The 144,179-nt window shown below is 39.3% G+C and overlaps 2 protein-coding genes across 6 annotated transcripts in view; one reads left to right on the top strand and one right to left on the bottom strand.

Annotated features, from left to right (window-relative positions):
- Pde1a (phosphodiesterase 1A) overlaps positions 1–13,512 on the top strand; it is a 280,237-nt gene extending 266,725 nt beyond the window's left edge. For 4 of the 5 annotated variants that reach the window (XM_063284612.1, XM_039105908.2, XM_039105909.2 and 1 more), the window contains 2 exons: positions 9,169–9,276; positions 11,049–13,512. In XM_063284612.1, coding sequence (XP_063140682.1) covers positions 9,169–9,233 — 65 coding nt within the window. In that variant the 3' untranslated portion in view covers positions 9,234–9,276; positions 11,049–13,512. 5 annotated transcript variants of the gene reach the window in all.
- A 25,443-nt stretch (positions 13,513–38,955) lies between these two features.
- On the bottom strand, positions 38,956–141,944 carry Ppp1r1c (protein phosphatase 1, regulatory (inhibitor) subunit 1C). The gene is made up of 5 exons (NM_001109200.2): positions 141,466–141,944; positions 139,715–139,775; positions 95,225–95,259; positions 92,178–92,238; positions 38,956–41,340 (listed from the first exon to the last, which is right to left on the bottom strand). Exons 1-5 carry the CDS (start codon positions 141,544–141,546, stop codon positions 41,252–41,254), a joined length of 327 nt encoding a protein of 108 aa, NP_001102670.1. The 5' UTR covers positions 141,547–141,944; the 3' UTR covers positions 38,956–41,251.
- Positions 141,945–144,179: the final 2,235 nt, after the last annotated feature.

Below are 144,179 nucleotides of genomic sequence, written 5' to 3'. Positions count from 1 at the left end.
GAAGGGAAAAGCTGTAAGGCTCCAAGAATCACGGAAGAGAATACCTCAGATTCAAATAGTATGTAAAATCAGAGAGAGAGGTTTATTCTGCAGAATTACCAGCAAGCAGGGGGGAACCATTCATCAAAATGGCGATGTGGTGGTAGTTCATAGGCTCGATTGAAAGCCATTTAGGGGAATTTCAGGAATTGTATGTGACCTTTATCCTCATTGGTTGGCTCTGTCTTTAGGGATACTGTTGTCTCTGGGATTGGCTAAGGTTCTGGGGACTTTCCAGAACCATTACTGGCTAACTTTTCTTGCTTCAGGCCAGATGGCAGAGCAGCTCCTGATTGGCTGCCCAGAGACTGTGGTTTTTCCTGGAACTCTTTTGTTCAGTTCTGGGAAACAGAACTTAGGCCTAGTCCCCTGAACTGGCATCTCACGGCCTGTCAGGAAGTCAGTCTAGCTCCATCCTCTTAAGCCTGATCCTGATAAGTGGAAAAAATAGACACACATACAATTTCCAGAGTCTCATCCTCCCAAGTTGGGAACACACAATGTTGTCGCCATTCAGTTGTTGACCAATTATATACTTGTTGACCATTAACATTAAAAGATGAGCTGTTTGCAGTCTCCAGGTTAGAGACAAGGTCTTACCCTGGCCATGGCTGATTCTGCAAGGCTACCACTGTGTAAAGCTCCAGACCTCTGAAATCTGCTATAGGTGATCTGGTCTGGGAAGAGGGCTGAAGAATAGGTCAAAACAAAATACCAACACTTATATAGTTTTATTTCTTGAGTATAGAGTACTACAGATATAGGGATTTTAAATTAATTACTTCTCCCGGAGGTCCAAGTCTTGTGATTTCTCTTCCACACATTAGCAACTCTTCACTTTGAAAGTCCCAAGGGTATAGGACTGTGTGTGTCTTGGATTTTTGTCTTTTTTTTTTAAATTTTATTCTTGGCTAATCTTTTACTACAGTGTTTACAGTCACAGACATTAATGGAAAGATAATTCTATTTTTGTTTGTTTATGTTTATTGTTTTGTTTGTAACAAAACACTGCTTACATTTCTTGCTGTCAAACTGCTCTATCACCGGTAGGCAATTGAGTTCAAAATCTTTTTAGTTTTTCTTTGCCTAAAAATGAAAAAACCCACATATGTCTCATACTTCTCATGTTGAAACATTATAATTTCCAGACAACTAAAAAATTTCTTGGTTTTTGAAATTTGTATACACTTACTGTCTTGGGTCAGAGAGTACGTCTGTATGAGTAACATCTTCAGGTTTGTGAAGCAGAAGGTAGCTCTGGAGTAGAAGGCCCAGATCTGCTCCATACATAAATAAAACTTTTTGTGCAAAATGAAATTGATAATTCAATGATAAGGACTATGGCTTGCTAAGAATATTCTCTATGACTCTGTACTTGTTCTTGCTATTATTTACTAGTTCAACATGTCATTCTCAGTCTCCCCATGATTTAAATAAGTTAGAAAATATTGACACAATTGTGTTAAAGTACAAACAGATTTCATCGAGAACTTAAGATAGAAAGGCTACTATGTATTCAGTCCTTTCTAAATGTTCTGAATTTAAGATTTAAGTATATTATTATTATTATTATTATTATTATTATTATTATTATTATATTCATCTGGGAGCTGTACTTAAAATATATAAACCCAGGGCTGGTGAAGTTATTCAGTGCTCACCACCCATGTAAATAGAAGCTCTGACTCCTGTAAGTCGTCTTATGACCTCTACATGCCCCTGCTCTAACTAAATACATATAATATAAATATAACATTAATGTTTTCATTATTATTAATAATTATCATTGACAATTAAATTATATATACATATAATTTTAAATATATAAACCCAGAAATCTAGGGAAAATTGGATACCATAGGCTGTAGATAATTAATAAGGTGACAGATGTTAATTCATCATTGGATTTTGCATTCTGATGTTGTTTAAGAACAGCAGTTTGGGAAATGGTTCCTTATGATAGTAACATTGTGCTGGTTTTTTTTTTTTTTGACTAAAATCAACAGCATCATTTTTTTTTAATTTTAGAATTAACAGAAATGGCAACAAATAGGCAAGTTAAAGAAATTTTGTCTGCATGTTGGGCTATGCCACTCACATTAAAGATGTAACCCCTATGTCTTCCCATGTTTCCAACCATTCTACATGTACAGGAGAACGCAACACCATGGTTTCTATATAGAATGGGACCCACGATTTTCTTTTTCAAGACTATGTGTTACAAAACCAAGTTTACTTATATCCACCAGTCTCCTTTCAGGCAGTAGCAAAGTAGATCACTACATTAATATATTTGGGCTATAAAAGCAATTGGAGGCTTCTATTTATTTACCAAACTGAAATTTAAATAGAACTTTTAGTTCATCAACTACTTTCAGTGCAGCCGAAATATTTCACACATTTGCACTTTATTATTTTCAAGTTTCCATTCCTGAAATTGATTTTGATGAATGTGCACAAGACCAGTAATGTGAGCTACTCTTCTACCTATAAAAGATAAAAGAAAATAATTAGCATACCTTTTAGACTCAATTTTTCTCATTTTATTACTGATAACAAGTAAACACCCATTCGAATACGTGTTGCCCAAACATTGTTGGGTGTGGAGTCTTCTCTGGAGATCTCCCAGGAATCACACCCATAAAGAAAACTGGCGTTTCTTTTCCAGCTACTATCAAATGGCAGTAACATTCAGGCTTAGGGTGCGTCTTAGCATTAATTAACCTCCTTTCTCCTCATGCTAAGATATTTTTCTGGCTTGAGCTTGTACAAGTTTTTCACACGATCACAATCTCTGCGAATTCACATATGCAACTACTGTGGGGATATAGGCTTATGCAGCCATTTGGAAAATAATGTGGAGACTCCTCAAAAAGCTTGATTATAGTTATATAATCAAGTTATATAATGGTTGGGCATATCCCCAAAGGACTCTATATCCTACATCAGAGAAATTTGCTCACATATGTCCCTTGCTGCTCTGTTCAAATATCAGTTAAGGGAAACAGTGGAGATGTCCCTCCACTGAAGAATGGGTAAAAAAAGTGTGATGCATTACACAAAGAGACATTATTCCAGTGTTCAGAAAAATGAAACTCAGAGGCAAATGGATAGAACTGGAAACAATCAATGTGGGCAAAGTAAACTAAACCCAGAAAGACAGACATCACACACTTTCTCTCATATGTGGATGTTAGCACCTGAAATACCCACAGAGGTTAGGAAACTAATAAGGGGACATGGAGATGGGGAATCGTTCCAGGAAGACAGATAGAGCACAGTAATATAAAGAAAGAAAGAGATATATGGAACAGGAAGAATCAAATGCAGGGATGGATAAAAGAGGACATAGAGGACGGAGAGCTAACACTAAAGCCCTTCTGAAGAAGCCATGTAGAAACCTAGTACTGTGGAAGTTTCATATATATAAAGCATATATATATATCAGAAGCACCCTATAACACAGAGACAATGCCCCAACTGGACACAGAGACAATGCCCCAACTGGACACATATGTTAGCAAATAAAACCCCATGACCAGGAAAGGATTGCCTCTTTATGAGTAAGTGGGATCTCTTAAATATTACAAACCATTGCCAATGCTCTTGGTTATTGTCCAGAACTCAATGGTAAGACCATGTAAAAAGTTATTGATTTGAAATGTATATAACACTTTATAAAATGAAGTATTTTGTAATATTAGTCTGGTTCCTAGACTCTGTGACAAATTGTTAGAGAAAATAATTCCAGCAGAGAAGGATTTGTTTCAGATGTTCAGCCCATGGGTGGTTGGCTCCTTAAAGAGTAAGGGAAAACTTTACCATTAGTTCCTATAAAATATAAAAAGAAGCTTACCTGCTTCCAATACATATGCAATGGCATGGAGTAAATGTTGCCATTCCAAAAAGGATAAATTAGGAATGGAAAAGGAAGTCTATGACCAAAGCAAGGCCAAAACCCAACAGGAAAAAGTGCCAAATTTTACAACTCTATATCTGGTTCTGAGGCATACATTTAATTTGTGCAAATCCCTGTTCTTGAGCCCTTAGTATGGCCTCTCTTTGGAAACTACTAACTTGCCTGGCCTAAGACTTTCCTTAGCGTACAGTCCATTTTCCAGTCATCTTTAACCTTACAGAGACTTCTAAGCATTTTTGTCTTCATTTTCACAGCTTCAGACAATGTGCTTTAAAGACCAGAATATAAGGACTTCAACCATGCCCCATACTTTGTGTATTTTGCAAAACCTTCATGACCCCTCCATGGTCCCTAAACCCCTTTATTCTGCATGTCTGCAAGCATCAAATGGACAATGCACAGATTTGCTATCAGCTCAAGCAGTGCCTAGGATCCCATGGGCCATGTCTGCAGAAGTTTCTGTATACCTGGGTGAAGAGCCAGGTGAAACATTTCCCTAGGTTGTGGACCCCCTTTCTCCTAGGAGGCTGTTGGCCACCAGCCTGAGAAGACAAAGGGACAGAGGCAGAAAGCAGGCTTCAGATGGCCATGAGTATGGTGGAATGACCTCTGAAGACAACTGTAGCAAGCAAGTCTACTTCGTTGTTTCTGGGATAAGGTATACAGGGGCTTTTTTTAGGCATATGGGTGGATTTGGTCCTAGCATCAAGCAAGCAGAAAGGGCCGATTGGCTCTAATACAGCACTGAATAATCATGTGGGCAAAAAGAGTGGTGTAGTGGTGTGTGTGTGTGTATGTGTGTGTGTGTGTATGTGTGTGTGTGTGTGTGTGTGTGTGTGTGTGTGTGTGTGTGTGTGTGTGTGTGTGCGTGTGTGCTGAATTATGCAGCCTTGCAGAGAGCTCTGCAGAAGGTCACTTTACAGACAAAGCTAGCCACCTGTGTTCAGGGACACTCTCCAGACAGAGGCAAAGACAGGGATGTTCCACTGAAAAAGGGAGTCTCTGAATCCATCTACTGATGAGGGGTGCTACTGTAATAAAAGGGTTCCCCCAAACTAGGTCACCGTATGCTAGAAAACTCTATAGTGTTCAATTAATCTTTCAATTAAGTTTATACCCTTAAACCTTTTGAACTTGGTCAAGGTATCCTCAAGATATCATTCCTATTTTATTGCTTCAGTATAAAATATTTGGTGGTGGTAGATTATTGTTATATTATTATAATCATTATTCCTCCTCTTCCTGCTTCCTTTTCTTAAATTCTTTTCTCTTAGTTTTGCAGTACTGAGGATTGGACCTAGGGCCTTGGATATTAGTTGCGCACTCTACCACATGGCCACATCTCAAGCTCTTTGGCTTCCTTGTAGTTTCGGTATCTCTTTAGCAACTGCATCTTCCTTGTTCTCATTATTATTATTATTATTATTATTATTATTATTATTATTATTATCCTTTTGGTTTATAAAGACAGGGTTTCTCTGGGAAGTTCTGGCTGTCCTGGATCTCACTCTATAGACCAGACTAGCCTGGGATTCAGAGATCCACCTGCCTCTGCCTCCCTAGTGCTGGGATTGAAGGCGTGCACCACCACTGCCCAGCTAATCTCAACTTTCATTTTCTGAGAAATTTTCAAGTTCCCTAATGCTTCAGGTTTACTTTTTGTCTCCATCTTTCATTGTAATGTGACTGAAAGCAGCTAGCAATATTCAAACTATGGGCTGAATGCATTAAACTTTCCTTGTTTTAGAGTTAACTTGCTAAAAAAAAATCTGGGTATGACCAGAGTGTAGAGAAATTCTTGACAGTGTAGCACAAGGAAGGGCTCTCTAGCACAATTCACCATGGAATATTCATTCATCTGACTACTCACCACAAGTCATCTTTAAGTTCTTTATTCTAGTTGGCATTTTACCACTACATTTAGGTGCTCCGTCTACAACGCTGTGCATCTTTTCTACCTCATAGTTCTTCACTGTTCAAAACTCACCCTTACAAACCAGTGCTAAAGGCCTATAACTCACAAGGTTAGGAAGACCAGGATACACACACACACACACACACACACACACACACACACATACACACACACACACACACATACACACACCCCTTTATATCTCTATATCTCTATCATCTCTCTCTATCTATATCTATGTCTATAACCAAAAATTATTAACTTGTTATTATAGCAATTTTAGTCCAAGGACTGTTGGAACATTAATCTGGTAAGGTAATAAAAATAGATGGTAGTAAATATATGGTAATAAAAATAGATGGATCTAGCAATCTTACCACTTCATGTTTAACAGGAAGACGGAAAGCTGGGAGAATGTACGTCTTTCTGGGGGATGCCTAGTGATCTATTCTCTCCAAGTAGATACTCTCTCCCACTTTCCACTGCCTTCCAATGATGATATCACACTGTGAATATATCGAGAGGTAACTATAGTAACTTCAGGTACCCCAGAATCTGCTTATCTCACCGAATCCCACCACTACTACCAAACACGAATTCATTTCTGTATAGTGGGCCTTAACTGCAATCATAAAACATTTGGTTGCCCCGATAATAACAATCGCCTCAGTTAGGACACCTTACCTGGTCATTGGCAGTGTGGCACACTGGGTCACCAGATGAATGTGAGTATTGTTGAGTGTCTTTCGCCATCGGCCTGTGCAGAATCTTTTAGAACAATGAACCTTGTCCATTAAAGAAGGAGCTCTGATCTCAGTTATTGTTTGCCTTTCCGATCCTATAACAAAACTGTGTACCATCTTCATTAATAAGATTTTACAATCTGGTTCAGGTGGGAACCAATGGCAGTGACAATTGCCTGAATTGTTTAAGAACATCTCTGATGTCAACAATGCACTGGAATGTTCACTTAATAAGCTATAACTTCTGGAAATAGTTTTATCTACCCATATGGGGTAACTCTACAGAGAAAGTATTTTAACCTAGAACTATGTGTGTGAATCTGATGGAAGATTATTTTTCCTAGCTTTTAACTTAATTATCATGCATATCATTTGTAGGCTATATTGCAAGTAAATATTACTGGCATAAATATAAATATTTCATAATATATTTAACGGAGTATATTGAAGTTTAATTTGATGCCATTACTACTTCAAAATCATATAGAGGATAAACCTGTAGTTAGTTCTTGTCACTCACACAATTTCCAAAGAGGCACATATAGTACCACTGTGTTTCCGTAGCTTCCTTCACTATGCTGATGTCGGATTGCAGTTTAACTGGAATTCCTTCTGATAATATGTATTTTATTTATAAATTTTACTTTGAAAAGAACATACATTTGATCAGGCTGAAAGGATGAGCGGTATCATATTAGAACAGAGTAAATGCTTGGATTCCATGTGTGGCTTTTAAGATCATTTATATAAACTACGCTTCAAGTGGGAAGGTTATGTAAAGTTATCTTTGAGGGGATGAATGCTCCTAGTTGGTTCCTCTTTCCTGAAGGGATGCTGTCAAAATTATGTGCCTAAGAGGGACTTACTCATAACATACCCAAGTTAATTACAAAGGCCTCTGCAACTGAAGATGAATTTAAAATAATGTGGTGTTGATATATGAGGTCTTTAATTTTTGTGAATAACCCAGCTTCTATGAAATCACTTGACAATGTTGTGTGCATGTGTGCGTGAGTGCATGTGTGTACTTGAAAATGCCAGGACCTTGCAATTTGGAAGAAGGATTGCTCTTTTGGTACTGCAAAACTATGGACTTGGTCCTAACACTCCTTTTCTAATTGCACTTACAAAATTACTTTTAGATATCATTTGCACAGTTTTAAGATTTAATTTTCTTATTTTATTATTTAATCCATCTTCCATTTTTCCTAACTGATAAGCCTTCACTAGAAATAAAACCATTTGATTATGTAGACTTTAGTGTCCTTTACCCATTGTAAAAAGTTCTCTGCAAATGAGATAAATATTTACGTTACTTTCTTTTAAGGCAGTCCATTTTTATCCCTGCTGTTTGTTCTTTTCTAGTAAAGTGTTATTTTCTGATCTGGTCTTGAATAACAGGATATTAAGTTTGAAGTTTAAACCAAGGTTCCAAGATGATAAATGTCCGAGAACAAACCAAGCCGTGAGGAACAATGTCAAAGAAGTTTCAGAACCCTGTTATAAACTTCTTAGTATGAGTTTAAAAAACGAAATATTAAGTTGCTGAAAATAGAAAAGGGTTTATGGAGAAAATTCCAGTAAAGAGATCTCTACAGTGGAGAGGTAGATTCACTCCTTCTTCTTATCTCAAATCAATAGAAGAGAATTCCCCTGGGAAGAGGGAGCTTATAGCTCGAGGCACACTGGAAATGGAACCTAGTCATGCCTGAGAAAGTGCAGAGTTATGTGAGCAGATGGGGAGAAGACTGTATTGGCTTGGGTTTTCTTTAAGTGCATTATGGGAACAAGTGCCTTCCGAGGGCTCCATGTGAACATATTGGAGTGGAACAAGAGCTGGAAACGTAACAGCAAGTTTCTGGGAGGCTGTAGGACAGCTGGACGTTCTTGTCCTGACAACAGGCTGGCTAACCTCTCCGGCTGTGGTCCTTAATGGGGAGTATCTGGATGTGCCACCCGTTCACTCACAAGATACACAGTCAGTCTACATACCTGCCCGGTCTAGCGAGTGTGAACTGTGGCACTGGGACTGGTCCAGGGGCCACTCGGGTCTCCTTTTATGTTTATCCGAAACTTTATTCAATTTTTAATCAGTTCCCTCCAACATCTTCTGAAGCATTGGGACCATTTCCACACTACTGCTTTCCTTATCCTCAGGGCTCATATAAAGCTGGGGTTTATATAAGTCTCTAAGACTATAAATTCTATTAATTTGTTTTGGCAGATTATTTTATCCGAAACATTACTAGTCTCTCATACTTATTCTAATTTGTTTTAAATTCACAGCAGCAGCCAATCAGTACATGGTTAAAGGCATTGGTCATTAAGGTTTGTTTAAACTTGGTTTCAGTGAAAGAAACATCCAGAAAAATCACCCAGTCTTGCGTGTGACTTCATAAATGCTTCTCTCGTGTATGCGAAATCCACTATCAAATTCTGTCTTCAGCGCTTTACAAACCTCCATCTCTTGGGAATGTTATTTTCCCCCCTCCTCCCTTCCCTGCCACCAAAGGCCAAATTTGTCTTACCTGTTTGTTATTTGATGTTTCTAGGCGAACTTGATCTTCATAAGAACTCAGAAGACTTAGAAGAAAAGCATGCTGACACACATCCATAGGTGTGAACGAACTTTAAGAGTTCAGTTATTTTAAACACAAGAGGTAATTTAACCTTTGAGACAAGAAACCTAACTTTTATTATTATTTAATTCTTAATTTTATTTTCTACTTATTCACTTTACATCCTGCTCACTGCCTTCCTGGCAGTCCCCCCACCCCCGCCAATCTTTCCCCCATTTCCCCTTCTCCTCTGAGTGTGTATAGGACCCCTAGGTGTCCCTCTCCTGACACTTCTGTGAGGCTAGGCACATCCTCTCCCACTGAGGCCAGACAAGATAGCCCTGTTAGAAGAACATATCCCATGTTCAGGCAACAACTTTTGCGAAAGCCCCCAGAAGAAACTCTTACAGACGGAGAAGACTTAGAATTACGTTTTCTATGGCATATAGGAACCATTAATAACATAAATATCATGTTTGCTAGAAATCTGTGGATAATAATGCTCTGGTTTTTAAAAATGTCTTCTATGATTTGCTTTCCCCTGCCAGATTCATAACCCTAGTAGTAATGCTGTAGAAATATGAAGACTATTTCTGTACATTACAAACATAGAAACATGAAGTTTTAATGAGCTGACATATTAATATTAGGGTCTATTCAAACAGAACTACTGCCTTGGAAGGACACAGGATGGACAGACAACTAGAGAGGGTGGTGTATATAATATAAATATCTTATATTTTACAAAATGCATATCAAAAAAATCAAAAGCGCTTTAGAAACTGGGGCATGGGAAAAATGGTGAAGGGGTCATGCCAGACTTGAGATGTTGTCATTGACTCTTCAGATATTCGTTTGAAAGAGTTAAGTGTAATTTAGCATTTAAGGTAAATCTTCACTATTTGTGCAAAGACTCTCTCTTGTGACTATCTTAGATATGTTACACTAAGTATCCCATGGTGGCTATAATTCCTGTTTTATACATGAAGGCTGGAAATAAAGCAAGTCACCAAATGGCTTTTCAGCATCTCATGCCCATCTATGTATTTAATTGCTACTAACCACTCTAAGGACTGTCCACACTTTCCACACAGATTGTATATTTATTAGCTCTAGAGATCCTGGTCATTTAAGGTGAGTCTGAATCTGAATATACATAATTAAGCAATATTCCTCCCTACAGACATTTGCAGCGCAACATTTATTATGAATCACCACAAAAAGGATAGAAAATGGCTTGGGTCAGCATTTTTTAAATATTCATGGTATACATCTATAATATTTATGAATGCTTTCCCAAAATGTATGTAGGGAATGCAAGTCACCAGTGTGTTTGCTGAAATGACTGTTCAGTGTATGCAAAAGATCTACTGGAAATAAAAACTGTGCAGAACACAGGCATACAGAACAGAGCTAGAAAGCAATTATAATGTAGATAAGCCAATTGCTAGTCATTACAAACCTCTTATTTCTGGTAGAGTATATAAGTCCTATGTGAAAAGGTCATTCAGTTGATGACCCTTATATAGACTAAATAATATTCCCAATTTTTTCCTTATTTATTTTTAGTTACCCAAACTTGTAGTTTTCACGTGTGACATGTTTTGAAGCCTGTAGTCTTCATGGAACGGTTAAACTGAACTAAATACTAAATGCATGCCCACCCACACTCATCACTTTTTGGTGGCTAGGGGAAAAGCTAATCTCAGCACCTTTCAGGAACACGATACATTATTACTTACTCTATCTTAAGAATATATCTCTCAAGTTTATTCTTGTGATCTAACTGAAATCTTGTATCTTCTAATCCACATCTACCCAACCCACCTTCCCACCTCTGATCTGATCTCGTTTTCATTTGATTTTCATTTCAGGAAAATGAAAGCAGCATGAAAAACATGCAAAGACCTTGATTTTTCTGCAAAAAAATATATGTTTGGCTCAGGCCATTTTAGTCGACTCCTCCATAAGGAACAAGAGCATAAGTTTCACTCTTCTTAGCTCAGCAAAGCAGTACCTGCAAGTTATCATTAGGATTCTGGCTGCTGTTTCTGCCATCGTTCTCCCTCCATGATTTGGCCATCTTCAATGAAGCCAGAGAAATCTGGAGACTTTCAACTTTCCGTCATGTTTGACTTGGCCTGAAGACAGAATGGTTTTCAATGCACTTCTTGCACCGTGTCACTCAAGAGGACCCACAACCACACAATTGTTAACAACACAAGGACAACAACAACAACAAGAAGAAAATAAACGAAAGAGTAGAAGAAAAGCAAAACAAAATGATGAAAACCTGTTTTCTTGTGATTCCAGTCTGGTAAGCCTGTCTTGTTTTAAATGCATGGGAAGAGAATGAGAACCAAGGCCGTCTTCAGAAGTTGTTCATGAAATGCCAGTAGCAACTGACTGTAAGAACTGCCACACAGTGATTGGATGAACACCTCACTGGACCTCCAGCTGGGAACCTACCGTGCCATCTTCCCCTGATGCTATCGCCCAGCCTGCGGCCATCCATTTGGATTTAAGGCACTAGAGTATCACCCGTGTGTATGTGGTCATATCACAGGTTGTAGGTTGCTGAAGGGCCAAAGTAACAAGGAACATCAGCCATTGCAATTGCAGAAGGGCACTTGAAGGGAAAACAGAATTTTCCTTCTGGGCTATTGTTCCCACTAGAATATAAAAATATATTACAGGCTGAGGCATAAGAGGTGTGTGTGTGTGTGTGTGTGTGTGTGTGTGTGTGTTGTAGGTGTATACACTCATGCTCAGACGTATATATGGAAATGGAAATCCATAATTTTCTGTATATTATTTAGCCAATATTATTTGATGCAACTTTTTAATTTTGCTGAACAGAAAGGAACTGCAACCCTCAGAGGCTCTGCTTCTTGGCCATGTTTTGCCTGAGCATGTGTGAAGCCTTTCCTCAACCTGTCGGCCTTTTCTTTTTTTTAGATAACAGGAATGGTCAAGCCCAATTAGATGATGTAGCTTTTGCAGTGTACATACATTTCAGGGATTGTGAACTTTGTGAAAGGTGACAACTGGATGGAATGAACGGAGAGTTACTGTCAATTAAATGATGTGCACAAAGGTTCACACATCCTAATGAGTTGCTTCTCGCACCGTGTTTCCCATGGCCCCAGGTTCTACAAGGCTAAGCAATATTTCAGAGAGGGGCATGACCAGAAGCTTTTAAGCCTAAGTAGTGAGGTCTTTGTAACTCACAACTTAGATCTACTTTAATGTGTAAGCCATATTCTCTATGCATATTTAGTATGCATTATTGTAATTTAATATGTATTTGTGTGCAGACTATATAAAATGCTTCTAAATGTTCTGTGAATTAGATTCCAAGTGCTACTATCATCTAAATCTTGTTAAATAATTGAATTGTATCATAGCTATTATAATGTGATGGATATTTTAAATATCAGCAGTAAAGATTGATCTATAATAATGAGTTGAGAAGATTAATAGGAATGTGTATCTTAGTAGCCTTTGTCCTTTAAAATGGACATTTTATTTCTATTTATGGAGAAACTGTAACTACTGCTTTTGATGTCTTCTTTTTTAAAATGAGATATTTACTATCTAGAAAATAATTACTTTTAAAGTAGAATCTGAGAGTCTAAGAAGTCTAATTACTATTGTTCCTAATTGAGCCAGTTGTCTTTCAGTAAAACTAGAATCTTCGGAGGGAAGAAGAAATTGAAGTTCTGCTCCTCTCATGGCGTAGAAAACACATCTATTTTGTTTCTTTGATCTCTATGCTCGGTTAATATAAATTAAGGAATACACACATTGATTAATATATATTTGCTGGCCTAATTGTCCAGGCTACGTGACTTATAGAGCACTGTGACCAACTGGCAGGGGTAGTTGGGGAGGCACACTGCTTCATAGCTGTCACACTGCCTGGACCATGTATGCTACTCCTCACTTCCCTTCTTTTCCCTCCTATCCCCACGATGCCCAATGTGTCTCGTATTTAGCCTTTGGCCATCCATACCCCTTCCTCCCTCTTTCTCCATAGGACAGCTCCCACTGGGAGCTAATAAGTAGGAGTCACACTGGAGGCCACATATGCCTCCAAATGTACAGATATAGGTGTGAGAGGCCACACCATGAGGCGGGACTGACTCTCTCCATAGGCGGCTGCACCTGCTTTGCATTTTTACCCACCATACACTTGCAAGTTCATTTGCCTTTCGTTTAACCAGAACTTTACTTTTTAACATGACAACCTATGATTCCTGTGTTTTTACTATGCTGTAACTCTCTGTATTTCCTACTATATATGATTGCTAATTAAATCATATTTGATGAAAATTATCCTGACCCATTTAGTTTTCAGTTTTATTTCTTTTAGTGGGTTGTTGACCGCTTGGGGAAATCTGGAGAAACTAGGGATTAACCAAAAGAAAAACTGATTTGATTTGTTCAGAACATGACTTATTTCTATAAAGGAAATGACCCTTTCTCATTATATCATGAGATGCAAGTAAGTGTCTAAAAGAGTACATGGAAGGGAGAGCCTGTCCTCTAGGAAGGTAAAGCCATTCCCATCATAGTGGACATGATAATAGAAATGCCACATACAAAGGTGACTAGTTCCATTCTAGGTGATCTCAAGAAGAGAGAAACAAAACAAAACCAAAACAAACAAACAAACAAACAAAAAAACAAGACAGGACATGAGTTGACAAAAATAATACACAATGACAAAAATAAGTCGGCAAAAAAATGCATCACCTATTTTCTTTGTGTGGCTTCCACATAATTTATTAACAAACTTTATTTTTTGAAGGTGCAATTTTCTTTTTCTTTTTTATTAGATATATTTCTTTATTTACATTTCAAATGTTATTCCCTTTCCCGGTTTCCTGTCCATAAGCCCCCATCCTCTCACCCTCCCCCATACATGTGTTTCCCCATCCACCTTCCTTACCACGCCCCCCCCAAACATTCCCCTGCAGGACAAAGGACTTCCCCTTCCACTGGTGCCTCAACAAGGCTATTCTCTGCTACATATGCAGTTGGAGCCCTGGGTTAGTCCATGTATAGTCTTTCGGTAGTGGTTTAGTCCCTGGAAGCTCTGGTTGGTTGGCGTTGTTGTTCTTATGGGGTTGCAAGCTCCTTCAACTCTTTCAATCCTTCCTCTAATTCCTCCAACAGGGGACCCATTCTCACTTCAGTGGTTTGCTGCTAGCACTGACCTCTAGATTTGACATGCTCTGGATGTGTCTCTCAGAAGAGATCTATATCCTGTCCCTTTCAGCATGCACTTTTTAGCTTCATCAATCTTATTAGTTTTGGTGGCTGTATATATATGGGCCACATGTGGGGCAGGTTCTGAATGGCCATTCCTTCAGATACTGCTCTAAACTTTGCCTCCATATTCCCTCCTATGGATATTTTTTTTCCACCTTTTAAGAAAGAGTGGGAGCATCTGCATTTTGAGCATACTTCTTGAGCTCCCTGTGGTCTGTAGATTGCATTTTGGGTAATTCGAGCTTTTGGGCCAATCAATGAGTGCATACCAAGTGTGTTTTTCTGTGATTGGGTTACCTCACTCAGGATGATATTTTCTAGTTCATTCCATTTGCCTATGAATTTCATAAAGTCATTGTTTATGATAGCTGAGTAGTACTCCATTGTGTAGATGTACCACATTTTCTGTATCCATTCTTCTGTTGAAGGGCATCTGGGTTCTTTCTAGCTTCTGGATATTATAAATAAGGCTGCTATGAACATAGTGAAGAATGTGTCTTTGTTGTATGTTGGAGCATATTTTGGGAATATGCCCAGGAGAGGTATAGCTGGGTCCTCAGGAAGTGGAATGTCCAGTTTTCTTAGGAACCTCCAGACTGATTTCCAGAGTGGTTGTACCATTTTGCAACCCCACCAACACTGAAGGAGTGTTCCTCTTTCTCCATATCCTCACTAGCATCTGCTATCACCTGAGTTTTTTATCTTAGCCATTCTGACTGGTCTGAGGTAAAATCTCAGGGTTGTTTTGATTTGCATTTCCCTGATGACTAAGGATGTTGAACATTTCTTTAGGTGCTTTTCAGCCATTCAATATTCCTCAGCTGAGAATGTTTTGTTTAGCTCTGTACCCCATTTTTAATAGGGTTATTTGGCTCTGTGGAGTGTAACTTCTTGAGTTCTCATTATATTTTGAATATTAGCCTTCTATCAGGTGTACGATTGGTAAAGATCTTTTCCCAATCTATTTTGTCCTAATGATAGTGCCCTTTGCCTTACAGAAACTTTGCAGTTTTATGAGGTCCCATTTGTTGATTCTTGATCTTAGAGCATAAGTCATTGGTGTCTTGTTCAGGAAATTTTCCCCATTGCCCATGTGTTTGAGGCTCTTCCTTACTTTTTCTTCTATTAGTTTGAGTGGATCTGGTTTTCTGTGGAGACCCCTGATGCACTTGGATTTAAGGTTTGTACAGGGTGATAAGAATGGATCGATTTGCATTCTTCTACATGCTACCCTCCAGTCAAACTAGCACCATTTGTTGAAAATGCTATCTTTCTTGGATGGTTTTAGCTTCTTTGTCAATTATCAAGTGACCATAAGTATGTGGATTCATTTCTGGGTCTTCAATTCTGTTCCACTGGTCTATCTGCCTGTCTCTCTACCAATACCATACAGCTTTTATCACTATTACTCTATAATACTGCTTGAGGTCAGGGATAGTGATTCCCCCAGAAGTTCTTTTATTGTTGAGTATAGTTTCCGATATCCTGGGTTTTCCATTGTTCCAAATGAATTTGCAAATTGTTCTTTTTATCTCTATAAAGAATTGAGTGAGAATTTTGATGGGGATTGCATTGAATCTGTAGATTGCTTTTGGCAAAATGGCCAATTTTTACTATATTAATCCTGCCAATCCAAGAGTTTGGGAGGTCTTTCCATCTTCTGAGATCTTCTTCAATTTCTTTCTTCAGAGACTTAAAGTTCTTGTCATACAGATCTTTCACTTGCTTGGTTAAAGTCACACCAAGATATTTAATATTATTTGGAACTATTGTGAAGGGTGTCATTGCCCTAATTTCTTTCTCAGACTGATTGTTCTTTGAGTAGAGGAAGGCTACTGATTTGTTTGAGTTAATTTTATACCCCAACACTTTGCTGAAGAACAAACATTATTTTTAGTTTAACAATAATCCAGCAGTAGCATTGATACACTCAGGAAAGCCAAGACTCATGAATTCCTGTCCAAAGCCATGCAGTCCAGTAACAGAAGCCACCAATTTTGTTCTGTATCTCTGTGGCACCCAAAGACTTATTGTTCCTATTACAGCTATGTGGAACACGCTGGAAGGACAGAGTAATAGAAAGCCAGGTGGAAAGAGCAATGTGGAAAAAGAGACTGTCTATATGGCTGCTTCCTCACCATTTAGGACAGATCTTAGACAATATTTTAGACTTGAAAGGGAAGTAATGATACCACACAGTACAATAGTATTTCTGTGGAAGAAATATAAACACTTAACATGCAAATTATGCATACACATATTTATAGTCTATTTGAGACACTTTAATCAATTTTTGTGAAATTGGACAGCTCTCTTTATATCTCAGATGAGCATGTTTTATGTCTCAGGTAATTGAAGATCAAATGTATTTTATTTTATGCATCCCTGCATTATGTTATTTTCTCTGTCTCTCTGTCTCTCTCTCTTTCTCTCTCTAATTTAGAAGAGAGCATTTGTTTTGTTGTTGTTGTTTGGTTTTATTCCATAGAACACCTAAAGTTTAGGTGAATGAAAATAGTTTTACTCAAGGAATTGACCTTGTGACCCATTTCATTGTAAGAGAAATCAGATAAATGTTTAGAAGAAAGTAGTAAAAAGTCACTCCAACACAAAAGATAAGGTAAAATGAGCTGGGTCTAAGAAGTCTCTCCTTGATGCTTACCATGCACATGAGAAGAGCTCCCTGATGACACATCTGTAAACAACCACAGAAGAAGGAAAATAAAAAGAAGATGGGAAGGTGGCAAAGAAGGGACTGTGTGTTCACAGCACTTTGATAGCATTCTCTTCTAAATGAAATACCTTGTCTGTGCAGTAAGTTCCACATAGAGCTGAGCTCTAGGCTATGCCTTGCCCTGAAATTTAAGAGTACCCTGACAGAAGACTAAGTCTCTCACCTAAGCCAGAGATTCTCAACCTTCTGATGTTGCAACCATTTCATAGAGTTCCTCATGTTGTGGTGACCCCTAACGAAAAGATTATTTCTGTTGCTACTGTGTTACTATAGTTTTGCTATGGTTATGAATCATAATGTAAATAACTGTGTTTTCTGATAGTCTTAGTTGTTATGTGTGAAATGGTCCTCTGACCCCTATGGGGATGCCACCCACAGGTTGAGAACCATTGGTCTAAGCTCAAATTTTAAAAAAGCCCTTTTTTGGTTCTATGAACCATGATTTGGCAGAAGCCTGCTCTGGAGTCAAACCTGGCACAGCAGCACTTACACATTTTTCACAAAAGCATCAAATGCAACATGCTTAGTAGATACTAGATCAGGAGCATTGTGCCACTTACCATAGAGGTAGCCATGGGCCACAGCTGAACAATACACTTACCATAGAGGTACCAGTGGATCCCGTATTCTCTATTAGACTTTCTATGGGGTAGACAGTAACTAAGTCCCCTCTCTCTGCCTTGGGTTGAGTGATCTGTGGCTCAGTACTGAGGGTTGTTGTGGGTTTTTCTCAATAGTGGCTACTTGTACCATCCACTTTAGACTATTGAATCAATTGGTTGGGGGCACTTATGCCTTTCATTTCAGCAAGAGAATCAAAAGGAAGGAATGCTTGCGGTAAGTCCAAGTATCTAAGCAAAGCCACCAAAAATGTGTTCATTTTCTCAGGATGGGGTGAAAAGATAACTGGAAATCTTAGAGGATGTGGCCTTAGTGGGGGACCTAAGGAAGCATAAATGGAGGTAGACAAGGAGTCAAGGCTAGCGAGGTGAGTCTGGGAGTTGTCCTGGAGCTAAAAATAACAGTAAAAGCACTGAGGATCCCAATATCCCAGGTGTTCTCAGAAATGGAAGAGACACTGGAAATTCCCAATAGAAAGGCTCATAGGCCATAAATGTAGAGCAGGGACTGGTTCATGACATTGGTTCTGCTATGGGAAGCACTTTCATTGAGAAGGAGGGAGAGGATGAGGAAGCTTGCTCCTGTTAGAAGCATCAGATGAGTCAGAATTATAAGCCTCTTCATAAGCCTAAGTTTGACTGATCTGTTTCAGATTCATCCTTATCCATTGATCTATTTCTCCTCAGGCATGTTCTAGATCTATTCTAGAGCTATTGCTTTATCTATTTCTTCTCAGTCATGCTCTAACTTGTATTTTAATGGCATGACAGTTCCTTTACTTGCTTTTTCTTCCTTGATTTTTCTAGGCATCTTTGTCAACACGCTCTGAGCCCTGATGTGTCCGTCATGCTGTTCCTGTCTGGCATGCTATCACTACCATGCACAGATCCATCCCGTCACTCCGAGCATCTAGCAGCATCGCCGTTTTCAGACTGTCACCATGCTGATCTTGACCTATATCCTCAGGATGGCCAACATCATCATGAGTTCAGAAACATTATCCTGGCCACTTTGAGCTAGTTGGTCTTCATCTAGATCTAGATCTGGAAAAATTCTCACCTATGGTGATATGTCTAAAAGACTAGGGAGGAGATAGCTTATGGAAAAATCTTCAAGGGTTTCTGGCAAGAGGAAAATATCAAACAGCATGCCCAAGAAGAGAAAGAATAAAAGCAGGTCAAGTTGGAGGTTTATAGGTTTTCTCAAGAACAGAGGACTTCCAGGAAATGGAGTGTCCAAGATGTTGTAAGTGCACATATGTTACAATGGTGTATCTTGGTCTTCTTGTGAGACTCTAACAGTAGGACAAGGGCTGTCTCTGATTGTGTTGCTGGTTTTTGAGACCCTTTTCCTCTAACTGATTTCTCTTCCTACTTTCTTTTATTCTTTTTTAAAAAATGGTTATTTTATTTATTTACATTTCAAATGTTATCTACCTTTCCAGTTTCTTCTCCAAAAACCCTCTATTCTCTCCCCCCAGCCAGTACCTCTATGCGGGTGCTCTCATACCCACCTAACATTCACCTACCCTGGGTCATTGAGCCTCTGTAGACCAAAGGGCTCCCCTCCTATTGATGCCAGATAAGGACATCCTCTGCTATATATGTGGCTGGAGCCATTGTTTGCTCCAGGTGTACTCTTTGGTTGGTGGTTTAGTCCCTGGGAGCTTTGAGAGCTCTGGTTGGTTGATATTTTTGTTCTTCCTATGGGGTTGCAAACCCCTTCGGCTCCTTCAGTCCTTCCCCTAACTTCTCCATTGGGGTCCCTGTGCTCAGTCCAATGGCTGACTTTGAGCATCTGCATCTGTATTGGCCAGGTTCTGGCAGAGCCTCTTAGGATACAGCTATACCAGGCTCCTGTCAGCTGTGCTCTTGACATCAGCAATAGTGAGTGGGTTTGGTGTCTGCAGATGCCCTAGGTGGGGCAGTCTATGGATGGCCTTTCCTTCAATCTGCTCCACTCTTTGTCCCTGTATTTCCTTTGACAGGAGCAATTCTGAATTAATATTTTTGAGATGGCCCCATCCTTCAACCAGGAAGGTGCCTATCCACTGGATATGGTCTCTACAGGTTCTCTCTCCCCTTTGTTGGGTATTTCCGCTAATGTCATCCTTGTTGGGTCCTGGGAACCTCTTGGGTCCCTGGCATCTGGGGCTTTCTAGAGGCTACCCCCAGTTTCCCCTCCCCCACTGCTACAAACCTCTGTTCAAATTCTTGACCCTCTGTACTCCTGTCTCCTCCCACATCTGATCCTGCTCTCCCCTTCCCCTCCCCTCCTCTCTTTTTCCCAGATCCCTCCCTCCCTCCTTCCCTCTACCTCTGAAGATTACTTTGTTACACCTTCTGAGTAGGGCTGAAGAATCCATACTTTGGTCTTCCTTCTTGGGTTTCATATGATCTGTGAGTTGTATCCTAATAAGGGGAGGTTCTAAGTCTTACTGAAACTTGATCTGATTGCTATTCAGGGGAAGCCAGCCTTTTTCTAAAGAGAGATGGAGAAGTAGCAGATGGCGGCAGGCAGAGGAGAGGTGGGGTGCTGAGAGGAGAGGACGGAGGGGAACTGCAATCAGGATGTAAAAATAAAAATAAGTAATATTTTTAAATGTTGCAAGCATATCTGACCAAGAAATGCTCTATTTCTGTATACTGACCACTCTTACAAAAACCAAAATGTTGGCTCAGGTGATCCCTTCCCTGTTATTATTCTATTTCTGGTTTTCTTTATTCTTTGTAAACATCTGGGTTTTATTTTTTTTTATAAAGTCAGAGAATGTGTCCAAAGCTTTGCACAGCTCTTTATCCCTGCTTTTCAGTACATTCACATTTTACTGCAGCTGATTCACTGACAAACTCTATCTCTCTTTCATTTCCTGTGCCACAGACAATCTTTCAGCAACATTTCATCTTCAAATCCACAGCTTTTGGACCCAAGCTTGGATGACTCAGGGATGTAGAACACATATTGCTCATGTAGAGGACCTCAGTTCAGTACCCAGCACTCACACCAGGCAGCTCGAAATTGCCTCCAACTTGAACTCAAGTGGATAGTATACCCTCTTCTGGCTTTTGAGCTATCTCCACTCAGGCGCACACACTACACACAGGTTCACACTTATACACACAATTAAAAATCAAATATAACATTTGAAAACAACTGCAAGAACCCACTACAGTTTACATGCCAAATCTTGATTTTGTTCTTTAAGTGTCTTTCCTGGGCTTCTGTTTGGCCTTAGTTTGTAGGTTTCACAAATTTTCCATGGCTGGTGGGCGATATCTTTATTTGTCTGTTTATATGTTAAGAAAAAATATACAGTTCCTCGCCACTCAGGACTGAGAGAAACAGGAAGTGTGATTTAGACACAGTCACTTCTTAAGGTCCTTTGCTCTGGTAACCTATTTTCCTATCCTTCCTATTCCCTATAACTCCTTGAGGAGAATAGTTAGCCTCTACAATCCACAAAATGTATAAATTCGTGTAAAGTTGTATATCTAAGAAGTGGAAGAGCCAAGGTCTGATGGCTAGGGAAGTCTGACTCAAAACCAGCAGGCAGGGGTCTACTCATCATTTCTATGTTTATTCCATTTTTCAGATATTTATTCCTAAAACTAGTGCTCTAAGAGGACAGGCTTTTCAGTGCCTAATGGCAGATGCTACGCTATTAGTGATCCATGAAAACTTATCCCAATACCTGAGCTGCCTTTGTTGTTCACAGGAGAGAGGAAGGATAGGAGAGTTTGCTCAGTAGGAGGATAACACATGTGACTTTTGAAATACATAGGTAAATCTATCTAGTAAGCACTTAAATAGGAGGCTTTCATTAAACTAGAGGTAGTTAATACGTGCTGTGACTCTTGTATGTGTTCTCATTTCCATCAACACATAGCATGAAGCTAAAGCTATATTGCTTCCTCTAAAGTCGTGTATGAACAAATGTGATTCCTTATATGAGTAATCAGGGAGAACCAGTGAAGTCTTTGGAAGAAGGTTGTGTGGCCATTCTAGAAGGATGGCTCAGCCACTAAGGGTGCTTACTGCTCTTGCCAATAATTTACGGTCAGTTTCCAGCACCCACATGAGTAGCTCACAATAATGTATTATAACTCTGTCCCAGAGGATCCAGTGCTCTCTTCTGGCTTCTGCAAGCAAGCACAAAGCTTGCAAGTGGTGTGCATGTGTAAATGCAAACACATATACACATAAAATAAAAATAAGTAAAACTCTTTTAAAAATCTGGAAATAAAATTAAATTTACAAAATTTATTACAACTTACTGAGTTGCCATTGGTCTATCCCACACTATACTTGCAATAGTGAGCATACAATGACCAATATTACCCTTCATAAGTAACACTTATATTGCAAAACCACTAACCTCAAATGTGTTTCATTTTTGCCTGCTAGATTTTCTGGGGAACCTTAGAACATAGAGATGAATAGAAAAATGCATTTGAAGACTGCACAGCAGAATGAAAGTGGGTTAAACAGCAGGATGAAAAGAGAGGCAAACAATTTGAGCTAGAAAATATGAAATACAAAACAAATAAAGATAGAAAACATGGAACTTAGGTTGATTACTGGAAGAAAGGGTAGGTAGCTATTGCATTGCAAGGCAAATAGGGTTGTGGGTGACAGGCCTTAATCTGTGATATAGCTAGCAGGACTTTACGAGGATATGGAATGAGGGAAAGATTAGAATTAGGTAAATATTAAGAGAGTTCTTCAAGGGCAAGAAACACTGTTATAAACAAATAATTCTTTGGTATATCAAGGAAACCCAATTACCTCTCCATGGTTTGACATAATTGTGTTCAGTTAGGCAATGTCTTCTACATAGTGACAACCTGCCTTGTTCTTACAAGTGCAAAGTTTTCTGTCTTTTGAGTGTTGAACCTATGTCCCACTGTAATTGAGCAAGGCCGCAATTGCCTTTTGGTTGGGGTGTGCCTTTCCACTTTGAATTTCCACCTTGGAAAGTTCTGGACAACTTTTAAATTCCTCTAACTGAATACAAAATCCATAGCATTCAATTTTCCTCAAAGCAGAGCTAATCACAAAACCCCTGTAACTGGCAACGCCTCTGCTCTGGGCACTTCTGTCTGTCAGAGCTCATTGTTCAGCACATGCTGGCCCACTTGGAAATCAGATGCTCCAAAGGTTAGAAGAGCCAAGTCTGGAAGGAGGGACAAGTTGTTCAAACCTGAAGTTATTCCATGTATGGCCAATTGAAATTTCAAAATTTTGGAGAGAAACCAAAGATACATTTTTTTTTAATTCCTGAACAATAACTGTTAACAGAGTTACTAGAGTACTATTGCATCTTGAAATAAATAAAGCAAAAGTATGTGGAAATGAGACCTAGGATTGGGGGTGAGAGGCAATAGAGTCTCATGATGAATTCTGGGAAATCTGACTCCAGAGATCAGCATCAGGGTGCAGATCTGAGTTTATTGCCCAGCCCTGCCAATAAGCTTGCTTACACTGTGTGAGCCAATCCCAAGACCCTAAATCCTTGGCCAATCATATTTTGCCACACTGTCACCATGTTCCAATGAAAGCCCTGCCTAATGAGGTAACTCAGAGGAGTGGGGGAGTACCCTTACCTGTGAGGGCTTCAGTGAAGTCTGGGGAAGTGGCCACCATCCTGGCCTCAGTCCCTTTTTGCTGTCTCACTAGTGTGCTGGGAGCCATCTTAGATCAAATGCTGTGTGTAGCAGATCAGGACTCTTCGGGGAGTCACAGGAGCCTGTGGCACCTTGCTCTCCATTCTGCTTTCCCCCCCTCACAAGGTTGACTTCCACATCCCCACAGAGGTATCTATATCGCGAGGGCAATGTAATATTATAAAGGTTTATGGACAGTAGCAGTCTGTTGATGCAATGAATTAGAATCTCCTTTTCCAAAAACAGGTAGCTTACTGTGGATAGCATTTGCCACTAGAGAGTACACGAAGGATCTCCACCTGAGAGAAGGAGAAAGTTACTTCTCCCACTTCATTTTCAACATCTTTGGCTCAGGAAGATGTCAGAAGTTTTGGAAGGTTTTTTTCCCCTTAAATTTATGGAAAATTAGTCATTTCTAAAGTATTATCAGATGCAGAAATAAGCTATCTACAGTTCCTTGAGGACATTAAACCATACCAGAGCTCACGTTCTAGAAATTACTTTTACCATAAGTGTTAAAGCCTAGGTAAAATGTTAAGGCCTAGGTAAAATGTTGTTAAGGCATAGGTAACAGTTACTTGGCTAGCCTACCATTATGGGAAAACTTTCTCATACATTTCTGCTATTACTAGGAAACTTTCTAATGCCATGATTGTTATTCTGTTATGTGCCCTTGGAGACCAATCACAATAAAAGTCAATAAAACTGGTTGGTTTTTTTTTTTTTTTTTTTTTTTAGTTTCCCACAATAAGCTTGGACCCCAGTCAACCACCCAACAGCACTTCCTGAACCTGTGTATAAGCTTTTATGGTATAAACTGCCCCCGGGTTGGACCCCAACACCTGGGATGAATCCCAGCATAAGAGAGACACCTGCCCCAATATAAGAAAGAACTTGAAATAAGACTTCCATTTTGAGTGGTGGTTGAGTAAAGTTTAAGTTCCTAAGACCTCTTTTGGAACTGACCTCCTGATTGGCAAGTTAAGATATGAATGTTAAACACGGCAAGTCCCCTGCCACAGTGAATACCCCAATTAATGGGAGCAGGATCAATGTACAATGACGACATGTTCCTGAGGAAATCCCCTATCCCTAAAACCTGGTTGGTGAAATAATTTGACACAGATGTTTGTGGGGTTTGGCCTTAAAAATCTTGTAGGATCTTAACTCAGGGTCAGGGTTCAGTTCCCAAATCTGTGCCATAGCCCTGGTTGACCAGTCCTGGGGCATGTGCTCAATAAACTCTCCCTGTTTGACCAAGTTTTTATGTGGTTTGTGAGGCAATTCCTGGACCCCAACAGTAAGAACTGTACACATTTGCAAGTCAGTTAAGGTAGAGTTTATTTGGAAATTATCTGTGACCTGCATGTGAATGAATTTTACTGTAGGGTATGCATGTGGAGTGCATTTGTGGTTGTATGGCTGTATGGAGCTTAATGACATCAGATAAGATATTAGAGACTTAAAATTTCACAACTTACACTGGGGAGATGGCTCAGTTGGCAAAGTTTTGCATAGCAAACATGAGAATCTGAGTGCAATCCCGAGAACCCAAGGAAAGAAAGTGAGTTATACATGGTAGCTTGAACTTCCTGTCCCAGGTTGCTGAAGTAAGAGAGGCAGACCCCCTTGGACTCACTCACCATCCAGTGTGTTAGGCCAACAAAAAATCCTGTCTCAAGCCAGGTGACAGACAAGGCTAAACATTGGCATATATATATACATATATATATGTATATATACACACATATATATGCATGTATATGCACACAACCCCACCACACACACAAACATGCACCAACCCTACACACACACACACACACACACACACACACACACAACTTAAAAACCACGTTTTCTATCTCCTCCTCCAAATAATTGAATCACATTTTCCCTTTTGGAAGACTTAATCACATGAAAATACTTCCTATTTCAAGAAAGCTTTTTAATAAAAACCAATGTACATGTAGTCACTTGCTTTTAAACCAGTTGCATTTTTTTTTGTTATACAGAGCATTAATCAAAAAAGAACTCTTCACATTGCTTCCAAGGCAGACTAAATATTCTATAAAAAAGGAGGTTTATTTCTTGTTACTTTCTTCTCCTGTAGTCTAATAAATCTTGCAAACATTATGTCCTAACTCATTGGGGTAAAATTCAACTTTCCTGACTACCTTCAGGATTTTTCACTTAGAGTTGTGGTAAGGACTAAATACATGGATTTAGGTAATGTAGTCACTGGCAGGTTGAAGAAGGTTAATCATCTTTTTATACCTTTATGCCCAGATAGAATTGGAGTGTAGAATCTATTGATTCAGTACTGAGAGTATTAGCTATAATGTATTCATTTGTAGTAGTAATTGCACACATCCTACTTTCCAGGCACTGAGGATACACACAGATCTGTAAAGTTCTTTATTCCTTACCTTTAACAACTTGTTTAATTCAGGTTTTTTTTTTTACTTTATATTGATTCTTTGTGAATTTCACATTATGTACTCCAATCCTATTCATCTCCCTGTCCCTCCATATCTGCCCTCTGCCCTTGAAAACAACAACAAATAAATAAATAAATAAAATAAACAAAACTAAACAAAAACAACAATGCATTAAAAACATTTCATTGTGGAATCTGCTGGATCCTTCATGGCCTTGGTAGAGTCAGAATGACAAGGTTCTTGCCCCTGGGACAGGGCCTGTAGGCATGAGCCTCCACGAATGTTGATGGCTGCTGTGAATGTAAGGTTTGTTTGTATAATAATGTATATATTTTCACATTCCTCCAAGGAATGTTCTCCCTGTTAAGATTAATGATTTCTTGATAATCAGAGACAGCATGAGTCTGGGAGGTGAAGGAATGGCTAATGTCTCAGCAAAATGATACATGCTTGGACCTTAAGGATAGCCCTTAAGTCCCGACAGGGAAAAGAACTCTAAAAGCATGAGTTCAAAAATATATAATTTCTCAACTATGCAAAATATAAGGCTGCAATATCAATTTGGAGGGACTTTACAAAAGCAGCTGCACTGTGAGCCAACGTGTTAGATACTAAGGAAGGAGATTAAGGGATTTAGGGAGTGGTGATCGCAGGACATCCCAGGCAGCTAAGTTTATTGTTGTTGCTGTTTACAAAAGCAGACAGATTCCTGAGTTCAGGGTTGGCCTAGGACAGAGCAAGGTTAGGCCTAGATGTGGTAGAAATGGTAATTTCAGGACAGGATTCCACCCAGAAAACTTATTGTCTGTGTTTAACAGAGGTGGGCAGATCTCTGAATTCTTTTGCAATGTTAAAAGAAAAACTGTGCTTGCTGTCTCCTAAGAATTAAGGGGATGGGTCACAGGATGCTGATTCATAGGAGAATCAAATGGAAACCTGGAGTAAATGGTTATATTGACAAGTAAAATAAGAGTGGGCTCATGCTCTGCAAGAGATGAGTTATCCAGAGAATTTTTTTGAATAGGAAGGGAGAACTGCTTGGAGAACTGTCTTGAACAGAACAGATAGAATACATATCAGAGAAAAAGAAAGCAGAATAGAGAGAAAGCAGGCTAGAATGCTATCTTGAGCAGAGCATAGGCCCACAGCTTCCACCCATGATTTGACTTCAAGTCATTTGTTTCGCTGCTCCCAGACACCCTTTCTTCAGAACCTCTAAGCCAAGGCTGGTCCTAGTCATGAACCTGTAGGGTACCACAGTGTGTCCAACTGTGTATTCCTTTGGCCCACAAATCTTTACTTGCAAATGTTCATTGTAATGAGTGATTGGTCTGGTTCGAGGCCTCTGACTTCTGCTACACTATCAATACTGGATCCTTACCTAGACTCGTCTTGGAGATTCTGGTTTTGCCCTGTGTCATGGAGATCCTGAATCTTTGGATCCGTAGGACCATCCCTCTCATACACCACAGCAGTTGGCAGATGAGGTAAATGTTGGGACTCACTCAAATCCCTAGATCTGAGTGTAGCTAGGTTGGCTCCCCTTCCTCATCTCTTCAGCACCTGCACCACCAGGGTGAACTCTCCAGCACCGATTAGCTCACTTACCCAGTGCTGCAGCCTGCAAGATGTCCTGTCAGGTTGCCTGTTCTTATGCCCTCAAAGACAGCTCTCACACTACTAGACCCAGAGCCAGCTCTACTGTACTGGCCAGTCAAGGAGCGGGGCCCACTTTTCCACGTCCTACAGCTGCTGGTAAGGAGCTGGGCCAGTTCCCTGACTCTTACATTCTCTGACCAGCTCACCCAAGTCCCCACCAAAGGGCCAGCTCTATTGTGCTGCCCAGGAGAGGTATGTATGTGAGGGGTGTTCTCTCTAGTGCTACAGCTGGTGAGAGGCAGGTCTTGGTCTCCAACTCCCATGATCCCAGGTCCAGCTCTCCAGAGTGCCTCAGATGGTGAGAGGCAAGGAGAGTGGATAACTCTCTTAATTCTGACAGAAACTGTAAGAGATAGCTATTATTGTAATACCCATTTATAAATGGGGGGAAAAAAGAAAGCTAAAACAGTGTGTTCACGTGTCTTCCATATTGGAAGACCCAGACCTAAGATTTAGTTTTCAGAATCAAAACTTCCATGACTTTCCTAATCTCTCAAATTAAATCATGGCTGTCAGCATAGTTCATTAAGCAGCATGCATTCAACATGCTTGAGGTATGGGGTTCAACCCCCAACAGCAACTAAAAGCTACATGAAACGAAGGCCCCAAGACATGACTAAACTGATCATGCTCTCTGAATTTTTTAGTTGTTGAGAAACTTTAAAGTTAAATGCTACCATTGTGAAGATAAGTAGATCCATCTCTTTGTACCATCTGAAAAACCTTCCATTGCTCAGGTCTTTATACCTTATTTGTCATAAATATTTGACTTCTTCCCCAGTGTTAGATTTTTCCCACTCACATATTTTAAATCTCTCTACTGTTCCTCTTCCTTTTTTGTTTTTTATTTTTATGACTCGTCTCTCTATCCATCTATCTATATGGGGGAGTGTGCTCATGTGCAGGTACATACATACTTTTGTTCATGGAGGTCAGAGTCTTAGAGTTATAGGAATTCCTGAGACACAGAATTACCAGGTGGATGCTAGAATCTGTACTTTGGTCCCTGTACTGAACCCCTTGATCCTCTTCATAAACAGTTTCTTTTCTACATCAGAGGTTAGCATAATTAAAGTCAACATTTTAGGCTTTGTAGCCCTAACATCATCATACTATCTCTTCCCATGACTCTTCTCTTTTCTCTTCTTCCTGCAACTGCCCTCTCTTCTTCATCACTTCATACACTTCCTTCCTTCTTTTCAAAGCAGTTACAAAGTTAAGCCCATTCTTATCTTGAAGTAAGACTGGCCATATGACAGATTTGGCCCAGGGAGCATGTGGGGCTCCTTCAGGACAAGTACCCTGTCCCCTGAGAGCCAGGCAAACAGAGGAATAGTTTAGCCTCCACACAGCATGCATTACACAAGGACCTCTTTTCTAACAAAGCACTTAACAATTTTGTATCCCAACCTCCATCAACAAGCACACGTGCATGCCCTTTTCCAAAGTCATCCATAAAAGGTGAGGATGACATCACCTAGGCTACAGACTCATGTTGAGCACCCCTTGCCTATCCGTGTTATATGTAGTGCCCTCACTGTCTCAGTGGAGCCTGTGTTTATGGGGATAGACTCTTTGCAGGGTCTCTTGCAGGCCTTTGCATGCACTGTCTCCTTTGCCTTGTCTTGCTGTTCTCTGTGCCATTTTAACCTGCCTGCCCCACTCCTTCCTTCAAGGATCTACATAGAAGCAGCCCTCATACAAAGCTGTTCTCATTATTACATCTCACTGCTATATTCAAAGGTAAGAAAGTACTGAGCATTGTTGGTATTTGGTGAATATTACTGAATACATATATGAGCAAAATGGGGGGAGGCCTTGATTCTTATTTTTCCTGATGGATATATGGCTAACAACCAGATTACTTCCTTAGTTAATTCAGTCAAAATGAAACCTGCTTTAGAAGATCTACAGAATCCCTAAACATTCTTGTTTTTCTCAAGGCAGACAACTGGGGAGTGCATTAATTTTTAATTCTTAATAGCTTACTAAAAACAAACATGAATTATACAGGAGAATCATTATGGCTTCCCCATGCCCCTGTCTACCCTGGGGAATCTCGTCTACTGCTGCACGTGTTTAGTAATCACAGGATCCTATAACACTGCTCAGGAGCTAAGCTCACATTTCCTAGGTGGTTTCTTGTAACCTTGGTGATTAAGGATGGGAACCCAATTGGATTTTGAACCAGAATGAGTTTAATTCTCAATCATTGGTGGTTGCTAGCAATTAGCATTTACATTTCCTAACCTCTAATCATAAAGACAATGATGAAATGATAAAACAATAATGAATATTTTAAGGCTCTAAAGAGGGCTTGAAATACTGCTGGCCTAGAATGAAAGGAAATTAATATTGTTTGATATTTATCCAGATGATATTATTTTTATTGAGTTTTGTATAGAAGACCTGAGGCAGTACCTAATACTGAAATATGGCTCCAGGTCTTCTGGGTTTATCTTTTACCAGCTGTGTGGGTTTGTCTGAGCTTTTTCTTCTTACTTTTAACATCGAGGAATATTTATCACTTAGGGTCATTGGAGTGATTAAATGTACGGTGCTGAGAACATCATGGGACATTTAGAATATGATTTATAAAAGAGAGAATTTTCCAGAGGCTGTACCCGTTTCCCATAAAGTAAATTGATGTCTATAATTTCAGTAACATAGCTTGGCTTCAACTCAGTAGCAATATTCTAAAAGTCCACATGATGGGGAGGTTGTTCCATGCAAAGTGTAAGCCAGAAATTCCACACTGAAGATCAGATTATCAATAACTTGGGTTTGAGCAGAACAAAGGCAAAAGTGATGTAGATGAAAATAACATGGATGGATTGAGAGCGAGATACAGGTCGATGCAATGTACGTGTACTGGTAAATAAGTAGAGATGGAACTATTGGCTGATTACCAGTTGATATGTTATGCGAATAATCTTACTTTATAATTAAATAATTTAATACAACCATTAAAGAGACATATCAATATAAAGTTAAAATAGCAAAAGCTTTTATAGTTGCTTAATGGCTTGCTAAATAATGCACATTACTGGTGAATCAAGTACCCAGAGAAGCAACAAAAAGTTGTAATTTCCCCAACTACTCCAACAACAAAAGCAGAAAGGGGCAGCTAGACTAGACTTGTGGGTATAGTGGTACCTGCTTATAATCCCAGAATTTGGATGGAAAGGCAGAGAGAACATAAGTTAAAACTTAGCCTCATCTACACAGCCGTTTACCAGACCAGACCTTACCTCAGAAAACAATTACATCAGTGGTTCTCAGTCTTCCTAATGCAGTGACCCTTTATGGTTCCTCATGTTGTGGTAACTCCCATCATAATATTATTTCATTGCTATTTCATAACTATAATTTACTACTGTTATAAATCATAATATAAATATCTGATATTCAGGATATCTGATATGTGAGTCCCAAAGGAGTTATGACCCACAGGTTGAGAGCTAGTAAATTACAAGTGTACACAACCGTGCGCGCGCATACACGCACACACACACACACACACACACACACACACACACACACACACACACACCAGTCAAGTCCCATCTCTCAAATTTCAGGTTAGCCAAACAAGAAAGTAGATGGTCCATTAAGATGTGGCAGTTACAAAGTGAGAGGAGCAGACACATTGCCAATCATGAGTCAGTCACAGTCTTGAAGCCAAGTGAGTCAATGCTCCAACGATAATCTTCAAACACACTACAAGAACATACTGTTAAAAAGTCAGGGAGCAATAGACAGCCTCATGTGGGATAACCTGAGAAGTAGGCAGAAATCTACCAAGAGGCAGCACATGTCAAGGGATGAGCCTGGGCAGAGGGAAGAGTCTAGCTTTGCCTCTCCTCAGCTCACTCACACCATTCTTTCTAGGCTTCTACAACTCAGAAGATTGGAAATAATTGGGAGGTATGTATCAATAAAGAATGAACTATTCTTTATTTAATAGAAAGCAGCTTGTTTCTTTTCTTTCTTTAAAAAGGTTTTATTTTTACTCTACTCTTGTAAAACATTTCACATGTACTTTTGTATATTTAAATGCATGAGTCCAATACATAGACACATTCCTATTTCTCAATAGACACGTACCTAAATTTCACATTATATAAACAAAGAAAGTGACTTGGATGACTATATTTTCTTTGAAATATTATCTTAATTATTTATACAGATACAGTTTGAGATAATTTAATATCAATGTCTAATTTTTAATTTTTTCCCTGTCCATTCAACAAAAAACATTTAAAAATTAATTTAGTTATCATCTATTTCCAATGTAAACTTTAATCTGTTCAGTAGAACAGACAATTCCTATTTAATCTCATTGACCTGTCAAGTTTTTAGACAGTATATTCTCAAAATCAAATAAAGGGGCACATACGTGTTTCAGTCACTTGAAAAATGCAATAACCAAGTAACAAAGTTAAACTAAGAAATCTATGTCCCATTAGAGCAACAGAACAAAGCAGACAGCAACATATGGTAACGTAATTAGTAGGATTAGGGAATCCCATCCACACAGCCCATGCTGCAGGGCCACTGTAATGAGAAACCTGCCTTTTTGTGTGATGCCTTGGAAAATGTTCCTTGAAACAACAAAGGAAGAAAGAAAAGCCAACTCTCTGAAATGATTGAAGGACCCTTCAGCCACCTGCCAGCCACTTGTGTGATTAAAGTTCTCATTGTCTTGTTGCTTTGACTCAAGTCAAGAAAGCCATACCTTTGCTACTTTGGAGAAATGTAGTATTTTGAAAGACAGAATCTAGGAAGTGAGTGAAAATCATCACATTTCAAGTCCTTGGCAGAGTAAGGGAAAAGTAGTAATAAATGTTTAAAATGAGCTTCGTGTTTATTTTGAAATTCATAGTTTGTGGTTCTTACTGGTTGTTGGCCCAAACTTAGCAACAGTCTCCTTTCAAGATAGTCAAGTTTATTTTTAAAAATAAACTTTGAAAGATGTGTGTGTGTGTGTGTATGAGTGTGTATGAGTGTGTGTGTGTGTGTGTGTTGGGGTACATAAGTGTGTGTGTGTCTGTGTGTGTCTGTGTGTGCATGTGTATGAGTGTGTGTGTGAGTGTGTGGGGGGTGTGTATGTGTGCGTGCGTGCGTGTGTGTGTGTGTGTGTGTGTGTGTGTGTGTGTGAGTGTCACAATTTACTGGAAGGCTAACCAGCTTTGAGAATCCACCCATCTCTATTTCCCAATGCTGGGGTTATAGATACATACAACCATCCTTGACATTTACCTGCATGCTGGGATTTGAACTCAGGTCTTCATGCATGCAGAGCAAGTACTCTTAACCCACTGATCCATCTCTCCACCCCTCTGAAAACAGAAAGTATTTTTAAATGAAATATTAAGCAAGGAGTGGTGGTGTGTTCCTCTGATCTCAGCACTCCACTGGAGAGGCAGGGGGATCTCAACAATCAAGGCCAGCTTTGTCTACATAGTGAGTGCCAGGCCATCCATGGTTACATAGCGAGACCTCCTTCTTTAAAACCAAGATAAGGAGGAGAAAGACATGAGTAAGAAGAAGAAAAGGAAGAAAAGAAAGAGAAAGAGAAGGACAAAGGGGTAAAGGAAGAGGAAGATCTACTACCTTTCTATCTTGTTGTAAGAGGTTGTTTCACTTGTTGGATTTTGCACAAATCACTTTAGTTTAAGTCAAGGCCAAAGAATTAAAAAACTGAGTTTGTTCTTCCCAGCCAGCCACATGACAGAAAGAATCTTGTGTTTTCTGCCTGAAACTCCAGAGATTTGTTTGTGAGTCATTCTCTAAGCCATTGTAGGAACCATGGGAGCCCATGGTTCCAATGGAAGTGGTCTTTTCTGTGTTTACAATTCTGACAGTTTCTCTCATGGACCATAAGCAAATAGAAAGGCTTATTGAGTAGCAAGGTCATTCAGAGTCATTTCTTTTCTGTGGAGTTAAGTCTCCATATCTATAAAGTGAATCTTATCAACACATTTAACCAAGAAAAGTAAGTGAAGCCACCTTACTAATTGTAAACAATCAAACCAACATTAACCAGTGTAGTTTACTAGCTCTATTTACAAGAAGGACAATACTATCCTTTTTCACTGTTACAACCCCAAGTGCTTAATCATGCAACCTTCTAAAAGATCTGTGGAGCTCAACTGAATCAAGACCGGTGGAATTTGAAAAAGCAACAAGAACATAAATAAACACAGAGGAATTTGAAACAGAAACAAGGGAAGTGTGTTTGAAAGCCTCCCCATTATAGGAGAGAGATCTCAGGTTTCACAAGGAGAGAACTTAAAATAATTCAGTTAAAATTTATCTCAATTCAAGTTCTTCCTCCTAGTTATAGAGGGAAGTAAAACCAAGGAAAGGAGCTTGACAAATAGTTCAGCCCAAATAATAATAAACTATTTTTGAAAAGCATGTCCACGTTATGTATGAAATATGAAGAACACTTTAGAAGGCAGTCCAGTCAGCTGTCTGTGAGGAGAAGTAGAAGTGCTGGGGCCGTGTGCATTTGTGTAGTACTTTTCCAAGCTCAGGCAGGAAGGAGTACCGTACTGACAAGCCAGCTTCTGGTTGTTATCAACTTGTTTTTTGCACCTGGAGGAGAAAATGAAAATACCCTAGAACACAGCAGACACATTCCAGAGAATTTAATACCACATCACATAAATCTTTGTAAAAGAAAAAAACCTGGTATGCAATATTTTATAGCAACAGTTCACACAGTAAGTAGAGTAAATTATTCCGTTAGTGATTTGTGGCTGAAAATTTTTCCTGGAAGAAGTTTCAAATAAAATAAAACAAAAACAAGACAAAGACAAAAACGTGAACAAAAGCAAGCAAACAAACAAAAACAGATTACAATTTAGAATCATTTTCTAAGACCGAGTTTTCAAAGACAAAATACTCAGTTACAGTACTTATGTCATTACATGCTATATGTGTGTATACATCTCTGACTCATGACTTAGTTTGGTTCCGTTGACTGTCGTATAATAACACAAGGCAATCCCTCTTCTCTTCTGATCCATCTTCCCCTAATGCAGTTGCCTTTTACTATTCCCATCTCTTCTTTTCTTCTTGGTTGCTTGGTCCTGTAAGAGAATGAGATGTGAGAAACGTATAACTCAGGGTCAGAAGGACCTGTGTGTAGTCATCTGTTATCTCCCAGGCATATGGTGTTCCACAGTGGGTAAGGAGCTGGCCTAATGTGTGTATGTAGTAAAGAAGAGACACTACGTGTATTTCCTGTAATGTGTCATTGTCTGAAATAATGTTATTTGCATATTAATTGGTCTATTCATTGACTATGTCAACCACTTCAATACACAATATATTAAAAGAACTAAGCAATATTATTACCTATATCCTTACCATGTAATAAATGTGCATAATGTCAGAAACATTTGTATATATTTATTGAAAAATGAACTACAATTTTGGCCACAAAGCATATTTTTAAAACCACACCAGACAATCCTGTGCAAGCAGTATGGAGTGATTAAGACTATTTAGACTGTTATAACCAGCTATGGATCTAGATTAAACATTCCCTCACTTATACATATTTATGCAAAGATTATGCATACTATGCAAAGATCTGGTGATTATTAATATTTCCAACTCCTTAGCACTCACAAGCAGCTAATTCTTCCATGCCCCAGGGATCAGGCAAGTCCCTAAGTTCTACTTGTGGAGAACCAGATGCTCCTGGCTTTTCACCAATACCAAGGAGCACTCACACCATGAGAACCCTTATGTAGTTGGGCTGGAGCACAAAATTCAATTAAAATCATTTACTTTCTGAACCTTCTTACCAAGGCATGGCCTTTTGACACTGTGTGGCCACTGGACAGTAGTTGAGGGCCTCCGTTCTGTGGCCTCCCTCTTTCTGTTGCCCTCTACTTTAGTCACAACAAAAGAATATTAAAGGAAATGACAGCCTCTCGTTTTACTGCCACCAACCCAAACATTCCACTGCTTGGCAGAAACCAGCTTGGGCACCATCATGTGCTGATTTTTCTGTTATTTGCCCCCAAAAGCTTTTATTCCCTGACAGATTTTCAAATTTCTTGATATATATACATACATACATACATATATAGATAGATAGATAGATAGATAGATATAGATAGATATCAATATAGGCATAGATAGATATAGATATAGATATATGTTCCAGGCTTCACCTTCCCCATCTTTTATACAAAAGTTGTAAGCCAGAACTCAGTGACGTTTTCCTTATTTTTGATGATTCCTTTTATTCTCTATGTGCATTGGTGTTTTGCTTGCAATGTGTGTCAATGTGAGGGTATCAGATTGCCTGTGGCATTACAGACAGTTGTGAGCTGGATGTGGGGACTGGATATTGAACTCAGATCCTGCGGAAGAGCAACCAGTGCTTTTAACCTCTTGAGCCATCTCTCCAGTCTCTCAGTGATGTTTTCAAATTAAAGCTTCCCAGTGATGTCATCTCTGGAAAACAAGGGAAAGTTCATGTGCTGACCAAGCAAACATTCTGAGGTTTGGTTTCCTTTTTCCCTTTTCTTTTTTTTTTTTTTTTTTTAGCCTTCAGGTCCTTCTGCTTTTGTAAATTAGCACCTGTTTCCCAAAACCACATGCTGAACACCTCCTACTGTTCTGATATTCTTGAGGACTCTGATATTACAGTAGTGTCACAGGCTCTTAGAAGTCACAACATTAATCCCCTACAGATTAGTTTATCATATTAATCGTCAGAAAAAGGGAGAAAATGCACTTATTAGCAGAGTAATCCAGTGGCATTTTGATCATAATTTGTTCTTCAGGCTTCATGTATCCTCCTTTATACATTTTTTTGTCTTTATATCACTAGATCAAATCTCTATTACCCACATAAAACAAGACAGTTAAATGAAACAGGGAAATGACTAAATCAATATTTGTGTAACAAAATGAATGTCAGAAAAAGATGCACAGTTGAATGACAAACTCTTTCTAAATGTATTTATTCACTTGTGGGGATTGTTTCACTGCGTTTGCTTACTGTTGAAGAGTAGGAAGTTCTCTCCACCACTCTCCAGTTATGGGGTTATTTGCAAAATAACTCCCATTATTTTTGATATCATTTTAATCGAAACAGCAGAAGAGGACATAGAAAGATTATAATAGCCAGAGAGCTGGCAGGCAACTGCTGTAAGAGTCTCTCTTATAAAACAAAGGCAGAGAGGAAGTGGAATTAGAAGAGCTGGGGAAGGAGTGGGAGTCAGTATAATCAAGACACACAGTATGGAATTCTCTAAGAATTAATAAATTACCATAAAGGAGATGTTCCCTCAGTCTAGTCTTTTTTATTCCATACTTCCTTTTACTAAAAATAGATACTTTTCATTTAGTAATCCAATTATAGTTTCCCCTCTTTCCTTCCAGTTCCTCATCACCTCCTCCTCCCTCCCCTCCAGACCCAGTTCTTTTCTGTCTCCTATATGAAAAGAACAGGCCTCTAAGAGATAAAAACAAAAAGATGACCAAATAAAAAATAAAAGCAAGAACCATCATATTGAAGTTGGACACGGCAACCTGATAGAACAAAAACAGCCCCAAGAGCAGGCAAGAGAAGCAGAGACCCATTCATTTTCACACTCAGGAGCCCCCCACCCAAAAAAAAATACCAAGCTGAAAGCTATAATATATGAAGAGAGGACCTGGTGCAGGTCTGTGCAAGCCCCGTGCTTGCTGCTCCAGTCTCTGGGTTCTTATGAGGCTTGCTTAGATGATTCAGAAGGCCGTGTTCTCTTGTGTCCTCCATCCTGTCTGACTCTTATATTTTTCCTCATCCTCCTCTTCCTAAGGGTTCCTTGAGCTCTGAGGGGGAGGGACTAATGGAGAATTCCCATTTTCTCTTTTGCTTATATTTTCCTATTATCCATTTTGCACTTGAACCTTGCTCTTAGATACAGATGAGAAGCATATGAAGTGGTGATGTATGTGGCTTATTTATGACTTAAGTCTATAATGCAATTCAATGAACTCTGAAATACACTTAAGTGGCTTTTTACAACAATATCCAAATAAATCAATCTTAGGGTTCTCTGAATTGTCTATTTTGTCTCATATTTGTGATTTGGGGTATTACTACAGTCATTGAATATGTTTTTAAATGGACTTGGAATATACCTTCACTTTAAATTGTCCCCATTGTAAACATTAATCACCATAAAAATCATAGATGTGAACATTTATACCTATTCTTATCCTATGAATAAAATCAACATAACTTGATCATGGCTAACCTAGAAATATCTTTCGTACAATATAGGAAACATTGGAAATTCAAAGTGAAATGATGGGAAAATTGTTTAAGCACAGGGATGAGTTTAGAATTCTGTTTTGGAGAACAGCTCCTTAACTCAGACCACTATAGGATGCTACAAATTCACATCATCCAGCAGTGAATACTCTGACTTAGCTTCCTGCTCTGTGGCATTCATTTCCTCATTTGTTTTTCTGTAGGAGAGACAAAATATAATCTGTAACTTTTACTGTTTTCTCCCTCCAGCACAAACAGCCAAGGATCCCAAAGTGAGTGGCAGGGGTGACAAGGAAAATTTGGGAGGAAGTGATGATGCTTTACCTAAGCACTGAAAAGGTCTAGAAAGCGGTTTCCTGACATGTGAAGGGCTGGCATAGGAAAGGAGATAAAGTCATGCTAGAGTCTTCAATGCAGAAGAAAAGAGATCTCGTAGGGGCACAGAGGCAGCCAGTCTAGCACAGAGATGCTAATCCATTGATGAGTTGAGACATGGGCAGAATTGCTAGAGAGTGTGTGAAAGCTGATCACTAGACCCTGACTTGCTAGAGAGTGTGTGAAAGCTGATCACTAGACCCTGACGACCAAAAGACCACATTCCAGCATTCCAGGTTCTCACAGTAGGTGAGTTCACACAGTAGGTGAGTTCACACAGTAGGTGAGGTTTACACAGATGCTTTGTGGATCTTTTTTAGCTATGGTAGCAGTGTCTACTTGGCTAACCCAAGCATTTCATAGCTCTTCCATCATTCAAGTCTCAAAAACAATGTAGTTCAAAACTGAATGAACCCTTTTGCAAATGGACTAAGACTTAAACAAAGACTTGGTGGAGGTTGAATTTGAATCTATGTTGGAGTGACTCAAAGCCTGTCTATTAGCTTTTATATCGTCTTATGAATGAGGTTTGGCAAATATAAAATTTGAAGGGCTTATGGGTCAGACAGTTCCCTTGCCTGTTCACCCGAACTAAAGCCACATTGTCTCCTTATGGAAACAGACAGAGGCTTTCAGTGTAGACTGTAAGTGCATGAAAAGGAAATTGAAAGTTCACCATCTCAGCTCCAGCCTCCTTCAAACTGCAAGAACGTCCCATTTCCCAAGCAAAACGTAAGCTTTAAACTGTAATTGGTTTGTTTTGAGAGTGAACAAAGGGATGGAAGAAACAACCTTCCACAAGGAAAATGTGCACCTTATGGTTTGATACCATTAACAACAGAGAGCAAAAGAAAGAAGCTTAGAAGTCAGGCTGCTCCTGTCCTCAGAGGATCACACAATGTCAGAGAGAGCTTCAGATTCCTCCTGTTTGCCTGGGGTGTGGGAGGGGTGCACTTATAAAAGTCCGTATTCAAGAAAAGGGGGAAAGGTGGCTATTGTTTCTCTTAGTGCCCCCCAGCGAGTCTCTAACCCTCTCAGAGGATGTCAGGAATGTTCTGGAAACAAAAAACCCAAAAGCATTTACAAGAAATACAACCTTAATGATGTTTTCAGTAGAGAGGAACTTGGGAAGAAAAATACTCCATAGCAGGTGGCAATAAACTCTAAAGGTTTATTGATTTAGCAAGGACAACATGGAGAGAAGAGAGAAAGATAAGAGGAGGAAGAGGAAGAGGAAAGCAGAGGACAGGATGGACACTGGGGAATAATATGCAATAATATCTTAATCAGCACATTATAAAATTTCAAATTAAAAACAATCTTATTTAAGATTTATAGTAAATTTCACATTTTATTATTTTCTCCCGTTCTTAATGTTCTCTTAATTTTTTTATGATTATTTAGTGTGTGTGCGTGTGTGTGTGTGTGTGTGTGTGTGTGTCCCACATACCAAGGTGTGTGGTAAAAGTGAGAGGACAATGCCTCTCCGGAAGTGAGAGACAATTGGTTCTCTCCCCCTGTCATGTAGGTTTCTACTAAGCTTATCCTTGGCAACAGGTGTTCTTACCTACTGACATATATAACCAGCCTCTTGCTTTAATGGTTTTCAATGGATTTTCCCTCATATTCATGAAACATTTCAATCTCATTAAAAACCAATGTAGAAGCAAAATTACCTATCCCCACTAAATTGTGCATTCATATACCATGAATAATTAAAATTAGCTAACGGCCAGAAATCTGAGTTAAAGTCATTCTGACAAACACCCACTGTCTTATAAAACCTCACTATACCCCCAGCTCCAGAGAAGAAATAAACTATCCTTTATTTTCATGGCTCCCAAAAGAGTAACATCCTAGGAAAAACTCATTCAAAATAGTTGTTGATATATACATACCAACAATTAATGAAAAGAAAGGCAACAAACTTGAAAAGGGCTGAGGGGTGGTATGTAGAAGGATTTGCTGAGAGGAAAGGGAAAGATGAAATGATGTAACACTAATTTCAAAGTTACAGTGATTTTTTAAAACTCCACAAAAAGCAGTCGTCGAATTAATAGGTGAGTCTATGGCTGAATTAATAAGACAGTATTTATTCTCTCACAGAGAAGAATAATAAAACACTCGGAATATATTAAACTGCAGTAAGACTGAGGACAGAGTCTAGAGGAATATGTACATGTTCAAAGCCCTGGGTTCATTCTCTAGCACCAAGAAAACAAAAAGAAACAACAGAAAACAGACTAACCCAGACAAACAAAATACATTATAGATACATTATAGATGGCTTAATTTTAAAGAGTTGAAAAAAGAGAAAGCAGAAGAGATTTACCATGTTTTATTATAAATTTAGCATTTCCTTTTCAATGATTAGATGGTGCTGAGGAGCCTACATTGGACGGCTCAGAAAATAAAGAGACATTTGTTTCTTTAAGTAGCTGTTAATGCACTGTTGGAGGAAAATCATTTCATATCTGATGTGGTGTTTTGAATCAAGACAACTGACATCGTTGTCTTCTTGAAGTAAACTCTGGTTTGATCTAGACACAGAAGCATGCTAAATGCGGTTATTAAAAGCTTCCGTAAACATTCCTCTTCCATTAATCCCCACTCACACTCGTCCCAAGCACATTTGGTATTTATTTTGTACTTTTAGAGTAATGTTCTCTACATTTGACCTTAGAATGTAAATCATACCATAGGCCAGGAGGAGTTAAGCTTTTGGCAGTATCAAAGTGAGAACATTCACATAGTAGCAGATTCCTAGGTTTGAGTAGTTTAAAAGAAAAATCGCGGTAGAGTAAGTGCTATTCTTTGCTGCAAGTGGTACACAATGATGATCTGCACTCGGTTTCACAGTTCAGTCAAGGAGGCTTCCATGAGGACCGCACTGCTGAGAGGGTGGGAGCTGAGACGGAAGAGGATGCTGGAGGCAGAACTTTGGAGTACCATTGGATATTCAGAAGAGTCAACCGTCCAGTCACTTCCAAGAAGCCCTCTTGCTACAGATGGGGAATTAATGGTTCCACTTTTCTTCTCTTTCACTTGCGCTTTCTTCTTCTTCCGGGAATGCCGATCCATTCTGGCCTTTCAGGTGCTTAACTCCTGAAATTATAAAAAAAAATTGTGCAAAATTCAAATGAATTTTATTCCTGGCAGATCTACTGCTTTGCTGAAAGAGTTAATAAAAATGTGGAGTGGAAAACTTTTCTGTGTGTGTGTGTGTGTGTGTGTGTGCGTGTGTGTGTGTGCGTGTGTTTCTCCAAGAATCTCAACAATGTATCCTACATAAAACCTTTCATTCACTGAGCAGTAAAAGCACACCCAGACAAATTTCCGTTAGAGATAGGATGTCTTTTATAACTGCATCTTCTCCTTCAAGGATTGCATCATAGTCTAATAAACCCTGTTAATTAAAGATCTACTCTCTGGATCTTATTAACATTCTGATGTATCATTCAGTGAAAATATTGCTTTTGCTCTCACTGAACTCAATTACAAGGAAGGCCTTACAAAGTCATAATACCACAGGGATGTCTGCCATTTTTGTAATGTGTAAACAAAGAAAGTAACAGTCGCAATATTCTTTGCCCTTTTTTTTTCAACCATAACATACCCTCTGGATCATGGAACCCTTTTGTTCAAAATTCTTCAGTAAGTGGGCCCGCGGAGTGGAAGAGCCTATACGTAGAGCTTTGCTTATACCCTCTGCTCAGATGATCTGGGCTCTCCCTACCTGGGGGACCTCGTTTCTCACAGGATTTTCTTTCTACCTTTCCTAGTAATTTCTGCTCTAACTATCCCCTGACCACTCCTGGCTCACATAAGCTTCTAAGCGTTTCCCCTCTTGTTGTCAAAGCCAAAAACAAGTCTCCTTCTCCTCACACTCTCTCTTCCATTCACCCATCCTGATGTCAGCTCTTCTCTCCTGAAGGAGAGCACAACTCCCTGATTGGAGCCAGGAAGTTGTCTCTCAGATCCACCTGCTACACTTAACCCTTTCTGCATCAATAACCTTATAGAACTTTGTTATATCTGTCTCATTAGACAAAACTCATTGATGGCAGAGACTATGTAATTCACATTGGAATACCAGGCTGGATGCTGACCCGAGAGTATGTGTTCATTAACAATTAATCTAACCGATTGACTGAATTAATTAATTAATTAATTTAGTATATGCCCTGCCAATTTCTCAATAATTTATCTTCTGATTTCTTTTTTTAATTACAAAGCAAGATCACTACTTCATCCACATTTGATAGGCAAAATTGTCTTCAAGTTCTGCTGACTATAATCTGTTCAGACAAGCTGATATCTGCATATGTGACAGTCTTTATACATTTTTACATTTTTGACAATTGTTTTATGTAATTTTTTAAGAATCATGAAAAATATTCAAGCTAAAACTGAAAATTAAAAGCAAGATATCGCTCATGTTTTGTGTAAAACCAAGACTCAAGAGAATTCATATGCACTGCTGCCATCAGACTCAGTGCACAATTTGACAAGAAATGATATCTGGACTTGGCGTGTTATCTTGCAAAAATATATGACCAGGGGTAATGACATTTTAATATGCATATACAGAACACTCACTATTCCTATTAGCACAGGACTATAGAGAAAAATTATTATTTGGAATTGAAAATTACCTCATTACAATAAATTACATGGGAAAGAGGACTAAGTGCTGAGGAGAAAGGAAGGGAATTCATTGCATCCAACCAGACACTCACTGGAGTTTTGCATGCATAGCTTACTAAGTCTCAGAAGTCTGTGATGGAAATACCTGGTGGGGCAGTGACATTTTGAGAACACAAGTGATCCACTCTGAGCTGTAAGGGTGCGTGGTTCTCAGGGCAGTTCTAACACACCCTTCTGTGTGTGTTGGGTATATAAACCACAGATTCCATTGTCAAGGAATCTCAGCTGAATTTTAACTTTTCTAAGATTCTGAGACATGCTTTCTAGCCATTCACTTCGATGTGTCATAGGTTTACAGCACTGATAGTGAACCTGGTGCAGAGGCTCTTAAGGCCCCTTAAAATTGCTGGGTGTCCAGTGTCATGCTACTGTCACCCGGCACTCAGTTTCCTGAGCAGAGGTTGACTGTCCCTCCCCAAGTTTGGTAAAGTACCACTGACCCAAACACATGTTCTGTTCATCTACAAGGTAATGAAACTGAGCTTGAGAATTTAAATACATAGTAATGATCTAATTGACATTAATATGGGCAAGTGGGAAAACTCTAGAAAACAAGATGTCAGCATACTTAACTGTTAGCCAGTCAGGCCCACAGCTGAGTACAGGTCTGTCTGCTTATCCTGACTTGAATTGTATTTGTTTTTTATAATAATGATGAGCATAAATGTATATGAGACGTACTCTTCCTGAAATAAAACCACTTTAAAATGAAATGTTCCCCGGGGAAAAGCTTTGAGGAGGCAGAACTGGATACATGTCAGCACAGAGAGGTCCTGTAGAACACCTTCCACCTTTTGTTGTTATTGTTTTTATACAGCTTGCCATCATGCCTTTTTTCAGTTGAAATGTATAGTTTATTAGCTTCTGTCTGGAAACCTCTTTGAATCACTCTTCTCCAGTTACCCATCAGCAGGATTCATTTGGTTATAGGTCCAGTGATATTGAAACTAAAGTGTGGAGTCTGCTGGTGTATATCTTACATGCCTTTCTCCACACAGCTTTCATGCATGATTTGTGTCTCAATAACCTTTAAATACTCATTCAACATTTGTGCAACCCCATAGATAGAGCATAAACTATTCAGGAGGCATTGATGCTGAGAGGTACGTGAGAACTGCCTTTCCCTGTACACGGCCTATGATGGATCACATTTTAGTTAGAAGCCAGGACAAGTGTAGACTCAGTCGGAGTGCGCACAGGCAGGAGACAAAGGCGCCTCAGAAAGCACAATGGAGGTGCCTGTCCCACAGTAACATGATCACACAGAAAGGGGATCATACATAAGACAAGGCTCTATAGCATGCATCTGTGAACTTAAGAAGAAAGTAGAGTTGAAGGCAAGCAAGGTAGACTGAGTCAAAACAGAACCAATGCCACGGACAGTGCTTGTGCGTGATATCCCTCTTACCTCTGTGAAGCAGGTTGTTTGATAGGCAGAGACAGGAGAACCGACCCAGTTTATACTCGACTTGGTCTAAATAGTGAATTCTAGGCTAGCTAAGGACATATAGTATGACGATGTCTCAAAAAAAAAATAGTATAGGGCTCCTTTGACTGACTGTAGTTCGATGACCAGTTTTCACATGACACTGTAGGACTATAGGGATATTTGTTGCCAGGAGAAGAGAATGTGGCTTTATAGGGATGTTCCCAATGACAGAGTCAGTAGTTTAGAAAAGAGACTTGGTCTGCTGCCTGCAGACTGCATATATCAGAAGAATTCTTCTATAGGAACTATACATGAGAATGGAAAGTTCAGGATCCAGAAAAATCAAGAGAAAATAACAAAGACTCTGAATTTCTAGAATATTGGAGGAAAGTCAAAGCAAGTCTGTATAGCAGTTATTGGTAGACAGAGGGTCATGGGCTCACAAAGAGGTAAGAAGTGGGTTATGTTCAATACAGGGAAGTTGGACCCCAAATCTCTTGTTCATTTAGCAAAATCTATCAGTGATTTTTGTTTGTTTTGATTTTAATTTTTGAGCAAGGGTCTTACACTGAATACAGTCTGGTCTGGAACTTATTATGTAGCCCAAGTTACATTTGAAGTTATGGAAATATTCTTCCTTGGCTTCCTGAATAATGCTGGGATTGTGGGCTTGAACTATCATGCTCAGCTCAAATGCACATTATAAAAATAAATTCATAAGTGCATTGGGTAAATATAAAATTAGAGTTTGTTTGTTTTGAGCTGTTTGTTTGTTTGTTTGTTTGGTTGGTTGGTTATTTTTTGTTGTTTCTGTTGTGGTTATTGTTTGGTTTGGTTTCTTTCGTATGGTTTTGTTTTTGTAAAAGCACATTCTTTTAGGTCTTAGCAATCATTCTACACTCCTCTAGGGAATCTGTAAGTATATTTTGGAGCACACATTATCCATTTAAAAGTCTAACTTTTTTAATTGTATTTATACCTTTTCAAGGAAAAAGCCCCATAATTTTCAACAGATCTTGACAAGGTCTCTGATCTCCAAATAATTATAAGTAGAAGTACCAACCAATCAGATCCCTCCAGTTTAAAGAAGAAGTGACGTTTCCTAGTTAGTTTCACCAAGAAAACATTGGATGAACTAAGGCACAAACTTTAGTCCTTTGCACCTACTGGAGCGGTCACTTTGCCTGAGTTACAAGAGTGTTATTCCACTATCAGTGAATTTTTACTAAGTTAGAACCATGAGAAAAACACAGTGATTCAAGTTCAAGGGGCTATTTTCATCCTCAAAGACCTGTGTAAAGCAGATTTCAATGTAACCTTTTCCATAATCTTGGTTTTAGTGGAATCTGTTGTCAAAAAAAATGTTGAATTTAACCTAACTTGTAGACACTCTTTAAATATAACCACTTTACAAATACCGATCAAGTTATAAGAATAGAGGGATCTTTCTGTTGTATCCAAACCTCTGGACCGGACTCTAGACATAAAAAATGTGCTCATTTAGTCTTCAGAGACAGAACTAAGCAGTTTGATTTAAATATAATAAGCCCCATCTGGGAACTATACAAAAGTAGAGATCAGATAGGATGTGGGCTTAGGGGTGATGATTTAATTTAGTAGAAAAGTGTTACAGATGAGTACAGTATGTGATGCTGATGGGTAACACTGCGCTCCAGAGTGCGGGATAGCAATTTAGACAGCTGTGTATAGAGCAATCAGCTGGTTAGTGGCAAGCCTGGTGTTTGTGCAAACACTGTTTGCATAACAGGTGCCACTACAGTGCTGGATGAAGGTAATGGGATTATGTATGGTCCAAGTATAGGAAGAAAAGTTATGGGAGACTCTGTATGTTTTGCTCACTTATTTCTGCAAGCCTAAAACTACTCTAAAATTAGTTTAGTGTGCTCTCTTGCTCAATTATGTTCATAGCAGCTTTATTCATAATAGCAAGAAACTGGAAACAACCTAGATGCCCCTCAACTGAAGAATGGATAAAGAAAATGCAGTACATCCACACAATGGAATACTATTCCGATATTAAAAACAAAGACATTATGAGTTTTGCAGACAAATGGCTGGAACTTGAGAATATCATCATGAATGAGGTAACCCAGTCCTAAAAGGACATACAGGGTATGTACTCATTTATAAATGGATATTAGCCATAAAATACAGGATATCCATAGCTAAAGAAGAAAGAAGGCACAAGTGAGGATGCTTGAATCTCATGTAGAAAGGGGAATAAAATAATCATAAGAGGCAGATGGAAGGAGGGAAGTGGAAGGGAAAGGAAATGGTGAGGGGGATGGGGGTGCAGGATCAGGTGTGAGGAATGACAGGAGGGATGGTTAGATGGCCATGAAAATGAATGGAAAACTACAACTGACAGAGATGAGGCGGGAAGGGGCATCTCCAGGAGGAGACAGAGAACTGGGATAAGGGAGACACCCTAAAATCAATGGTGGTGATCTTAGCTGTGACTCACAACATTGGGGATATGGAACATGAAAAAGCCACCTCCTGTAGCCAGACAGGAAACCCAGTGGAGCAATAGAGAGACCAACCCACCCAAAAAACTTTCAACCTCAAATTTATCCTGTCTACAAGAAATGCAGGGTAGAGCAATAGAGCAGAAACTAAGGAAATGGCCAACCAATAACCTGCCCCACTTGAGACCAGTTCCATCGGCAAGCACCAACCCCTGACATTATTAATGATACTCCATGCACAGACAGGAGCATGTTGTCCTCTGTGAAGACAGCAGGGACTGGACCTAAGCCACCCACACACACATAGCAGATGTGTAGTTTGGTCTTCATGTGGGTCTCAAACAACTAGAGCGGGGGGCTATCCCAAAGGCTCTTGTCTGTCTGTGGGATATGTTCTTCTAGGTGGGCTTTCTCGCCTGGCCTCAGTGGGAGAGGAAGAACCTAGCCTAACAGAGATTTGAAGTGTCAGGGTGGGGAGTTACCCAGAGGGCCCCTCCCAATCCGAGGAGAAAGGGAGGGGGAGGGGGAAGGGAAGGATTGTGGGAGGGAGTGACCAAGAGGGAGCAGTGAATGTAAAATGAATGAGTAAAAAAGTAAATAAAGCTTAAAAAAAAAAGAATAAGGGTTGGGGATTTAGCTCAGTGGTAGAGTGCTTGCCTAGCAAGCGCAAGGCCCTGGGTTCGGTCCCCAGCTCCAAAAAAAAGAAAGAAAGAAAAAAAAAAGAATAGTGTGCTGTGAGGCAGAGCTTTGAATGTCTATTATCGGGGTAACTCGGAGTTTCCTTGTGTGCACAGGCTTCAGCTTGGGATGAAGGTTTCTCAATATGAGGCCATTCATTCCTGACTCAGTCTTTTAAATTTCACCATATCTTCCATCATTTTATAATTCAGTCTTGGCAAACAGTGTGTTTCTAGGAATGTATTCTCCTCTACTTGATCATGCAATCTATTGACATAACTCTTCTATTGTTTTATCTGGTGTATTTTGACAGTACCATTGGTAATCTCTCTCTCTCTCTGTCTTTCTGTTTATAGTTTTATCTGCATGAGTCCTATTGTTTTTAATCCGGTAATATAGAGATTTGTTGATTTATCATCTCAACACTTTATTCTGCGGATCTTGACTGCTCTGTCTTGATTGCACTTGTTTCTGCTTTGATCTTTATTATTTCCTTTGTTTTGTTTGCTTTGGATTTAGTTTGATTTTTATTTTTCTAGTTGTTTGAGGTGCGAAGTTGGGTAGATCTATTTGAACTCTCCTTTTTCTTAATGTAGGCTTTTATGCCTATAAACTTCCCTTTTATAATTATACTTCTGTATTCCAACAGTTCAGCAGCATGTATGTTTGCAGTTTTATTTTCTTCAACACACAATTAGATTGAGCTTTAATTTCCACTTGTATCTCTAGATTGTTCAAAAGTAATTTAATTTCCATGCGTTTGTTAATTTTCCAAAGTTTCTCCAATTATTATTTTTGTTTTCTATTATTGTAGTATGAAAAAGATGATTAGTGTTGATGGAAACTCTTGCTGAATTCTCACTTTGAGGATTAAAGTCATACTTACCAGAAACTTGAAGAATCTTCATAATTAGGTTCTGTCTCCTGACACATCTCCCCACCTCCATAAACTTGGTGTGACATTCTGACTTTTCACACATAGACCTTCTCCAGTCTCAGGGCCATGCTCCCCGTCCTCCCCTCTGAATTCGCTTTCCTCTTAGGGACCAATAAGGTGTGTTCCTTCACCTCACTGAAGTTTGGAGGTCATCATTTCATAGTGACCTCCCTAACATCTCACCTAAAACATGTTTTGCTCTTTGGGAGTCTTTCCAATCACCACAGCCAACAGAGGAATGGTCTGCAGGAGGCAAGAAGGTAGTTTGGTTCAACACAACTCAGTAGCCGGTGTTGGTTCAGACATTGAGAGTCAGACCCCCAGTAGTTTATTTTCAGCATATTTAAGAACAGAACAATTTAGTAAAAGAAAAAAAAGTCCTGGTTATAACTCAATCCTTCATGTACAACACAGCTTAAGGCAAGACTACATCAAAACTCTTCGTAAAGTACAAGTGACATCTACCATAAAGACAGGTTCAGTAGATTGTTGAAGACAAGCTCCAGAAGGGGAAGGATCCAGTGTGGTCTCAGCAAAGGTCACTCGGTTATTAACCACATTCGATTCCAGCTTTCTCAGCAGAAAACAGGTTATACACTTCTTTTTCTCTTTGAAGAGACAACCCTGTGTATTTAATATGACTGGTTCCCCTAGTGCTTAGCTGTGCCCACAAGGACCTGCATACCTCCTACACTGCCGGTTTCTGAATATCATATTTGCTTGGTTGTGGACCTGTGGAACACATTCCCTCCTCAGGATGCTACCATGATGGAACCAGAATCAATGCCTGCTGATTCACCAGCTCACCCATAGAGTCTAGACAGAGGACTGAAGCCCATTCATACCCTAGGTGTTTTAACTAATGACTGGCTTTAACTTTACTTTCATTGAAACTTGTACTCTAAGTATGGATAGATTTAAATGTAGTTCCCACCCTCCCCCCATGGGCAAACTTCTTTCTAATCAATTCAGTCTTACACAGCTAATTATTTTTAGCATATAGAAAATGATGGATAGTTTGGCCTGTATTTAGCTTATTCTTCTTAGGCTGCTGCATGATCTTACCCCACCAATCCAGACATTATCTGGACTTCTACTTAGTGACAGGGAACCTTTCAAAAGGAAGAGAGAGGGAGAGAGGGAGAGAGAGAGAGAGAGAGAGAGAGAGAGAGAGAGAGAGAGAGAGAGACAGAGAGACAGAGAGAGAGAGACAGAGAGAGAGACAGAGAGAGAGAGACAGAGAGAGAGACAGAGAGAGAGAGACAGAGAGAGAGAGAGACAGAGAGAGAGAGAGAATGCTTTCTCTGTGTTTATTATTGCTTTGATCACTGAACACAATTAATCTCATTGAATCTATGGCTTTTTCCAGGCAAGTGATGTAAATGTATCTAAGTGTTCTGGTCACCTCCATAATTCTTCCACTACTTAAAACTCTTTCATTGGAAAAATGAACCCTGATGCATTCGTCTCAATATCTTCCCAGTTCTCTCTGTATCCTAAGGCTATTTTCTTTCGCTCTCTGTGGCTACCTCAGCTCAATGGATCTCTCATTCCCAAGCCTGCTGACCCCCGGGGGAACTTCTGAATGAGCAGATTGTTCTGCTTTCTGTCCTCTGTTTGACCTGTGCATACACAGGTCAGGCAGCTGCTTGGCTGACCTGTCTCTCCTGCCAGATTTACAGCTGTTTCCAGGCAGGCTTGCTCTCTGGCTGTTCCTCTCAGTAACAGAACTTCACTGTTCTCACCACAGGGCTCCCTGACCTGTTCCCCTCTGCGGTTTGCTGCCCTTCATCTGTCTGTCCCATACATAAAATCACCCTCCCCTTCCTTTTAGACAGATCTTTGACTAGCCCCTATGAGCAGTACCATTGTTTTTTTTTTCTTTTGTACGATGTAACTGTACGTGATACAGAGAAGCATTTGTTGTTCAAGTTTTATAAGGAATATAAGGAATCAATTTACATTGATCATATGAAGTAAAAATTGATATAGTCTCTCCTTAAAAGATACTTTTCTGTTATTTAACGGTAGTCACTAGAAAGGGAATGTTCTCATGTCTCATTTACATGCTCTTCCAATACTAGTATCATTTATTCGGGATTGATTTATTTTATCATTCATCCATTCATTTACATTTTTGACACAGGGTCTCCTGTAGCCCAGGCTGGCCTTCAACTCACTATGTAGATAATGATGACCTGAACTCTTGATCCTTGCTCTACCTCTCAAGTGCTGGGTGAAAGGTATAAACCGACATACTCAGCAGGGGTTTTCTAAATAACAAAATTAGAACCATTCCCCAACCACACAAAAATTATACTATTAAATTTGTGATTTTAAGATATAAATTTTTGAATTGCCAAGTACTTCTGTGTTACTTTCACAATAGACATGCTGCACTGTTGATAAAAGTTTATCATTACCAAAGGAAGGTGTTTTAGAAAAATCTCAGACTGTTTCAAGAATATTGGGACTTTTTTCAAAGCCCAGGCAGAAACTCATTGAAACCCCAGTTGGAAGAAGAGTCCTCCTCAAACAAGCTTGTCAGTTATCATGCCCAGTGATCCTGGTCATTGTGAATCATCCCTCAGACTTACTGCGCATCTAATCTATGTGCCTTAATTTGGAAATTGATTCTTATTTTTCTGTGCTATGGATGATGACCTTGAACTTTGATCTTCTCCTGCTCCTACCTCCCAAGTACTGCAGTTTAAAGATGGCTACCATGCCATGGAGCTGTGAGGAATTTGGGGAGGTAATGAAGTCACTAGAATGTTTACTAAACTCGCACAAACTCAATCCCCAGTGGCTCACCAACGGGTGAATTAACATCCCCTGCCTGACTGAATGAGACGTCCACAGGGTGAGTCATTGTCTTTCCCCTTGAAGCAGTTCGCCATGACACACTATTTAAATAATAGGTCAATGCAGATGTCAATTGTTTTTGATCTAAGGAAATAACCAAGGGCTAGTAACACATGTAAAACTGACAAGCAAAGACAAGAGAGAGAGGCAGGCCTTGATGCTGTTTGCTGAGGCCCAGCTGCCTCCTTTTTCTCCAGCAATTTGATTTCCTTTAATAACATAAAAAACTAATTTCTAATTTGCAATACATTTCACTTTGGCCTAAACTAATTTTGTTAGGCGTTTGACTTGTGAAATCCAAAGCATCCAGACGGATCCTTTTTCCCTTAGTTTCTATCTTCATTGGAGTCTGTTTTTGAGGTGGAAGGGGACAAGGAAAGATAACTCGTGTGTGTGTGTGTGTGTGTGTGTGTGTGTGTGTGTGTGTGTGTGTCTATGAGGAAGGTCACAGGACAACTCCTGCTGCCATACCTGAGGAGGCACTTACCTTGACCTTGAGACAAGTCTCTCATTTGACCTGGAGATCTCTTACTTGGTTTTTGCTGCCTTGCCTCCAAACCCCAGACATCCCCATGTTGGCACCTCTCCAGCACTGGGATGATAATCACTTGCCATCATAACCAACCTTTGTTTTTTTACCTGAGTTCAGGTCCTCATTCTTATGGAGCAAATTGTTTACCAGCTAAATACCCCTCCAGCCTATGAAATATTTTGTGTTTCTTTTTCTTTATCTCCAGCTTTGAATAAAACTTTATGATGAGATTAAAAAAAACAAAGAAAGAAATTGCTGCATTATATCTCAGAAATACCCAGCAAGTCACATCTAAACCTTTAAATTGTGACCAAAAGTACAGTATCAGCTTGGGCAAAAGAAATGATGGTTTTGGCATTGTTGAAACTTATGTGATATTGGAATGAATTCTGAATAAATGATTCTATGTTATACATCATTTATTGCACATTTTTCACTTTTTTGCCAATGGCTTCTTGATGTTTATTTTCTACTATGGACATTGTGTTAAACAAAAAAACAAATTTGAGCGATTTTCTTATTTAAATAAAAGTAAGTCATAGAGACAACTTCCAACATCAATAACTCATGGCCCAATAGCTGATGAACAGTGTACAATGTGGTGGTGATCCAGTAAGTATCGTGAAGGGAATGAGGGCCTTGGGGGTAAGGAAAGTGATGGCTAACTATTGGACATTGCCAAAGACCAACTGTGAGCAATTATCAAAGCTGCTCCTCTTACCTGAGAAGTTACCAAAGAAATCAATAGAGAATGGTAATGTTCATATGGCATTTGAAACAAATAAGAAAGTTGGAAAAACTCAAAAAAATTGAATATCCATTCACGGAATGACTGAATGTTTACAAAATATTGTTTTGGATTCTTGTCCTTCCTTTTTGTCTATGGAACAAATGCTTTCTATCAGATTGTGACATGCCATAAATAGTTGACTGTTTATGACAACCGGTGAGGAACCTCTCAGTATCTGGATGAAGGAAAATCTACAATGCCAAACTTGTACCTGTCTGTGGGGTGGGTGGGTAGGCACATCATGATCATTGTTATTGATCTGATCTGTCACAGTTTTCTGAGTCCTCTTGAAAGCGCCTGGGAAGGATGCTTAGCAGGTTAGTATGATGTCACTGCAACACCAGCATCTGACACTGGAGAGCAGAAAGAGCCCAGTTCTCCAAAATAACGCCTGACCCACTGTCATAGAATCAACACTTCAAAAGGTGAATGAATTGGGTTAAGAACTTTTGCCTTATCTACCATACTAAACTGATCTCTACAACCAATGAACAATTTTTTCAAGCAGGAGAACAACTTTTTTTCTCTTCTATTTTAAAAATTAACTTTACATCCCTAACTTTGCCTGCTAATCCCCTTAGTTCCCCCTTACACAGTCCCTCCCCCATCTATCCCCTTCTCCTGTGAGAGAATGGAGCTTCCCCCTGGCCCCCCCCCCCCCAGGTATCTTCTCTACCTTGGTAGATCAAGCACAACTATTGGAAAGTAAACTACTTTCCCAGCAGAATGCTGAATGTGCTTTCTAACAATCCCTCCAGTCTGGACTCATGAATTTTCATGATATAGGAATAAATATAGATATAGGAGCTTCCCCCTGCGCCCCCCCCCCCCAGGTATCTTCTCTACCTTGGGAGATCAAGCACAACTATTGGAAAGTAAACTACTTTCCCAGCAGAATGCTGAATGTGCTTTCTAACAATCCCTCCAGTCTGGACTCATGAATTTTCATGATATAGGAATAAATACATTTATTCCTCATTGGCATACATTTATTCCTCAATGGTCCTATTTTGATTGATAAAAATATGTTTGAACCTAGTTTTTTAATTTAATGTTGTTTTTTATTTTTTACTTCTTCACTTTATATTTCACCCACTGCCCCTCTCCCAGTTGGTCACCCTTCTCACAATCCTTCCCTTCTTCTCTGAGTGGGTGGGGCTGCCTGGGTTTCCCCCTACCCTGGCACTTTAGTGATTTAAAATTATGGTCTGAAACTGAAAATTTTTGCAACAACCCAGTACAATGAGGTCTCACATGCATAGAAGATAGAGTACAAGACCTAGCACTGAAAACTGAAGCCACATACTGTGATACATAACACATATACTATGTTTTCTGGCAGATACCTTACCTGTGGATGAGTTTGCTTATAAAATAAGCACACATACTGACAATAAAAACATGCTATAGTACTTTATTTAAGAGGTGGATATTTTATTTTGGTAATTTTCCATTTAACACTTATAATCTCCACTGACTCCTGACAAATTAAACCTTGGAACTTTGTTTATTGAGACAGTGTGGCCTGTACCCTAGGCTGGTTACAAATTTTGTAAGTAGCTGAGGATGACCTTGAACTCCTCACCTCTTGCCTCTACCCCAAGCATTGATCTTACAGGCCTGTGCCACCACGCCTGACTTACGCAATATTTGGGGCCGCACCATCCATTTCCTTTGGGCCAGAATCCCATTTTAGTGACAGGCTATTTTTAACTGATCGCATCCATTCCCTCTGCTCTATATCATGATTAATGAGCCTTTTGCCAACTTTTCTTTGCTGAGGAATATGAACTCCTTCCTCCTACCTCAGAAGAAAAGTGCAGATAACGAGGATGTTAGGTCAGGTGCCAAGGCCTTGACGGGCAAAAATGGTTCAGGAACTCAACACTTTGCACTGTCTTTTATCACAGTTAGAGGGCTGCATACTCTTTGCAGATTGGTTATAACTAGGGAAAATAAAAGAGACATTTTCTAGGATAGTGCTAATTTCATATACTCAGAAATACTTTCCCATAAATATGGAAATGTCTCAGGAATTCCAACATCTCTTGAATTATTTCTCTCCCAAGGATATTGCATAATCGCAAGTGTTCCTCATCCTGACTTTTTTTTCCCTTAGACACTATGATCTCCAAAGGATCATGGGGAGACAGAGTTCATATGCTTATGAACTGACTGTTGCAATCAAACTATTCTCCTACAAAGTTATTTTGGGGAACTTAGTGTAATCACTGTTAGTTACTTTTAGATCTTTATTTTAAGTTAATACTTTGAATGTAAATAACAATGTGTCAATAGTGTATGTCGGGACAAAACAACTTGTACCTTTTTTTTTTTTTGCTATCACACATTATTGGAAGAAGCCACATCCATCATATTCGAAAAACTCCAAAGGTGATGAGAATCTCTGCTTCCTGTTTCCATTCTTCAATAAACTCTAAGAAGTAACTATGCCCCACCCCCAAATTTAGATGATGTTTGGAAATCAATTTGCATGTACACAAGTATAGATACCACAATGTAGGGGTTGTTTTAATGCCATTAGCAACAATGCAAAGCTTACGGGGGAGAAAGACCCACACTTGATATTCTATTTTTCTCGGGGAGTCAGTCATTTTAACCATTTTCATCCTGAAGCACAGGTAACTCCGTGAGCAACTGGTATTTCATATTAGGAGAACCATATAGAATACTCTGTATGCAGCACAGCAGTGAGCGATAGTATACATGTTAAGGAAGTCATGCTCTTCCTGCGAGGACAGGAAAGAAGGAGTAAGCAGACACAAACAATGTCTGAGAGGAGGAAAGAGGAAGGAAGCTCATCATTTGATAACTTGGAACACGGAAGTGATCTTGAGATGAAAGATGTCTCAGGGGCTTTAAGGATTTGCTCAGGGGCACTTAATACCAAGTCTCAATTTGTACTGTGATTTTGTCAGTAAATCCTGCATTGCTCCTCTACGTCAGTGCCAGAAATTCAGTCCAAAATATGAAGAGAAGAAGAGGAGAAAGGAACATAAGCCGACCTTGTGGTGGTTATTTCGGGGAAAGCTTCAGTGCTCCTTCAACACGCTGGGATCCAGGAATGCAGAATGAACAGATCATTTCAAGCCCAAACCAGACTGGCCTAGTTTCTGTGACCAAATAACTTTCAAGTTACAGCGGATAGGATATACAGAACCAAAAAAAATCTCTTCAGTCCCCATCCTTTCCAAGGGAAGAGGAAAGCCACCCCCTCTAAGTCCTCAGAGTGGAGCATCTTATTGCCCCACCAATGCACTTAGAACCAATATGTGTGGGACAGCAGGTTCTTAAGCCACTTGCTTTGCATGAAGGATTCATATCATTGTGTTTCCTACGCGTGGCGTCAGAACACAGGAGGTTACACAGTGAGTCTACCTATGCAGAAATGCGTGAACTCCCCGAGGGTGGTTGCTTAATATCCTACTCCAAAGAGTTAGCTTTTGAATGATTCTAATGCAAAACTCCTCCCAGCAAAGTGCTCTTTAAGTCTCCAGTCAACACTAGAGACTCATTAGTTAGAGTAAAGTAAGTTAGAAGTATTTTCTTCTGAGAAATGAGAGGTACTTAAGCAATGTCTCTTAGTGAGAGGCACTGAACTGTCACCCTTCCTTTGCATAAACAGTGTTTAAAAATCTAGCCGTGGTATATCTTCCTCAGAGTGGAACACATCCTCAGGAACCCACTCTCTTTTGTGCAAGCATTTCATGGACTTTGCTTGTTAGAGAACCTAAAAGGACTGAAGGTTGAGACACTGAAATTTCAGTGTATATGATTCTAATATAATGAACTGTGTGTTAAGAAACGGTCACACATGTGGAAACTGAGGACAGGGTTAAAGGGAAGAGACCTATAGGCAGCCTTCAGTCCCTGTAGGGGAGATGACAAAGTAACTGCCATGTTTTCTTCTGAAGCGAATGCTGGATGCCCCTTGAACTGTTTAGGAAAAGGGATGACGTCATTGAAGACAGAAAAATGGAACTTTGTATAAAGCTACACCTAATTATGAAGATAAGTCATCTTACCCAGTAGTAAATCATAAGACTTTTCAATTCCAAAGGTTACTGCCCTGGACCTGGAGGCTAAATGGAGTCTGAACAAATAAAGACTGCTAAGTTCCTGTCAGTTTATTACAATTACACCACACCCATGACTGTCTTTTTATTCTGTAGACTTCACTTAAAAACTCTTTCCCTGGGCCTTTGGTTCCTCTTTTCTTAAGTCTTCTGGGTCACAGAATATTTTTTGTGAATGAGTTTATTCTGCATTCCTCTTGTTACAGGATGTCAGCTGAGAACATTGTGATGGGTAGGGAAAAAAGTTATTTATTTTCCTCTATTCCTGCACAGGGGCACAATTTACTTATATCTGAGTACCATCTGCATCATGAATTGTGTACACTACCAGCTAATGTGGCCAAGCAAGAATGATGAGCGAAATAGGTGAGTATAGAATATGGTACTCAAACATGAAAAGCAGTTGTCGGTACAGGTTTGAATTTACAAGAACAAGTGGCAAGAACTTTGCAATAGAAACCCTCTGCTTCCTTTTGGATGAAATTGTGCGTGGGTGGTGTTGGGGACCTGCAACTCAAATGCTGGGGTTACTCATCATGTGAGCCAAATATTTCACAAGAATCCCACATTATATTTTCCAAGCAGAGACTATAATTTTGTGTTAAGTCTAGGGTTTAGTAATGTTTAAATTTAAAATGTTTCACAATGTAAATAAACCACGGCACTCCTTAAGTGAGGCTGTATCTTTCTACATATGACCATTGATTTCAGTTGTCAATATGTAACTTTCAGTATATTTTGAGTCTCACATTGGTCCCTCTTCATCACACCTTAATTATTTCTGTTATGTATAAAAATGAAGTCCTTTAGCAGGTTTGAATATGGTCTAGTGCTACAGTGTTTGTCTAGAAACTATGAGGCATGCATAGATATCCAAGACTAAGCTAACATTTCTTTCCAGTTCAAAAAATATTTTCGGTATGCCACATGCTAGGGGTTTGAAATTTATGAATGAATAAAAGATGACAATCTCTTCCTTCTGAATTTCCCAAAGTCTTGGTGGACACTGACATCTAAGAAGTAAGTAGCAGTTCTGGAAGGTGAGAAGATGCCAAGAGGAATGAGAGTAGACATGGAGAGGAAGAGAAAGGAAACAGTGCTGCACAGGCAGAGGATATGCAGCCCTATCACCTAGGCATCAAGCCAAGAGAATGTGAAGCAAAGCAGGGGTAACCAGAGTGTGACAGGCATCTGTAAGATGTCCACACCCCTCCCACCCCCAACTCTCCTCACAGGAATTTGCCTTTGTATTCTACCTAGAACTCAGTTCTGGTCTGTTCTATTCTACTGCATTCTATCGCATTGCATCACGTCCTGTCCCGTCCCATCCGGTCCCGTCCCGTCCCGTCCCGTCCCGTCCCATCCCATCCCATCCCATCCCATCCCATCCCATCCCATCCCATCCCATCCCATCCCATCCCATCCCATCCTATTCTATTCTATTCTATTCTATTCTATTCTATTCTATTCTATTCTATTCTATTCTATTCTATTCTACTCTATTCCTTTCTATTCTTTTATGAAATATTCTTAAGTATCTTCTAGCCTAATCACAAGCAAGGAAGCAAACAAAGGCTCAGAAATCTTCCTTGAAGGCTGAGTATTTCTCTTGCTACCAAGTTTGACCCATAAAAAAGAGTGGCCATCACTAGCTGCACCCTCTCATCTCTTCTAGCTCACTCACCTGATACTCCAGTGTGACTTCATTCCCATCCCAACCCCACCATCACTAAAGCCCTCCTTTTCTCCCATTATGCCTTACTCTTGTGAACATTCAGCATTCATTCTTTCTTGAATGTACAACTGCCCTTGTTTTATGAGGTACTCTTGCCCTGGTGCTTTTTCTACTGCATTTAATGACTCATTAGTCTGTTGTGGTTAATATTGTTCTGGAGGTTGCTACACTGCCTTGTTGTCTTTAAATATCTATGAGGGGTTTCTATCCTACTTCAAACCACACTGTTCCCAAATAAAGGGCACAGAGACCTTTGGGTTTATAATAAACTTATCCCCAAGATATCACTTATCATGTTCATCCTCCATCCGGCTAGTCCTTATGGCCATGCACTTCGCTAGTCACCTTACACTTTTTTCCTGATTTACATATGCAGCTCTTGAGTGAAAGAATTGTCTCAGTGAAAATCATGTTTCTGAAGTTGAAAAGAACCCTTTACTAGTACAGAAACTATAAACTCAACATATATTGAAAACTATATATTCATTCACTCCCATTTAATCCTGATATTGGTTAGTCCTGGGAAACAGGATGTCTATTTTCACTTTGAAATATGAAAGGTTTTATGTTTTAAATAATGTTTTGTCTCTTCATACAATGGAGAAGATTATGCATGTATGAACAGAGGTTTTTGATTTCAGGATTTTAGATGGAAGTGTAAGATGTTTAGGGAAACATTAGCTATCATTTGAAAGTACTCAGCTTTGAAAAACTGGCATGGTTTCTAAATTTATTTTTAGGGAAATTAAGATTACAGTTCATCGCTGGAAGATTGTATCTGGAACGTTTTATTTAGACGTCCTGACTAACTTTTCAAATAGGAGTCAGCATAAATATTAAGCACAGTATTTAAGGAAACTAAGTTTATCTGGTCATCAGAAGCTCAAATGTTCGGCTCAGAAAGTTACAACAAAAAGAAATCTCATCTGGTGTCCATCTGCTATAAAAAGAAAATGTCATCCAACATACTACTTGTTTAAGGTTGGGAAAACATTCTTTACCAATTAACTTCTCTCAGTATTATTTTAAAAGAGAATATTGAACTACATAGCTCCCTCTTTCTTTTTCAAAATTTATAGCTTGAGAGAATTGTTTAACAAGAATTTGACTTATTAGGTGGCAAAATAAATTTGGGCTCCAAACGCCTATCCAATCATAAATAGCATCCATTTTCATACCAACTCATTTTATAGGATAGATTTGTTAAGTCTACATGGCTAAGAATCCCCTAATTAAATGTGCAGCATGTATACTAAGAAGAACTAATCCATATCTCCTTAAGAGAGTATTTATATTGGAAATGAGTTGCCTCTGGCTAGGCTTTCAAATGAAAACTAGTTTCAAATATATAATTTATGAATATGTGACTATGAAAAGAGAATACATTAAACCATGTAAAATGTAATATATTTAAATGAATATAAATTGCTGTGTGGAGAGATAATGCTAGAACAGAATAAAACATAGAGGACTTTTGTACCTAGCTAATAAAATCACTATATCTTATTTTCAGAGACTGATATGCAGTGTTATTCATTTTATTAATAATAAAATGGGTGACTAAGGCAGAACACGACAGGTTAATTAACAAGGTGGTTTATCATCAGTAAAGGAAACAGTGCTGTGTGTATCCACAATTTTTCTCTGCTTAGTTTTTTAAGTTTACATAGAATTTGCTTTGTAAATGGGATCCTGGCTCCAAAAATCAGACATGGAAAATCTAAGTACGAGAGAAAACACACATCGTGGAAGTCAATCTTGATTTCAATTGAGATTTAGGCTGATTCTGGATATAAGCCTTCAGGGTGTGCCTGTGAGAGCGTTTCCAGAGGAGTCTGAATGAGCGTGGAGGACCAACCCTAAATCCTGAACCAGGAAGCACTGGTGAATGGGCTTGGGTACAATAAAAAATAAAAAGGGAGAGAGGGAGAAATTAAGAAGTCTGTGGAATGAGCTAGAAACCTAGCGCAATGGAAACTCGGGAATCTATGAGGGTGACCCTAGCTAAGACTCCTTGCATTAGGGAATATGGAGCTTTGAACTGGCCATCTTCTGTAAGTAGGCAAGATTTCCAATGGAGGGATTGGGACATGAGCCCAGCCACAAAACCCCTAACCTATAATTCGTCTTATCTACAAGATGTGCACAGAAATTGTCGAAGCAGCCAATCAATGAAACCCCTTGCCTTGAGAAGAAGTCCATCCCTGACACTGCCTGGAGGGCCAGGACCCTGAGGCTAGATAGTCTAGAGACCTAGGGCTATTCTACACTACTTATAGACTGCCTACCCCAATCGTCATCAGAGGCTTCACCTAAGCAAGTGATGGAAACAGATGCAGAGACTCTCAGCCGAACACGAGTCAGAGCTGGGAGAACACTGCAAAAGATGGGGGGCGGGGGTGGAGGGAGGATTATAGGAGCCAGAGGGTCAAGGACAAGAAAAGCCACAGAAATCAGCTATCCTGGGCTCACAGGGGGCTCAGAGACTGAACCAACTGATCACCAGCCTTTATCTCTGCTTTCCTGTTACAGAAACAATGCAATAAGCGCTCTTGCTGTACCTTCCCCTCAGCGAGGACCACATCCTTTAAGACTGTGAGCTAAAATTAACCCTTCCTTCAGCCGCTTTTGACAGGTGTTTGGTCATCACACTGAGCAAAGGAACAAGCGCCTCCACAAATGATTAGCACGTTGATGAGATTCAGGTCTTTTTTTTAAAGGTGGGCGGGGGCGGGGATGTAAAGATTTCCAGGAAAGTCGCTGGCTTCTTCTTGCTTGGACATACGCACATCAGGATTAAATGGGTTTGAAATTCCAAGCAGGACATGTTGGGATAGCTGAAACCACAAGTAACAGTTAATCTGATCCGCTCACTAGCCTTTCCAAGCTACTGCTTCGTGGGGTGGTCTGTGAGGACTTTGCTTCTAGCTACCCACAGCTGCAAATTTACTAGCAATCGTGCTTTCCGTGGCAGTATTTAGTTGTTCTTGGGTTGAGATAATCCAAACAGCTGGGATCTATTTTAGTGCTTCCTGGCTCCAGCCAGAATTGCCTTTGAAAAGATTCGTCTTCCTAGTTTCTTTCTTTTCTTTTCTTTTTTTTTTCTTCAGAGAGATCGCAGAATTCCGTTTACAAAATCAAGACAGAAATGGTGGGCCGCACCGCACCGTACAAGCCTTAAGTCTGACCCTGTTGTCCAGATAAAAAGCAAATCCGGCTGTTTATTCATTCTTCTCCTCCAGTGTCTGGGACTGTTTGAGTCTACTGAAAGCATCTGGCGGCCCAGTTCCTTTGGGGGCTTTTATTAAGATAGCATAAACGAATTTGGATAAGATACGTTTTTGTCTACTAAGAAAAAAGTAATGTGATTCATCCAGGCCGGGCGTGTTTACCCCAGGCTTTCTGCATATGACCCTATTAGCAAATTTATTTATCTATGTCTTGATTACATTAAACCAAACATGGGCCTGAAGCGGGAATGCCTTACTAGGTAGTAGAGAAAAATAAATGGCCAGTGGCCTTGGAATATCTGAGCAACGTCCCAGGGCCGAGGAAATCAAAAGATGAGAAAACTGCCTAAGTCAGCTGTGCTACTTGTTGTGACACACTTCCTTTTGTTAGATGGCAGTCTCTGTTACCAGGGCTTTGACTGTTGCTACCCATGAACTCTGATGTCCAAGCAAACTCTAAACTCCATTGGCCTGCTGTGGATGAATACCAACAGATTCAAAATTAGCATGAGTGGTTGCCCAGTTTGCAATTATTTTATCTTTGGAAGTTTAAGTGAAGACTAGACCTCTACAACAAGTTTTCCCAGCACATTGTCTAAGTGTCTGTTTTTAATGCTCGAGGCATCAGGATCAAGGTTTGTTGACAGTAGAGCCTCTGAGGGGGAAATGGTAAGTTGCTATAAACGTTCCACACCCCCTTTTAGTTATTCTTCTAACAAACTCTAGGGAGAAGAGCTGCCAGCAATTTCCTACAAGTCCCTCTTATATTTTAAATCTACCATAGAATAATTGTCTGAGATTAGTGAATATATTTGTAGGCCTCTAATTCTTCTAAACAAAGGGTTTTGGGAAATCTCATAAAAATTGAAGAGGAAACTACTGAAAACTACAGAATGATTCTCATTTCTGAAAGGATATCCGACAGGAGATGGGCCACTGTGCTCTTTGTCAATGATGTCCGCCTTTGGATTAGACTATTTAATTAGCATCATTCCCTGCGCTAGATGACAATTATCTCCTAGGCTATGGAGGCATCCCATAAGAACTCATTAACAATTCTTGCCTATGTGCAACCAATAGAGCCTTTAAAAGCTATGCAAAGCAGCTACACAAGAATGAAAATTAAATATTTATGATTCGACCAACAAAGAAAAATATAAGTAAGGCCAACTATAGATGTGTGACCAGAGCCACTTTTAACCAGACCTTTTCTTTAGCAGCACCCTGTGAGTGTTAGACTGGTGTGTTTACTATATTGGGAAGATTACAGAGACTCTGAATCCATTCACCTCTTTAACAGATATTTGTGCGTATGAATGTAAGCATGTATGAATGTATGAATGTTCACCTGTGTGTGTGGGCATGTGCATGTAAGCATATTCACATGTATGTGGGCATGTATGTGTGTATATGATCACCTGTGTGTGGCCATGTGAGTGTTTGCAGGTTCACATGTATGGGGGTGTGCATGTATGCTGGTTCACACGTGTGTGGGCTTGTGTGTGCATGTGTGTGTGTGTGTGTGTGTGTGTGTGTGTGTGTGTGTGTGTGTGTGAAAGACCAGAGTTACGTCAGGCATCTTCTTGCTCTATAGCTCTCCAATTTATTTATGGAGGCAGGGTCTCTCATCGAACCCACACCTTGCTAACTAGTTTACTCTTACTAACCAGTTTTCTCAGGACATGCTTTGTCTTTGAGATTATAGTGGGTTTATGGGTAAGTGGCTACATCTATGTAGCATTTACATAGGTGGTGGGGATCCAAATGCTTGTGCAACATTTATTTTGCCCTCTAAGCCATCTCCTCAGCCAATATTGTGGAGGACTTACTCTGTGCAGGGAAGCTGTCTGTGTATTAGAACATGCAGATAGACAGCAACAACAAACCCTAAACTTACTGAATTTAGTCTTAGCAGGAAGTCTAGACAATAGTCATTTAACATGAGCTACCACTGAGGGAAAAAATTCCTACAGAGATAACAGTATCTTGGGAAGCAGGAGAAAGGTCTCAGAAGTCTACTTGGAATAAGGGCTGGCAGTGACAGTGATGGTGACAGTGGTGGTGACAGTGCAGGTAAGGATGTAGGCCATCTGGAAGAGTGCTTGCCTAACATTTATAATTCTGACCAATAAAGGAAAACATAAGTAAGGCCAACTATAGACGCCCAGAGTCTGCTCCCCCAGCATGTCATAAAGCTAAGCACCGTGGTACGTGCCCATAATCCCAGAAGTTGGAGGTGCAGGTAGAATCAGAAATTTAAGTAGCAAGTTCAAAGATATCCTGGGCTACATGGGGTACCGTGCCCATCCCAAAATAAGAGATGCATCTGAGAAAAGCATAAAAGACATGGTGTTTGGGGTTGTCATTTAAATACTGTGGAAAGAAAAGATAAAGAGAGGACAGATACTCCAGAGGCTCCAAGTCAAGGGGCAACTGTGCTTCAGGCAGAGTGATCTAGTAAGGGAGAAGATGAAAGAGGAAATTGTGTCCTGGGCCTTGGCCTTATAGGCTTGTCAAAGGAGCACACATTGGTAGGTGATTCAAGAGAAAATACCAGCAGTTCAAACACAAGTGGAAATGGTAGGGACTGGGTCAAGTGGTTGGAATGAGGGCCAATGGGGCACCTTAGAAGACTAAATGGGAAATGTCAGGGTGACATCGAATTCAAACAGACTATGGTTTTTCACCTGGCAGGATGAATCTGTCCTTAGCTGGGGGAAGGAGAACATCATGAGAAGTATAGTTTGGGAATTTGATAGAGAAGAGAAGATTGTGCCTGTCAGAGACCAGTTCAATTTAAGATGACTATTACGGACTTAAGAGTCTCACTGAGAATAGGAAATCTGATGTGGGTATATGGAATTTTCGTGAGAGATCCTTGGCAATATATATCTATATCTATATCTATATCTATATCTATATCTATATCTATATCTATATCTATATCTATATCTATATCTATATCTATATCTATATCTATATCTATCTATATCTATATCTATATCTATATCTATATCTATATCTATATCTATATCTATCTATATATATATATATATATCTGGAGACTCTGGAGTGGAGGCTTCTTACTACGGGTAGTAGCATAGACTGGGGATCTAGGCTAGTCTGTGGATCACACCAACGTTCCTAGATCAGAGAGGGAACAACGGACAAAGAAACAGTGAAGAGACGCAAGGGACTCACTCTAAGTGGTGAGGAGAGAGAGCCAAGGAGAGAAGGGTTCTCACGAAAGAGAAAGAAAAAATCATGCCAACAACTCCACCAGTAAGAACAAGACTGATCATCACCACAGAATTCAGTTTAGTATGGAAAAGATCAGAGAGACATTAATAATATAATTAAACATGGAAAGACCCTTCTCAATAGGCCTCAGGCAAACACAGAAACTGCTGATTCCACAATTATTAACCTCTGCGGTATCCACTATCTCTCTCTTTGCTTTGAGCATTAACATTAAAAACTTTTTTGTTCCAAAATTATAATTTGTGTGAAGAACGTTATTATTCTTTTATGGTAAGAAAAAGGAGGGGAGGCAAGCTTACTCCCTAGGGATTGCTCCATCATTCAGAAACTGCTTCAGTCACACAGGGGCTTTGCATGGCACTGTATTGATTAGTGAACTTGTGTTTGTGTGAGCTCAGGGATATCTGTCTTATGTGCTTGTCGGTATAGTCTATACAATAGTCTAAATAAGTTTATATAAAGATTTATTGTTCCAATTCTTCAGTTTCTATCTGAAAGGCAGTGTCTTATACCAGTGACTATTGTGAATATTTTACTTTATTTTCTTCACATATCTATTTTCATATAACAGACAAGAATAGTTATAAAATTAGACTTTTTCACTTAATATTTTATCATTTTTGATGAATACCCCCCACTCTATGTTTATAACAGATTAAAGATAAAATAAGATAAAATCTAGAAGCAAGAGATAGTACATTTGTACCTTTTCCCACAAAGTTGTACCAAGTCACATTTCAGTGACAATATCTCTTATCCCATGTGCTCATGAAGTATGAGGAAAATCTTAGGGGTAATTGTTGGTAAGTCTAACATCCCAAGTTCAATACCAGAACCTGTGTTGGAAGGAAAGAACTGACTCCTCAAAGTTGTTTTCTGACCAGGGATATCACTGTGCTCATATACATACTTCAAACACATGTACACATGCACGCACGCACACACACATACACACACACACACAGTGACTACAGAAAGATTGTAAACTGAAAATTTTCTAATTATACCAATGTAAAAAATGTAAATTCAACTGGGCTTGTGGATTCATATATATCTGGGAAATATATTTAAAATATAAATAAAAAAGTGGATCAGATTTTATGAAGGAAGAAGCAAGAGGGAGTGCCATAGGAACCAGTAGAATAAAATAACTCGGAAGATCAAATTGAAATGTGAGAGTGAAAAGCAAGCAAACACATTATGTAATCAATGTGTTGAGAGCTGTCACAAATCGAGGGAAAACTGTTGACACTCAGGTAAATACAAGCTGTGAGCTGATATTTTCTTTAAAAAACGTTATTAGTGGCTCTCAACAACATAAAAAAGCTATCTCGTTCATAACTCAAAACTTAAAAAAATTAGTCCTTGAATGTCTATTTTAAAATATTTTATGTATTAGTGTGTGTGTGTGTGTATGTGTGTGTGTAAGAGAGAGAGAAAGAGAGAGAAAAAGAGAGAGAGAAAGAGAGAGAGAAAGAGTATGTATGTATGTATGTATGTATGTATGTATGTATGTATGTATGTATCAACACACTTTCATTTGACCAGAAACTAAAATACAGTGGACAGCAAAGACCAAACACGCATGCTATGTGATCAGCTTTCTCCCCTGTCCTCTGTCTTAAACATTCCCCTTGTGTCATGTTATGGAGTCTTGTACTCTTGGGAAATAAAGTCCCAGTTCCTGAATTTCAGAATATACTGGCACTTGGTTCTGTCCTGTAGTCAGAGCAAACAGTAGCCGTAGACAGAAGAAACATTGTACACAGTGAATTCTTGAGGGATTGTTTCTGGGTGATAAACTGGTGGCAGCAAAACACAATGTATCCCCCACTTTGCCTAAGGCGGATTACACCAGAATTTAATTATCTTGTAGAAGAAAGTATCTTTGGCACCCTAATGCCTTTTTTTGTTTTTTTGTTTTGTTTTAGATTCAGAGTGCAGTTGAAGGCTGACGATGCATAAAATAATGATGAGCACTTTCAGGAGGAAAGAACTCACAACTGCCCACGTCTTACTGTTACAGGCAGTGTCATTAGAACTCATTACTCTCCTGGAAAGTGTGTGTTTATGTGTAGGGGGACAGATGTGGGTAACAGAAATCTTGCAAAAATAAACCCAGGTTGAAAGAAAATTTCTGTTAATCATTCCGTTGCCTCTGTCTCACATCAAGACACTGTGAATATTTAAAAATATGAACATCCTTTCTTTCTTCCACAATTTTGATTTTTTTGTACTTCAATAACAGGAAAAAAATCCAGGAGATCTTAGTGTTCCAAATGCCTGGGCCTTTGCAATAGATTCTTAGACCAAATAAGGTCCCTTCAAAATGAATTATACTCTCATCCTGTACCAAGAGAACCGATTTTCAAGGTATGTTTGTGACTGTCTTCACAAATAAATATGCTCAGTCTTCCTATGTTAACGTTATTCAACTAAGCATTGTGGCTTTCTATGGGTGCTACCAGACTCAATGGTGTGCTGCACTTTTCAGAAGCCTCATCTTTGCCCCATAAGACATTGTCAGCTGTGGTCTCCAGCTATACAGGACAGAATGGCTTTTCTCCCAGTAGGTGGCAGTTGATTAGAGAATTCTCTGGTGATATCGCTGTGGCCTTCAATGCCTGACAGTGCTTTTACAAAAATATCCCTTTCAATCTTAAAATGTTATTTCTATTGCTAGAATAATTCAGCAACCACTCAATCCCTTCTTTCCTGAGTCAGAAAAGGGAGGGAATGTGGAACTGGGCTTACAAACAGACCTTCCCCATAACTAAGGCTCTGTTACCAAAGCAAGATGTAATTTGGCAAACTTGATCCTTTGTGTCCTTCAGGTTAACTTCCAAAGGTGACTTGATGCCAGGTACACACAGGTATGTTTTAGAGATGGCGAATGACCCGTGGTTCTGTCAGATACACTCTGAAATCCACTTAAACGCTGTGAGAACTCCACTACCTGACTGTATCCCTCCTGCTCACTTCTCCGTTCTGTCCTTGAAATGCTGAATAGTCCTTGTTTCCCATGCGTGTGCCCACCTGCTGCTTTCGAAGTATGCCTCTGTTCTTTTCATGGAGAAAGTGAGAATTCATAATTTGTTTACCAGATTCTATTGATTGAGGTAGGAAATTTTTGTGTGCACTTGAGGAAAACCGAGCAAAGAGAATGCCCAACTCTGTTCAGAGGTAAGTATGGGTGTCTGCCTGGTTAGAGCAGTAGTTTTGTTATAATTTCTCCAAGGGAAGGGGAGGTGTTTCCAGAATGGTATATGAAAGTGTACATTTGAATGTAGTTAGACGTTGACATCTACTTGCCTTTTTGATGCACATGGCTTCTCCATCCTTGACACCAGTAGCTTAGCATGTAGGATAAGGATTGGTCAGAAGGATAAAAACGATATAGAGACATTTGTATCCATAATGAATGGGTATGGCTTTATATAGGATATAAAGTTTTGCAGTGTTTTTGGTATGGTTTAGCATGTTAGCACGCACATGAGACATATAACAACTGTTAAGTGAAAGCTTCTCCATTAGTAATGCTATAATATATAATATATGCATGTACATACATATGGTATCCAGAAGCTTTACTAGTTATAATATGTTACACACACACACACACACACACACACACACTCACGCACACACACACACACACACACACACACGAATATATGTTATAAATATATGACAAGGTAGCTTTATTTACTGGAATCGAGAGAGGGACAGAAAAGGGAAAGGTACGAACCACTTTTAGTTGTATATTAGAATTAATCTTCTTTCACCCTCTTCCATTCATGATCCCTGTCATGTGATCGGGAGCCCCAGAATCTCTAATCCAATAGATGTTTTTTGTCCTGAGTATCCCACTGATAGAAGCATGCAGATTCTATGTGTGTCTGCACAAATGCTTTATGCATTCTGCAAAGCTACTTCGTGTAACTCTGTACTATGATGGACTGCACCCTCCTGTCAAAAGAATTAGCGGGCATAAGATCACGCACATATTTGCCTAGACCCCAAAGTGTGTGTGTGTGCATGTGTGTGTGTGTGTGTGTGTGCGTGCGTGCGTGGGTGCATGTGTGTGTGTGTGTGTGTGTGTGTGTGTGTGTGTGTGATAAACACAGCCACATCTTTTTTTTTTATTAACTTGAGTATTTCTTATATACATTTTGAGTGTTATTCCCTTTCCCGGTATCCGGGCAAACATCCCCCTCCCCCCTCCCCTTCCTTATGGCTGTTCCCCTCCCAACCCTCCCCCCATTGCCGCCCTCCCCCCACCAGTCTAGTTCACTGGGGGATTCAGTCTTAGCAGGACCCAGGGATTACCCTTCCACTGGTGCTCTTACTAGGATATTCATTGCTACCTATGAGGTCAGAGTCCAGGGTCAGTCCATGTATAGTCTTTAGATAGTGGCTTAGTCCCTGGAAGCTCTGGTTGCTTGGCATTGTTGTACATATGGGGTCTCGAGCCCCTTCAAGCTCTTCCAGTTCTTTCTCTGATTCCTTCAATAGGGGACCTATTCTCAGTTCAGTGGTTTGCTGCTGGCATTCGCCTCTGTATTTGCTGTATTCTGGCTGTGTCTCTCAGGAGAGATCTACATCCGGCTCCTGTCGGTCTGCACTTCTTTGCTTCATCCATCTTGTCTAATTGGGTGGCTGTATATGTATGGGCCACATGTGGGGCAGGCTCTGAATGGGTGTTCCTTCAGTCTCTGTTTTAATCTTTGCCTCTCTCTTCCCTGCCAAGGGTATTCTTGTTCCCCTTTTAAAGAAAGAGTGAAGCATTCACATTTTGATCATCGGTCTTGAGTTTCATTTGTTCTAGGCATCTAGGGTAATTCAAGCATTTGGGCTAATAGCCACTTATCAATGAGTGCATACCATGTGTGTTTTTCTGTGATTGGGTTACCTCACTCAGGAAGATATTTTCCAGTTCCAACCATTTGCCTATGAATTTCATAAAGTCGTTGTTTTTGATAGCTGAGTAATATTCCATTGTGTAGATGTACCACATTTTCTGTATCCATTCCTCTGTTGAAGGGCATCTGGGTTCTTTCCAGCTTCTGGCTATTATAAATAAGGCTGCAATGAACATAGTGGAGCACGTGTCTTTTTTATATGTTGGGGCATCTTTTGGATATATGCCCAAGAGAGGTATAGCTGGATCCTCAGGCAGTTCAATGTCCAATTTTCTGAGGATCCTCCAGACTGATTTCCAGAATGGTTGTACCAGTTTGCAAACCCACCAACAATGGAGGAGTGTTCCTCTTTCTCCACATCCTCGCCAGCATCTGTTGTCCCCTGAGTTTTTTTTTTTTAATCATTTTTTTTATTAACTTGAGTATTTCTTATATACATTTCGAGTGTTATTCCCTTTCCCGGTTTCCGGGCAAACATCCCCCTCCCCCCTCCCCTTCCTTATGGCTGTTCCCCTCCCAACCCTCCCCCCATTGCCGCCCTCCCCCCATAGACTAGTTCACTGGGGGTTCAGTCTTAGCAGGACCCAGGGCTTCCCCTTCCACTGGTGCTCTTACTAGGATATTCATTGCTACCTATGGGGTCAGAGTCCAGGGTCAGTCCATGTATAGTCTTTAGGTAGTGGCTTAGTCCCTGGAAGCTCTGGTTGCTTGGCATTGTTGTACTTTTGGGGTCACGAGCCCCTTCAAGCTCTTTCAGTTCTTTCTCTGATTCCTTTAATAGGGGACCTATTCTCAGTTCAGTGGTTTGCTGCTGGCATTCGCCTCTGTATTTGCTGTATTCTGGCTGTGTCTCTCAGGAGAGATCTACATCCGGCTCCTGTCGGTCTGCACTTCTTTGCTTCATCCATCTTGTCTAATTGGGTGGCTGTATATGTATGGGCCACATGTGGGGCAGGCTCTGAATGGGTGTTCCTTCAGTCTCTGTTTTAATCTTTGCCTCTCCCTTCCCTGCCAAGGGTATTCTTTTTCCTCATTTAAAGAAGGAGTGAAGCATTCACATTTTGATCATCCGTCTTGAGTTTCGTTTGTTCTAGGGATCTAGGGTAATTCAAGCATTTGGGCTAATAGCCACTTATCAATGAGTGCATACCATGTATGTCTTTCTGTGATTGGGTTAGCTCACTCAGGATGATATTTTCCAGTTCCAACCATTTGCCTACGAATTTCATAAACTCGTTGTTTTTGATAGCTGAGTAATATTCCATTGTGTAGATGTACCACATTTTCTGTATCCATTCCTCTGTTGAAGGGCATCTGGGTTCTTTCCATTTTCTGGCTATTATAAATAAGGCTGCGATGAACATAGTGGAGCACGTGTCTCTTTTATATGTTGAGGCATCTTTTGGGTATATGCCCAAGAGAGGTATAGCTGGATCCTCAGGCAGTTCAATGTCCAATTTTCTGAGGAACCTCCAGACTGATTTCCAGAATGGTTTTACCAGTCTGCAATCCCACCAACAATGGAGGAGTGTTCCTCTTTCTCCACATCCTCGCCAGCATCTGCTGTCACCTGAGTTTTTGATCTTAGCCAATCGCACTGGTGTGAGGTGAAATCTCAGGGTTGTTTTGATTTGCATTTCCCTTATGACTAAAGATGTTGAACATTTCTTTAAGTGTTTCTCAGCCATTCGGCATTCCTCAGCTGTGAATTCTTTGTTTAGCTCTGAACCCCATTTTTTAATAGGGTTATTTGTTTCCCTGCGGTCTAACTTCTTGAGTTCTTTGTATATTTTGGATATAAGGCCTCTATCTGTTGTAGGATTGGTAAAGATCTTTTCCCAATCTGTTGGTTGCCGTTTTGTCCTAACCACAGTGTCCTTTGCCTTACAGAAGCTTTGCAGTTTTATGAGATCCCATTTGTCGATTTTTGATCTTAGAGCATAAGCCATTGGTGTTTTGTTTAGGAAATTTTTTCCAGTGCCCATGTGTTCCAGATGCTTCCCTAGTTTTTCTTCTATTAGTTTGAGTGTGTCTGGTTTGATGTGGAGGTCCTTGATCCACTTGGACTTAAGCTTTGTACAGGGTGATAAGCATGGATCGATCTGCATTCTTCTACATGTTGACCTCAAGTTGAACCAGCACCATTTGCTGAAAATGCTATCTTTTTTCCATTTGATGGTTTTGGCTCTTTTGTCAAAAATCAAGTGACCATAGGTGTGTGGGTTCATTTCTGGGTCTTCAATTCTATCCCATTGGTCTATCTGTCTGTCTCTGTACCAATACCATGCAGTTTTTATCACTATTGCTCTGTAATACTGCTTGAGTTCAGGGATAGTGATTCCCCCTGAAGTCCTTTTATTGTTGAGGATAGCTTTAGCTATCCTGGGTTTTTTGTTATTCCAGATGAATTTGCAAATTGTTCTGTCTAACTCTTTGAAGAATTGGATTGGTATTTTGATGGGGATTGCATTGAATCTGTAGATTGCTTTTGGTAAAATGGCCATTTTTACTATATTAATCCTGCCAATCCATGAGCATGGGAGATCTTTCCATCTTCTGAGGTCTTCTTCAATTTCCTTCTTCATTGTCTTGAAGTTCTTATTGTTCAGATCTTTTACTTGCTTTGTTAAAGTCACACCAAGGTACTTTATATTATTTGGGTCTATTATGAAGGGTGTCGTTTCCCTAATTTCTTTCTCGGCTTGTTTCTCTTTTGTGTAGAGGAAGGCAACTGATTTATTTGAGTTAATTTTATACCCAGCCACTTTGCTGAAGTTGTTTATCAGCTTTAGTAGTTCTCTGGTGGAACTTTTGGGATCACTTAAATATACTATCATATCATCTGCAAATAGTGATATTTTGACTTCTTCTTTTCCGATCTGTATCCCCTTGACCTCCTTTTGTTGTCTGATTGCTCTGGCTAGAACTTCAAGAACTATATTGAATAAGTAGGGAGAGAGTGGGCAGCCTTGTCTAGTCCCTGATTTTAGTGGGATTGCTTCAAGTTTCTCTCCATTTAGTTTAATGTTAGCAACTGGTTTGCTGTATATGGCTTTTACTATGTTCAAGTATGGGCCTTGAATTCCTTTTCTTTCCAGGACTTTTATCATGAAGGGGTGTTGAATTTTGTCAAATGCTTTCTCAGCGTCTAATGAAATGATCATGCGGTTTTGTTCTTTCAGTTTGTTTATATAATGGATCACGTTGATGGTTTTCCGTATATTAAACCATCCCTGCGTGCCTGTGATGAAGCCTACTTGGTCAGGGTGAATGATTGTTTTGATGTGCTCTTGGATTCGGTTTGCCAGAATTTTGTTGAGAATTTTTGCATCGATATTCCTAAGGGAAATTGGTCTGAAGTTCTCTTTCTTTGTTGGGTCTTTGTGTGGTTTAGGTATAAGAGTAATTATGGCTTCGTAGAAGGTATTCGGTAGTGATCCATCTGTTTCAATTTTGTGGAATAGTTTGGATAATATTGGTATGAGGTCTTCTATGAAGGTTTGATAGAATTCTGCACTAAACCCATCTGGACCTGGGCTCTTTTTGGTTGGGAGACCTTTAATGACTGCTTCTATTTCCTTAGGAGTTATGGGGTTGTTTAACTGGTTTATCTGTTCCTGATTTAACTTCGGTACCTGGTATCTGTCTAGGAAATTGTCCATTTCCTGAAGATTTTCAAGTTTTGTTGAATATAGGTTTTTATAGTAAGATCTGATGATTTTTTGAATTTCCTCTGAATCTGTTGTTATGTCTCCCTTTTCATTTCTGATTTTGTTAATTTGGACGCACTCTCTGTGTCCTCTCGTTAGTCTGGCTAAGGGTTTATCTATCTTGTTGATTTTCTCAAAGAACCAACTTTTGGTTCTGTTGATTCTTTCTATGGTCCTTTTTGTTTCTACTTGGTTGATTTCAGCTCTGAGTTTGATTATTTCCTGCCTTCTACTCCTCCTGGGTGTATTTGCTTCTTTTTGTTCTAGAGCTTTTAGGTGTGCTGTCAAGCTGCTGACATATGCTCTTTCCTGTTTCTTTCTGCAGGCACTCAGTGCTATGAGTTTTCCTCTTAGCACAGCTTTCATTGTGTCCCATAAGTTTGGGTATGTTGTATCTTCATTTTCATTAAATTCTAAAAAGTTTTTAATTTCTTTCTTTATTTCTTCCTTGACCAGGTTATCATTGAGTAGATCATTGTTCAATTTCCAAGTATATGTGGGCATTCTTCCTTGATTGTTATTGAAGTCCAGTTTTAGGCCGTGGTGGTCCGATAGCACGCATGGGATTATTTCTATCTTTCTGTACCTGTTGAGGCCCGTTTTTTGACCAATTATATGGTCAATTTTGGAGAAAGTACCATGAGGAGCTGAGAAGAAGGTATATCCTTTTGCTTTAGGATAGAATGTCCTATAAATATCCGTTAAGTCCATTTGGCTCATGACTTTTCTTAGTCTGTCTACATCTCTGTTTAATTTCTGTTTCCATGATCTGTCCATTGATGAGAGTGGGGTGTTGAAATCTCCCACTATTATTGTGTGAGGTGCAATGTGTGTTTTGAGCTTTAGTAAGGTTTCTTTTACATATGTAGGTGCCCTTGTATTTGGGGCATAGATATTTAGGATTGAGAGTTCATCTTGGTGGATTTTTCCTTTGATGAATATGAAGTATCCTTCCTTATCTTTTTTGATGACTTTTAGTTGAAAATTGATTTTATTTGATATTAGAATGGCTACTCCAGCTTGCTTCTTCTGACCATTTGCTTGGAAAATTGTTTTCCAGCCTTTCACTCTGAGGTAATGTCTGTCTTTGTCTCTGAGGTGTGTTTCCTGTAGGCAGCAGAATGCAGGGTCCTCGTTGCGCATCCAGTTTGTTAATCTATGTCTTTTTATTGGGAAGTTGAGGCCATTGATGTTGAGAGATATTAAGGAATAGTGATTATTGCTTCCCGTTATATTCATATTTGGAAGTGAGGTTATGTTTGTGTGCTTTCATTCTCTTTGTTTTGTTGCCAAGATGATTAGTTTCTTGCTTCTTCTAGGGTATAGCTTGCCTCCTTATGTTGGGCTTTACCCTTTATTATCCTTTGTAGTGCTGGACTTGTAGAAAGATATTGTGTAAATTTGGTTTTGTCATGGAATATCTTGGTTTCTCCATCTATGTTAATTGAGAGTTTTGCAGGATACAGTAACCTGGGCTGGCATTTGTGTTCTCTTAGGGTCTGTATGACATCAGTCCAGGATCTTCTGGCCTTCATAGTTTCTGGCGAGAAGTCTGGTGTGATTCTGATAGGTCTGCCTTTATATGTTACTTGACCTTTTTCCCTTACTGCTTTTAATATTCTTTCTTTATTTAACACAGCCACATCTTAATGAGCACTATGCACTATTAATTCTCACATTCCATTTCTTCCCATTTCTGTAATATGAACACTAGAGGGTGCTATAACCAGAAAGGACACCTTTTCCTCCACTGAATACACTTAATGGTTCAAAGCAAATTCTTTATCTAAAACCTAACAGTTTTGCTAAAAATTCAATAGGATCTAGAAATCAGTTTAAATGAAATAAGCCATCAAAAACCATAAGCCAAATAGAATTATAGAGAACTATTGTCAATATGATCCTAAAATTTTGTAATAACTAGCAGCAATTGTTGTGTTGAAGGATGATTTTTGTAGATGCAGTTTGTACATTGATTCCTTACCAAACATTTATGAAAACCCTATGGATAGAGACAACTTCAGTTTAAAAATAATAGAAATTACTTTTCTCCCCAATTTTATTTTACAATAGAGGCAACATCAATAAAAAGTTACTGTATGTGTGTGTGTTTATGTGTAATACATTAATGCTACCTCTAATACCATTGTAAGACCCTCCCTTGCCTCTTCCATTCTCCAATGGAATATATTCATGAGAATGATATTAAATTATCTCAGTTAAAGGAAATGTATTTTGTCCATATTTCTGCTATATTAAACTTGTAGGGTATGTATGTGTGTGTGTGTTTGTATGTGTGTGTGTGTGTGTGTGTGTGTGTGTGTGTGTGTGTACGTGCTGGTCAGCTGGGCAACCGTTGAGCTCCCATCAGTTTGGAGGCCCAAGCTAGAACAGTATTAAGAATACAATAGTCAACTGTATTCAGAAGACTTTCTCAAGGATCCAGTGGGTATGACAGACAGATGGATTGTAGTCAAGCAGGATCCAGCAAGTCTTGCTTGTATGTAACAACAAACATGGAGTAATTAAAATGATGTTGAGAGTTTGGATCTGGGTAAATGGAGAACAGTTGAAGCAGTCACAACACCTGGAGAACTTGGCACTTCTTTTATGGATTGAAAATGAAATCTCACATGGCCAGACTTTGAAATGCAGCCAACCGTTGAGATGTGTTCTTGAGCAAGCATGTACACACACAGACACACACACACACACACACACACAGAGAGAGAGAGAGAGAGAGACTGAACACAGGGCTCCTCTCCCTGACATATACTTAATATGGGAACATAAGGCATTAGTCATAAGCAGAAGAAGGAAATCTGTAAAGGGTCTGAGAGACAGCTCAGTAGTTAGGAGTGGATATCAGTTCCCAGCGTGCATGTCACATGGCTTCAGCCCCAGAGGGGTCATCTGCAGGTACTACCTGAACACCTAGATTTCAGATTTTAAGCCTCCGGAAGTATAAGAGAATAAAGTGGCCTTTTAAGTCATGACTCAGGACAACTCTTAATGCATCCCTAGGAAGCTCACACGAAGTTTTCATTTTTATAGATATATCTAAACTATCAGGGCAATGAAACCAGACAGGACATCCAACAGCACTCTCCAGGTCAGAGAGTTAAATGGAGAGATTGGCTGGCTTTAGCTTTTTAGACTCAGCCTCTACCTATTCTGTCTCTATTATGTTTTTTTATTGCATGATAATAAAGAATGACATAACATGTGTGTAGAAAACTAGAGAGCACAGTGCTACCCAGAGGCACATTATCTCTCTAAATATATACAATATCAGGTTCAAACCACATTTCCCTAGCTAGCCATTTGGGAAGTAAAATTACAGTGTATTGTCTTGACAAAAGCTAATATAATAAAATCAACATTTTCTCTCTGAGTAGCAACAGAGAGCAAACAGAGACATGGACCTATTTGGAATAATTCATAGTCAAGCCTCCCTTCATTGTCTAAATCCTGGTCTGCAGGAGACATTATCTATCCATGGCTTCATTTAATGGTTGGAGCCTGGTAGTTCTTCAGGTAGGCTTTACTATGTTTCAAATCTTCTAATTTTTTCAAGATTGATTTTTTTTATGTGTATGGGTGTTTTACCTGCATTTGTATCTGTGCACATGTGTGCAGCGCCTGAAGAAGCTAGAAGGCATCGAAGACCCTAGAACTGGAGGTCAGAGGGCTGTGGGCTGCCATGTGGGTGTTGGGAATCAAACCCAGGTTCTTTGGAAAAGCAGCCAGTGTTCTTGACCACTGAGTCATGTCTCCAGTCCCCCACTTCCCAGACTGTTTCTTTATACCAAACATAAATAGGTTTTGATTGTGTAACAGTAGCAGTCACATTGCTAACTTTTTAAAAGGAGTTTGTCTGAGCGAGCATGTTGCAAGGCCATGCAGAATGTTTAGAGGGGAAATTAGCTTTCTGTCTGCATCTTTGTCAAACCCCTAGGCTTCTCAGGAATGGTGTTAAGCGCAGTTAGCGTGCTTCTGCTGCTTGCCAGGAATGCACTAATTTGGTTAGTTTGTTTAATCTTCAAAATGACTCCCGTAAACTAGTTTCTCCTAGTTAAAAAAATAAATGAAAAACAGGGTTGGGGTTGGGGTTGGGGAGGGGCACATTGCTTGAAGATAACACAGATAGAAAACATCAGGCCTCAAGTTTCTTCTACTCCAGTCCTCTTCTGTGACCTTCCCAAATGAAGTCCACCATCAGTGCCTTAAAGAAGAGATGCACCGGAAGTCTAGGTAGTTTGAAAGAGACGGACCCAGGTTTGTGTGCCACTCCTTTGTGCTGAATAAAGGTAGTTTCGTACCTCCCAAGAATAATGTCCAGTGTGTGACAGCCAGAGATTTCCAAGGGTAAGGAGCTGATTGTGAAGCTGGTTCGCGTTAGGATTATTCAGGAAAAAAACAAACAAAAAGCATAAAAACAAATAACCTGCCTGCCATGTCTAGAGCCTGCTTTGTTTTGTGTTCCTAAGCAAAGCACTACCCAGTCAGCATGCGTAGTAGTTGGAAGGTTAAAGAGACAGAGAGAGTGTGTCTCAAAACTTAAGGACAGCAAAGCTAAGAACGCCTTCTGCTGACTATTTGTGTAGTGTAAGCCCATTTTGTGCTGAAAAAGACACATTTGGTTCTGATTCTTTTTTCTTTTTTTTTCTTTTTTTTTTCCCCCCTCCCCTTCCTTATGGGTGTTCCCCTCCCAACCCTCCCACCATTGCCGCCCTCCCCCCATAGACTAGTTCACTGGGGGTTCAGTCTTAGCAGGACCCAGGGCTTCCCCTTCCATTGGTGCTCTTACTAGGATATTCATTGCTACCTATGGGGTCAGAGTCCAGGGTCAGTCCATGTATAGTCTTTAGGTAGTGGCTTAGTCCCTGGAAGCTCTGGTTGCTTGGCATTGTTGTACTTTTGGGGTCTCGAGCCCCTTCAAGCTCTTCCAGTTCTGATTCTTAAGCACTACTTTCTACGCAAACTTTTGAAATCTTACACACCAGCAGAGGGTGCTCTCCTCACAAGCGCCTCATTTTCACAAGCTATGAGAATTTTGTGTAAAAGTCCTTCAGGTCTCATCGCCGGTGAATAAAACACAGAACCACAGCCCCTTGTTCCTAGACTGTTTGTATAAAGGATCAAAACATTCCTGGGAGATCTGTTGGCCAATTACCAGGGTGGAGAGGAACAGTATTTATCTAACACACACTGGAGAGGCTCCAAAGGATCTCCTCAAGTTATTGAGTAATTATGCAACTATGTGAAAAGATACACACACACAATATGTATGTATACATACATACATACACACATACATGCATACATACATATATATAATCTCTGGGATCAAAAAGGATTAGAATAACTGTCTAAAAATTTAGGGATGCTGATAGAAAACGCAAAGGCCTGCAAAGATTTGACAATTCATCTTATTAAAACGAAAGCACACTTTTGGAGTTGACAACACGGCTCTGTGTTATTTACTTTTGGAATATTTTATAAATGAAATTCAATATGTCAATAATCAAAACCGATGCTCATTAAACTCGAAACCTTTAGAGCTTTCTCCTTGCCAGCTTTGAGGACTAGGAACACATTGTATCCTAATTTCTAAAAGTCATATAAGAATTCGAAACCTTGTGATACTCTAAAGCAGGCAGCTTGGGGCTGGAAAGGTAGATCAATCAATCAAACAATTGTCACACAAATGTAAGGATCTGAATTTGCTTCTGAAACACAAATAAAAATATCCAGGAGTGGTGTGCACACCTGTAATCCCAGTGTTGAGGAGGTAGAGACAGGCAGATACCTGGGCTCCTTAGCCAGTTACTCCAGTTTAATAAGTAAGCCGCAGGCCAATAAGAAAGCAAGGTACACACAGACCTGATGGAGGAACACATTCTTAGGTTCACAGGGACACACACACACCACACACACACACACGCACACACACACACACACACACACACACACACACACCACTCACACACACTCACAGTGATATAATGTAACAATATCTAAACTATCTAAATCCTGAAACCTTGCCTGACTCTGGTATTCTTTGCAGCCATAAAAGAGAATTTTAGTCTTTACACACATAGCTTTCATTTCTGACTTGACTTCAGCTAAGAAGTTATGTTTACATTATGTCTAGGGGACAAAGTTCACATGTTAGGACTTGAATCTGAAGTGTCCCCCACAGGTTTACACGTTTAGACACTTGACTCCCAGGTGTATAGTTGATACTTTGGAAGGTGGCAAAACCTGGGGCTTGTGAGACCTGACTGATGGACACAGGGGTGGGCTTGAGGTTGTAGCGCAGTCCTGGTTCTGATTCAATATGTTTCTCTCTCTCTCTCTCTCTCTCTCTCTCTCTCTCTCTCTCTCTCTCTTTCAACTGTGAACCACTATGATGCTTTTGCAACTTACTTGGTCACAACAGTGAACAATAACGTATATTGCCAGTAATTGTAGAAGATCAATTAAATCACAACTAAAGGACCCTTTGTCTGCCATCTTGTAAGAAAACACAAGAGAAAAAAAATATTTTTTTGTTGTTTCCACAATTTCTAGAAAGAATAGCATTGGTATAAAGGAATCTGTAGAGATCCACTTTTCCAAATAGGCTAAGAATATTTGCCAAATAAACCTCTCTCCCACCTCTCTTCACATTAGTATTTACAGGTGTGTTTTGTAAAACCCAAGTTACCTAATAGCAGGGAGGACATGGAATGTTGAAGAAAATATCATAAGCAAGATGCTACAGGCACACAGAATTGTGAAAGATCAATAGGGAAATATTTTTGAAAGAAGTGATTTCACAAGTGCTAATTAATTTATTGTGTAGAGGGGCAATTACCTAAGGGGGTAATGCTAGGACTAGAAGATGTGAGTTGACCTCATTAAACATCTGTACTCAAAGCATGAAAGAAAATCTGTGTTGGAAATTGCACATCCACGACTCCTTCCTTCCAATCGCTTGTTATGATTTTTATATGTTGTGTGTTTAATAACATCAAAGGCATTAACAGGGGCTATTATGATTTTGAGGAAACATTCAAAGCTGGGAGTAGTGGTATGTGCCTGAAACTCCAGCTCACGGAAGTAAAGAGAAATGAAGGACATTTTGGTGTGTAGGCCCAGTGAGTTTTTACCATGTTCCTAATGTCCTCAACCTGTTTAGAACACCAGTGTATGAGTGGAACTGTAGATGGCTTTTGCTTGCATTTCACATCTTAACCCAGTGTCTGTGGATCAAGAGAAGCTTGTAAAGTTTCAGAAAAGACAGAACTTAAGGAGGGGCTGGAAGTTAAAAGTCATGTCTTGCTTTTCTAAGGGACTAAAGTTTAGTTTCCAGCATCTATGCAGGGAGGCAGGCACACACACACACACACACACACACACACACACACACACACACACACACAGACACACGAATAAAATAAAATAAAAAACTCATTGAATAAAAAGAGTGCAAGGACATTGGAACTATCTTTTATAAGACGTTGGATCACACGTTGCATTTAAAAATCTGAAAGAAAAAAAAAACCTTCCAAATCTCTTGCTTTAAAAAAATGTAGTAAAAACTGTGGATGCTTTCAGTAAGTCTGGGACAGGTTTTCCTTTTCAGAAACCAGCTCTCACAGCTGCCCTGCTCACTTCCTGTTCTTTGGCCCCTAAACTGCTAGGGACCAGGAGAACCAATAATCTTTCAAGAATTGAATATGAGGGCCAAGAGCTTTACATCCAGAAAGAGAAGGACAATAACCAGTTCGCGTTCTCGAAGCCCTCTGTACGTTCTAGCTCCTGCTACATGTAAAGCTTAATTGTCTTTGAGTTGTTATCTCAGTGGAATATTTGTTGAAAGTCAATGAAACCACTGAAGCTTGCTTTTTGCAATGAGGTGAAACAGTACCACTCCAGAGTGCTGTGCAGACAAACCTGAGAAAAGAGTAAAAGGAGAAGAGAGGCTTGGTTTACCTGCCAAGGGCAAAGCAAGTACAGTGCAGCCCCTACTGCCAATTAGAGAACGGGGGCTCAATGTTGAATCCAGATTGTAAGATTGATGTTTACTATACGTGTGTGTGTGTGTGTGTGTGTGTGTGTGTGTGTGTGTGTATGGTGTTGTGACCTACTCTTTTTCCTGAAACTGTAACCTTTGGATATTATAGTACTTGCTGTTTTATCTCTTAGCAAAAGAATCACAATTGTAAACTTCCCTCAAAATTTGAAACATCTTGCTTACCACCGGTCATCTACCCAGCCCAGAGCTATGCAGAACTCAAGTATAAGAGATATGTTTGTCTTGATGGACAGCAATATTGATGTCCACTCTTGTCTTTTCCTGTTCCCTTCACAACAAATGGCCCAGTTAGCTTTGCTGTATTTGGAGATTAAAGGCCAATAATCTTTCAAGAATTGAATGCGGGCTGAGAAACAGGTTTACATCCAGAAAGAAAAAAAATAACTATTTCACGCTCTCAAAATCCTCTGTACATTCTAGTCAAGAGGCTCCTCTGAGAAAGGAATTAACAAAACTGGACATAAAATTATCTTCGAGATCAGCCTGGATTTTGCAGTTTAGATGAGAATATCAAGGTTTTAAGAGGGAACGTGTTTAGACAGGTTTTATAGAGCAGAACACGTTTGCCAAGAATGTAATCCTATCCTAGATTTGCCCTCACTAAGACCCAAGTCCTCAATTTATTATGAAGATTTTAATCATAAAAGATTTTGACGTGGATTTCCATTAATTTATTTGGAAGATAACATGATGGGTAGTTCAACTTCTCACAAGTCACAGCTACTATTTAGGAAACAAGACCCAGGTTGGCTCTAGTAGTTAGTCATCTTTCCACAAACAACAGTACTGAGGACAGGCAGATGAACTGAGACAAGTATAATTATTGAAAGTAGTCATGCTGAAAAGGCAATAGTTTATATGTCCCTTTTCCAAAAGCCCCACACTTTCAAGACTGTGTGATGCGATAGATTTAAAAGTCCATCTGAGAGCTGGAGAGATGGCTCAGCCACCAAGAGGTGCAAACAGGTGCCCTAAATTAAGCACTCAGGGTCAGCCCAGGGTCAGCCTTGTGCTCCTATAATCCTGGCACTAGGGAAGGAAGGACAGGGAGGTTCCTGAAGCCAACTCAGTGAGCTTCAGCTTCAGTAAGAGAGCTTGCCTCATAACAATAAATAATAATAATAGTAATAACAATATAGGTGGAAGCAGAACACACATTGGCTGAAAGTGTGAGATTTCTCTCATAGTTGGTATCTACATAGGGTATGGTGTATATGTGTGTGTGTGTGTGTGTGTGTGTGTGTGTGTGTGTGTGTGTGTGTGTGTGAGAGAGAGAGAGAGAGAGAACAAGCAAAGACGATCTATGTGTCTGGAGGATGGAGCCAGGGCCTAAAGGGTGTGGGAAGAGCATGTTGAGGAAGTGGAAGGACATATGACAAACGTTACAAGTTTCTCTTACACACGGAATCCGTCTACCTACCGATGCACCATCTAGCCATTGTCATGAGGGCAGAAAGGAATGGACTGGGAGGAGCAGGCACAGAGGATTGTAAGGAGCCAAGGGAGGAAATGTGAGGAAAGTATACAAGTTTGAAATGCTACAAACTCATTCTTTTCCATCCTATGTAAACATTTTTAATAGAACGTGCTGCTGCCTCTGAATACAGCCCAGACCCTGAGTAGAGGTCCCAGGAGACACTCAGCCGCTCACAGTGTGTGGAACACAGTCTGCCTGTGTCCAGTTCTGGCAAATCATCCACCCGCTGTCTACCCTCCACTCCTCTCTTTTAAGAGCTTGCTCACCCGCCTCTGGCACAGAAGTCTCTTTCTCCTGCGGAGCCTCTCCTGGACTTTGTGGGCAGGGGTGGGTGCTTCCTCCTCTGCCCTCAACTGCTGCCATCCAAATACATCTCAGGCAGCCAATAATTAGTTTCCATACAGCTCACTTTTTCATCTGACATTTTCTCTGTTGACAGAGATGACGTTTAGCTCATCTCGGCTCCAGCATCTAATCTGTGACCTGGCAGACAGTAGTCGTTTTATAAATGCTTACAGCATGCCGTAGTAATTGAGTCAATGAATAAAACACACACACACACACACACACACACACACACACACACACACACACACACACACAGAGAGAGAGAGAGAGAGAGAGACAGACACACAAACTGATAGTTTTTTTTCAATGTGGGCAACATTAAGCTGTTATTATACTTTTTAAGTCTGTATTATTTACCCACTGATTCGGCATTTATTATGAGCTGTTGCAATACAAATGGAAAATGAAAGAGAATACACCTGACATCGTCCCTGTCCTGAGACTCAGCTTAGCTCATGGGAATAACAGAAACCACACGGAGGCCTCTGTGGAATTCATTACTAGTCGTAAAGTGTCAGAATTCAAAGGACTTAGAATCCAGTCAAGGGGAAAAGCCTTCTACAGGAATGAGGCTGAGAACAAAGCACTGAGAAACAACAGTCAAACAATAGAAGTCGAACAATAGCTCTGTATATTTACAAAGAATCAAGCGAAGCTTAGCACTGCAGCGGTGGGGGTGGGAGGAAGAAAGAGAAAGGAAGCAAAATAGTTCCAGTTGAGGAGGCTAGTCAGGTGACAGGAAGCCAAGATCTACTCCAGGGCCTTTCTCTGAAATAACTGGAGGAATTAAAACAAGACTGAGATTTGTATGGTTCATCAGTCTAGAGGGTAGATGGGCACAGGGCATGCACTGGGAAAAGACAAAATTAGCTGGAAACTTAGTTTGAGGAGAACATTGTTATCACAGGAAGAACTATATCACAATTGCCTTTTTAAATTAAATTTAGGTTTTAATCTAATCGCAAAGATTATCCTTTAAAAGAAATTGAGTAATTTGCAGAAACCAGGGTGAAAAGGTCTTATGAAAAAAGATTCCCATTAAGAGGGTCAGAGAGATGGCTCAGAGGAGCAAGGTTCAATTCCCAGACCCCACATGGCAGTACATTCACACTCAGAATTCCAGTTCCAGAGATCCAATGCCCTCGTCTGGCTTCGGTGGTACTGCATGCATGCAATGAAGACCAAAAGCACCTATACAGGTAAAATTTAAATGAATTTTAAATTCCATTAAAGTATAAAGATCTTTGGCTATTCATTGTGGCAATCAGGATGAACTTGAAAATGGGAAAGAAATGAATCCTAGGAGGCCGGACTCAGCCAGGTCTCAACCTATGCTGAGACTGTGTGTCCTTGACATCCTGTAAGGACAGTGTCTCTTTATCTCTGTGATGCTTTACCAGTGTAGTCGCGAGAAGATCCCCAGAGAAATCCAAATACAGAGTTAACCCATAAAAATAATCAACCAATATTTTCAAAAGGTTCAAGGTCATCCAACCAAGAAAAGTGAGAACCTGTCAAGTCAGGGTCAAGAAAAAAAAAAAAACGTAGAGAGATAATAACTGCACATAATGCGGTCCGTATGCAACCCAATTACTGAAAAACTCTCAGGAGCAGAACCAAAACATTAAACAACCCAAGATAAGTACAAAGCAAACACCTACATTGGTTTACAGAGTGTAACAAGATTTGCTGTGCATGAAACAGACTGCAGCGATGACAGGTATACAGTGCCTGGAAATGACATGTGCGGACTCCCCAGGTGTTCTGTGACTCGAAAACTGTTCCAAAATATATAATCCATGTTTCTAGTGTGTGACTTGAGCGGAAATCCTTCTGACTGAAAAGTAATATTAGGAAGAAAGGCAGATATGAACTGGAACTTTCCGAAAGGATTCAAATGCGTACAGATGTCCCAGTTCGCTAAAAGGTGAGGTCTGGACAAGCCTGTTAACGGAAGTTACTTACACATTTCCTAGTGTCAAGAACAGCTGGGCAGTACAAAGATGGATACCCAGTGGCCTGGTGAAGTTCATTTTGTCTCCTTCTGGCTTTATCGCATCTCTAGAGTCACTGTGTTCTGAGTTCCTTGGATTCCAGGCATGGCAGGATTAATAGATATCTTCATAGCAAAAAACTAGAACTACCATTAACAACAGTGAGCCTTGCAGGACAGACATGCCATGAAGAGATCACATGCCACAGGAGAACTCCTCATGGAAACCAGCCTGCTCAGTACAGAGACAGCTGCTGGAAGAGCCTTTCCCAGAACCCTCTTCAGGACTGAAAGTGTGACAACAGTCAATGAGATCACTGATGTGCTCTGCTGCCTTTGCAGATTCTACATCCCCTTTGGTTCCCTATTTGTGAAATTTCAACAATGCTTCACAGTCTGACATTCACCTCCTTTATCTTTTCTTCAGAGTCTACCACATCCATTAAGTTTCTCTTCTCTGTCCTCTGTCTTTAGCTTCTGCCCTTCCATTATACAGATGTGTCAAGATGAGTGGCCATGACCAATAATTTGAAGCACCAGAACCAGGGCTGGGTCTTTTGATTCCAATGACAAGTCTTGCAGGATTTAACTGTGCCTGAGACAATGTAATCATAAATGCTTCTCATGTTTCCATGAACAGATGGTCAACGATGGCTCCAATTTTCCATGGCCACTTCTGTTTTACTTCCACGGCATATGTAAATATGACTGGGAGTCTGAGACTCCATAGTGGTCTTACTTCCTGCCCACCGGGTCATACTTGGATCTGTCCACGTCCCCTGATGAATTTGCTTACATCTCTACTGAAGGAGTTGCTGTGCTGTGCTCAGTTTAACTGTGGCTTGCTTCTGCACACAGCCTTCTGCACAGTTGGGATTAACTTTCTCAGCTTCCCAGCCATAGCACTTGAGTGCAGAGCGCAAAGCAGGGCTCAGATGTGATTTTTAAAAATGTGGTACAGGGAGTTACCCAATTAAGTACAACCATTTGTGTATTTGAGAAAGATCTGAACATGCTGGTTTTGATTTAGCCACCCAAACCAAATATAGAAACTCATCTCCTCCAACCCCCATCACCCACACACCTCTGAGACAGCAAGTCGTTTGTAAAATTGAAAGCTATTCATTTGAATGGCCTGTAAATATAAGGAGACTAATTTAAACACAGGTAACTGCATTAAGACAATTAAGTGAGACTATATTGATAAATGATGGTGTCACTTTCAAATCTTTAAGTGGCATGAGGTTGATGAAATTGCTGATCCCATGTTGCAATCCTAAGGCAGTACTACATAACAAGAGAAGTCTTTTTGTGTGCCTTTCCTTTGCTCCATTTTCTCTCTGTGTTGATCTTAGAAAGAATAAAAAAAAGGGGGGGGTGCATCCACTTGACTTCTGAGAAGGGAACATTCTTCCCAGCCTGATTCCACCCACCATTTTTAAAGATATGAGGGAAGATAAACTTAAGACTCAGAGGAAGTAATTAAAGAGCACTGGAGGAAGTGGGTCTAGAAATAGAAGCATAGCTTTTAAAAAGGACCAAGATTTGTGTATATTTAGAATGTGCCTTGCTACCTAGAAATCTTGAGTTGAACAAGCAAACCCCACCCTGAATAGTAAATAAACTGAACCAGCACAGAAGGGGGTGGGAATGAGCAAGATTTAGAACAGCAGATGTGATAAGTACCTACAGAAAAGCTGCAGAGAGTCAGAAAAGTTCGAAAGGGATGGTTGGGTGGAGAAGGCCTGGTAAGCAGCTCAAATGCCCTGCCCCATCTCTTTGCCTTCAGTGACTGTGCAGTACTTAGTAAAGGCAGAGGGGTGTGGTGCTGACTGCTTCCTTTTGAGAACCTGCTGAGTCACAATATAATCATTGCCTTCTGTTGGATATATACATACGTACACATATATACATACATGTGTGTGTATATATATATATATATATATATATATATATATATATATATAATCACCGGATTGGTTCAACTGGGAAGAGTGGACATAGCATTTGTGAGGAGCAACTGGGTGAAGTGATGCTAGAACCAGATTGTGTGGAAAAGGAACCAGAATGTCAGAGAAAACTTTCTAAACTTGGCTGTAGCTGAACTAAATCAAAGCATAGTCACTCTTGAGCTCATGCTGTGTAGGACCCGGCACCCTTAGAGCTGACTTCATATCCACTGGGCAAGGCTAAATGTGCAGTGGGTCTTCATCCTTTCTCCAGCCTTTCCATTCACGGCTATGCTTTTCCTATAACCTCACTGCTGAACTCAAGACTTTGATGGAAATGGATATGGTTGCACTTCACTCTCCATTAAGGGTCCAAGTAAATCCTAAAAATGAACCCACGTATGATTTGCCTATTTTAGGTATTACCAATTCTCCTTTTGCTTCAGTTTCCCTAGCAATTCATGGCGATGAGAGGAGGCAAAAAGATTGACCCTGATTTTCTGAAGATTACCCAGATCACAAGTGTAGATGTTCATCTACCAATCCTGATGGTTATCACTCAAATCTGTGTGTTTGTTGTCGGGCTCTCTGAAATCAGTACAAGCAATGTCCCCTGATGGATCATCCTTCAGTAATACTTCATACCCCTTGCTACATCTTTGGCCCCACCTTTTAAAACTATTTTAGCCTTTCCTACTAGGGCATTCAGTTCCTACACCGAGTTGTTTTTTATTTTCATTTATTGCTATTTGTGAGAGGAGGCTAAATTAAGATTAAATATTTATGATTACATCTATCTTGGGAGGAAATAAACTAAAAGCTTAGGGGCTATAATGCCTTATAGATCTGAAGGTCTGCACGATACATCCGCTGAGAAGAACAATTATAGGACACTGAAGCAACTGAAACTTTCTTTTATAAGAAATTAGAAAGAATGAGAAGAAGATGTAAATGAAACATATAAGTTACTTACATTAAGAAGAGAAATATAATACTAATGGGCTTTGTCACATTAAGTGGATTTTCTATCTGCTCCTCTGTTTAATGTTCAAGTTTCCACTTAAATCAATAGCACCCACTTTGCAGTTGAACATATTTGAATTCCAGTAGAACACACACACACACACACACACACACACACACACACACACACGGTGGAAATAAGCATTTCCTGTGCCAGGATTCAAATTCACTTTGCTTTTCCGAAAACAAGATTCAAGCAACCCAACAATAATTTAATTGGCTGTTTTGTAAATTGCAGGCTGCCCACCACATAAATAAATACTAGGAAAGTGCACAGGGATCTCTAGTCATCAGCTATCCATTTGATTATAATTATCAAAACTTTCTACTTATCTGATTACAGCACTAGATTACAGGGTGAGGGGAAAGAAGCACTTCTGATGAAAATGCCAACTTCTGTCATTTTTAAGAAAAATATACATCTTAAATTTATGATTGGCCCCTATGGTTATAAAAACTGTGGCACAGGATATCTAAAACACAACAACCTGTCAGAGAACAGTGATTGAGGACTTCTGATTTGAAGGGATAAAATACTATCATGCCTGGTAAATAATTGTTAAATTGTGGCAATCAAAATGAGTGTCAACCAGAGGGAGACACATGTGCTCCAGGGTACTCTTGCTGTCTGCAGTTTGCTCTGTTTGATAGATTTGTAATGGACTTGGATTAAGAATATGAGAGATAAATTTATTTTCTGTGTGGATGGCTCATCCCTGAGATAATCGAAATCAAAGTGAAAGGTGGAATCAGGACAATCTATGCTATGTTAGTCTAACAGCCTGACTCTAAAGACAGAAAATCTTATTGAAATGACAGTTCTGACTTCCATTTTGCTGGAGAAAAAAAAGACATAGTTGACAATAAGAATTTTTTGGTGAATATGGAAATCAGTACAAGACCAAGGATCAGAAATTTTAGATTCATGGCCAGCTTACTATTTGTCGAGACACGCACATAAGTGCCTGCAAAAGCTAATCAGGTGGAGGTTGTATCAAGAAATTAAGTTTGGGGGCATGAAGGAAATTTCAGACATAGCTGCCTCTTTGTCTTCTGGTCTGTCCTCACTTGAAATATTAGGTTGATTTTAAAAGATGTATTTAGATACAATGGAAACTATTAGGAAATCGAGAATGTGTGTAAAGAAACAAAATGGCAGGTGTGTTTGACAACAAGGTGGGATACAGACCTGAAAGAAGTCTTGAAATATTTACGTGTCTAACATTGAATTTTGGTGTAGGAAGTAGCAAAGTTGAGAAGAGCAGTAACAACACAGGTCGTAAATACACACTTGAAAGGGCCTTCCTAGCAGTTGGAGTGCCCAGAAAGAAGCTAGGTAACTTCACACAGTCCAGTGGAGTACTGGCCATCGTCATCCCCACACCTCCAACTCTGCTGGACCCAACCCTGCTTCCTTACCTACCCAACTCTTCTCCTTGACCCATGTAGAACAATTATCTGAACAGCTAGGGACAGTTTACCAAGATCGAGAAAACCAGAGAAGAGTTTTATAGGTTTGGTTCGGACATATTAAGTTTATAAAGGCCCATAGCATCCGAGTGAAGAAATTTAGTAGTTAGTGGCCAACTGGAGATCTTGGGGGTCATCAACACCGCCCTCCAGACACTGTGCCTGGTCAAACAGCATTCTAGGCTCTGCTTCATGTCTTGCCCTTTTGCATTTTCCCCTGACACAAACAGGACACAGCAGTATGCTTTTTCTAAGCCTACTGTCTATACTACAGTAATTTCAAAAGAAAGGAAAAATGAAAATACTCCGTAGGTTAGTGGGAGGCAGGAGTAGGGTGAAGTTCATTCCTTTCTACCTTGTCTCCTTACCCTGTAACTCCTCAAACAAAAGAAGCTAGGCTCTGCCTTCTTTGTTTTTCTAGCCAGTTAGTCACTGGCTCCTTCAGGAAGCTGTAGACTTTCCCTCACTGTAGACCGCCTCAGGACACATTTTGTTTTGTTTTGTTTTTCTTCGCTCATGTTGATTGTCCCTGTTGGTGCTTTGCACTCTCAGCAAACCAGTCGACACTCACTGCAACATTCCACTGCAGTCTGAAGAACCTTCATTTGGGGCAGTCGTATTAACATGTTTAGCGTCTCAATAACACTCTCTTTGTCCAGCCATCTTTAACATGCTTAAATCTCCTCATTGTGCTCACAAGAGGCCATATGTTACCATTGGTTAAACTGGTTTCCAGGAACAGATACTAGACTGAGAAAATCATTCCGATTTGGTTTTTACTTTTATCGTACGCTGAAAAGTGACATAGACATTCCCTAACTGATTCGTGTCGATACCTGAGGCCTCCTTGAACAAATGCCTACACTCCCTTAAGGCCGGAACTCATTGCTGCAGATGCTGAACCATCTCTCGACCCTGCAGGATGGAGTTATACTAAAAGATGCTTCGATAGAAGCAGCTTCTCTGAGTGCTAGAGTCCCACATTCTTAGGATATCTGAGAGCTAAAAATAACGAGCACCGTGGCCCCTTAGGCCTTTGAGTTTAAGATTTTCCTTTCAAAATAATATAGTTATTCTCTGAGGACACCAGGACAGTACTACTTTATTTAGCTTAAGCTAACCCAAAATAGAACAGAGGAAATAATTGAGCCACTGCACATCTTCATTGTCGTCTTTTCATGCCCAAACTGATGCGTCTTGAGAAATCCTAATCACTCACGACGAAGAACTATAAACCCTACACTGATCTTTAGACAGTGATACCAGGAACTTAACAATCGTCTTGGGATAAACTACAACGCAGACGAAAGCATCATTTACTCTTCTTTCTACACACGCAGCCTTTTATGACTGCACAGGACAGAAGTTTACTGAAAGTAGCTATGGATCCATTTGTATCCCACCTCCCTGCAAAAAGGAATAAAAAGTGGAAGCGCTAGCTCCGGTTTAGACCTCTAAGCTTCCCCACTGGCTTCTTCCACACTGAGTCAGAGCTGGAGGGCAGCGTGACGGACCCTGCGCCAACAGCCAGGCAGCCAAACTGGAATGGGGGGTGCTGGCCTGAACAGCAGTCGCTGCCTTGTGTCAGGAACATTTTTGTGTGAAAAAGAAAAGGAGCCTTTCCTGGAACTAGTATTTGTCAAAATCCTGATACACTTAAATGTTACTTGGCAGTTCTAATTTTGAGGAGAAGTTCTGGGGCGATGCCAGCCTCTGAGCCAGCATTCTCTGATGTGATCTGGGCAGCTGCTAGAAGTACAGCAAACTGGTGCTCGACTGGGTTCAGTAGATCTGCTTCTGACTTGAAGCAGCGAGACATGCTTGACACGACATCTCCACCTAGCCCAACTCTTCTGCTTTCCTTAACTTAAGGGGGAAAACAAACTAGTAATCATGTGCCAATCAACAAGAACAATCAGAGGTTTGGGAAGAATTCTTTCAAAGGAAAAATATAAATAAAGATAAAAGAAAAAGTCGTTATTTTGAAAATTGATTTCTTTCCTCCCATTCTAAGGTTCTGAAACTCTGAAGTTACCAATTCTTCAGCCGCCTATTTCACCCACAACGAAACGGAGCTTCAGAGAGGTAAAATCTTCCCCACCTCCACCCTGTTGCTAGAAGCACAGCTGAGACAAGCATACATGATCAGCAGACAAATGGCCTGCCAGTCCTGACAGCCATTGCTCAGAACACCCGAGTGATACCTAGCAGTACCTTTCATAGCCGGTGGCGTGTACACACTCTGCTTCCTTTGCTTAGGGGATGCATTCTGGGACTGTGGACAAGGAAATGGAAAGCATTAGACATGCATTACAAGTACAATGCTGTCAGACCTGTGAAGCAGACAAAACTGCACTGAATCTCAAAGGGCTTTGTGAGGTCTCCCTGTCGAGACGTAGTGCTGTAGCTGTAATCACTTATGGACACGCTCAGTGACGTCACAGACCTCTACGCTACATGAACCAAAGGGAGTCTTCCATCATAAAATTCACATGTATGGTGATTTCTAATTCTTTTAAACATTTCATTATTAACATTAGTTTCACAGTGTACGTGGTTTTATTACACCCATTTGTTTGCTGTGTGTATACTTGTGGGTGTACACATCTCATGGTGCGTGTGTGTAGGTCGGAGGACAATTTGTAGGGTTGCTTGTTTCCTTCTGCAATGGAGGTCCTGGAGATCAAAGTTGAGGTGTCAGACTTGGTGGCAAGTGCCTTAACCTATTAAGCCAAATTGCTTGACTCCAGATTAGTTTATTTAAAGAAAATAAAAGGATATTAATTAAATTGTAAAAATTATATGAGTTCTGATACAAGGTTATTTCAAAAATATGTCAGTGATATGTATATATGACATATATAATGTATACATATATGCACATGTTATCTGCCTCTATAATTAATGAGGGTAGCAAAGGAAAATTTTGAGTTCTTCATTCATAAAAGCGATCTTAATTAGCCACATTCAATCTAAACCCTGCTTTTATTCAGAATGATAAGGTAAAGTCATATGCTTTTGTTTGTCCAAAAACTAAGTCTTTTCTTATCAAAACTGCTCTACAGCATTGTCACCTAAATATCCCAGATCAAGTTTTACTTTTAAAAGGATAAAAATAAGAACACACTTTAGGATCAAAACCACCATTCTATGATCATGTGGAATCATCTCTATATTATGAATAATTATTCTCATTATTAATATAGTTCATTCATCAATCAGATTGTGTCCAAGTGACTTCTTTTTAGCAATGTGTTTATAGAAAGGAGAAGGATGGAGTGTTGCCTAGCATACATGAAGCCTTGTATTTGAACTCCATCATATCATAAGATAGCATAGAGCTGTATATGTCTGTAATCCTACTACTAGAGAAATGGAAGAAGGAGGGTCAGAAGTTCAAGGCCAGCCACTACCATTTAGTGACACTGAGCTCAGCCTGGGCTACTTGAGAGTTTGTGTCAAAAGGAAAAGTTAAAAAAATGCATATTAAATTATACTTTAATGTGATGAATGAAAAGGGTCCTAATTAATGAGTTCTGGTGTTTGAAGTGATCTTTGCTGAGCAAAACTGAAGTATAAAAAAGTTACAACATATAAATGAGGGGTTATGTTTCTATTCATATAAGAAGGAATCTGAGGTATAGAATTTTAAGGAAAATAGAAATTATTTTTTGATGTTTTAACTTGTTTGTGCAAGCTAAATTGTTCTTGAAATCATCATCCAGATGGTATTTATTCTTTACTGATGCAAAATAAATCTATCGAAAAGTAAAGGTAAGAAAATTGAAACAGATACTTGACAAATGCTTGGTCTCTGAGCAAGTTGCAGAAGAGATCGTTTCTCTCCTTTTACTGAGGATGAAACCCAGGGTCTCACACACCAGTGCTTTGGTAGCAGTCTGCATTGACACTAACTGTATGGGTGATTGATGATTCTGAGGTACCATTCTTGTTTTAGTCATGTCAGGCTGATCTTGATTAGCAGTCACTACCTCTGGGATTTCATGCATTTTCCCCCATATACACACTCTAAGATATGTAGAAAGTTAACTCTACAGAGAGGTCATGTTGTCTCTTCGTAGGGTATAGGTGAAACATAATGAAACCTGCTTCACATAAGTGCTTAGTTTCCAAAGCCATTTTGCACTGACTGTCTCGGTAAATTGTTTAAAACTGTGCAAAATCCTATTTGGTTGGTTGCAATTTCTAGAATTTCTTCTTTGGGTGCCGTATGCTTACTCATGATCATGAAAACTATTTATATCCACAGCCTATTCATTCTCTCTTTGTCCCATTACTGGAGCTATATAATTCTTTATATTTTATGTAGTCTAGCAGATCCCTAAGTCTCACCTGCCTCCAACTTTCTATCTGAATTCTACCTGCATATAGACATGAAAAAGTTGAGAGCTGTACAAGGTTCAGACTGGCACTGAATTTTTATTTGAGCATGTTATTTGTTTAGCCCACAAGTTCTGGTTACCAAGGCTCCAAAGGAACTCATTTTAGGGACGTCAGCTATGGGACACTGGTAGTTTGAATATGCTTGGCCCAGGGAGTGGCACTATTTGGAGGTGTGGCCTTGTTGGAAGAAGTGTGTCCCTGTAGCCGTAGGCTCTGAGAGAGCTTCCTCTTAGTTGCCTCAGGATGTCAGTGTTCGGTGTGCCTTCAGAACAAGATGTAGAACTCTCAGCTCTTCCAACACCGTACCTGCCTGGAGCCTGCTGTGCTTCTAGATGTGGTGATGATGGAAATCCCTAAGGGCTGACTTGGGCTCTAAAGAGCTAAAGACCTTGTAAGATGTGCCTGGCACTACCTCCATCTCTTTACTCCTGAATCTCCTGTAGCCTAGGCCTGCCTATCATGTTCACATATAAACACTGAGGAAATTAAAACTATGGGTTACAAGTCTCACCACCAAAATTGAGGTTTCAGCTTAGACATTTTTGCATTGCTTAGAGTTTCAGAGAAAGGCAGGGCTTTTCCTTAGACTGCTTTACTGCCCATTCAGGAAAAGCAACGTAAGTACTATCTCTAGCTTCATTTAGGAGGTTCATTTGTGTTATCTATGTCATCATCACCCACCCAGTTAATACTGATGTAGACTAGTGCCAAAGAATTCTGTTACAAAGACTATGGTGGGTCAAGACTATGTGTGAGACTCTGGGTTGGATCCTCAGAATAAGAGGAAAGAACAAAAACACTGTGATATTACCACAGTTGTGTTTTAACACATGTACACAAAACATAGGGAAACTTACTTCTTGTGTGTTGGTCACCCTCTTCTCATCAATTTCTGAAAGAGAAGTTGATATAATTCATTAGAAATGTAATTGTCTTTCTTGTAACTGCATGCTAATATTTCCAAAAACATATATAGAAACATTTTAAACAATTGCCGTATGATTATATAACAACTGTGAAGTAGGGCTGAGAAGGACAAGGAGACAGGTGAGCTGTCCTGTGAGATTCTTCTCCCAAAAAGTCAAGAAAACACATGGAGAAACCTTGCACTTGACAACCCAGATTGCCAGCCTTCAGCATCCAAAGAGGACACCAGAGAAATGACTCAGAACTGTGTCAAGACATGACATCCTTCTGTTCTAATCTATTTTCCTGCATTTACCAATATTGTTGGGATATTTCTGTTCAAAGGTGTTGCAGACAAGTCCTGATTTTACTGTCAGCTTAATCTCCATGACTCCTAAGAGGACAGTAGTCTCCCTTCCATTGGGCTCTATACAGAGTCAGCAACTGCCATACCTTTCTTATGAGAATGTTCTGAGCCTTCTCACAGGCTAGACAGAGAGGAATTGGGGGTGGGATGTGTGTGATCATGTCTACCACTCCACAGAGGCCTGTTTGGGATTGAGTCTTTCTTTCCTCTTCATTTTATTCAGATTCTGTCTTGGATTCTTGATCCATAGGATCCTATTGATCCTTTCCCATTCTTTATGTTAGTCTCCAAACCAAAAGACTAACCTAATGGTCCAAAACTGAATGAAGAATTTGGCCAAGAATATCAACAACTTAAGTGGCTGAATACAAAATTAACCAGGGAAAATCAGTAACCCTCCTATAGACAAATGACAAACGGAGTGAGAAAGAAATCAGGGAAATAACACCATTGGCATAGCCTCAAATAATATAAAATATCTTGGGGATAATGATAACCAAGCAAGTGCATGATGATAAATTTTAAGATAGTAAAGGAAAACTTGCAGAAAATATCAGAAGATGGAAAAGTTCCACCACGTTTGTGGATTGGCAGGATTAATACCACAAAAAATGGCCATCTTACAAACAGCAGTCTACAGATTCAATATAGGCACAGTTAGACCTGGATGTACCATGCAGTTGCCCAGAGCTAGCTATAGGTAGCAAACAAGTTTCTCTCTAGACATGAATGCATGTGCTTTCATGTACATTTATGTATTCTTTGTAAAATGACAACACTGGAAAGCTTCAATGCATCAGGGCAGAAACTGTTGCCGTCACATTTTCATGAGACACCACATGTAACGGACTGTAGCAATGCCAGCCCAGTGGTGGATTGTAATGTGACCACATCAGTCAGCACTGGGCTTGTGATCTAGGGCTTTTCAGTGTTTGAGCTAGTATCTAATCTAACATTTGTAACATCCGAACACGCTCCAATTATTCACTTCGAACATATTTTATTCTCTCATAAGACACATAAAAAGCATCTCTTTTCAGTAAGAACTACATTCATTTTATAATTCAATAAGACTTTCATTGGTTTGGTTGTTATGGTGACAAAATTCACTTTGTTGTAGAAGCAAAGACAAAAAAAAAACAAAACAAAAAAACAAAAAACAAAAAAACAAAAAAACAAACCCTCCATCCTATATCTCCATTTTGAAAGTAAAGAATTAAAATTAAGTAAGCTTCAAGTCAAAGGGACTTACACAGAGGTAAAGATGTTCAAAAAAGTGTTACAGATTTTAAAGTTCACTGCTGATTTATTTATTTTCTTTCCTAGGCTGCTGTTGGATGGGGACGAATAATCCTTCCTGCCCTCCTGACACCTTATATAAACTCACAGTGTCTGCTCACAGTACACATTTACAAGAAGAATAAAGACAAACACTGTGTTCCTAATAATTTTTACCATGGAAGTTGCCACCAACAAAGGAGACCCATAAAAGCACACTCAAGTCTTGCCAGCTCTCTGTAACATCATCATGACATTTATAGTGGCCACATGGTTTCTGCTGGGCTACAGAGTGTGAGCCCCATGGCCAACTTCAGCAATTTTCAGGAATACTAGATCTCCAATGAAATATGCGAAGAGATCTTTGTATTCAAATATTGTCAAACATGTTCAATAACTAGAAAATAACAGTACTTTTGGGTATAATTGATCACAATAAATTTGTAATTGATGAGAAGCTTTCTAGACAGTTATTGACAATTTAAAAACTACAAAATTTGTTGACTAGAAATCTCTCTGCAGTTAAGATAATATGATGCTCTGTTCTAAGGACCAGAATTTATATCCTAGCACCCATGTCTGGTGATTCTTGAATTCCTATAATTCTAGCTCTAAGTGATCAGATGTCCTCTTCTGGTGAATGTATTCACACATTCAAGCAAACACAGTCACATAGACACACACGTAGATACACAGACACAGATACACACATAGACACAGACTCATTCATAGACACACACAGAGACATGTATACAGATACAGATAGTCACACATAGATACACACATACATAGACACACAGACATATACAGACATACACATAGACATAGAGACACACAGAGACACACATACAGACCCAGACACACACCAAAACAAACACATACATAGATACAGACTCACTCATAGACAGACGCACAGACACATGTACAGAAACAGACACACAAATACACATATACATACAGAAACACACAGATACATACACACACAGACACACAGACATACACAGACACACACATAAACATAAAGACACACAGACACACAAACAGACCCAGACACACATCAACACAGACACACAGACACACACTGAAACATATAGATACACAGACACACAGAGAAACACACACACAAATCAGAGAGATTTACAGAGTTTTTACTTGTAATCCTCTCCTCTTTCAATAGTCAAATGCCTATAGACATCATCAAGCTAAGTGATTCAAAACGGAATCAGAAAGGAAATCAGGAAAAATAAGGATCTTTGATTTTGCTCTGTGAGTTTCTGGAGACTGAAAAGAAATTAAAATCAAGGTATGTATGTGTTTGTGTATGTGTATACAAGTATGCATATATATGTATGTATGTATGTATATGAGAAATTCATATAAATTCTCATATATGAATATGAAAAATGTAGCATGGTAAAGTTATATTTAATATACTCTTGGTTGAATTAGCCTTGTGAACCAACTCAAACCAAAAAGAAATGAATAATTTATGCAGGGCATCTCTTGCAGAACAGCACTAGTTTATAAATAGAAGGCTCTGGTGGGGAGAGATACAATTTCTTAGGCTAAACTCCAAAGATGCAAACTCCTGCTGTATTTAGAGAAGTAGAGAAGGACACTCGAGCCTTCACTTTAAGCAGCTATTGTAGAAATGCAAACGAGAAAAGTCAGTTCAGACAAAATTGGAGAACTTCAAGTAAAAACAGTATTACAAAATGATGTGCTGAAGACTTTTCCTGTTCAAAGGGGAAGAGCAGTGACCGGCTAACCATAAAAAGACATGACTGGAAAGGTGAAGCCGTGGTCAGAGGGAGGCACACAACTCTGGGAACCTGAAACATTAAAAGTAACAAACTAACACACAAAAGCACAGCAGAGTAAGCAGGTGAGAAACGGGGTCCAAGTGGCTCTGGAATCCAGAAGTAGGCAGAAGGAGCTGGAATTTTCAGAGCATCTGTACAAAGAGTGACTTCCTGTGTGAAAGAAAACAAAAGCTAGACTTGCAGCCTGGTATCAAGAATGCACAATTTTTACTTATGCTGGCCAAAAAAAAAAAAAAAAAAAAAAAAAACAAACAAACCCTCCTACACATATCTAGGGCAAGACAGGCAGTAAGGGACAAGCGGACTAGATGACTAAGGAACTGGAATAGAAATGCCAATCCTAATAGGCTCCTTAATTTCCTCTCCTCAAGATGCAAAATGCTGCTTGAAATAGGGACATGCCACCTCACTAAACTGGAGCCAGGTTCCATATTCATTATACAATCAAGTGGCATAAAAGAAGCAGTTAGCATGAGTAATCATAACCCAAGTAGGCAGAATTCATTAAAATAGGGCTGAACTTCGTAAAACCACCAGTGTGTGTGTGTGTGTGTGTGTGTGTGTGTGTGTGTGTGTGTGTGTGTGTTAGCGTTATGTAAGCATAACTCACAATGATAGGGACACACATACACTCCAGCGTGGGGAAGACAGACAGAGACAGAGACAGACAGACAGAGAGGCAGAAACAGAGAGAGAGAGAGAGAGAGAGAGAGAGAGAGAGAGAGAGAGAGAGAGAGAGAGAGAGCGCAGAGATGAACACCCCTACCCTAGTAGGAGGAAGAAAATTGAGATTTTTTTTCCAGTATTATTTTCTTCCTGTTACATTGATCTGTTTGTTTGGTCATTTATCGTGAGTCACTCCTTTAAATTGAGCCCACCAAAAAGATAAAGTGAGTTCCTGAAATGAGAGAATTTGAGTGGAAAAAAAGCTAAAGTTTTTATTTAAATTCTATCATTTCTGTGAAACACAAAGTCACTTAATACCACTGACTTCTACCAAATTTATCATTAAAATTATAATTCTATTGTAGACGACTTAAGATTTTGACAAAATATAAGACCATGTGTAATATTTATAATAATGTCAATCTCAAAAGGAGTTTATGAAAAAATAGTCATCAATATAGATTGTCACATTTATACCCTTATAACCGCAACCAATGTTATGAATGTCTAAATTGCATCACGGTAATAGATTTGGGGATGTTGCTAGTTAACTGCTAGTTAGTAACCCTATCCCTGTGAGCAAGTAATATTTATAGTTAAGTAAACTTGTATTAGTGTTTGTCATATTAGTGTCTTCTAAGGCAAGAATACTCTTCTAGGTACAAAGTTTCTACACACTTTAATAACAAAGCTTGAACTGAATGAAGTTATGTAGATTTAAAAGGAATGAATATAATAATTTCTTGACTGATAATTTTTATGTTTTCACTGGAGATCCCTAAATATATAATATATAATTGTGTATATAGTTATATACATTTGGGTCAAAATGCATTTATAAAATTATTTTTGTTGCTGCTTCATATTTTAATTTTGCTACTGTTGTGAATCATAATGTAAAAATATCCAAAGTACAGGATGTGTGATATGTGATCCCTACGAAAGGGCCGTCTGGGTCCCAAAGGGGTTGTGACCCCCATGTTGAGAACCACTGGTCTAGAAATAGGAGTCAGTTGAGGAGATGGTGCAGGTGTAACAAGCATGTTACTAAGTGACAGGACCTCAGTTCAGATCAGACCCTCAGAACTCAGACAGGGGTGCTAGACACAGCCAAGCATGTCTGTGACCTAGCACTAGGGAGGCAGAAACAGGCAGGTCCCCAGAAATCACTGGCTAACCTGGCTCATTGAGAAAGTCAGTCCCATAATATAAGGCAGGGGATAACTAAGAAAAACAACACAAACACACACACACACACACACACACACACACACACACACGGTGGGGAGGATCTCACCCATACATGGTCTGGACCACAAGATATTTCACATTCATCCTGTATGCTAATTTCCTTCTGTGTGTGAATGTGAGAATATGTTCCTGAATTATTAATGATTAGAAAAGTATGCTGTAGATTCATTTGCATAGGTCCATTAATAATGCTCAAGGCATCCTTCAGTTTTATGTCTAATCCTTCTATCTAGGAAGTAGTTACCCAAGCTAGCAGTAAGCTTGGATAGGACCCTAAATCCTTGGCTTATTTTCATTGCTTCTAGTTTTTGATGCTTGCTAGCATGACTAAACATTATTTTCATTTTATATGAGAGTAACACTTCAAAAAACAACTTATAGTTTTGTGCGTGTGCGTGTGCGTGTGCGTGCGTGTGTGTGTGTGTGTGTGTGTGTGTGTGTGTGTGTGTGTGTGTGCCCTAAAGGCTTCATTACAAGAAGACTGGTGCTATGTTTGGCGGTCTCTAAAGGAATTTACCATCAGATCTCTGAAAATGACAGTGAAATCTAAATCGTTGCCTTTTAGCTGATTCTCTATTTCCTTTCGCAGATTTGAAGATGAGACATCCTTCCCAAGACCTCAGGGACACATCTAGTGCTCATGTGAACCATTAAACCTGTATGACTAAACAATACATAATGGAGACAAGGAAGGTCAGGGACTCCACAGAGGGCTTTGAGTCTACAAGCTCGGGATGGATCAGCACAGTGAGTTTCCAGCACTAAATAGGAATACACAAGTGCAGATGACGGATGGTGTTGCACTGTTGGGCACACTTGAAGTCTTTATGTTTGCCATCAGCCTTGTGGTTTTTGTTTCCTGGTTTAGAATAACCATGTGTAGCATCCTGGATACATCTACCCTGCATTTATTACAAGATGCAAAGAACTGAGCTGACTGCTGGATACTTCCTCATAGTTGGGCTAGGTAGAGCAAGGCTCTCTTGAGGCAGCTTTGATGAACCCTCTCCTAGTGGCTTCCCCAGCTCTCTCACTAGCCCTTTGACTGGAAGCCTGCCCTTCCCTGCTGGAGGCCTGTTACTCAACTCACCAAACTGAGCCACCAGGCAGTGGTTTCTTCTATGGTCTCTTCTACACTCTCAGATGGTACAACTGGGGTCCAAATTGAAACTACCAGAGCAGTGAATTTATGTGCAGTGGGAAGGGAGATGTGGAGAAAATAAACCGCAAAGCCCAGCTCCAGTCTGCTGTGCCAAGAGTCACTCGGCCATATTTTCTCTTCAGCACTATTTCCAGTCTTTCCTTTTTAGAGAAAATTGTAGATAACCTCATTAGCAGATCAATTTTCCCCCAGAGTCCTCCATAAAATAACTGATTTTAAGGGCTACCCAACAGGACCAGGGTGTATTGTGTGGACTGCCAGTACCAATGAGAAGAAAATGGCAGTGCAAACCTCAAGGTGGTGTAGAGCACTCAAGCCCTGCTGTTGTCTTCTGACTCCAAATTACATTTCTGCTCACCTGTCTCAGTTTCTGTGGCTGCTTTCCAGCAGATGAACAGAGAACAGAAAACACAGAATCTGTGAAGTCCCCAGAACACTTTTTCATGAGTCTTCCTGACTTTTATGAATTTAGCTTCTTTTATTAAGAATTAGTCATCCTCCTACTCTCAAGTTACTAGAGGACCTAAAGATTGGGTTTTGAGGCTTCTTTTTTTTTAAGTTTGAGTTTGACTTTGTCACACTTCTTCCAGGAAAACAATTTTATTTTGAGTTGGTAGCAATTTTAAACATGATGATTCTAAAAAGAAAACCCCATGGAAATAAAGACCAAGAGAATCAATGATAAAATATAGATTTTTACATTAAGGTAATACGTCAGCATAAAGATAATTCCCTGATGTTGGTTGTTCAGGGAAATGGTAGAGAAATCAATGGAGTAGCTATTAATAAGAATTCAACATCACTCAATGTTGTATATTGTGCCATTTTTAGCAATAGTTTCTTTCAAATAGTCATAATTTGAGTAATTGTGGTTTTAGCCATTTTTAATCATCACCATTTATTTTATCTGTCTTTTACTTAAAATAGCACATCACTATTTGCTTTTAACAGAATTCTCAAATGAAGTGCACTGAGCTATGAGTGGAGATGACTGAGCCGACCAGCAGAGGGAATGATGGGGTTATTTGGAGAACACCTGCTTTCCCTATGAGACATGGGCTAGTGCATTTGGAATAGAATTGGCTGTTCACCAGTATTTGGGATAATTATTTCTGTTTCCATGCCAGAGAAACACTTCTTCTTCAACGGGTTGATAACACTGTCAAGTGACTTACTGCACCTTCCTTGAGATCTTCATAAAACGTAATCACTTTCCATTTCTAGGGAAGATAACATAATACAAGCAAATACACAAATATTTTTTTATTTATCATATATTTTGTTTCTTGTCATGAATTAAACTTAGAAGCTTAAACTTCTAATCTCTATTTCTAATTTGAATTGATGAAAATTTGGGGGACTACAACTCACAAATCAAATCTATAAGCACTCACATACACCTATGTATATGTGACCACACACACACACACACACACACACACACACACACACACACACACACACACCCTCCACATACATGAAACAGAGAAATGATACCTCCCAGGGAGCATGATGATTTTCAGCTTTATAAGGGTGATGCAGGACAAAGGGTACAAAGTTTCAATTGCGTGGAATAAATGACTCTAAAAAATTAAGGTACAGCTTGAGAACATGGTTTATATTGTTATACTGGTAGGTTACCAAAAATAGTAGATTTCTGGTGCTCTTCCAAAAACAGAGTGGGAAAGAGGATAAAGGGAAAGAAAAAAGATAGATGTGGTGGGAAAACAGCCAATGATCAGAATTCTGTTTTAAGACATTATCCTAAGAGGTAGGTGGTCACTGGGCTGCAGAAGCCATCCAGTGAGGATGGCAGAACTCAGGCAATGGGTGATGAATCATTGAATCAGGCTGGAGAAACGTTTACAAGAAAGCTTTGCCTACTGACTGGATGGGTGTGGATGCAGGGACCAGCAATAAAAGACAGGGGTTTAAAGATCATCCCCAGTGTCTGGATCAGATTTTGAGTTTTCATGAAATTGATGTTTTTGAGGTGATTGTTGATTATACAAGTAGGGAAAACCCAGAAAATGGCATGCTCAGGACTAAAAGACCAGTGGAAGACAGAATGGGGAGATAGAGAGCTAAGGCAAAGGCAGAGAGGTAGAGAAGGAGGGCTTGGTGAAAACCCTGCCTGTGTGACTACACAGTTCAAGGAAAGGTTGAAAAAGCCAGGCCCATAAATGGACAAGAGTAGCAACCAGTGAGACTGGAAGCTTCCCTGATGACCTACATAGACAGTCATTTCCCAGAGTACACACGGATCTCTTTGGGGCCAGCACTCTCCTTTTGAATATGTGGTGTGTACTCAAAGCGTCTATGTGGCATCTGCTGTCTGCATAGATCATTTACATATCATACTTGGCCTTGTATGTGATAAAAAATATGAGCGCCATTTTCCATGCTCAATGGTAACAGGAAGGGCATGGTAGCATGTTAATCAAACATTTTAGCTTGTGTTCCTGCTTCCTTTATGGTTCAGCACATAACAGCCATGCTTCAGATCTCCGGAGCAAGCTTGGCAGAAGGTCAAGGGTGTCATAAGACTCCTTGGAAATCAGTTCTCGCTAAATAAAGTGTTAGCGGTTCAAGAAAAATAATTTAAGAACAGATGGAGCAAATTTGCTTCCACACACATGAATCTGAACATAAAGTGGTTGACCAAACACATTTCACATTCCTCCAATAGAACTCTATGAATATTAAATTGAAAGAAAAATGCTGAGCGAGATGTTCTGCTTTTCTGGTCCTTGGCTGTTATCCTCAGTATTCATTTTTTTTTTCAAATGTGTCTATTGTTTGGGGCTGCCTACACTCACTTAAGGTCAAGGAGAATGTCTTAAGATAAATACTTTTATCTTCATTTTATAAAAATTATTGTTCGTAGCTCACATCTTTCCACTCTCCCCAGATTTTTTAAATGGTTAAAATTAAACAGTTGAAAAATAAAACCACCTTTTGATTTATCTCCAGTTAGTGCGGTTGATGCCCCAGCTTCTTCTACAGTTAATATCTACCAGTTCCTCAATATCATTGATGTGACTTGTTATCTGCCTCCTTGACATGGGATGGCCCGTTGTAAAAGCTCGTATACACTAAGGTTCTCAGGAGAAAAGGCCAGACCTATTTTAAAGCTCTCACAAAGCTGATTGGCTGTTCAGAATTCTGGGATTGTAGAGTCAAATATTGCGGATCCAGAACAAAATAATATAGAGATTTTTTCATCTTATAATAGCTATTCACTGCTTCTCTGGGCATCTCTCTGTCTGCCCTAACACCCTATCACGTGGAACTTTTTGAAGTGTATTAACAGATCTAGCTTCTCCTGCTGCGAAGGCCAAGACTACCATTCCAGTGTCTCAAAGCTATAGCAGAGATTTCCCATTGCACTGAAACCCATCTGCCTGATGTTCTCACCCACATGTTTGAAAAATTCCTTTATTTATAACTTTTTCTGCTCTATAACTATGAAATTGTTTCCACATTAAATGTGGTATTTGGGCAATCTGAATAAACCATGTTCCTGAGGCATGGTTATTCATATTTGGCTCAGGAGTAAAATATCTCTTCTTGCTTTGAGGGTAAGAGTTGTTTTGCAATGACAAAGAAGAACTGAGTACATTTCAGATCAAGGTATGGGCATTATAATTGTGTTATTGAAGTAAAAGAACCCATGTACTTGTTCATAGCAAACCCATGGATCTTTCCTTTCTTCTGGGAGATCCCTGTCTCTAAGAATCACATGCAGGCAGAGTGAATGCTCCTAGAACAATTTGCAGACAGCAGAGGACTGGAGCCAATAGACAAGAACTTCAAGCCCTTGTTCTTCAAGTGAAAGTCAGTCAATGTGATGATCACCTCCCATTTCTTCAGTTTGATAACTCTAGATAGTAAGATATAACATATATAACTCGTGTATGCTTCTCATAGCCTCTCAGCACAATAAAGCCTTCATTCTGCACCATGCTTAACATTGCCTGGGGGAGGGTGGCAGGAACCAGAGACTGGATATCCCAGACAACTAGGATAAAAATCAAATATGACCGGCAAAAAAAAGTCAATGAAATGATTTTGTTATACTTGTAGACGAGAGCCTAACTTAATAGTCATCAGAAAGGCTTCATTCAACAACTGATAGGAGCAGATGCAGAAGCCCAGAGCCAATCCTTAGGCAGAGCTTGGGGAGATCCATGGAAGAGGAGGAGAAGGAATGTAGGAACCACATGGGTCAAGAAGACCAGGAGAATATGGCCCACAGAATCAACTAAGCATGACTCATAGGGGCTCACAGAGACTGAAGCAACTGTCAGAGAGCCTTATGGATTGGACCCAGGTCCTCTGCTTATATGTTATTGTTGTGTGTCTCCGTGTTCTTGTGGGACTCCTAACAGTGGGAGCAGGGATGATATCTGACTCTTTTGTGTGCTTTTTGTATCCTTTTTCTCCTCCTGGGTTGCCTCAAGCCTTAATAAGAGGTATGGGCCTAGTCTTATTGTTATTCGTTTATGCCATGTTTGGTTGATATCCCTTGGAGGCCTATTCTCTTCTGATGAAAAATGGAAGTGGATCTCAGGGAGGGTGGAGGGGGAGGAGAATGACTGGAAGGAGAAGAAGGAGGGGAAACTGCAGTTGGCATATAATGTATGAAACAAGAAATAAATAAATTCAAATTTTAGCAAATCTGGAGAAAAATATCGTGAAAAGAACAAAATATTAAGATGCTTTCAGTGGAGTCCCACTGCTCCTCTTGTGTGGTTAACAACTTGTGAGCTGTACAATGCATTATAATTCAAAATTATTTTCCATTTTTAAAGTCACAGTCTTTGTGTGTGATTGCTTCCCTACCCCCAAAATGGGAAAATGGATCAAAGGCATAATAAAATGAGTGAGTGTATCATGGATTCCTACAGTGAAACCATTCTGGGCTTGGAAAGAAACTAAGCTTTCTCCCCCAGGGGATTTACAATTGGCAGTAAGAAGGCCAGGAAGTAAAGTTTCTGCTGAAAAAGATTCACGATTCCTCACAGAAATTTTTTTTAATGTTAAGGCACTTGCATGACTAGCTAGATGTTTATTCTTTGAAAACTGAGTTGAACAGTGGTCGTGGAAATGAAAAAGAGAGAATTTTTACTTAGGCGTTCAAATGTAAGATCTAACTTTGTACAGTAACCACCATCTCGTCTTCAAGCATGCATTCATTTATATAATAAACTTTGTAAAGCAGGACTGCTGGGAGGGAGTGAGGCCGAGTGAATTCAGATTCACGGCAGACTGATGTGGACATATAGTCTAGTCTCTTTCCATTCCTTCACATGCAAACAAGACTGGGTACCAAATTCTGCTGGTCTTGGTAGTAGGAATTAAAGGCCAAACCAGAAAGGATAGAACCACTAAAACAATTAAATTAAAAGGAAATTAATAAAAGGGAAACAGATCATGGTAAATGACTTGAGAACATGAGTGCTTCTTATTTTGGTGGCCTAAAAAAAAAATCTCATTTCCTTTAGTAACAAAATTAGCAACAGTGGGGGAATTATAATTTTCCCGTTTTGAACACTTTGAAAACACTATGCTTTGCCTCTTGGTGTCTGGATATACTTGAACCCTGCACACTTGTTGTCATTGAGGTATGTGCGACTTTCTTATATTCTCCATTTGAAGACTGTCATTTGTCAGCCAGAACTGGCTTATACTGTCTAGAATTGAAGCATAAATGGTCAACCAGACCAGCACTATCCTCAGAAGTGTAGTCTATTTGTACATGATGTCAAGTCGATGTGCTAAACACTGTCTGATCCACTTCTGCTCTCTGTCCTCAAAGACTGTTTTTCAGTTCCTCAAAAGCAACAACCTGTTTCCTACCTCAAGGCTCATCTTTTTTGCATAAATCTCCCCTCTTCCTTGCTTTTTACTTTATATATTCATTTCATTATAAGGCCTCTTTGATCTCCAGACTAGGTTACATCTGCCTTGTTATACACTCTAATGGCAACTGTGAACCTTTTGCAGAATTTATTGTAGTTACGATAAACTAGTTTTTTCATCTTCTGCATGACAGTCACTTATCTATTGCTGTGTCAAAACTTCATGAGTTATAAGGCAACTTATAAAAGAAAGCATTTGATTGCCGTTCACGGTTTCTTGCGGTAGTAGGGTCTCTGAGCATCATGGCAGGGAGGCTGGCAGCAGGCAGGCAAGGGTGGCACTGGAACAGAGTAGCTGAGAGCTTACAAATCTAGACAACAATCATAAGGCAGAGAGAGAGAGAGAGAGAGAGAGAGAGAGAGAGAGAGAGAGAGAGAGAGAGAGAGAGAGAGAGACTAGATGGGAATGACAGGGCTTTTAAACCTCATACCCAACCCCACTGACACACCTCCCCCTACAAGGCCACACTTCCTAATCCTTCCCAAATAGTTCTAGCAACTGTGTAATAAGCATTCAAATAGATGAGTCAAGAGAGGTCATTCTCATTGAAAACACCACAATCTGCTTAAGATCATCCTCTATACATGTGCTCTAAGTATATACTTAAAAATGTTTCATTGAATGGATAAGTTAGTGAACACATGTGTTGTGGGATGTTCACAGGGCTAAAGTCTAGGGTTCCAAAAGGCTCCCTGGATGTGAGTCTGCATAGACAAAGATGAAAGGGTGCATTCCTGGACGGTCAGAATTCCTCACAGGAAGAATGAACAGCATGAACAACAGGGCACACATACAAAATAGATTGCTGTGCCCAGGTACAGAAACTATGTGGAGACAAATTCAGTTATGGTGTGAGGGGGTCACAGAAATGGTTTACAGACCTCTTGCTGTACTGTGGGTGTAATTTTTGAAGGGATATAAGTAGTAAATTGATATGATCAGATGTGGATTTTAGCAATACCATTTCGTAGAAACGGGAGAATGGAATAAAGGTTGACACCACAATTCAGATGTGACTATTATAAAATTACAGAGAGGAGAAAGATAGATAGATAGATAGATAGATAGATAGATAGATAGATAGATACACAGATACACAGATACACAGATACATATATAGATAGATACATAGATACATAGATAGATAAAGTCAAAAAAGGAAAGAAAAGAAAAATATTAACTGGAGATAAAGTCAAACTGCATTAGCAGGCCCAAGAAGAAATGGTAAATGATGATTTTACAACTAAATTCTGAAGAAGGTTGCTTTTGGAGAGCAGAAGATTATATGATGCCTGGAGTGTTCAGGATTTGGCTTTAAAATAAAAGGTCTGCAGAACCTTTCCAACAAGAACAGAGAGCACCAGTAGTTAATGAATACTTTATCCATCCTCTCATGCCACACTAACCCTCATAATTGGCTTTGTTATTGTCAATACTTTTATAGAGAGCACCACTTTGTACAACCATTAACAGTAATTGAAGAAGCTGAAGTCAGAAGTGAAGAAGCTCTTGAGTCAGGAGCCATAGTTCTGGCCCACCCAGTATACATATTAACTATATACTGCTCTCCAGGAAGTAGAGACACAGAATATAGTGGTAATGAACTTATTTAACTTTTAAAAGGGCATTTTGATGGGGATCTTATTTTGCCACAAGTTCCTGTAGGCCACTGGGATATGTCGGTGAACGAAACCGACAAGGATCTGTCTACTTATGGGATTTTAAATTTTTCTCTAGCAATGGAAACATAAAATAACAGGAAACAATACTTAACCTATAAATAAATAAAGTATACTATGTAGCAATAGACCATACTTGTGAAAAGAACCAGTAGATACACCGATTCCTCTACAAGCTTTACAGCAGGCAGGTATGAATAAGTAAATTCTGGGAAAAGATACTACAAAACCTGTTTCATTAGACAGCGAATGATCACTGGTTGCAAAACTCCCTCATTCCTAGCATTCCTGAAAGAGCAGCTGCATAAATTATTCCAGTAACGGAGGTAAGCTGTGTGTTTAACTCTTCTGGCTTCTCTGGTACTTATCTGTGTGCACAAGGCCTTTTTGTCTTCAACAAGTGAAGTGATTAAGCTCATAAATTTACCTGGGAGATTAACATTTGAGCATTGGCTTGAAAGAGCTGAGTACTTTGTTTCTGCTGCTCCCAGACAACACTTCTCTCAAAACCCCCCTCTAAGCTGAGACTTATTGACTTTGGCAAATGGGGGGAAAAGTCTCTCAAATTTTGAACCGACAGCCAAAGAGGTTCCTTAGATAAGGAAAGAAAATTGTCAACTGTTATCACTAGTCCCCAAGTCTGAGAGACGCCATGATATGCAACATGGACAAAATAAGACATGACAGGGTTCTTATTGTATAGCCTTCTTAATTTTTAAAGCAAAACCAAAGTGGTATATTTAATTAAATGGTAAATCTACTCAAGTTCCCAAACAACATGTCACGGGATCTTTGTTGTAGGAGGACAATGTCTGTGTCAAAGAACTGAATTCATGTTGCAGTTAGCTGAAAATATGAGTATTTGACAAGAAAAGGAGACAGCTCATTGTAACATGAGTCATTTCTGAGTAAGTGTTGCTAACCTTTGAATTTCTTCACTAAGGTTCTGATGGATTATTTAAAGTTATATTTGAAACCATGTTCAAATCCCAAGCCATTAGGAATCTTTCTGAGTATAACTAAAACTATGTAAATATTAGCTGGTTTTATTTATCTTTTGCTTTTGAATATTTTTGGTCTAAATGTTGAGCAACTTAAAGACTTTATTCCACAGAAAGATAATCTAAGCTTGTTTAAAAAAAAAACAGTCTCCAACTGCAACAGAGAAAGAGTATGGATGTCCGCTGGTAAAAAGTAACCTGAGTGTTTCTCTTTGCGTAAATGCATGTATAAGAAAAGAGGGATGTGCTGTTGTTGTGATAGGAAGTCCTGGGAATTAAAAGCCGGGCTTCACTCACACAGAAAAGTGCTCTACTACGTCACACACCAGAGCTCTAGCTATGGTTGCCTTCCACAGAACAGATATTTACACCACTTAAAATACTTCCGATATTAAACCGTGCTATTTCTTCCATTTATTGGGTGAAAGACAATGAGGAAAATTTTAGAAGTTGGTAAATTTCAATTATTTCTTCACCAGAGGTAGCAGTGTTTTTTGAAGATTAAGTTAGTGATTCTAATAAAAATTAGCAAAGACACGGCTTTCAAATATCTGAACATTCTGATGGGTTTTTTGTTTGTTTTTAATTCCTACATTACTGACCTTCTTTTATGACATGTAGTTGTAGGAATGGACAGATGACCATGAATAATCTTTGTATCATGGTTGCCTCACACTATCTTTCTACTTTAAGTTACCTGGGTTTCACCATCACTTTGTACGAAGCCTCACAGAAATGCTCCTCTGAATGCCATCATGCTTAAGGGTACTTGTATTTTGATTTATGGAAAGAACATTACTAAAATATCAGACCACAGTCTCTTTAATTCCAAGGATCTATTGCCTTTTGATCTACTACAATTTATGTGCTGTGAGGAGAAACTTGCTTTTGCTAGTGCATCTGCAGAATTACTATGGAATTTAAATAATATGTTAATTGCTAGAATACATTTTATGTAATTCTTAAACCTTCAATAATAATTTATTGTAATATTATAATTGTTAATATAATTAATTATAATAATTGTATGTACATTTTCTAGATCGTTAGATGCTATTCTAATCCCCTGACCTTTCTCTCATTATCATATTTGTGTTTATGATTTTAAAGTCTTTTTTTGTTTTCTTGTTCTTTCTTTTGTTTCCCTTTCCTCCTCTTCCTCATCCTCTTCCTCTTCCTCCTCCTCCTTTTCTTTGGATTCTACAGGGCAATAATCCTGTAGAATTGCCATTGTTTTTTCAGTCTGTCTTATATCTTTATATTAGCCCCAATCATCCTGGTCTCCTCTCACGTGTGGGACTCTACTGCTAGCTTCCCTGGGTTGTTTCATTCTGTAGGAAATTTGTCTCTGGTCTGTAGTGCTGTTATTTTGTCTCTTACCATGGCTCTTCTCATCTCACGTGCATCCATGTGACTATGATGGGTGACTCTAAGCATTTATGTGTCATTAAACACTGAAAAGTATATGCCTCTATTCCATGCATCATAGATTTCCCATGCCAGCTTCTTTATTTGTCTTCGACAAGGCCGCACGGTAATTCTTATTTCTCAGTAACATGCCCACAAAGTTGGCATGGGATTTTTCTATTTTAATAGAATAAGCTATGGATTTTTATCATATCACACTGAGTTATTTACCTTCTTGCCCGTTAGACCAGATTTTTTTTTTTTTGCCACTTCTGCACAACCCAAATGTATTTAGCAGAGGAAGAAGGAAGGAAAACAAAACACTGTAGTCTTTACTCTGGGTTTGCAGCATTATTATTCATTCCCTACACTAGGGCTCACGCCTCATATTGGCAGCATATTTTATTCATAAGCAAAATGCAAGTGCTTTTCCTACTGAGTGCAGGGCCTGCTTGGGAAGATCTCTAATGGTCTCTCAGTTTTGCCTGAGAGTATGTCACAGTGATGACAGCTCAGACTTTCCAAGATTTCATTTCTCCTTCAAGGTATCTTTGACTTTCTCTTGATGGCAATCTCTTCACAGTGAGTGTTTTAAACTAAAACTTACAGAACTGTGCTGTGTTCCTTAGAAGTATAGAGGTGGCAATGGGATGAGCAACTGGTCTGATTTGCGAGAAAATCACCTATTTCCTTCCGTGTGATTTTTCAAAGTTCATGACATGGATGCCTTTAGTCACCTTTGTGCTGTTCTTGAAGTTTCACTGCCTTTAAAGAGTCAATGACAACAGAGCAAGGAGAGTGTATTATACCGGATTGTGACCTTTCCTGTCTGTGCCTCTGATGCTACCTGCCTCCAGCCTCACTCACAGGCTAGCCTGTGCTCTATCATTACCTCCTGAGTCTAATTGAAAATGTAAATTGGCTTAAGTGTGAAGACAGCACTAACTAAAATATGTTCCTTTTGTTTTCTGCAAATTTGTTTTCTGCAGCCTGTGGAGAAGAAGAGTTCTTTAATTAAATTATTTGTTTAATATAAATAATAGCATCAATTAACTAAATAGTTATGTTCAACATTGCTTAAGCAAACAGTTTCAAACCAGAGTGTAGGAAACAACCCTCTGTAAGTTTCTCATTAACGGGCCTTGTCAGGTTGTGTCTTGCAGTCTAAGTCTTCCTTAACTTGAGGCTTTTAGCTGTGACTTCTGCTCTGCTAGCTATTTCTGACTGAGGTATTTTCCAGACTCATAGGGCATGCTGGTGGAAGCTCTCACGACAGAAGTGGTCATCCTCTGTTTATAATGGCCACTCTCTGTTCTGAGTAGGAGTGGGTAACTTGCCCCTCGACACTCTCCAGAGCTCACTGATGGCCTCTTTACCCAACATCCTTCCCTTCGTTAGATTCCATCTCTCTGGCCTTTCTTACTGGCTGGAGTAAAAAGACAGAAATGACCACATTCTCTGTCTCTGTCTCTCTCTCTCTGTCTCTCTTTCTCTGCCCCCCCTCACCTGACTCTTTTCAGTTTTTAAAATTCTAAATAGGCAAAATTTGATGACTGGGGGGTCATATCACTAGATTCATACCCTCCCTCCCTTGTAGAAATGTTATAAAATCCTACTCTCCACCTCCTGCATAACAGAACATTCCTACCACATCTGCAAGTGACAGGTACCCGCAGTTTACCTGAATTAGATAGATGCCTTCCACTCCAGCTCATACCTTCCCATTACAGACTTTGGATATGACATTATAATTCATAATAAATTAAAATACCTGACATGCCCTCAAGCCATGCTTCTTCATAAAAGCATTTGTTCTCATATAAACTCTATACTTTTAAGTGTTACAAGATGCTATAAAGCAATTTTAGAGTTTTATTTGTTTTGGCTTTGCAGGCCAATTGCTGCTTCTCACTGAGCCATTTCTGACAGAGACTTGGCTTTTTTACCAATTAGAAATTAAGAGACTACACTGATTTTTATTAGAACAAAATATGTACTGCCACTGCCGTAAAGTTGTCAAAATAAAAATATAGTTCCATTATGGTTATGATATAAATGTATTCAAGAGGCCGATTAAAAGTTTTAATTTCAAAGCTATCTTTCATTTATAAATTTTCAGACAGAATTCAAGTTGGAGTATTAGAATATCCCCCAAAACATTTCAGAAGGTTTTTAAAAAATTAAATTACAAATTTCCACTTACAAAACCCTAAATGAAAAATGTGTTTCATAAAGTATTTGTTTCCCAATAGGTGGAGATATTTTACAAGACAGACACAGACAGCAGGTCTGTGCGCTTCTGCTCTGTGTAGAGCAAGCTTATTTTATAAACGCGCTTGATCCACTAGGGCAACCGCATCTCCATGAGCAATCGGAAAGCAACACATTCACATTCCGGATTGGCAAACAAAAAGAAAAGTCGCATTTGCTCCCAAAACTCTACCACTCTGCTGTCCAGCAGCAAGGCATTCCATTAGGTCTCTACTAATAAATTTTTCTTTTAAGTAAAAATTAAAAACACTCGTGTCCTACCAGTGTCACAGCACCATTGAAAGGCATAGATATAATAATGTGCAAAAAAGTAGTTTGCATGAAAATTCAAACTAAATTAAGACAGGCATAAGACGTCAAAGTTCAAATTCAGTTCACAGACATGACACGGTTTAATCTTCGGTAGTAGAGTTTGCAAAAACACATATATAAACAACTTAAGTAATTACAATAAATCTAATATATAAAAATAGATGTTTTATTATGCTATGAGATTTTTTTTTAATTTTGTAAAAGGATGCAGAATACTGATGGTCAAATATAAAGAAGTAACCGATGTGATTTATGACACTAATGGACAGTGACTGGAATAAATGAATCTGGACCCTGAGAAAAGATCACTTGCTAAGGGAGGAAGAACAGAGCTACTAGGGAACAATGCTGAGGGAGAGACGTCACCAAAATGAAATAAAAGAAGACAGGTAATCCCCTAAGCCAGAGATAGACAGAATACCAAGAACTGAATGGACAGCAGTTATCGGAGGAGGTTGGGGGAACAACACAGAGGAGGGCAGGCCAAGGACAAGTGCCTTTGGATAAGGTGACCGTAGAGATTAGTGAAGGCCAAATTAAAGTGGCTATAGTGACTAATGAAGATCTACAAACAAGGTCAGACAGACCTTTTTCAACCTGAGTCATAAACAGTCAGAATGAAACCAAGTAGCTTATGGGAGTGGGTGGCGAAGGTCAGGGCACAAGGTCTCTCGTCATAGATGAGAAAGGAAGGAAGGAAGGCAGAGGGAGGGCAGACATGGGGGAGGATCAGAGTCGGGACAGATGGAAAACTCGTAATGGAAAAAGCAAAAGTGACTTGAGGACCAAGAAAGAGATTCAGTGAAAAGACCTGTGCCTTTTGTGGTATCAGGAGCTCATGAAGAGTAAGGTTCAGAGAGGGCAGCCTCATGGGACTACAAACATTGTATACCTTTGTCTTGTTTCTCAAAACATTCACCATTGCTTTTAGCTCTATTATGGTTAAGAACAACCTCATGTGGTCACCAAAGAAAGAGGTATTAATTGTATGGATTCCTGGTCTTTCTCATCTTTTATCTCTCTCTCCAGGACTTCCTAATGTAGAAATTATAAGCGTATCCCATGATCCCCTCCTATTTAAGAGTCCTCTCCCTTCTGATTCTGTACAACGATAATATGAGAATGAAAACGTACTCTCTCTTTACCTCCCTGCCAAGAGTCACACTATAAATATGTATGAATGTTTTAAACAATTTCCCAAATCAAACATTGAAATAATGTCCTTTAAATATGCCTGTCATGCTGGGCATGCAAATTTGTCCTTAGATTGTCTGTAATCTTATGCTCTAATCTTAAAACTATATTTCTAATGAGGTTTCAGTATTAATTATCTAATAGCCGACTTGTCTAAGCATGGTTTTGTTTGCTTGTGTTTTCAGGGACGCACATCCTGAGCATCTCCATCTTTAGGATATCTGACATCCTCCAGCTGCTGTCACGGAGACGGAGTCATAAGCCACGACTTTAATGAGGATCACCAAATGAGCCAGTAAGTTTGGCTTCAGTTCCATGGCTCCCATTTAATTTGTTTTGTTGATTCAATAAACCTATAAAACCTTATTTACAAAGTGTGTTAATAAAAACTGGGTGGCATTTATAAAAATCCTGGCTGAAGAACACAAGGCATGTGAGTTGATGGATCCGAGTTTAAAGCCCAGCTTTATCCCTGGTTTGCGTCCACTAGATTCCATACCGCATTCTCATGGAGAACCAGGACACTCCAACCAGAAACTTAGATGTTTATTCTAATACTATTAAGACTTACACTAGTACTGCTACTTATACTATCAATAATTTACATTATTGATAAATTTGTTAATAAATATTCTGAAGCTCCTCTAAAGCATTAAAACCAAGAAAAGTCATTTTTGGCCAAATCGCATAGTACTTGTGGACCATCTAAAGGCTCAGGTCCCCAAACACATCATACTTAAGATAATCTTTGTTCTTTGAATTCTATGCAATGGTAACATGGGAATCAAAACGTATACTCTGATACCCACATGTATGGGCACCGAGTGGTAGGCTATGCTCAATGGAGCAGTAATAATATCAGAAAGTGGTCCATGATGCTGTGTCCAAGGGACCTCAGACATATTTGATGATAGGTAGCCATCACATGGTACGTTGTCCATCCTGCTGAGGAATGGCTGCCACACGGGAGGACTATGGGAATCCTTGTAAACAAGGTTGGCAAGATTGAAGAAACCTCAGGCTGCATCTGTCATGATACTAAATTTTACTCTTTCACAGAGTCTCTGTCGTGGTGGTTTGAATCTGTGATCCTACCACCTGTAAGGCAGATATATGAGGGCTGTGATTTTGAATTCAACCTGAGCTACGCCCTTGAACCGTGTCTCAAAACATGTGCGCGCGCGTGTACACACACACACACACACACACACACACACACACACACACATCAAATAAAAAAATCTCTATCCTTTTCTGTTTATTTGCAGTTGAACTGTATCCATCCAGGCGATGATTCAAGCAGTCAGACAAACCTGAACCTACAGCTCTTGTTGCACCTCGTCTCATAGGTGAATTCTATTGGGGGAGGGGAAGGAGACATGATATGGTTTCTCTGAACAGCCCAGGCTACCCTGGGACTCACTCTGTAAACCAGGCTGGCCCTAAACTGATTCGCCTGCCTCTGACTCCTGAGTGCTGGGATTAAAGGTGTGAGCCACGAAGGCTGGCACAGATTAATACTGATAGTTCACTGTTCTACCATGCCAAGCTTAGATATGTAGTGTACAATTCTGCATGGTCTCGTTTTTCTCAGGTCAGATCTTTACCCTATTCCTCCCTCTAAATGCTATGCTACGATCTTGAGCTTCATTTGATCACATTCCTGTGCTCGCCTGGTGCTACCGGTTTCTACTTTGTAGGGCAAATCATAATGCCTTACCTTGGTCCCTTCCACATTCTTGAAGCCCCATTGATCTGTTGTGTTAACCCTCTGCTGTGGAGGGATCTACCTACATAATCTAAGCTTTCAATGTTCTAGCCTCTGGATTTCCCACATGCTAACCCGGAATGAAGCTCGACCTCGTGCACAGCACCAATTTTAAACATCCTCACAGCTCTGAGCTCTTAAGCACTGGCTCTGGACATCATTAGTGAGCACTGAATCGTGTTCTGTCTTTCTGTAAGTTCTTATACTGTTTCAGAGGTCTCCTACCTATTCTCAATTTCCTGACTTGCTTTCTTAAATAAGTTCATATGCTTATTCTTCAGCCCTTAGAGATCTACTTTTCTTTTAGCCCCAGATTAGACTTACAAATTATATCATCAATACTTTTGTTATGGCTTAGTTTAGATGGACCATTACAGCCAAGAGCCATATAACATAGGGTCAGGTCTGCACATTATTGTCTATTATTGTGTTTAAATATTTAAGAAGATAAAACACTAAGGAAATTTATATAAATGGCTACTATTGTCGAAATGTACATAGTATCAAATACTCAAACTATACCTGCAATTATAAATATATTCTTTCCACTTGCATTAAGTTAGTAAGTAGAATGACCATTGAGCCACACAAATAGCCCAATGTTTTGCAGTACAAAACAAATAATAATTGTTTCCTAACTTTTTGAATTTTTTCAGAAAACTGTAACTGGTATTCCATATCTTTGATAGGTCCAAAAAATAAAAAGGATTACAGTTTAGTCATTTGTGTGAAAATAATGAGCTCTGTAGTCAGTGCCTATTAAATGCATGGATGTGAATGGATGTGCTTTGCTGAAGATGGCGTGGGCTACACATTTTAATTTATTTCTCAACTATTGACAGGACACAAACTCATATAATTTTCTCAACAGAGATAAAAGCAATCCGATATAGGCCTCTTCTTACTTATTCCTACCATACCATGTATCCCAAGGAGGTGGAGGCTTTGTTTATTTTACTATTTCCTAGGGCCCAGAGAATTGTACTCACTATTCATTAACTGAATGAATGAATGAGGAAATAAAAATGTACTTTCACCTAAATCCTGGATCCTTTGAAATGTTAGCATTCTACAGTACCAGGCAGGGTTTGCTATGCCGTGTGGGGAGCAGGGGCAAAAAGGAATGAGACAAAGATGTGATCATTTTTTTAAGAGTTTTTCAGTGTGTGTGTGTGTGTGTGTGTGTGTGTGTGTGTGTGTGTGTGTGTTTCTTTTCCCAACACTGGTAATCCATCCCGGATCCTCCTTGTACATATGAAACAAAGAAGCAAACAGCCTTCCCCTGAGCTCCATTCTGTCATCTGTTTATTTTACCATTTAAGACAATAGCAAGGGGGAAATTAATATACATTTTAAATTTATTTTTAATTTTATTACATCATTTGTTTATGTTTGTGTGTGCTTGCATGCATGTGCCTGCATGTATGTGAACACACATGAGTGTATACCAGAGCACAGATGTAGTTAGAGGACAGTTTGCAGGAATTGGTCCTTTCCTTCTACCATGTGTCTCTAGGATTGAACTCAGGTTGTCAGGCTTGTTAGCAAATTCATTTGCACTTTGAGCCATCTTCCAGGCACATGCAGTATAGACTTTTTTGTAGGTAGGCTATATGAAATTTAAAGAGAACTGAGAAAAAATTCCTCTGACAAATATCCAACAGTGAAAAATGTGGCTAAAGAATGTTTAGATTATTGAAGTGTAGAGACTTAGAGTGGACCACAGAGTTAGCTTCAGAGTATACTTATAAAGTCATAGTGATGACTACATATATTCATATATATATATATATACATATGCATACATATATTCATATAAACAGATATTCATGTGTCTGTTTCCAATGGGTTTTTTTCTTATCAGTTTATAGATTTGTTGTTAAACCATCACTAAATAAATACACAAATAAACAACTGGTAGAGATGCTGTTGACCCAGTTTGAATGCCTGTCTTTAGTGGAAGCTTTAAAACCTGTTAGCTTCTTGGGATTTGGCAAAGACTTCAAAAATGGCTCATGTACCACAAGACGGGTACACTATCTGCTATCAGGGATTTGTGATGACAAAGAATTATACCCGTTGGATCATGGATGAAAGTTACATTACAACACGAGTCCTGTAGCTGGGAATTTGGCTGTGAATCACACAAACTCAATATTTTAGTGTCTTACCTACAAAAGTGATGCAGAACTTAAACAGATGTCTAACCACTTGTAAATAGTTACTGGTGAGATGAGGACAGGTGACCATGAAGCCAGGAACCCCAAATCTTTACAGTTGTCACAAACAAGGACAAAGGAGATGCAGTGTCTGACTAAATGATGCCTGTGGCTTACTGAAGAAGTAATGTAGGCAACTTTCAACTGGGAAAGACTACCAGTCAACCCCCCTTTCAAATGTATATGTGATTGTCTTCATAAGGCTCTTTCTTAGTCTGTTTATCCTTTGAGTAGAGGAAGGCTACTGATTTGTTTGAGTTAATTTTATACCCAGCCACTTTGCTGAAGTTGTTTATCAGGCTTAGTAGTTCTCTGGTGGAATTTTTGGGGTCACTTAAGTACACTTTCATATCATCTGCAAATAGTGATATTTTGACTTCTTCCTTTCCAATCTGTATCCATTTGACCTCCTTTTGTTATTTAATTGCTCTGGCTGGGACTTCAAATACTATATTGACTAGGTAGGGAGAGAGTGGGCATCCTTGTTTAGTCCCTGATTTTAGTGAAATTGCTTCAAGTTTCTCTCCATTTAGTTTAATGTTAGCTACTGGTTTGCTGTATATGACTTTTACTGTGTTTAGGTATGGGCCTTGAATTCCTGATCTTTCCAGGACTTTTACCATGAAGGACTGTTGAATTTTGTCAAATGTTTTCTCAACATCTAATGAGATGATCATGTGGTTTTTTTTTCTTTGAGTTTGTTTATATAGTGAATTATGTTGATGGATTTCTGTATATTGAACCATTCTTCTACAGAGGAATGGATACAGAAAACGTGGTACATTTACACAATGGAGTACTACTCAGCTATTAAAAACAATGGATGGAACTAGATAATATCATCCTGAGTGAGGTAGCCCAGTCACAAAAGAACACACATTGTACGCCCTCAGTTGATAAGTGAACATTAGCCCAATAGCTCGGAATGCCCAAGGTGCAATTCAACCATATGAAGTTCAAGAAGAAAGAAGATCAAAATGTGGTTGCTTCATTCCTTCTTACAAGGGGGAACACAATATTCATGGGAGATAGAGGGTGGGAAGGACTTGGCAGGAAGAGAAGAGGGGGAGGAGAAAACAAAATAAAAGAAGAAAAAGAAGAATGCCAGCTCAACTGGTTTTTATGTAGAAGAGGAAAAGAAAAATAGAAACTGGTTTGCCAGATAATTATGATGTATTCGTGCCCACATCATTATTCCTCACAAACTTTCCTTAATGTTCAAATAAAAACAGTATCAACACTGGTTTCAGATGAAGAAAATAGTATATTTCCAAGAAATTGTATGTAATACAGGGAATAAGATACTTTGTATAGCTGGATTATGTAGGCAGCTTACTGTTGTTGTTTTAATGATCGTGTTATCTTTGCACAAACAAGTAACAAAGGTAAAGCAGCTTTTATAAGATACATGAGAAAGTGAATAATAATCCTTATCATAGAACTGCTTATCTAAATACTTGTTTTGAAGAGCAACGCAGTGTGACTCTCAAAGCTGTTATCAAACCAGAAGAAGCCATGTTAAGCCCCTCAACTGCCAACCCCATAATGCCTACCCATGCTTTCCTCTTTGATCTTGGCTCAAGATGCTAAGCTTCTTGGTCTATGTAGTATGTCAAACATTCCTACAATGGCTTATGTGTAGGGTGGTGTTTCAATGTCTCTGTCCCTCATAATGACACAGAACTTCAATGATGTTTCAACACAGCTGCATTGTGAGGGAAAGTGTTTGAAAACCCAAGGCTGTTGATGACAAAAATCAGGCTCATCCAGAAATCATATCTGAAAGCTGCAAGGAAATGTTTTTCTGTTGTTTTTGTTGCCTGTGATTTTTTCCCAATTGTAATCACATTCACGATTAACACTTACCTGTTATTCCTGATAATTAATGCTTAACTGGAGTCCTTATGCACTGACTGGTTTCATCAGAGCTGTTTCCTTTTTTGCTGTTGTTGTTGTTTGTTTTGGTTTATTTTGTTTTTAAGATAGCATAATTTATGTAGCCCACACTGGTCTTAAACTCACTATTCTCCTGTCTCTACCTCCCGAGTGCTGGAATTTCTGAGATATGATGTCACATCAGGCTTCCTTTTTGGTTCTGTTTTTAAAGAAACCCATTCCACTGACATTCTGCATAAATTTTATGGATCTGGTCAACTATAAAGGTACTTTGAGTACCTTTCATTGAATCATTTTGATCTAAGAAACTAAATGCAATGTTTTAAAAAGGTTTTACTGCTTATAATAGAGATCAAAGTGTATGCCTTTGATCTCTTATTATAAAAGTCTTACTTGAGACCTCATAAGATTGAGCTTAGTAAAATCATAAGCAATAGTGGGTGTTGATCCAACATCTCCTTTGAGGATACTTCATCCTTCAATCCATTAAATTCCAATCAAACATAACCAAGTAAAGTGACTGGCCTAGTAGATTTTATAGCTGAGGAAAAGAAAGAACATTTTGTTTGTTTCAAAAATGTCAAAAATATTAATGTTGTATTTGTTATGATTACTCCTGGATCTAGTACCAGAAGGCCATTTTGTCAAACATTGCACTCATTACTTTCTTGTTCAAAATCACCGTATAAAGTAGATAACCTTAATTATATTTTATCTGGAAGCCAACTGAAGTTAGAGAGAGGTTGAATAACTTGACTAATGTGACAAAACTGGTCAGTGGCCATCAAACCTTGATCCTTTCATTCTAAAGGCTAAATTTTGAAAATGTGTCACATTCTACTGCTAGATATCTAGACTTTTTTTAAAGATTAAAAAAGAATAGGCTAAGAACAAGACAATGACAAAATGAATAGGAGAGCCTTGACATGCTTGAAAACTGAAAATGGTGTGAAAATGGTGCGTTTATGTGGTGTGAAGGTTGATACCGATTGTGAGTTTCATGAGATAGAGAAACGAGAGTGTAGGCCCTTGGCAGTCTTGTGAATGAGCAGAGGTTAGGCTCTGCTGACATCAGTGATAGATTATCAAGGGTAGGTAAACTGAGGTGGGAAGAACCAACCTTCTTTGGCCTGATGTCCCAGGCTAAATAAAAATTAGAAACTAAAAAGTTGGCTAGGAACCAGCATTTCCTGCTCTCTGCTGCCTGACTGAAGAAACGGTGTGAGCAGCTACTCACACTCCTGTTACAATGCTTTTCTGGCCTGTACTTCCAAAGCACCAGCCAGAATAAACCTTTCCTCAAACTGGGTTTGTTGAAGTCATGAGACACATAGTTGACGATAATACTAGAGTGTGACAAATGTCCTTATTATAAAATGCACCAGCATCCTACTTCTGACCGAGAAACCTTCAAAAGATCTAGAGCCACGTTAGCCATTTGGAGTACGTTCAGGTAGTTCAAGCTTCCTTGCTATGAGAGCACTGGGACAGTTGGCAGGAAAGGTACTTAAGCCTGGTAACCAGAGGTCAGTCTTCAGTGCATGCAGAGGACCGACTCCACCAGATCTCTTCTGACTCCGTATGTATGCTAAAGCATGCACATTCCCACACACATATCTTGAGTAAACACATATACACACTAAGACTAAAGAAACAATTAAAAATGATGTAAAACTCATCAAAAAAAAAGACTAAAAATAATTGTTCCCATTGGGCATTGAGAACGAGCAGCTATACTGAACTGAGGTCAGGCAATTAAACCTGACCATTCCTCAGAGCTTTCATTCAGGCAAGACAGCAAGTACCCTGTACCCCAGAAAGTCAACAACACATTAGTGACTCAGCATGTCAGCACAGGGGAGTAGCTAATCTCACTTGCTTGGCTAATGATATATGTCTGATTATATAGTTCTCTTAATGATTAAGAGCTCTAATTGTTTGAGGCAATTACATGGGGCCTCTAATACATATACTGCTAACATTATCCAAGTCATAATTATTAGGTAAACACACCTTTTTAAAATAAGCATGTAGAGCTTACTCTTCTAGCAAATTGGGCTTTAATGCCTTTAATACCTGCGACTCCATTATTGAGGCATTACTTCCAGGACTGCTATAAATATTTAATACAAAATTAGAATGAGAACTGCCTTATCCTTAATATGCAGAGTATTGTGTTCCTCCTTACTCTACCATCCCACCCATTCCTCCTCAAGCACTCAGAGTTCATATAACCTTAATTCAATTTCTTTCCTATTGTCACGTCCATTTTTTAATCCAGTAAACCATTAGCTCTATCAATGACACAACTATGCAGACTTTCTCATTTCTACTCTCTCTCTCTCTCTCTCTCTCTCTCTCTCTCTCTCTCTGTGTGTGTGTGTGTGTGTGTGTGTGTGTGTGTGTATGTGTGTGTGTGTAGGTTTAGAAAATTGTTTTTCTTTTATCATTGTCTTATTTTCCGTCCCTTAGAGAACATGTTTAGAGTAGGTAATATTTTTCCAAGATTACTTTGTGTCACAGTTTGAAATCATTTGTCTAAGGAAGTAGGTTTTTTAAAAAAAAATAAAGAATTCAAAACTAAAGCTTTTCAGATTTGTTGAGATGTAAAATGGGGACCTATAGTTCTAGAAACAATAAATTCCAGACTCTTGTTGCCACACAGTAAAAAAAAAATAACATTAAACCTGAAACAATTTTCTTGATAGAAAGCAGGTTATCATCTGTATGGGAAAAGAATTACAGGAAGGAATGTCAAACTAATTTAGAATCAGGGAACTGGACCAGATGCTTGCAATGAGGTCATTTACTATGCCAAATAAGAGCAGCATGCATGCATTGATAGGCGTGTTAATAATTACCTACCTTTCAGGAACATATGAGACACAGTCTTATCAGGCTCATTCAGAAGATCGCACAACAGCTGGAATGCTATTAAAGGAAGCTATCTGTATGTCGTGCTTGCCAACAATTCGTGGGGGCCAGAATTAGTTTCTATTTTCCTTGCATTAAAGGGTGAACCAGAAAGACACAGTACAAGATTCATTCTAAGATCATTTTTCTCATAGTCATTATGATCTATTTACAGAAGAGCCTTATGAGCCAACCAATCAAAGGGACTACTGGGTAAAGTTGTGCAATGGCAAATGCACATTTTGATTTTCAGTCTTAACTTTCAAGTTGCTATCAGTTTTTTGATAGGTTACGTGGGTGGGCAAAAATGGTTTTAGGAGAATTACTGGAATAAATGTTTAATTTGCAATTCAAAGACATTGAAAAGAAACCCCAGTTCATGTTAGTCTAGTCACAAGGTAGTTAAGATAGAAGAAAAGTATCTGATTATTCAGCAGGAGAGTGGCTGTTTGCTATCTGACAGCATTGGGGCACTGGGCCTTTGGGCGCTTCAACTTCTATATTCTTGTTTAAAGGTGTATCATATATTCAGTTTCCAACATCTCCATTTTACTGACAACACTTTGAAATCTGATGTGGATCATTTAAATACAGTAAAAGAAATAAATTTGGTTACTAATGTAATGTATTCTGGTTTCTAATCGTTTCTAAAACTCAAGAAATCCACAGATCAACATGACCTAGACCTGCTGGCACCTGTAATCACTAGTATCCTCACCTGATGTTTATCCCAAGACACGTCGGCACCAAAGCCATGAAGCCCCACACAGGTCCTTTACCACTAACATTCATCGTGACGAAATGACTATGAAAACATTGTTCTGTGTGCCGTGCATCCAAAACCAATTTAACTGATGCCCATGAACACCAAATGCAGGAAGTCTAATGGTTATAACATCACCACTGTAAGAATTTGGAAAAGTGAAGGCAGATATAACCCTTGTGTCATAACCAAATAGGTTTAATGACCCCTATCCTCCATCAATGGTGAAGATCCTCTAGGCATTTGCCTCTTCCTGGACCTATAAGCTTAATTCTGGAGCTTTGGAATAAGAGAGGGCATAATCAATGCCAATGCTCTAAATAGAGCTAAAGGCTCCTAAAATCCTTCTTTCCCCACTGGCATTTAAAATGTAAATACATAAAATGTCCAAAAAAATAAAATTATTTAAAAAAAAGAAATAAAACAAAACTAGTTAACTCTATGATCCATTCTTTCTGAGCACCACAAAAGAATGGTCAGACCAAAAAAAAAAAAAAAATGGCAATCTCAAAAAACTTAAAAAGTTAGATGTCAATTGGAGCAAATGTGTTAACTAATCCAACAACATATTATTCATTTAGGTATAAAAGTTTCTAGCTGGCGTGTGATCCATACACCTTCCTAAAGAATTGGGTTTATTCTGACCCTTAAGATAAAAATAACAGTAGATGAGTCAAAAAGATGACTTTCAACTTAGGCACAAGCCATTACTGTCCTGTGTCAACTAAAGTACCCTTCCTAATTTTAATGTTTTAAGCCATTAAACACATCTTGATATATAGATATCCAACCGATGAATAGCTAGGGATAATAAACACAATTATTTTTTTCTTTTTATCTGACTGTGGAGTTTTATTGCATAATAAGATCCCCACTGTCAACTTTTAAGAAGTCTTTTTTTTATTAATATCCAAAAAGAAAAAGTATAAAATGTAACTTTGAAATAAATTCCCAGTGAAATAAATAACCACAGTCTTCAATCACTGCTTGAAACAGAATCCCTTGTAGCTAAGGTACAATGAGGAATTTAATTGTAGTTATTCCAAGAGGACAGCAAATTAAACAGCAGGAGTGTTTGGACGTTGCATGTTTGTGGAAGGATGCTATGGGAGAGCAATGACTTGAATGGACACCTCCATTTACACTTCAACTGCACTAACTTCCCTGCTATTGGACCTTCAAGAGCTCACCTTATCATTCCCCCTCTGTCTAATGAAGACGGATTGTTCTCTGAGTCGTTCAGAAGACATGTGGTGAGACAAGAAGCTTTGCAAACTGCAAAACCAGCAAGAATGTGCACCACCATGAGGCCCTTTAAATTTACCTTTGAACTTGGGCATTTTCCTTTTTAAACTACCTTGCTCAGAACTTAGAGGCGCTTCTTGTCCTTTATGCCCTAAATAGACTTCAAAACATTCTTAACGTGTCCCTTATTCCTTAGGTGTCTACATAAAGAACACAGCTGGCATTTGCTTTGAATCAGTGGCTGCGACTGTAGACCTAGACTGAAAGTATTTTCAGCCATTTCTCGGCTCCAGTGTCCTTTATTGGCTGAGTGAAACAGGAACTCTGGGATAGTTACCAAGTGAAATTACCTGTGGTAGAATTTAAGATGAACCACTTTAGCTCAATCATTCGTGCAGTTCTTCTTCGCTGAAATGTGGTGGTAAGTGGGTCTCTGGCATTAGCTCTTGAAAACCCTTAATCACCAAGGGCAAGTGGGTAATGCTCTGAATCAATAATAGTAAGGAAATGGAGAGTCCTTATTGTGCTTTAGAAAGCACATCCTTCCCAGCCTGTCCCTCCTGGACCTGAAGTCTCTGTACATGCTGAACCGTATTTTAAGCAGGAATTGCTACATGGAAAATGAACATAATTCTTATATTCTGCCAACACCCATGATAGAAAAAAATAATAAAGCGGCAATATTAAGCATCATTGAACAGAATTATTTTCCTCCTCTTTTTTGATTTTTTTGTTTTTTTAAATCGTCTCAGCTTTAGTATAATTGTCAACAATTTTATGTAATAAAGGTTCTATAGACGAGGGAAGAAACGACTGACTCATTTGAAAGGCAGAACAAAAACAGCACGCAGGAGGTGATGGAATATGTCATCCTTTCATGAGAAGCTCCTATGTGCCTTATCATAGCTAATTAAAAGCTAGGGTGGGTAAATGGCAGAGGATAAATTAGAGCTTTGACAGCTGAATTACGAAAGTTAAGTTGCCACAGTCAATCACCTCTTATTTAATTATGACTTCCAGAGCCTCACAAAACCATAGCGGAGAAGGAACACGCCTGAGATCTGTAACGTTGCTTTGAAGTTTCTTATTAATTCCAGCAACAAAGCCAGAGGCAGGGCTACCATTGAATGTGCTTCAAGGAAATGGAATTAAGACTAAGGATTCACATCATGATACAAAATCTACACTCGCTGGTTCTACGTTTAGAATGTGTTTTAGCATGACACATCTCGTTGTTAATGTCACAAACAACCAGTTTGGAAATTAGTGTGTCAGTGTGTGATCTTAGATACTTAGGAACAAGGAATGTTGTTGGTAAGCAGGGGCAAAAACAACAAGAACAGAAGGCAAGGCTGTACTGTGGATGAGAGTTGGTTAAAAGTCCACTAAAAGAATCGGGGAAGAACAACCAAATAATTTCAAGGTTGTCCTCACAGTAACAAGAAAGGGGTATCATTGCAACAGTGGTTTTCAACCTCCCCAATGCTGCGACCTTTTAACACAGCCACTCATGTCATGGTGATCCGCAACCACAAGATTATTTTTTTTATTAATTTGAGTATTTCTTATATACATTTCGAGTGTTATTCCCTTTCCCGGTTTCCGGGCAAACATCCCCCTAATCCCTCCCCCTCCCCTTCTTTATGGGTGTTCCCCTCCCCATCTTCCCCCCATTGCCGCCTTCCCCACAACAATCTAGTTCACTGGGGGTTCAGTCTTAGCAGGACCCAGGGCTTCCCCTTCCACTGGTGATCTTACTAGGATATTCATTGCTACCTATGGGGTCAGAGTCCAGGGTCAGTCCATGTATAGTCTTTAGGTAGTGGCTTATTCCCTGGAAGCTCTGGTTGCTTGGAATTGTTGTACATATGGGGTCTCGAGCCCCTTCAAGCTCTTCCAGTTCTTTCCCTGATTCCTTCAACGGGGGTCCTATTCTCAGTTCAGTGGTTTGCTGCTGGCATTCGCCTCTGTATTTGCTATATTCTGGCTGTGTCTCTCAGGAGCGATCTACATCCGGCTCCTGTCGGTCTGCACTTCTTTGCTTCATCCATCTTGTCTAATTGGATGGCTGTATATGTGTGGGCCACATGTGGGGCAGGCTCTGAATGGGTGTTCCTTCTGTCTGAAATTCGTAGGCAAATGGTTGGAACTGGAAAATATCATCCTAAGTGAGGTAACCCAATCACAGAAAAACACACATGGTATGCACTCATTGATAAGTGGCTATTAGCCCAAATGCTTGAATTACCCTAGATGTCTAGAACAAATGAAACTCAAGATGGATGATCAAAATGTGAATGCTTCACTCCTTCTTTAAAAGGGGAATAAGAATACCCGTGGCAGGGAATAGAGAGACAAGATTATTTTTATTGCTGCTTCTTAAGTGTAATCTTGCTATTGTTAGGAGTTGTAATGTAAATATCTGTGTTTTTCAATGGTCTTAGGCAACTTCTCTGAAAGAGTCTTTCAACCCCCAGAGGGGTCATGATATAGGTTGAAAACCACTAACTTATAGACCTGCTGGTATGAGAACTGTGGTGCTTCCAAAGGCTAACAGTGCTGTCAGCTTTGGTGACACAGTCCTGCAATAGCAGTATTTGAGAATCTGAGACAGAAGACTTGCAAGTTTGAGGCTAGCCTGGGCTGACAGAAAGACCATGTGCCAATTACAGATGGATAGATAGATAGATAGATAGATAGATAGATAGACAGACAGACAGATAGATAGGTAATTCACCTTCATAAGGCCTAAGCTGTCTAATTATATGGTTATAATTCTTATGTTCACCAATCAGGAAAATGGGAACATGAAAACCACTTAAATAAGATACATAATCCTAAAATAGTAAAATATACACTGAATATAACATTTTAAATGCACTTTTTGCATTTTTCTCCATCTGTGTATATGCATTATTATGTGGGGTTTTGGTATATACAAATATATGAATATACCATATGTGTATGTGTGTGTATGTGTGTGTGCATGTGTGTATATATGGTGCATGTTTATTCAGTATAGTAGCCTGTACATGATGTACATAGGTCAAAAAGATGTTAGATGGCCTACCCTGCCATGCATGTTCTGATTTGTTCCCTTGAGACACAGACCCTTACTGACCTTGGTCTGGGGACAGAGTCCTGTTATCTCAGTACTTGGGAATCTGACCTTGGAGCCTGACTGTCAGCCAGCAGGTTCTAAAGATTCTTCTGTCTCCAAGGCTCACAATGCTGGCATCGCAGGAACAGCAAACCTGTACCTGGGTTTGTACAGAGATGCTGTGGACTCAGCTAAGAGTAAACATTTGGTAGCATGAGTAACGGAGTCTGCATCCCCAACACCCACCTAAATCCACAAATCTTGGATGGTAGGAGAGAGAGGCAGGCACATCCCTAGGGCTCAGTGGCTCATATAATAAATTGGTGAGTTTCAACTGTTGAGATCATGCCTCAAAAAATATGGTAGAAGATGACAGACAAAGCCACCTGTATCACCGAGGTTAAATATTTTAAAACTTGGTTTTATTCTAACTGACTTAATTTTCTCTTTTTATATAGTCAATTCATATATAATATCCCTTCCATATATAAGCAAGGCAATATATTTATATTTGAAGAATAAGATTCTGAAAGTTCATTCTCATATTGTTAAGAAATTGCTATCAGAGAGCACAGGAAATTAAAAAGTGCAGATGTCCTATTTTATCTCACATGGCACTTTCATTTAGTATTATTGCAATGCTAAGCCTGCATTGTTATATTAAAATCAGACTATCAATATTTTGCCATTTAATGATGCAGACTTTGGCAATTTTATTTTATAAATAGCATTGTTCAACCCTCATTTGCACCTGCGTCAACTTATTCTAAATAGTTTGAAGTCATACAGCTGCATAAATGATGTAGAGAAGACTTGTAGATATAGATGTAGCATTTCACAATGTGCTGGGATACCCTGACAGTTAGAGAATGTCTGAAGGGACAAAGTATAGACTGGGATTGAATGGTGAAGTCTTCCCAGTTTGAATGCATGGTTTGGGACAGGCTTTTCCTTTTACCTTTGGTTTTCCATGGTCACCTCCTGAGCCTTTGCAGAATACTTTTCCAAGAACTCAAGATAGAAGTATGCATAGAATACTTGTGTCTTGGAAGTAAAAGCAGCAACTTAATATGAGATGGCATTCACATTGACTTACGAAAGCATCTTCTAAGTCTCTCTAAAGTCTGTTTTTGTTTTAACTTCCTTTGTAGGTTTGTCTATTTTAAAAGACTTGAATGATCTTATGTTTTCAAAGTAAACTACAGCTCCAATATGAACATAAAATAAAATAAAACGTAAAGTAAATTCCTTCTTATTAGCTCCTGGTAATTTCTCCTGACAACTGTGTGTGGAGACTCTTGGTGGGACTCTTTAGATGTCATATGTAGGACTCTTTAGATGTCATATGTAGAACTCTTTAGATGTCATATGTAGGACTCTTTAGATGTCATATGTAGGACTCTTTAGATGTCATATGTAGGACTCTTTAGATGTCATATGTAGGACTCTTTAGATGTCATATGTAGGACTCTTTAGATGTCATATGTAGGACTCTTTAGATGTCATATGTAGGACTCTTTAGATGTCATGTGTAGAATCAGATGGAAAGATGGAAAGTCCCAAGCCTTAGATCTTGTTTCTGAGTAATGTTCCCCCCAAAAAAAGACATTTGAAAGTCATATTTCAATAAAGTATTCAGCTTGGTGAGATCCCGACCCCCCTCACCCTCAAACTCTGCTGTCACCACAGGGCCATTAATTCTATGGTTTGGTGACTCTGAGCATTAACTTGAAGCAACTTGAATGAGCTGCCTTAAACTTAAAATTTCACGTTCAATTTTAAGTATACCGGACAGCCAGTATTACCAGGCAAACACAAACGTGGACGTCTATTTATTTAACGAACTCACACAAGCATTCTTTCAAATGACCATCTGCAGTACTTAGTAAGATACAATGGGACTGAAGTGATTTGAAACTTCCTTACCAGAGGTTTTAGGAAGATAAGTGGCTTCCTAGAAGCAGAGGGACAGGGTATGGGGGGAGAGGGATAACATTTGAAATGTAAATACATAAAATATCCAAGAAAAATAAAAAAGAGAAAAATTCACGAAATTAATCTCCATTCTAGAGCATATCCATCTCCAGCCTCTACTCTTTATCCATTTACATCATCAAACAGTTACTCTCGGTCAAGCACCTTTTCTGGGCAGCCTTGCCTATTTACAAGTTTAAAATCTAATTCTAAGAAAGTCCTATGGAAGACACGCCTGTACTAAGGTGAGGTATATTGTATTTTCTTAATATCTTTGGCCATATACCTGCAGCTTCATTGTCCAAGTACAGAATACCGAATTGTGAATTTGTCTTATCTAAGTTTCCCTATGGTCATAGTGAGGAGCAAACCTCTATTTTAGCCCTTAGAAAGTAATGTGTTCTCTAAAATGTCAGAAAGGTTTACAAGACATTTGAGGATTTTAAAAGTGGATGTAAATGTACTAGGATATCAGCATTTAACATCTACTCAATGAGTAATTTAGAATGAATAGTAAAAGATTTGTTTCAACCTCACTTTTAAATACTTAAAACTAGAAGACCAACAGAAGTCAAACATATGCGTATCAGAACAATGGATGTAATAAAGAAATGTTTCTATTCCTTGGCCAGAATTAATTTTGTGATGGTTTTTGTAATTTAGGCTTATATTGTTGTAATTATTTTCTTTTCCATCGAAACACACTCCTCTCTATTATCTAGATTACATGTCCTTGTAGGATTTGGGCCAACTGAAACATTTACTGACTTAAAGTATATAGTTTAAGTAAGTAAACTATCCTAGAGTGGGTAGGAAGAAGGTGTTAGAATAACAATGTCAAGCTATGGGTCCATCAGACAGGGTTAGATTTTGAAATTTCAGTGAGTCCTGCCCTGCAGTTTAAATAGGAGAATTGGGAGAGACAGAGACTGATTCCTACAAATGAGTCAGTCTAGACAAACTCTTAAAAAGTTGGCTTCGAAGGATCACTTTGAGGAATCAAAGAATGAAACCCATGCCAGAATATAGGCTGGGGATGATGTATGACAGGAAGACAGAACAAATGGATTGGGGTTAAAAATGATCCAGAAGAGCATTTCAGAGATGTCTCTAAATAACTTTTTAAATAATGAATACTTGAGGTTCGTTTGCCATACCATTAAAATAAAATTTCATTGCTGGTCAGACATGTCTGTCAAACATATGTTTATTGAGTCTAATCATTCTAAGATGTTATAGACAACAGTAGGAAACTTATTTAATAAAAACAATACCGTTCTTAAGAACTCAAGTTTTAGTCTGTGAAAATGGTATTCGCCAACAAGGACATACAAGGGTGAATCAATGCTGCATCCTAGAGCATATAACAGTTCTACAGCTGTGCACACTTCTGGTTGACTTTAAGGTGTTAGACCTTTCCCCCCACAAGTGATGGTATCTCTTGGGGACTATATATGCCTGCCTAACAGGATTCAAAACGGTGGACTTATTCCTTAATGCAATGTATGAGAATGCTAAGCTTTTCCAGCAGCAGCCAGTGAAGGAAATCTTCGGGATGTACTTGATAGTGGTTATTCTGCAGGGCATTCTCTGATACTTCACTATTCTCTTTATAAAAGAAACAAACCAAGCTCAAGGGGAAGAAGCACGCACCCAGTGTCTCACCAGCTGCTGGCAAAGCTGGAATTCAAACCAGGTCCACTCAAAAGCCAAGCATTTCTACGATGCATAGTGCCCTGTAGAGCTGTTTTCATCTGCTTTAAGCTTCAAGAAGAAAACAGACACCAAAAGGAAATACTAGTCTAGTCAATGTGACCATTCTATCGTATTTCACCAACTACCTTTTAAATATGGAAAAGGTGAGTTTGTGCGCTATTATGCGAAAATTAATTAAAACCATCATCCTGACAAAATGAAAAAATTTATTATTTGCCCTTCTGTTTTATTTTTTAATTTGAATATAATATTCTCTATTTGAATGCTTACCATGTAACACATATTGCTATTACTAAGAGTTAAAATTTGCCTTTGACTCAACCATTCCACTTGATTGTACAATGTGGTTGTACAGGCTGAATAATTATAAAAAAAATAAGTCAATCAATTCCATAGTGGATGCTCGTTAAAAGCAGCTCACATTATTAGTCTTTAAATCTTTCCACATGGCTTGACATCCCGTAGTGAATAAAAATAAATTCTGAAGAAAAAAAAATCCACAGACTTCCAGACATTCCTTAGAAATTAATATGGGATAACGGTTGAGTGGACTTCAAATATTGGATTTGAGTTTTTCACTGTCTTGAGTAGAAATAAGGCAAATAATTTCTGAGCAATCAAAGGAGAGATCAGAATAAAAATCACGTTGCTGAAGAAGATAAGAAAATTTAGACAGAAAGCACTCCTGTATACTATGGACCAGCATAACTTTTATTTGGCCACAGTTGATTTGAGGTCATTGGAGGTCACTGTCATCCCCATGTCTCATACGGTATCTTACTCAGATCATAAAGGTCCTAGAAAAATTGTCAGAATCTCTGAAGCTTCCACTCATGGTGTGGTCTTTTGACCACACTATCAATCATTTTGAAAAACAGCAAGATTGTCATTAAAATGTTCATACATGTGACGCTCTTAACAAAGCAAATACATCTCCACTTTCACTTGACGCTACAAAGCTTCCCACTACTTCTGAACAAGGGGACTTCTGAGAAATCATTCAAAATTCCTAGGGCTTCTTTGTGTTTGAATGACAATGCATGTTCTAGCTAGGATTCTAATATGGGGCTTTGGACATTCTCATTAGGTGACTGAGTCTCAATATTATAAAATGTGTGTCTTGTTTACAAGTCACCCTCTATGGTATACAGAATGCCACCGGCTTTCTTTTCAGTTTGCAGAGTCACATATTCCCAAGTGTTAGGAAGCCCAGTTCTCTCAGGCTCCTGGACTTACTCTCAAAATTGTAAGGAGTTGGCATGATCGTGACCACCGTAGCTCATAAGTTTCAGGTTAAGTAATTTTAGGACTCCCAGGTATATCATAATACCCTCTCAATTTAATTCCTATTTCTAAGATAATTTAGGGGTAAAATAGTCAAGAGGAAGCCAACTTTCTCCAAAATTGGCTTGGAAGTAAATTCAATAAATACCCTTCCAAATCATTTTACACTGTATTTCCAGTTACAATTTTAGATGCATAATAAGCCTTTAAAGTCTTGGGTACTTACCTAAATCTTCACTTGGCTTCAGAACCTCTTATAGTTCAATCATGTTTAATAGGCCTCAGGCCCATTAAATATAATTGTAACCATGCAGCCTCTGCTTAACAGTAAATGGGAAAGGAAGTATGCCACAAACTTGAATATTCCCAAAGCCTGGTCTAGGCTGGCTTCTTACTGGAAGGCTGTGTGCTGCTCTGGGATCACAATGCAGAGAGATTGGGGAGTAGTTGGAAAGGATTCCCTAGAACGCTTAGTGGTTCTGGAAATGGATAGTTGGTGTAAGAAAGTAACAATAAGGAATTGTTTTATAATAGGCGAAAAACAACTTTTATTGACGAGAATAAGTGAAGATTTATTGTCAGAGAACTTCTTTTGCAATTTGGCAGAAGAAACTATTTCTTTAACCTCTAAAATTAATTAGATTTGAAGCTGAAAACCAGGCGTAATTATTATATTTTTTCCTGAGCTGCCTTCTCAGGAGGCGGAGGTGATTTATGTCCTTCTATAACAATGTAAGATTAAACTAGCAATAGTTTCGAAATGTTTTCTTTTCCTAACTCTGGAGTTCTAATTCTGTGTTTGGTGCCATGAGAAGACACTCATTTTTTCCCATGGCTTTAAAGTGACTGCCTCGCCTTCTTTTGGGTCCCTGGTAGGGTAAGACCTCAGAGTGGACTTGTCATCGGGTAGCTGGACATTACCCAAATAACCCTACTTACCTCCAGGAAGTTTTTATTTCTAAAAGTTTCCATCATATCTCAGCAGCACCAAAGATTTGAGTGTGCTGAGGCTTTTAGGGACATTTAACATTGAAAATATCAGAATGGCTAAGATCAAAACTCAGGTGACAGCAGATGCTGGCGAGGATGTGGAGAAAGAGGAACACTCCTCCATTGTTGGTGGGATTGCAGACTGGTACAACCATTCTGGAAATCAGTCTGGAGGTTCCTCAGAAAATTGGACATTGAACTGCCTGAGGACCCAGTTATACCTCTCTTGGGCATATACCCAAAAGATGCCCCAACATATAAAAAAGACACGTGCTCCACTATGTTCATAGCAGCCTTATTTATAATAGCCAGAAGCTGGAAAGAACCCAGATGCCCTTCAACAGAGGAATGGATGCAGAAAATGTGGTACATCTACACAGTGGAGTAATACTCAGCTATCAAAAACAATGACTTTATGAAATTCATAGGCAAAGGGTATGAGCTGGAAAATATCATCCTGAGTGAGGTAACCCATTCACAGAAAAACACACTCTCTATGCATTCATTAATAAGTGGATATTAGCCCCAAAGCTCCCATTGCTAAATATGTAGTCTTATAGACAATGTTCAAGAAAAACCACATGTGAGATAAAATAAATTACAAAAGGCAGTTTTGCCTTTATTGCTCTATTAAGATGATTTATGTGTAAATTCAGATAACGCTGTAAGGATCAGACCGGTTGACTACAGATTACAGAAGAGCAAATGCTAACTGCATTTCCTATAAGAATGGATAACACCACTGTAAGATAGAATTTCATAGAATCTCATAAGCCCAGTTAGAAGCGGAACTGAAGTACAGAAAGAGAAGCAGCTTCTTCCAAAGTTGATCAAGTTACTGGTCTGAGAAGACAGAGGGGAAAGGGGACATTTGTCTTTGATGGCAGCTGAGTCCCAGATCTTATGCTCCTGGTATTTTGTTACTATCATCTGACTGCTCAAAGTTATTTTGGAAACCAAATACTTAAATCCTTTCCTGGCTACAGGGAAGCATAGTATTTGCTATTGGCCTTTAGTATTCCTGCAGTGTTGAGTGAAGATGACTTGCTGACCTGTCAGAGGGTAAGATAGACTTACTAGTTGTTTACCTGTTTCATAGGGCATCTCCTGGGGGAATTCTAGCTTATTTGCTAGGAAAAAACTGAGGGCATAGTTTATTGCCATGGGAACGGACCAATCAGGGGTCTATCTTCCCTGTGTTTGCATCACAGTCAAACTAGCAAAAATGAAACAACTGTACTAACAGGTTAACCTATCATCCTGTTCTACTGCTCCATTCTGTAGTACAGCAGTATGAGAAATGCATATTTATACTGAAATCCATAATGTACCATCTGTGCTAATACCTAACCTGGTAAGTCATAATAGCAACAGAGAACTGCACTTTTTATATAGTCATGGTTGCAGTCCACTCATATCCCATCGAAAAGAGTTTTGTTCTAGTCTCCCAGACAACTTTTCCCACTCTAAACACTGTAGCTCAGGTTGGCCAGGTATGTCTTATCTAATTCAGAACAGATAGAACTTGGGGCAAACGCATCTCAGCCTCCTAAGTGCTAGGATTATAGACATGTGCCACCACATCCACATAGAGCAATTCATTAATCAACTCTCAATAATGAAACAAATTTAGCTTTCTTTGCCTTATTTATTGACCATAAAGAAACACTTGCAGGGATTTGGGTCTTGAACAGTCTTAGTGACATATAATTCTAAGAATCCCCAATCATTTTTAGGGCTGTTTCAGTGAATTAAAGAGAATTGTTTAGAGTTTTCTCCCCAGGATTTAAAGCTGCACCATTCCCTGTCTGTTCAAGCCTGCTGCTTTTGAGGGCAGAAGAGGCTGCTGCTTTGCAAAGGTAGGAGCTCTTAGGGAGTGCTTTTCTGGTGGCCTCATGTTTGTAACTAGGAATTGTTGCATAAGACAGAAATTGTCAGGGCAGAAGTGAACACAAAGCTGCCCTTGGGCTTGTTGTATGAGTCTTACATAGTGCCTGCAGAGGCTGAGTTCTAGACGATATCAATTAACGATGACCCTCAATACCTGTTTTGCAGTTTTAAGGTATGTTTAGGTTAAATCATTGGGTCATTAAAATAGCCTGTGAAGTAGAAAGGAATGGGCATTATTGCATCTGTCTGATACAGGATAAAGCTCGAAGATGTCCCTTGCCCAGGATTATAGGACTAGTAACCAGTGGCCAAGTTTATATTGAGTTTATAGTCCTTTCATTATTTGTTTGGCTGAGAAAATCTGACATCAAGCTTTTTACTTGATACTGAGTTACATCATTTTTACTAGGAAAAGTCTTAGTTCTAGGGCTTTGCTGAGGAATGTAGCTCTCATTCTAAACACAGTTGACATGTACACTGATGCCAGTGCTATACATGGCCATCTTTCAATAAAGAAGGAAGAGATACAGGTAGATAATATCTCCAAGATGACTCAGCTATGTGTAAGATGCTGCTCACAGCTAATTTCACTCCAGGGGCCCAACCACAGAGATGGGGAAAGGTTGACAAAAGAAATAGGGAGTTAGTGGTTGGAAAGTCTCCTAAGAGTAAGCTTCCTAGGTCAACATTAAATATCAACAGGATATCAAATATAGTTCCTCATTGACTATAGTAAGTACCTCAAAGAAATTTCCCTAAATGCTGGGTTTGCCTGCTTGTAAGAACTTAGCATCTATTTTGTGCATTGAATAGCCAATGTTCAAGGTTACTGTCAGGCTAGAAGGAAAACAGGGGCTCTAGGGTCAGAACTGCCTGAGTTTTTAATCTTTGGAATAATGTCACAAAGGCCACTTCATCTCTCTCACACTTTCCTTTTGTGCAAAATGGCCCGTACTTAGCATTCAAGACATATCAATTACTGTGTGCAGTTTCAAATGAGAGCTACAAAGGCAGTGTATGTGGCGATGATTTTAAGATACTGTGCACTTTAAAGGTTAAGGATCGAATTGGAATGCTTTGTTCTCAGCAGAGATAACTTATTTGTCTCCAGTGAGCTTCCAATTTTTCTGTATATAGGCACAATAATAAATATTCTATGAGAATTTTTCTTTCATTTGTGTATTTCTCTAATTAAGAAGATCACAGAAAGGCCAAGACTATTTTTTCCAGACATTCCTAGAAGAGCCCATTCACAATTTATAAATAGATATATAATCTTTCCATTATTCAATGTTTTCTTATCCTTTTTTGTTTACAGACTCACGTATGCTTGCACGCATGCATGTGAACATGCACACACACACACACACACCACACACACACACACACACACACACACACACACACACACACACACACAAACAGCAACAATCACAAAAACCTTGAGATTTGTTGGGTTACGAAATTAATGACCTCTTCTGGTCTGCTTATATTTTCAGGGCTGCCATTAAATGTAAGACGAAAATCACTCCACTCAGTAAGTAAACAATGTTTGTCTATTACAGACCATAGTTCTTTATTGTGACTAATAATGCAGTTTTACTTTTTACGGGAAATGGAAACTAAAACCTCGACAAATGGATGCAACTGTTCGGAATGGCTCACAAATGGGCAGCACTGAAAATTGATCTGGTTCCTTTTCAATTGCATTATTCAGAGATGACATCAGCAGCAAGGCTGTAGCCAATGTCGCCCTTCCCATACCATAAATAAAATCACATTCTGCAAAAAATATAATCATCTCCAGGCCTGCAACTTGAACCTCGAAACCTAATTAGGCAACTTTTCACCAACTTTCTCAATAAGGCCTGAACCAGATTCCCTATAAGCACACAGAAACCAATGCCAATAAAGCACGGCACACCACGTGATTAGCAGTGTGTCATTCTAGAACAACGATTTTAATCTGTGGGTCTTGACCCCTTTGATTAGAAAACAAGATCACAGGAGTTGTCTAAGACCATCATAAAACACAGATGTTTACATTATGATTCATTACAGAAGCAAAATTACAGTTATGAAAATAATTTTAAGGTTGAGGATCACCATGGCATGAGAGCTATATTAAAATGTGGCAGCATTAGAAAGGTTGAGAACCACTTGTCTAGAGGAAAAAGTAGGCTGTTGGTGCAGACAATTCTTATACTATTTATTCATGATTTTGTTTATTATCCCTTTTAGGTAACTGAAACCCTAAGCTGGAACTTGTCATCAATGCCGTGCTCTTTGGACCTCTTAGACAGCCCCGCTCCATTTTGTCAATAGGAAAGACATCATGCCTCTTTACCTGGGGGGTTATGCTCATTGAGAATCACAAGGGATGCTGGTGTAGGTCTTCTTTTCCTGATCTGTGAACAGCAAAGGCCCAGCTAATGTCAGTGTGAGAATTAGACACTGTCCCTTATTGTCTCCGCAGCTCACACAGTTGCCCACCCTCTTCTTTGACTAATATACACAAGCAAATGTCTAAAAGGATCACAATATATACTGACTACATATTTATAACACAGGAAGCCATCAGAACTGCTAGACATTACTAACATTTTCTTTGAGCACAAAGCCATACTTCTGAAGGAAAAAAAAATAATAGTTGTATATAATCTAAAAATGCAAGTGAAATTAATATACTAGAAAATATGAAGATGGATAACTTCCTTAAATGGCTGTGGTAACACCTTATGACATATCAAGGTCCCTTGCTCTTAGTAAATGAGGCAAAATTGGAAGCCTCAAATTTCTACTGTGTGTTATAATTTAATTGTCAGCTTCTGGATTTCAATTAGTATGGTTAACATTTTACTTTCTAATTTAATATTTAAACCAAATTGGCAGGTCAACAAAAATTACAGATGTTATAAGAATGTGTATTTTAATTCCTTCAGGCAGTGGATTACAAAAAATAAAAGGGAGAGAACACGAAAGAAAAAGGATATGTTGAAAGATGTCAATGTAATAGGAGAGGAGAGGGGTAGATATGAATATATACATATACATAAACATATATATATTGTGTATGTGAAATCGTAAATAAATACATTGAAGTTACTCAAAAGTGTCGAAGAAAAAAACATACACTCCCTTTTGATAGGAGTTACAGAGAAATACTATGATTAGACACGTCTTGCTTCTGATAGCCTAAATTTATTCATTCAATTAAATTCTCAGTGTATTTGTCAATACAATAAAGAATAAAATGTATGAATGACGTTCACTATGGAAACAATGTTTGGTTCAGTGAATAGACACTGTCAAGGTTATACTTATCTGGGTGGACCTACTGTGAAAACATCCTGTAAAGTAAGACTCACAGAGTCCGTACTTTAAAACCTTGTGTAAACTGTTTGGAAGAGAATTCAGGGATCTTCTGGGTTTTAAGCAATTAATGTATTAGATTAGATTTCTCATAATTTCTTGCTTATTCCTAAGGTACGCCACATTTGATTTTGTGCCACAGAACCCTTTTAAGTGGGTTCACTGCACCAGAGTCTAAGGAAATATGAACAATTAGAAAGCAATATTAGACGCAAAAAAGGAATCCAGGAAAATGTAAAATAGCACTTTTTATTTCCATTATTTATGTAATGGGCAAAGGACATGAACAATATGTTTTGGGAAACACAAAAAAACTACATTAAAAATAGACACCTATAATACTGAATTAGTCTGGGATTTAGTACTTTAATTTTTACATTTCTTTTTTGTTTTATAAATAACAAAATGAAAGATTGCTAATTTTTGGTAAAGTTTACAAAGCTTCTCTAAATGTTGAAACTGTTACCTTAGAAAGCAGAAGCCAGCACCAGACCAGAATGTCTAATATATTGGTCTGTCTAATTTTCTATAAAATTAAGTGCTGCTAAAAATTTTAGCCAATTGTTTTCCAGTGCACCCCAAACATGAGTGCAAAAGCAAACTCCTTTCTCATCGTAAAAGTCACAATTTAGGCAAATGCGGAAAGCAGAGGACCTGTCACCTAGTAAGAATGTATGCTTCTTACTGCCCGGTACCCAGGAATCCTTCCCCACCCTCTCCCCTTACCTGCTCTGCTGCCTCTGGAGCGATCTGGCTCTGGAATAAAGGCACAGCAAATTGTATCTTTTTGGGGCTGTTGGGCTCCATGCTAATGATGAGTCTAAGACAGAGTGGTGAAGCACTCAAAAAGACAGAGCTCGATTGCTGTCCGAAGCGTCTCCGGAGACACCCTTCACCAAGCCCCACACGGCGCTTTGTAATAAATCTCTGTAATTCCAGCGTGACCAAGAGAAGATGTCGAGGTCTGAGCAACTCTGTTCTTCAAAATCCTGTGATGCCTGGCTTTCCTGATCCACCACCAACCCTTTGGCTCCTCTCAACACAACACGGAAAGGAAGAATAAGCTAATTGTGTCTCTGCTCACTAATACACATGCCAAGCTTTCACTCAGGGGCTAATTGAGATTGCAATGCTAGCCCTGAAGGACCTGCTGCCCTGGGATTTAAAAGAAAGGCTCTATCCACTGTACATTACTAGCCGGCTGCTCAAAAGTGCAGTGTAAGCTCCCTCTGAGCATTACAGGGGTGGGTCATCCATTATTGATGAACACAAAGCAGGAAGTTTTTAGCGTGGGCTGGCTATAAAATCATGTCATTTCTTTGTAGCAACTTACAAGTCAGAAACCTTTGCTGTTAGACTCTCAACCACGACATCGATGAACCGCTGGTGACAGAAGCCACAACTAGTAACATCGGTTGTATTTGTGCTTCAAGATATGGATAGGTTAGTTCTGACCCAGGGCTGAGGAGATCTTAGTTCAAGTTCCATTGTTAAGAAGCTCTGTGGCCTCGAGCAAATCATAGCATATGTCTGGGTCCCCGCACTTTCAACGGAGAAATGGGGGAGTAAGGTTAGATGACCTTTAAGCTCCCATTCTGTTCTAATGTTCTAATTGTAGTTCATGGGTTTCATTTGAGTGGAAAGTATTGAGGAACTAAATTTAGCAAAGAGCTTGGAAGTCACTGCTGTTTCAATGGCCTTTATTTTAGTTCCTGATCGAGTCAGTTACATCCTCTGACTTGGAAGAATCCAGAAACGAATGGAAAACATGAGTGGGAAGCCAGTGATGTCTGACACTGTGGCTTGATGTCAATTATGGGGTTTATGAAAAAAGATGAAGATTTGAGGAAAAGCCTAAGGAGGCTCATCTTCAGAGGAGATCAGTCACGTGGATGTGGCCACAGAAGCACGAGGCACTGGCTTGATCATCTCAAGTAGGAGACGGCCACATCGACATAGCCTGCCTTCCTACACGTCAACGCTATTGAACAAAGCCTGGAAAAGCCTGCCTCCGTGGGACATCAAACTTGCGTCCCTTACTTTTGCATTTGAAAGATGTTATTTGATGACTACCAGATTTTACAGTACAGTTTTCGGATTCATTAAATGCATTTTAATACTGTCTGCAATTGGAGTATATTCAAATGAAGTCCCTTTAATTTCAAAGGTTTCTGTTCTATAACAGAAACACATTTCAATGATTCACTCATTCAATGTTCTGTTGGATGTATATAGAAAGTAATATGCATTATTCACGTTGTTTCCTGTATACACTAGAGGAAAAAGCAAATGGAGATACTGATGGGAAAGTAATTTAAGGTGGAAAGAATGCTGAGCAGCAAGAAATCCTGTAAAGGGCTCATCTCTGCAGAGTAGAAAGGAAAAAATATTCTATGGCAAAAGTTAAGGAAGACCCTAGTAAGAAAACCTTTATAAATAAATACCATTTATAAAGTTACTTCTCTGAATAGTGGTTAAAATCCTACAAAATGGAAAGGCAGACAATCTTTGTAGTGAGAAACAAATCCTGAACTTTATTCAGCACAGCCACTAAGAACTTGTACTTGGTAGCCTCAAACTCACAAGTTGAACAACTTGGGCCACAAGAGAAAAGGAGCTGCTCATAAGGCCAGCCTCTCTGCAGCAGATATAAATTAGATTTTTACTAGATTTTTTCAATGATCTTAATAGGTACACATTTTAGCATGAATTACTACTAAGAATGTCTATCTATTGGAAAGCTTAATGCCAATAAAAGGAAGAGAAGGTAAAGTGAAGTTCTAGGTATGTATTGTAGGATGAAGACCAGAAAGAGTGTATGTATGTTCATACAGTATAGGCAGATTGTGTGTGTGTGTGTGTGTGTGAATGTGTGTGTGTGTGAGTGTGTGTGTGTATGGGAATGTGTGTGTGAGTGTGTGTATGTATGTGTGTGTGAATGTGTGTGTGAGTGTGTGTGTATGGGAATGTGTGTGTGAATGTGTGTATGTATGTGTGTGTGAATGTGTGTGTGAGTGTGTGTGTGAGTGTGTGTGTATGGGAATGTGTGTGTGTGAGTGTGTGTATGTATGTGTGTGTGAATGTGTGTGTGAGTGTGTGTATGTATGTGTGTGTGAATGTGTGTGTGAGTGTGTGTGTGTATGGGAATGTGTGTGTGTGTATGTATGTGTGTGTGAATGTGTGTGTGAGTGTGTGTATGTATGTGTGTGTGAATGTGTGTGTGAGTGTGTGTGAGTGTGTGTGTAGTGTGTGTGAGTGAGTTTGTGTGTGTGAGTATGTGTGTGTGAGTGAGTGTGTGTATGTGTGAGTGTGTGTATGTGTGAGTGTGTATGTGTGTGTGTGTTTGTGAGTGTGAGTGTGTGTGTGTGTGTGAATATATGTGCATATGGAATCCAGGAATGGCATTGAGTGTCTTCCTGGGTCATGGTCCACTTACATAT

This window comes from Rattus norvegicus, chromosome 3 (genome assembly GCF_036323735.1).
Source record: "Rattus norvegicus strain BN/NHsdMcwi chromosome 3, GRCr8, whole genome shotgun sequence".
Lineage (NCBI taxonomy): Eukaryota > Metazoa > Chordata > Mammalia > Rodentia > Muridae > Rattus > Rattus norvegicus.
Note: the sequence above shows the minus strand (reverse complement) of the source record. Positions and strands in the feature narration are given on the sequence as shown.

Bases quoted from the DNA above. Each gene is read 5' to 3' on its own strand.
- Ppp1r1c (NM_001109200.2), bottom strand. From the start codon at position 141,546: ATGGAGCCCAACAGCCCCAAAAAGATACAATTTGCTGTGCCTTTATTC. The intron at 95,260-139,714 runs GTAAAGAGGCAT...CTTCTCTTTCAG, and splicing joins CAATGAGCATAACCCCCCAG to AAATTGATGAGAAGAGGGTG. The intron at 41,341-92,177 runs GTACTGCTAGGT...TTATAATTTCAG, and splicing joins CACGCCACCGGCTATGAAAG to GAGTTAAGCACCTGAAAGGC.